Here is a 144,179-nt window from a genome sequence, read left to right on the forward strand (position 1 = left end):
TCTACCAACAATGGTTGTATCATCAGCAAATTTATAGATGGTATCTGAGCTATGCCTAGCCACACAGGCATGGGTATAGAGAGAATAGAGGAGTGGGCTAAGCACACACCCTGCAGTGCATGCACCAGTGTTGATCATCAGCGAGGAGGAGATGTTATCACCAATCTGCACAGATTGTGGTCTTCTGGTTAGAAAGTCGAGGATCCAATTGCAGAGGGAGGTACAGAGGTCCAGGTTTTGCAACTTCTCAATCTGGTTACAGGAATGATGGTATTAAGTGTTGAGCTATAGTTGATGAACAGCATCCTGATATAGGCGTTTGTGTTGTCCTGGTGGTCTAAAGCCATGTGAAGAGCCATTGAGATTGCATCTGTTATTGACCTATTGTGGCGATAGGCAAATTGCAGTGGGTGCAGGTCCTTGCTGAGGCAGGAATTCAGTCTAGTTATGACCAGCCTTCACATCTACATCACTGTAGATATGAGTGCTACCAGGTGATAGTTATTAAGACAGCTCACGTTATTCTTCTTAGGCACTGGTATAATTGTTGCCTTTTTGAAGCACGTGGGAACTTCCACCTGTAGCAGTGAGAGGTTGAAAATGTTCTTGAATACTCCCGCCAGTTGGTTGGCACAGGTTTTTAGAGCCTTACCAGGTACTCCATCGGGACCTTCCGCTTTGCGAGGGTTCACTCTCTTTAAAGACAGCCCAACATCAGCCTCTGAGACAGAGATCACAGGGTCATCAGGTGCAGCAGGGATCTTCACAGCTGTAGTTATATTCTCCCTTTTAAAGTGGGCATAGAAGGCATTGAGTTCATCTGGTAGTGAAGCATCGCTGCCATTCGTGCTATTGGGTTTTGCTTTGTAGGACATAATGTCTTGCAAACCCTGCCAGAGGTGTTGTACATCTGATGTTGCCTCCAACCTTGTTTGAAATTGTCTCTTCGCCCTTGAAATAGCCCTCCACAAATCATGCCTGGTTTTCTGAATCAGTGCTGGGTCACCAGACTTGAATGCCACAGATCTAGCCTTCAGCAGATGACGTACCTCTTGGTTCATCCATGGCTTTTGGTTTGGGAATGTACTGTAAGTCTTTGTAGGCACACACCCATCCACACAGGTTTTAATGAAGTTGGTGACAAATGCAGCATACTTATCCAGGTTCGAAGATGAATCCCTGAATACAGTCCAGTTCACTGATTCAAAGCAGTCCTGTAGGCATTCCTGTGGTTCCCTTGTCCATCCCTTCTTGGTCCTCACTACTGGTGCTGCAGTCTTCAGTCTCTGCCTATACTCAGGGAGTAGAAGTACGGCTGGATGATCAGACTTCCCGAAGTGAGGACGTGGAATAGCATGGTAGGCATTCTTGCTGGTGGTGTAGCAATGGTCCAGTGTGTTGTTTCTTCTAATATTGCAAGTGATATGTTGATGGTAATGGCTTAGTGATTTTTTTTCAGACTGGCCTGGTTAAAATGGCCTAAAACGATGGTGAAAGCACTGTTTCATGCATATTGATCCCATTGCACAGATCATCTAAAGCCTGATTGACATTGGCCTGAGGTGGAATGCATACTGCTACCAAAATGATCCCAGAGAACTCCTGTGGTAGGTAAAAAGGACAGCACTTAACTGCTAGATATTCCAGGTATGGTAAGCAGAATTGGGATAGCACTGATATATTTGTGCACCAAAACAAGATGATCATGAGGCATACTCTTCCACCTCTGCTTTTGAGAGACTCTATAAATCTATCCTGACAGTCTATAGTAAGTCTGTCAGTCCGAATTGCTGCATCTGGTACGGAAGGGATTAACCAGGATCCTGTGAAACGAAGGACACACGTGGTCCTAATATCCCTCTGATTCAGCACCCTGGCTCTCAGATCATCCATTTTATTCACCAGAGACTGCACATTTGCCAGCAAGATAGTCAGTATTGGGAGTTTAAAACCCTGTTCCCTTAAACACAGTTGTATCCCTTATCTATAGTCACGCTTCCTCCATGGAATCCTACGTGGACATTTCCGCCCACAATTAGTGTTGTTTCCATCAGTTTTAAGCAATGCATTAAGACATTAAGACATCTTTGTTGACTGTAGTGACCTTGGAAGCAGTTGTGCTTTTTAGCTGTATCAGGCTGAAACGAGAATATTTAATCATATCCATTGAGAGTACTGCTGCTACTAATTTGTGGATAAAATAATATTTGAAACTGGACAAACTTTCATTGCCCTCAGATTCAGCATTGGTATTTTATTTTAAAACGTCTAGTTTATTAGACAATAACAAAGATCTATCTCTTTTATTCAGGTTTGGCCTGGAGTCATTGCTGCTCATTATATATGTAATAGAAAGGCAGGAAGGCAATAGAACCATAGAACACTACAGCACAGTACAGGCCCTTCAGACCTCCATGTTGTGCCAACCCATATAATCCTTTAAAAAAAGTACTAAAGCCACACTACCCCATAACCCTCCATTTTTGGAGGCAATGCTGATGAATTTCAGCCGTTACAAAGATAAATCCATTGTAGGCAGTATTTGAAGCCAGTGTTTATTTGGATAGATTTTTACAGGTCTTGACATCAACCAGGTTTTCTTTATACAACTCCTGCATTCTGAAAGCCTCTAAGCACATTTCAGTCATTGAAATACTCTTGGAATCACAAAATGGCAGCAGATTTACATACTTCAGCAATGAGACAAACGATAAGATATTCTATATTGTTTGTTGAATGTAGGATAAAAACGTTCAGAACATAAAGAACTTCCTGCTCTCAGTTACAGTAGCATTGCGGTAGCATCTGTTTCCACCTGAAGGGGCAGGCAAGTCCTTGATTTTGCATTTTATCTGAAAGAGCTCACTTTCAGCAGCACTCCCTCAGTCCAGGACTAATTTGACAGATTGTATTGTCTGCTCAGGCCAGTGGAGTAGGAATTAAAACCACAGTTATTGGACTCTTTGTGTAAGTGCTGCCTGCTAACCACAGTACTGCTTTTAGATCACTCATCTAGCGAAAGAAACTTCATGTCTTTTCATGATGATCCTTTAGCACCCAGGTTGCATCTGTAATTATTTGCTCAAGTGTCAAGTCTTCAGAGTGAGGCTTGAATCTGCAGCTTTCTCACTCAGGGTTGATTGCCATAGAGACCAGTTGCACTTTACATGGCAGCTATTAAACAATAGATTAAATGTAATGCAACTTCATTTGCCCAAACTTTTCGCCAAATCAAGTAACCAGAAACTTCCACAAGGTGGCGATAAGTGACCACAGAAAAAAACTTAGACTCTTCCCCCTCTACCCCCAAGGCTCAGCAGTCTGGCCCTGAAAAGGTAGACTCCACAAAGCTGCTTTCATTTCTGCAGGATAAACTAGAAACAAAATCTCAGTACATGCAACTTCCTGTCCCCAAATCCACAGCTCCGAAGGGAAGAACCACACTTAATAAATCAGTGCATTGGAAAAGACCACACTATTTCAATGTGTTTACTTCATGGTGGGAAATTGAGTAAAGACCCTGGGGGCAGTGAGCTGGTCAGGTGAGACATACAAGTTTAATGTTCCTGGCCTTGGAATGGCTAAAATGTACATTTGTGGTTTTGCTTCTCCAGACAGTGCCAGTCCGGTGAAGTGTTCAACAGAGCTGAAGTCTCCTCAGAATAAGTACGAGAGAGAGAGAATGAGTTACAGTACCAGGAAACAGAGAGAAAGAGAGAAAGTGGGATTGATGGGATTGCTCTGCTGAGAGCTACATTGATTAAATGGACCAAATGGCTTCCTGCTGTGTTGTAAGAAGCAACCCTAGTTTCACAAGCCAGATAATTATTAAGAAAGGCTTCCTCTGTTACAGAAGATTATGTTTTTGTGTGATTGCATTTCAATGGCATCTTATATGTGCTTGCTTTCTTATATATGTCTTGTGCTGTGTGTGACTGTTGGTGCTGTGTTTTGCACCTTGGCCCTCGAGTAACACTGTTTAAGTTGCCTGTACTCATGTATGATTGAATGACAATTATACTTGAACTTGAACATGAAGGTTTAGCTTGGGCAGTGATGCAGAGACATGCAGTGATTGGATAAGCTGCCTGTTTTGTATCCCACAGAGCCTGCTTTTCCATTGATCTTAATCTTGATTGTGAAGCTGCTCACCCAAAGTAAATACATTACATTTGGAACAGAATAATTCAGTGCTGAAAAGTGTAGATTTAAAAAAAATCTGAACTGTTCTTTATGTTGCTTCAGTGACTTTCATGAAGCAGGGATGTTTGCACATTAGGTTTTAGACATAAAAGGCACATTCAGGAATACCTTTATTCATTCTCCTTTGTGAAAATGTTTCTGGGCTTTTGTTTTTCTCCTTTTTACGTCCAATTCAGCAATTCATCAGCACCCTGCCTTAGTGCTACATATCGGTTTCTATCTTTGAAGATCAAATTTACATAACGTAAAAATAACTAGGATCCATGAAGACTGTGCTGCCTTTATGGCAGTTATTTAGTTTATAATATTTTCGCGTAGTAATTTGTTAGCATTTTTAGTTAAAGTTAGGATTGTTTAAATCAATTGATTTGTCTGTAATACATCGCGGCTGCGATGACGTCACATCCGGGTTCGCTGCGTCTTGTGGGGAATTACCGGTTTGAGATTCACGCAAGGGTGGGGGTCACTCACATGTGCGACCATAACGCTGACTAGGGTCTCTCTATGCACCAAAGACACAGTGAAAGCAACGCTTTTTCACCATGCGTTAATGTGAAGAGTGAACAGTAAATGGTTAATCTTACTGCGGTCTCGTTTGCATTGATTCTGGTTTATCTCGACGTTTACCTCGGCGTTACTTCACACCCGAGCGAGAACGTTACAGTGAAAAAGCGGCATTATCAGGTGTTTAAAGTGCAGCCATGTCAACCCGATCCAGCATCAAGTCGTTGTCAAAGTCATCGTCATCCTGCGACAGGGGCAGTAGGGCATCAAGTAAGGCCACCCAAGCAAGAGCGAAAGCAGAAGCCGCCAAGGTGCGAGCGCGCTTTGCCAAAGAAGAATTAGAAGTAAAGATGAAAGCGGCTGCCAGAGAAGCCGAAAACCAGAAGGAAAAGGCTGCCAGAGAAGCCGAAGCGGCCGCCAGAGAAGCCGAAAACCAGAAGGAAAAGGCTGCCAGAGAAGCCGAAGCGGCTGCCAGAGAAGCCGAAAACGAATTGGAAAGGAAAAGGGTAGAGGCACGGTTAGAAGCGCTGAAGCTAGAACGAGAAGCAGCAGCTGCCGAGGTGGAAGCAGAGTTAATAGAAGACGCCGAAGAAATGCATGATCCGAAGGACGGAAAATCTACCTCAGAAAAGATCGGATTGGAACGTACAAGGGACTATGTCCAATCTCAAATGGAATGGAAGACTCTTTCTTCCTCTCCTTACTTATTCGATAACGTCCCACTTCACGAGGAGTCTTGGAGAGGCCCGACGGCATCACGTCCATCCGAGGAAGATAATTTACCCTCGCAACTCCGCGATGAACCCAGGAATGCAAGGGCTCACGACAAGTACTTCTCGACACCGAACTTACCGGATTTGGGGAGAAGAGAGGCAAAGACTGAGTCCAGACCAGCAAATCCCATAACAGATGTACGCCCTCAGTCATGTACCTGTGGACATGTTCCCTCAGCCCGCACGCCACTTGCAGACGAATCCGCAGCACGGTATTTCGCACGACGGGATCTCGTCACTTCAGGACTATACCAGTTCGACGATAAACCTGAAAATTACCGTGCATGGTACTCCACTTTCACCAACGCTATCGACGGATTCCAGCTCAGAGCAACCCAGGAGTTGGATCTTATGGCAAAATGGCTGGGAAAAGAATCATGCGAACAGGTGAGACGCATGCGTTCAGTGTACATCAACAAACCCGAGCTAGCATTGAAGAAAGCATGGGAGAGACTTCAGGAGGGCTACGGAGCCCCCGAAATTATTGAGGCGGCGCTATGCCAACGTTTGGGAAATTTTCCTAAGGTGTCAGCCAAGGACCACACCAAGCTAAGAGAATTTGGAGATTTACTCATGGAGATTCAAGGCGCCAAAGAAGATGGCCACTCAGCTGGTCTAGTATACCTAGACACTCCAACCGGGATTAGACAACTCGTGGACAAACTTCCATTTGGGCTGCAGGACAGGTGGTTGTCCGTTGCCTCAGATTACAAGGAAGAACACGAAGGTCAATTCCCTCCCTTCGAGTATTTCACCAGGTTCGTGTGCAAGGAGGCGAAGAAGCGAAACGATCCTAGCCTCATAGGTCCAGGAAGCAGTACAATTTACACCAAGCCAGATAAATCCACTTCGAATAATTCCAACATTACTAAACCAGTCTCAGCGCTTAAGACTGAAGTCCTTACAACTAACAACGACTCTAGCAAGAATTGTCCATTGCATAACAAACCCCACCCCCTCAAAAGATGCAGAACGTTTAGGGAAAAACCCCTCGAAGAGAAGAAGGCCCTCCTCGAGGAGAAAGGAATATGCTTTAGATGCTGTTCCTCGACCTCTCACTGTGCGAGAGAGTGTACGATCGCCGTGAAGTGCCTGGAATGTGATAGCACTAATCACGACTGGGCCATGCATCCTGGCCCGTCACCGCAAACCGACAACGCTCCTTCACCCCCACAACAGGACGGCGGGGAGGGAGAAGCTCACTCCAGGACAACTGTTGTCAGCTCGAGCTGTACGGAAGTTTGCGGTCAAGCTCAGGCAAGCCGTTCTTGTTCAAAGATCTGTCTCACTAAGGTGTACCCTAAGGGAGCCAAAGACAAGGCCATCAAAGCCTACGTAATTCTGGACGATCAGAGCAACCGCTCGCTAGTCAGTCCAAAGTTCTTTAACTTGTTCAACATTGAGAGTGAGCAGTTCCCATACTACCTTAGAACTTGCTCAGGCAACATGAAAACTTACGGAAGGAGGGCCGAAGGCTTCCAGATCGAGTCCCTGGATGGTAAAGTCCTCATCTGTCTCCCCCCACTCGTAGAGTGCGAGAAAATCTTGAATAACCGCACTGAGATCCCGACGCCAAGTGCGGTGCTACACCAACCACATCTCCACCACATCGCCAAATTCATCCCAGAGCTGGATCCAGAAGCAGAAATACTCCTGCTATTAGGGAGGGATGTTCTCCGGGTACACAAGGTTAGGCAGCAGGTCAATGGACCACACGACGCCCCCTTTGCCCAACGCCTGGATCTGGGCTGGGTGGTGATAGGAGAGGTGTGCCCTGGCAACGAACACAAATCAACGGTTAACACACTCAAGACCAATGTGCTAGAGAGTAGCCGCCATATGATTCTTCAACACCGCACAAGTTCCATGTGCGTCCAGGAAGCACCACAAGGCTTTAACAAGCGCAAAGTAACTGACGAGACGCTGGGTCAGTCTGTCTTTGCTCAAAAGGAGCATGATAATAAACTCGCTCCATCGGCTCAAGACGCCACCATCTTAAAAACGGAGGACACCAAGGTCTTCAGAGACAAAGCAAATAGTGGGGTCGCCCCACTACCTTTCAGAGAACCACGCCAGTGCTTGCCAAACAACAAAGAGCAGGCAGTCAAGCGGTTCACGCCCTTGCAAAAAACCACGAAAAGGAGACCTGAGATGCAGCAAAGCATCCGATCGACCCACGAGGTACTGGGCACACCAATGGCAGAGGTCACAGCCATTATGAATGCACGACCACTCCTACCCGTGTCTTCTGACCCGGAAAACCCCTTCATACTGTCGCCATCAATGCTCCTTACGCAGAAGGCAGGAGCTGCCCCTCCACCAGGGGACTTCTCCGATAAGGACCTGTACACAAAGCAATGGAGAAGGGACCTTCAAGTTGGAGATTTAGTCCTGCTCAAGGACAAGCAAATCGCCGGCAACTGCTGGCCAATGGCCAGAATCACTGCCACATTCCCTAGTAGGGATGGACATGTCAGGGAAGTCGAGTTGAAAACTACCGACCAAGGCGATGGGAAAATTTACCAAAGGCCTGTTACAGAAGTCATTCTACTTCTACCTAACGACTGATTTAGAGACTGAAGTTTGTATTATGTTCATTGTGACCTTACGAAGGCCAAGCGGGGAGTGTGCTGCCTTTATGGCAGTTATTTAGTTTATAATATTTTCGCGTAGTAATTTGTTAGCATTTTTAGTTAAAGTTAGGATTGTTTAAATCAATTGATTTGTCTGTAATACATCGCGGCTGCGATGACGTCACATCCGGGTTCGCCGCGTCTTGTGGGGAATTACCGGTTTGAGATTCACGCAAGGGTGGGGGTCACTCACATGTACGACCATAACGCTGACTAGGGTCTCTCTATGCACCAAAGACACAGTGAAAGCAACGCTTTTTCACCATGCGTTAATGTGAAGAGTGAACAGTAAATGGTTAATCTTACTGCGGTCTCGTTTGCATTGATTCTGGTTTATCTCGACGTTTACCTCGGCGTTACTTCACACCCGAGCGAGAACGTTACAAAGACAATTACTGTATATGTGCCAGAAAAGCCCATGTTGCCTCTGCATATAATAAAACCAGATAACTGGTGATCTTAAACATGAGAAAGTCAGCAGACGCTGGAAATCCAAAGCAACGCACACAAAATGCTGGCGGAACTCAACAGGTCAGGTGGCTTCTATGGCAATGAGCAAACGGTTGATATTTTGGGCTGAGATCTTACTTCACGACTAAAATGGAAGGGGGAAGATGTCAGAATAAAAAGGTTGAAGGGGGGGTAAAGATAGATAGATAGATAGATAGATACTTTATTCATCCCCATGGGGAAATTCACCTTTTTTTTTTCCAATGTCCCATACACTTGTTGTAGCAAAACTAATTACATACAATACTTAACTCAGTGAAAAATATGATATGCATCTAAATCACTATCTCAAAAAGCATTAATAATAACTTTTAAAAAGTTCTTAAGTCCTGGCGGTAGAATTGTAAAGCCTAATGGCATTGGGGAGTATTGACCTCTTCATCCTGTCTGAGGAGCATTGCATCGATAGTAACCTGTCGCTGAAACTGCTTCTCTGTCTCTGGATGGTGCTATGTAGAGGATGTTCAGAGTTTTCCATAATTGACCGTAGCCTACTCAGCGCCCTTCGCTCAGCTACCGATGTTAAACTCTCCAGTACTTTGCCCACGACAGAGCCCGCCTTCCTTACCAGCTTATTAAGACGTGAGGCGTCCCTCTTCTTAATGCTTCCTCCCCAACACGCCACCACAAAGAAGAGGGCGCTCTCCACAACTGACCTATAGAACATCTTCAGCATCTCACTACAGACATTGAATGACGCCAACCTTCTAAGGAAGTACAGTCGACTCTGTGCCTTCCTGCACAAGGCATCTGTGTTGGCAGTCCAGTCTAGCTTCTCGTCTAACTGTACTCCCAGATACTTGTAGGTCTTAACCTGCTCCACACATTCTCCATTAATGATCACTGGCTCCATATGAGGCCTAGATCTCCTAAAGTCCACCACCATCTCCTTGGTCTTGGTGATATTGAGACGCAGGTAGTTTGAGTTGCACCATATCACAAAGTCCTGTATCAGTTTCCTATACTCCTCCTCCTGTCCATTCCTGACACACCCCACTATGGCCGTGTCATCAGTGAACTTCTGCACATGGCAGGACTCCGAGTTATATTGGAAGTCTGATGTGTACAGGGTGAACAGGACCGGAGAGAGTACGGTTCCCTGCGGTGCTCCTGTGCTGCTGAGCACCGTGTCAGACCTACAGTCTCCCAACCGCACATACTGAGGTCTATCTGTCAAGTAGTCCACTATCCAATCCACCATGTGAGAGTCTACTCCCATCTCCGTTAGTTTGTGCCTTAAGATCTTGGGCTGGATGGTGTTAAAGGCACTAGAGAAGTCAAGGAATGTAATCCTCACAGCACAACTGGCCCCATCTAGGTGAGAGAGTGATTTGTGCAGCAAATACATGATAGCATCCTCCACTCCCACCTTCTCCTTATACGCAAACTGAAGAGGATCCTGGGCGTGCCTGGTTTGTGGCCTCAGATTCTGTATTATCAGCCGCTCCATGGTCTTCATCACGTGCGACGTCAAGGCAACAGGTCTGAAGTCATTCAACTCCTTTGGTTGTGGTTTCTTCGGTACCGGGACAATACAGGATGTTTTCCACTGTCTGGGTACTCTTCTCTGCTCCAGGCTCATGTTGAAGATGCGCTGTAGTGGTTCTCCCAGCTCAGTCGCACAGGCCCTCAGTAATCGTGGGGAAACTCCATCCGGTCCAGCCGCCTTGCTGGTATAGATCTTCCTCAGTTGACTCAGAGGCTATCTAGAAGTTGATAGGTGACGCCAGGTGGGTGGGAAAGGTAAAGGGCTGAAGGTTGACGGAATCTGATAAGAGAGAAGAGTGGACCACAGGAGAAAGGGAAGGAGAAGGGGTCCCAGGTGAGAAGAGGTAAAAGGCCAGTGGGCAATAGAAGAAGATGGAAGTGGGAAGGGAATTATCAATCACCGGAAGGAGAAATTGATATTCATGCTGTAAGGTAAGAGGCTGCCAAGATAGAAAATAAGGTGTTGCTCCACTCACTCTGAGGGTGGCCTTGTCTTGGCATCAGAGGAGGCTGTAGACCGACATGCTGGAACAAGAATGGGAAAGGGAATTAAAATGTTTGGCCACTGGGAAGTTTTGCTTTATAGATACCTTTGTTGATCTTTATAGATCACCTTTGTGGAACTATAAAGCCAGATTAAGGCTAAAGATAACAACGATATTTGGTATTACTAGAGAGCCAGACTAAAGCCAAGAAACTCCAACTTCATTAATCAACAGCTCTGAAGTTGTTATATATTGTGTCTGATGAGTTGCCATTAAATCACAGATTTTGAATGTCTGCCTATAACCAACTGCTGAAACTAAAACACAAAAACCTTTTAACTGTTAATTTTCTGTCAGATAAAAGGCTGAAGATAATAGAGGTGGCAGGTATTATGATAAGTGACGGTAATGTGGGCCTTTCTGGCACATGTTATGACCTTCATGTGTCCTGTCTATTTCAAACTGTAAGTACTTTAAAGACACACAAATTTGATTTTCTGAAGGTGTAATTGACATGCAGTATTGCGGGAGCTTGCTGCTGCCTTCCGTGTGGATTTTGCTACCAGTAAAGCTGAGGTAAGGTGTTATGCAGCTTATTGTATTCTCCTTAGTCACAGATCCAAACATTTTCCTGATTTACACCCTGATTCTATTCACATCTTCTGGGACCTACTGTTAATTCAGGTGCCCACCTCTTGTTCCAGTGATCCCATCTCCAATAAACTGGAGCTACCCATCTTCTCTTCTGGATTTTTATATTAAATCTTCAGAGCCCGGGTGTGACCAGCGAGGACAGCATTTATTATCTGTCCCCACTAGTCCTTGAGAGGGTGGTGGTGCGTCTTCTGCATTCCTGCTACACTGCTGTTGGGGAGCAAGTTTAAGACATTAAACCCAGTGATGAAGAAGTCCGGCTTAAGATGGCACTGGTGGAGCACAGCGATGACTTGTTGGCAGCAGGAAAAACTATTAACTACTTTATTAATCACAGTTTTTCTGGAAAACGATCACTGCAATCAATAGCCTATAACTTTCCTATTGGAATCGAGTTTTTGATCCGTCTGTATGACCTGGCATTTTTGTGGTGTGAATTGAAGTCTTAAAGGTGGAGGGTGATTATGGTGTGATGTGTGCGGGCCAAGTTGAGATGGTGGGGCTTGGACCTGAGAGTGGGGAACAAATCAATGTTTGACTGCTGGAGTGGCCTTGGAGGCAATTGGAAGTGGCAGAATCGAGGTGAGGCAGAGAGCAAGGAACAAGCTGAGTTTGACCAGTTGAGGCAGGGCCTGGGTTCAAGAGCTCGGAACGACCCACTATTTGGCTGATTTAATCAGATTGAAAAGGTCAGGGTATCGGAGACAGAGCCGAGATATGGGCCAGTGTTCACCTTGCTACTCGCAAAGTTTACTCATGTCTGCACTGAACCGAGGCTGTAGCCTGTGACTGGCTTTGAAGCTGTGGTCTCACTTTTTGAATTTCAGCTCTGAATGTTATTTGCTTACTTTTATTGCTTATACAATTTTTTCCCTGCATAGTGGTTGTTTTGATGGGCTTTTTAAAAATGGGCTCTTTAAAACTGGGTTCTATTGTGTTTCTTTGTTTTGTGGCTGCCTGCAAGGAGATGGGTCTCAAGGTTGTATATAGTATACTTTAATAATAAATGTACTTTGAACATGAATATATTTCCAAGTCAGGATAGTGTGTGACTTGAAGGGGAACCTGAAGCTGGTGGAGATCTTGTGCGTCTGCTCTCCTCATCCTTCTTCCCCATTTCCTCATGACTTAGGAGGAGGCCACTCAGCCCATCAGTCACTGCTGAATTACAGAGCAGCTCCATTCTGCCACTTATTTTGTCCTCTGTTACTGATTCTTCTCACATTCTATAAGCTCCCCATTCCAGATGGTGCCCCCGACCAGCACAGCAGGGGCCAATGAGCCTACCAGTGTACACATTTTTGGCCACCAGAGGAAACCCATGTAATCACAGGGAGAGCATGCAAGCTGGTTTGCTCTTGTCACTGTGTTTATTGTATTTAGTATTACCATGTATACTGTCTACTCTGAGCTTCACACGAGCATGGAATTACATTGCACCCTTCACCCTGGTGTAAACGACAATAAACTAATCTAATCTGATGAATACCTCACAGAATTTAAAATATTTTAATCAAATATTAATGTTGTGTTAATTTTATTTGATAAATATATTTAGAAGTATTTTGTTAAAATATTCGTGACTAAGGAGGACATAAACAAACAGCTCTGATTAGGTGATGGCATGGCATCAGGTCTGGAAGGTCAGCTTGTTTGACCCTCTCTGTCCAGATGACCAGACCCAAGACAATTTTTGGTCTAATTTTGTTCCATTACAGAACTTACTTCAGAGCTAGTTGCACAAAAAAAAATCACTGGCCTCAGAAGCTGTTTGTTTCAAATGGTTCCTAGTGGAGATTTGCCGTAACAGTTCATCATGCAGCAGGGTTATGGCAGAATACAAAGGCCATGGTAAGCTTCACTGCCTGGTAGCAATAGGTGGCCATGTAGTTCAAATTGCTTCCAAAAACATACCAACTTTAATTGCTCAGTGCCCCTGGACCTCTTACTTTAGCAGAGCCCTCTGTTAAGTATCCAAGGGTCCCAATTACTGATAAGAAGCAGAAGTCAGACCTTGGGCTTGCTCCGCCATTCTGGTTGACGTGATTGTGGTCTCGGCTCCAGTCCACTGCTTATTCCCCATCATGCCTGTCGCACTGACTGAATCCAGCTCTGCAGAATAAAGAGGCCCTGCTTGGAAACGTTTCAAAGTTGTGAGACCAGGAGAAGGATCACCTCAGGTGCCTCCCACTCTCCTACTCATCCACAAGACCCTGCCCAAACTCCCCATCTCCCACTGTCCAAATCAAAGAGGCGGCGAGCTGGAGAGAAGCAAATGAGGCCCTGACTATTTTAGCACAATTAACCTAATTATATCGACTTTGCTATACAATAGATTATGTGATGTGTGTGACTCACCTGGCTCCTCCTCCAACTCAGTGGCTGATAAGACTTGGTTAATACATACGTCACTTAAAACAAAATTATGAAGTTGAGCTGTGATTTAACCATTTCTGATTGCCCGTGATCCAAAGACCCATCCTCCCACATCATCTCCGAGATATCTACAATGTTTTGATCCAATTTTAAGGAAAGTTAAATCCTTTCCTTTTCAAAAACAGAACACAAGTCGATGCTAAAAATGTCAAATGGTTTTGCTGCATCAATTTAAAGGCCAATCCAACACAATTAAAGTCAGTTTTTATTGGCCGTGTAATACTTTGGAATTTTATGCTTTATTTTTCAAATAAAATTTGGAGAGAACCATTGGAGATAAATCTGGATCCTGGGGACATTTGGAGCAACATTTAAGTGAATGTGTTTCTTTCGGCAATGTATTACCATACATGGGTATGGAAAGTTTGTCCAAAAATAATAAACTTACCATACCCATGTCACTTTCTGGATTCTAATCTGTACTTCTTTTGCCTTTCTTCTGTCTCACATTATGTTCCATCCTAATCTTTATCTTAAATGTTTGTGCCCTCACACCATACTTGCCTTTTTACTTCTGTTGTTGTCCATTTATGAGTGGCTAATGTCCTGCAATCTCTGCTATTTTGAACTTTCCTGCTCTGGTTTCATCAAACTTTAGATGTTCATGCCTTCCTTATTGTTTTTGCTTTTAGCCCAAAATTCAAGTACCCACACTTCACCCAACCTAACAGCCGATAATTGTGAGATGACCTTTTCAAATCCACTTTCAGTCTTGGAAAATGCCTCATTCATTGCTGATCCTCCTCACTTCTATTAGTTGTTGAGAAGTTTAACCTTAAATTAATCTGGAATCTTCTTAAGCCCATTGTCCCTACTGGGGCCTAGGCTGCGAGCAGCAGCTTGCAGAGCCCTCTGTCCTGGGTCAGTCATTAGATGAAGAACTTTTCTCTAACAGGAATGAGATGTTTGGAATTTCTGTTGCACTGCTTTTATACAAAGTGGAGTTTCTAGCTCAATGCTCAACCCTTCTCTTTTCACTGCTGGGCTTGGGCTGTCTATGGGTCAGGTAGCATCTGTGGAAGAAAAGGAACACTCAACGATTTGGGCCAGTATCTTTCAGTTGGACTGAAAGATATAGGGGAGATGGTCAGTATAAAGAGGTGAAAGGAAGAGCTGGGTAGTGTTAGCGAGGAGGTGTAATAGGCAAATGGAGGGGGGAAGAGTGGAAATTGTGACAGGAGGATGGGATGAGATACATTGTTGCAAAAAAAGGGCTGCAAATGATGGAATCTGATTGGAAAGGACAATGGAAGGTGGAATCAAATAAAAGAGGTGACCATGTGGAAACAGGTGGAGGGAGGGGACCCAGTGGGAGGAGTTTGCGGGTGATGAGTTGGTTGGTGGAAGACGATAAAGAAACTGTGTGATAGGGGACTGATGTGGTGGGGCAGGGGGATGTAGGGCCAGGAGGAGAGAGAAAATAACAAGGAAAGGAGATGACTTGAAATTGGAAAATTCACTGTTCACACAAATTTGAGCTGTAAACTGCACAGGTTTCCACCATGAGGTACTATTCCTAAATTTAACCTTCCTTTAACCTACCTTAATAAATCCTGATGCAGGGTCCCAACCCAGAGCATCAACTATCCCTCTGCCTTCACAGATGCTCCCTGACTGACTAAGTTCCTCAGGCGGTTTATTGTTGGTTCAGATTCCAGTATCTACAGTCTCTTATGACTCCATGTTGTTGCTTTTATCCATTCTAGTACGACTATCAATCTGCAACTTGCGGTTAGGAAAATGAAATGGAAATGTTGACAGAATTCAGTACAGTTCAGTGGGCTTTATTAGAGGTATAGCTTTATTAGTTTGGAGAACAGACTGGGAGGAACTTCCTTCCCCTTCATTTAAAACTAACTTCTACCAGATTCCAACACTGGTGCTCTATTTTTCCCATGAACAGTGTTTGAAAGGTGTTTACACAGGGAACAAAATGCCAGGAGATTCATTCATAACATAATTCCATTTTCCCCATAGATGCTGCTTAGCCTGCTAAATTCCATCAGCAGATTGTTTGTTAGTTTATACACTATTATTCCTTGACACACCAGTGCAGTACTGCAGCTGTGTTGTACTGTCAGAATCACCAGCCATTGGAGGAAGTTTCACACTCATCCTCTCAGTAGGACCCTTTGACGTTATTTCACATTAGAATTATAAAGTCTGATTACTGACCAAGTCCTGGAAATGAGATTTAATGGACATCATGGGCCTGATGGATGAAGCTTCTGGTTCTATGCTGTATGACTCTGTAACTCTGGGAGTTTCTGTGTCACATAGTCAATATCACAAAAATAGATTAGCAGGTCATTATCACATTTTTCTTCGGGCGATCTAGATTTGGCACAAATTGCTTCTTTTTTCACATCATTTGTAATTGGTTTCAATTTTCATTAGCTGTAGGAAATGTTTTGTGGAGACCACCCTCATGTTTCCCACTTTCTCTCCCATACCTATTATAGTTCTCTAAGAACACAGCATGGAGACAAATTACCTCCCAGACATCTGTCTGTGTTGATCACAAAACAGATGTTCATATTGAAAGAAAATGGAACCTGTTCTGACTTGCATTCTGATTCTCTGAGTCTTTCTAATTTCTTATTCACTCCATGCTATGAATGTTTTATGTTTAAGAACTGAGACAAACACAAAACTTTTCAGTATCTTATTGTCCATCTTTGTACCAAAGTATTCCAGTTTGATAAAACTATCTCAGTTGTCTTTGAGAATATCACAACTTTCACTCTATGGTTAAAATAGGCTCAGTGTCATATAATAAATATCCTTCAAGAGATTCTGCTGATTGCCGTGATCATATGCCTGTTGGGTATTTACCATATGTAACACCAAACTGATTATTTTCTGTCATTTCATCTTGTAATTTATGTAATCTACAATCATGGAATGGAGGTGTCAGCTACACCTTAGTGGCTGTACTTCCACCTCCAAAAGATTGTGCCTTCACGTTTCATGCCAAAGAAGGAGCACAAAATCTAATACAGTAACAAGGGAAAGAAAACGTTGGTGTTGGAGGTTCTCCTTCTCCTATCAGGTGGCATATCAATGATTCGTTCATCTTCTCAGATGGACAGAAAAGATCATATTGCACTGTTTTACAAAAAGAGCAGGGAGTGCTTCCCCCTGTGGTCTGGTGAAATGTAGACTTCAACCAACATTTACAGTACTTACTTAGTCATTAGTAGGTAACTATTCACTCTGTGCAAGTCAGCCTTTAATAGCCTACGTAGATGTGCTGAGTGGCTTTCTGTTTGTCAAGCAATGACAGCAGCAACATGTCAAAGGCTTTTCAGGGCATCCTGAGGTTGGGATGGCCCAAGACTTGCTAGCTTTTATTGGTAAACGTTTATTCGAAAATTATAAATAATTCACTGCTATCTTTAAACCAAATGTACGTAGATGAAGAAGTGAGCCCAATAATTCTTTCTCAGATCTATAGCATTAAATGCATTTTATAGTAGCAGTTGTAAGCTGCTTTGGAAATTCATTTAGGGTTAGGATGACATCAGTTAACATTTTACCTTTTGTATCTCAATGTTAACTTCCTGTAATCTGATACAACACACAAGTCCTTTGAAAATCAACATTTTGCAATTTCTTATCATAGAAAATATATTTTGTCTTTCTTCTATTGCTGGGTGAGAGGAATGACTTGCTGTTGATGTGGCTGATAGCTCTGAAGAGCATGTGCAACATGGACAAATGAAGCTCACACTACTATTCATTGTGTGTTACCACACACCACTGTGTTGATGCTACTTCTGCCTGGCTACACCATGGAGAACGGGCAACAGCTGGCAGAATGGGTGAGGAGAGATTAGCTGGCCAAGCTCAGTACCAAGGTGGGTCAACTTTTGTCTTTTTTTATACTACAAGGATAAAGAGAGTTGGGGAAGGAGGAAGCAATGGAGGAGAGGAAGTAGAGATGATGTTGAAAGGGGGATATTTGACAATTCATTTTTTACCAGCTGTTTGTGACCATCTCAACTTCACCTGATGGTGATTCTAGCAAATATTATCTCAAATCCCCAGATAAATTTCCACAGCTTACCTACCCTCTGCTGCTGATCTTAGCACACTGTGGATTTGCTGATAGGGTGTGTAAGAATGAAAGAGTCCTTGTCCTGGTTCATCCCCAGCAGTTGTGTAAAAGATCTATGGGTTGCTCCCGGGGGCATACATCAAGACAAACGTCAGGTTCTGCTGGAGGTCCTTTGGTCTGTTGGAAGATACCTGGTCCTCCAGCACTGCAAATGCTGCAGGTATATGTACTGAGGATACACTGAAGCTCAGTGGTGAAGGACCATAGTATACTGCAGGTTTCTTCCACTACCACACACCGAAGGGTGGGGAAGCCCCTAAACAATGGAAAGGGTACCACCTCAGGAAGTTAAGTGATGACAATGGTGCTATGTTTTGTTTGCACTTTTTTCTCCCTTTAAGGTTTTACACTACATAATGTACTGACAAAAATGTGAAGTTTTTTCTTCCCTTCTCAGTTCCTTCCTTTGTTTATATATATACACATATGAATAAAGCCTATTTTGAGGAAAAAATAAAAGGCTGTACACAGGCAATATGTCAGTGTTTTAAAAAAATCAAAATACACAGTATTGTACAAAGGTGTAAATAATCCCTCTTCCCTCCCCCCACATCCTTTACTGCTTGCTGTCATGTGCCTGTGTCTACACATCCACATTGCTGGCTTCCTGATTGAAGGTTACTGTCTTTCAATAGAGGAGATGGCAGATTGCCATCAAAAGTAATCTGCAAAGAAAATTGAATTAATTTTTTTTGATTTACAGAAAGTCAAAGCAATATTTTAAAGGCAGGACATGACAAGACAACTCCGTCATGTGGAATGTTCCTTCTGTGTAAGGCAGGAATTCAGGGAATATTCCGGCGTTGGGGTGAACACACGTGCAGGAAGTGTGTCAGGCTTTGGGTCTGGGTTTTGGAGCAGGAGCTAGGACAGGAGTTTCTGTAGAGCATCCATGAGGCTGTGATACTTGTGGAAAGCATGCCTTTAGACATAGTCACTGATGCACCATCAATAACTCTCGGAGAAAGGAAGAGAACGATAGGCTTTTATTAACAGCAAAAAGGGAGCGCTACATCTCGAAGACTGAGGGAGGAGCAGTGCCCCAATCGCCTTTATATAGGGGTCTGTGGGAGGAGCCACAGGAGCAGTCAGCAGGGGGCGTGTCCAGACAGTTTCAGACAGGTATACATAGTTTACCACAGTCACACCTCAAACTAAGTCAGCAGAGGTTGAAAACTAATGAATAGTGTTAAAAAAAAGGCAGACAGTGCAGGAGTCCCTAAAGTTATCCCCTCTCTTAAAGAAATATTGTGCATACGCAGAGGCAATGGCTTCTCAGCAGATGCAGTAACAACCAAGTACTTAGCATTACAGGTGCCTTCACTGTACTGGAGGGGAGGAGAACAAGTGGGAGAGCCACAGTGAAAAGTGACTCAATTGCACAGGAACAAAGTGGAGCACTGTGATTGCAAACCTGATTCCAGTTTGTTATTTCCTTGGTGCCGGGGTCAAGGATGTCATGGAGTGGCTGCAGGGCATTCTGGACGATGAGGGTGAGGGTGAACAGCCTCTGGGTACACATCAGTACCAATGAGAAAGGTTTAAACTAAAGGGAAAAGGTCCTACATACTGAATATAGACAGTAATCTCAGGATTACCTCTGCTTTCACACAGCAGCAGGAGCAGAATACAATGCTTGTGAGAAAAGGCATGGGTGGAGGAATGGTGGGGAGAGCATGAGATATAAATTCCTGATGTTTTGCAAGGCGTTTTGGCAAAGGTGAGACCTTGACAAGATGGTTAGATTGCACCTAGGCAGAATTGAGGCTGATATCTTTGTTAGTGCTGTCAGGGAAGTGTTAAACTAATATGGCAAAGGGAGAGACATCTGAGAGGGAGCAAAAGATAAAACTGAAACTCAGAAAAATAGAAAGTAAAAGAGGAAGAGAGGGAAAAGAAGGGTGAGAAGCAAATCAGGCAAAATAAAGCCAACGGATGGGTATTAATGTAAAAAGTAGTAAAAGAACAACATTTAGAGCTATATATCTGAATGCACACAGTATCAGGAAAAATAAACTAACGTAACAGGGATAAATAATCTTGTTTGATAGCCAGTATGGAAACCTGCTTATAGGAAGATCAAAGATGGCAACTTGATATATAGCATAGTTGACTTGTGGTAAAGATTGACAGGCAGGTGGAAACATTTGGTGGGGTAGGTTTGGAGATAAAATGTGAAGTAAGTACAAATGGAAGAGTTGATCCAGACTCAAAAGATCCATTGTCCTTTCCTCAAAAACAGAAAGGGAAAGGGAAAGAAGCTTGGGGTAGGGGCAGTGTGTAGAAAATGCCACACCCCGCCCATTCAGAACAATAGAAACAGAGTAGCAAATAGTATGTGAGTGTGTAAAAAGAGTAGTGCATTAGTCATTGGTGACAAATACTCTATTGATTGTGTTAATCAAATTTGAAATGAGAGTCACGAGAATCAATTTGTGCAGCACATTCAGATATTTGCTTTGAATTATGGAGCCAAATGAGGAAAATGATTTCAGAAGTGGTATGTTTTAAGGTGACAGGTCTAATAAATGATCCCAGAGTAAAAGATCTCATGGCAAATAATGATTAAAATATGATTGGTTAAATTTTCAGCTTGAGATTGTAAAATGTAGGCCTGAAATAAGAAAGATAATTACAATGCAATGAAGATAGAATTGGCCCAAGTGGAATGGAGAAATAGAGTAGTAGCTAGAACAATAGACAAGCAGAGGTGGATATTTATGGAGATAACTCTTGACTCCCAGCAAAAACATATTCCAGTCAGGAAGGAAGTTCTAATTGGGAAAGGGTGCAGTAAATGAAGCAACCAAGACTAACTAAAGAAATGAAGTAGGAGTTAAATTGCAGAGAAGAACACAGTGAAAGTAATGTGCCTGAAAATTGGGGTACACTCAGAACCTGGCAAAGGAGAAATAATCACAAAGAAAAAAAACTACAGAAAATAAACTATAAAAAATAAATAACAGTATAAACTAGTGAAAATATAAGAACTGACAGATCATATTTTTTGAGAACAGTAAAGTCCAAGAGAGCATAGGCTGATGCTGGGGAAATAGTTAAAGGAAACAAGAAAATGTCGGAGGATTAAATGTACATCTCATTTCAGTCTTTACAGTAGAGGACATTACAGATATAATTGAAATACTAAAAAATACTGGCAACACACACAAAATGCTGGAGGTACTCAGCAGGTCAGGCATCATCTATGGAAAAGAGTAAACAGTCAACATTTCGGGTGGAAAAAGGGGAGCCAGGATGTGTAATGTACTTGAATTTTGAAAAGCCAAGGTGTCACCTGAAAGGTTATTTGCAATACTTGAGGCCATGGCATCAGAGGTAATATATGAGCCGGAATAGGAGAATAGCTAACCAGCAGGAAAAAGTGAACAGAGGTAAGGGAAATAAAAATAAAAACTGCAGATGCTGGGAATCTGAATAAAAACAGTAATGCTGGAAACACAGGCAGCATTTGTGGAAAGAGAAACAGAGTTAACATTTCAGGTCCAGGACACTGGAAGAATCAGATCAATTACCTAAGACTGAGGTACAGAAGAATATCTCTTCTTAAAGGGTTATGAGTCTTTTGAATTTCTTGCCCTAGAAGAGCATGAAGGATGTATCCTAGAACACATTTGAAGCTGATGTGGATATTAATCATTGAGGATATTATGGGCTATAGGAGGAGGGGGGAAAGTTAATGAGGAAATTTCTGTTGACTATGATTTTAGTGAATGGTGGACATGCACAAGCAAGAAATACCCTACTCCAGTTCCAAAATCTAATGTGAGATAAAATGAAGTGCACAGACTGAACTGGCCCCACATAGCAGTGTCATTGATGAAAGATCTGGTTTCTTAGAAAGCCTTGAAGCTGTGTATGAAGTGAAACACTTGGACTCGGTGAAACAATAGCAGATCCACTTCCTGTGCAATTAAAGGTTAGATTAAAGATTAACTTAATTTGTCACATTTTTATCGAAACATATATTGAAATGTATTGCTTGCATCAATGTCAAACAAAGTCCGAGATGTGTTGGGGGCAGGCTGCATGTGCCATCATGTTTCTGGGGCCAGCATAGCATGCCCCTGATTTACTAACACCAACCTGTACATCATTGGAGTGTGGAAGGAAACCGAAGCACCCAGAGGAAGTCCACACGGTCATGGGGATAACGTACAAACATTGGCAGAAATTGCACCATGATCTTGCAGTTCGCACTGCAAAGCTTCACACTAACTGTTAAACTACCATCCCACCCATTTCAATTCAAGCCACATAATGCCCAGACATCAGTTTGCAGATCTAAATATACTTTGATTCAGGAGTTTCAGGAATGACTTACAAATGAATGCATAATACATTAGTCATTTACTTAGCAAATTAGCATATATTCATTCTATATGTTCACATAGTAAAGAAAATAGTCATCCTCCATTATCAGTCTTTGATAGTTTCACTCTTAGTTCTTTAACTCTCAATATCATCTACTATGTCAAGTGCAATGCCTTAGATTAGAAACTCTTTTCATATTTGTTGCTTTAATCTTTTTTTCCTTAAAACCTCTCTATTTGGGTAACTCAGCCTCAGGATAGGCATTGTGTATCTGAAGATGTTCTGCTTTCACTGGTAATAGTGAAGGCTTGTCTGAAAGATCCACCTGAAGCATTCATTTGTTCCCAACATACCTTTGTATTTGTTTATATTTTGCCTATATTTCTCTGATCATAGCTCTTTTGAACTTTTGTGTTCTTCCTGTTGAGCTTGAAATCCACTGTTCTTCATGCCTACATCCTACAACCTTATGTTACTGCAGGTAGCATCAATTTCCTGTGTCCTAAGTTGCATTCTTTCTTGGAACTCAAGTGATGCCACCTTTACATCCTTCATCTATTTCTGCCACTTAATCTACAGATGATGAAATATTTATCTTTCATATATTTATTGAAATTGGTACCATTCTATTATATTTAATAAATTTATTACTCTTACAATAAATTTATTACATTTATTACATTTGGTGCATCCACCTGCTCTGCATTATCCCACCAGTCTCTTCATCCATCTCTCTTAGAATACAAATCCATGAGAACACGAGCCTTTGTACATTTTTTGTTAATCATACTAAAATGAAAGCTTTGCTGGCTTTCCGCACATTCATAAGTACCCATCTCTAATTTGTAACTGATTGAGCTCTCAATTCACAGCTTACATCACTGCAACTATTCTGTACATAAATTATTCAATAATTTATTCATTTTCAATCTTTTTTATTGATTTAAAAATATGAATAGACACAAATCAGAGGTTATATCAAATGCATAATACAATAAATGTACAAAGAAAGGGATATACACTGTCAAAATCATGTATAATATAATCTTAGGCTAGTATATATAAACAGAGAACCACAACTCCTCTAAAATAGAAAACTTACAGTCTTTTTTTTTGCATGAATTGTCAAGAGGAATTGTGGTATTCAATAATTTATTGAGCATCTTGAACTATTAAAATACTACCTTCATTTTAACAATTATCTTTGTTTCCCAGTATGTATCATCACCCAGAGGACCTATTATTGTATCAGCTGTCCTTGCAGTGTTACTACATTATTTCGAAATTGGAATGCCTATAGATTAGTTAACCAGAGAAAAAGATACACACATGTCCACAAAGGTCACACAAAGCATATTGATCAAAAAGGAATAAGAGATGGATTTTGGTTTGATTCTCATTTAATTTTGTAGTCCTTAATGAAAATATTGTAATTAAAGACAGTAATTGACCCTAAATAACTGTCTATTGCTTTCTATAATATCCACAGAAATTTAAAGTCCCTTTCATCAAGTATCTGGCTTCATAATAAATGCACTACTGAAACTTTTATTTACTGGCACAACGGTTCTACAAAGGTGGAATGCGCAAAACTAAGTGGAACATAAGCTGCAGGTTCTGACTTAATTAAAGATTAGAAGGATATAATTTTATAACATTTTAGAAAAGAAAGTTTTACAGAAAATTACAATTGCATAGTATACATAATAAACATTAACAGCATATACAGTGACAATGCTATAGTTACAAACTATGAATCTCTGCATCCACAGATGGGAAAGATGTTGCCAAAGTTTGCTAGGCACACGGTGGACTGAATTACATCACTTTTAGTGCATTCACTTAACATAGTGTGCTTCTGTGGTAATGTTTTTTTATGTACATTAAGTGCTCAGTTATTCCGTAGATTCATCACTTGAGATCAATAGACTTTTGGATAGTCGACAATTGAATAGACATGGGAATCTGGCAGGAGAGATGACAGGAGAGACAAGGTTACTCACGGTTAGACCGAATGATGCAATGGTCCCTTCTGCTCACACCTGCTTCCAATTCTTGTGCTCACAGTAAATTACACTCCTTTGTATTCAAATGCAAATCTGTGCAGGAGCCAAGGGTATAAATCCACTATCATCTTCATTCATTGTGATCGCACCAGCACTCTCTTGCAGTTATGGGTGACTGCAATTAAAATAAATATAACAACAACTAAACAGAAAACAAAAATCCCAATACATTGGTATATGTAACTCCAGTAATAATCACTTGGCACATGTAACTGCAGTGATTTATTTGCAGGTCTATGGTAGTATTGGCAAGGAACAGCCTTTGTGGTTTATGGTACCACCTCAATTTATCATTTGAGAAATTTCTCCTTAACCAGTAATGATCGGCTGCCCACTAAGCAAATGGAATTAGAAACTATGTTTTTTCTAAATTTCTGCAATGGTATTTTGTTGAAATGTATTCATTCTGAACCTGTTGAGAAAAAAAAACTGGATGTTCATTTCTATTTGACAAGAGAGTAAAAAAAAAAATTCAGTGCAAACATGTTTAGACTATGGTCAGAGTCCGGCTGGAATAAAATCTTAAGGTGCATCTTGGAACTGAGCAAGGTTTATTGAGAAACATTTAAAAAATTGCTTCAATCACATGTGTTTGCTAGTCTATTCTAGGGAAATCCTTTTTTTATCAGGAGAATGGAGGCAATGTGATAAAATCAGGATAAATACTGTCTTTCCTGAGAAAAATTTTATCATGTTATATTTTATAAGGGTACAAAGTTCCTGTAACCAACATTCTCTTAATCCAACATTATGCTTTATCAACAATTTAACCTGAACCTCAATTGGTTAAACTACCAGGTTAGACCAATTTTCAGGCGTGCTTCTATATGCCAACAACATATAAAATGTTTTTTTTATCAGTTTTCCTCTTGCATTGTACATTCTAACTCTGGCTAAGAATACAGGTACTGTATGTGACTTGCTTCAGGACATCAGGAAATAAAATTATTGCTTTTCCAACATTTCCAAACTAACTAGTCACACCATCTGTCAGAAAATAGAGGAGGCTTGACCCTAAAGCAGTGCAGTGGAGACAATTTAGTACTGAACAATAACTTTAATAATAGGTCATAAAATAACAAATGAAGATTGGCCTCAAAATTTAGAGAGAACAGAAACTGAACACAACAGACTGTAAGGTGGACTTTGTCAGGGAGAGTGAAAGCTAGGAATTGAAGCTGGTTGCTTCGTTGAGTGAACAAAGACTACTTCTTCTTCATCTTGTAATATTTACTGGCAGTTGACAGACCAACATAAGGTACATTTCACCACCTACTGAGTTGGAGTATAGAGCAGAGACAGGAAGTATACCCACGAAGTTCACTCCCCACCAAAAAACCCTCAAATAATATCAAAAATCCTAGTGCTTTTCAGAAAGTCAAATACACACTTAAAATACATTACAATGGCAGTGATATCCTAATAGACTTTCCATGTTAAACTCTGTCTGACCCAAAGATCCCAATTTAGCACTAAGATACTTTCTTGAAACCTCATAGAAAATGCATTCAAACAATATATGCTGCACCAATTCTTGACAAGTACACTCCCTGTAGATACTGGTATCATGTCTATTAATTATGAATGAGAATTATTAAACCTACTATGTCTAATATGTAAATATAATTTCTTCTCTCCTTTTATACCCATTTCCAGTTGAGTTCCTACCATTCTCTGAATTATAATAAATACCATCCACTTTTCCTTATTCCAACTCTGTTGCTACAGTGATTGAATAGACTTTTTAATTATGGTTTTCATCTGCTCCTTATGCAAAGGCACCACTACATTTATACCTTTAATTTTATGTGATTGCTTGACGGGAACATTTGCCACCTCATTTCCTTCAACCAAAACATGGGCAAGAACCCATATGTAATGTATACGCAGGCCCAGACCCTGCAGCCTCAACAGATGTTGTCAAATCCAAGAAGAACGACTGACCTACAGTTGTAAGTACCTGGTTAATAGATGCCAAGACCAAGAACAAATCAGAACAGAGAAGTACATAATCAGGGCGTACCTTCGACCCATTCCCAGGCTAAAATGATAGCAACCATCTCAGATGTGAATACTGATACTTTGATAATCTTTTCTTAATAGTCACCTGAAACTTTGGAATATAAACAGAAACACCTGGTCACTGGATCTTTTGAATCATCTGTGTAGATATGCAAGAATCCATAATATTTTCCTCATATATATTGCTGAATTTCCTGTGCCACTGATAAACAATCACTCCTCACCTTGATCTTTTCCTGAAGTTCAAATTAACCGCAGGCAAAGGGAAAAGAAAGGACAGAAAGGGGTACACTGGGACCATAATTCACATTAAACAACCCAAGATTTTGTGCCCATTCATTTCCCGTCCACCCAAAACTGCAGACCTTACAAATACAGTGCTCCCAATACTGTACTAATATTGCCAATATTAGATGATCAACTTTATGTCCTCTTCAGTTAACCCAATAAACCAATGCTAACTGTAAACTGTGAAGTTGTAAAGGTACTTCACTCATTTCTACCAGTAATGCCAAAATTAGGGATGATTTAATAGCATCATAACATAATCTCAATACTCAAGCTTGAACTTTATCTAGGGGTTTTAAGACTACTGGTGAGGCTGACCCACAAGCAACACATCAATAATCAAAGACATGTCTGATTAAAGCAATATACATTTATCTAATTGGCCCTCTTCTCACACCCCAATCACACTCAACTAAGCACCTGAGCATATTAAGGGCTTTTTTTCACACTTCCATCCACATACCTAGAAACTTTACCACTGACTCTTGTTTAAGAGATTTACCATTAAACTTGAGAGCAGCTCATTTTAGAAAAATAAATATCTTTGGTCTTTGAAACAGAAAATTTAAACACCACCAGCATTTCCATTCCTTTATTTCATTAATAGCTGCCTGCATTTTCCTAACTATAATTTATGTTCTTGCCTCTCTTCCCCTCTGCACTATCATCAGCATGTAACAACTTGGAAATGTTTCAGACAACATTTAAGAAAATATCATTAATCGTACACACACTCCCTTGTACAGTCCCATTTTCTTTCTCATACTCCTTAGAGAATGTTGTTCCCACCCCAACTTGTATCTTCTTATCACATAAAAAGTCTTGAATTCAATCGAACTTTCTGCCACCTATTACTATGAGTTTCCAGTTTAAGCAGCAACCCTTATGTCCATAACATATAAGTTTTCTTTACATCAAAGAAAACGGCTAACACAGATTCTTTATTACCTTGGGCCTTACAAATATTATATTCCAAACTTAACACTGAGTCCATGGTCATTCTCCCTTTATAAAATCCAGATTGGTATATAGCTAATTTTCCACTACTTTCCACAAAATAAGAAAGCTTTGCTGTAACCATCCATTCCATTATTTTACATACATGTGAAGTTGGTGAAATTGGCCTATAACTGGAAGGATCTGATTGATCCTTATCAGGTTTCAATATAGAGATAACAACCGCTATTTCCAGGAAGCAGGAAGTTGCCCTTCAACCCAGATTGTATTAAAAAATTTCAAAGCCAACATAAGTTTCAAATCTGGTAACTGTGTGAACATATTATAACAAATATTATCTTTCCCAGGTGATGTCTGACCAGCACCATTAATAGATTTTTTAAGTTCAGACGATGTAAATTCAACATCCAAGCAGGAACTGGAACATTTTTTTCCTTGGCAATCTGAGGATTGTTTGCCAGAACTTTTTCTCTACAAGACACCCCTTTACTTAAATTGGCCAAACTATGTACTCTGATATATGTTTTTGTTAATAAAGCAGCTTTTTCAGAGTCAGTAACTGCAACCTTCTCCCCACCACACAAAACTGGTAATGTATCAAATTTTCTAGCTGCCCCATTTTCTGTATCAAATGCATCCCAATTTGCCTTTTTAAAATTCCATCTGGGAATATGAGAACCTTTCCTCTGATACACATCAATTCGCGATCAATCCCCACTGCTTTGTCATAATACACTTCCCAGATACACACCTCAGGTGCCAGTTTAAGATCTATAGTAGAAACAGTGTTGTTAAATAGATTTATCCTTGTGCTCCTACCATTATTCAAGCACACCAAACACTTTTCTTCCAGAAAGTCTTACACCACTGTCCCATTCACCTTTATGCCACTTCAACCCCACATAGTACTATGAGCATTAAAATCCCCACACCATGTAACCTTATTTTTCTCATTTCCACCCACACTTTCCAATATATCAGGGGTTAACCTTTCACAAGGGTTACAAGAATTAATTCTGTACTTTACAATCCTTTCCTCAAAATTTCAACCACAACTGACTCATAAACAACAATCTCCAAAACACTGTATGATATCCCATTTTGATAAAGATAGCCACTCCTTCTCCATTGCTCATTTTCTGATCATATCTTATATCAACATACTGCTGTATTTTAAAGCGACAAGATTTCAACCAGGTTTTCTGTACACTTATAACATCAGCTTTATTTGGTAAGTCATCAATGCATTTCTTAAACACTTGACCATGAGCTAACAGGCTCCCAACATTTCATTGTAAGATGAGGTGAAACATTAACAATCTTCCTTTGAAGTCTGAATATTATTTACTACTCCTTGTAAGGCTTCATTAATTACTTCTAGATCTCCAGATGTTTATTTGCAGCTTTTAATATAATTTTATTATTTTTCTGTCCTACTTATATTTTCTGCTGTGCAATTTACCACAACTGCCATGAAAGTGACAAACTTCAGTTTATCAACAATCACACGCATGCACTCTACACACTGTCTTTAAACTATCTGTATCTGGATATTACTAGGTCTCATTGACAATGCCTTCTGTATCTTCTGCAGAGCCCCTGCATATGGTATGCTTAGTTCCACTTGAATATCCTGCACTTTCAGAGGTTTCTTATATACAGAACACCCTGTATAAGCAGAGCTATGTTCTCCTCCACAGTTGCTACAATCTGGTCTAACACCTTCTTCGTATTTGCCATAAACATGTTCTCCACCACACCACTTTTTACCCTTACACTCTGTTGCTACATGACCAAACTTCTGGGATTTGAAACCTCTCAGAGGGGTGGCATGTAGCCTTGACCCATATAACTTACATAACCTAAATTAACCCTATCCAACAACTATTTTTCATCAAATTTAAACAACATCGATTAGCTGTTTATCTCCACCACAAAACCCTTTTAAACATATAGTGTCCACAACTTTTCCCTTAACTAAAGTATTTTAACTTAGTCCATAGATGCATCTAGAGCCACTCCAGAGATTACTCCCCAAAATTACTGTCATTCAATAGAATTTCTTGGTGTTACTTTCCTTCCTCCCACTGCTTTAAACCCCAAAGTTTACTCACATTGCTTACTATCTTTCCAAAATACTAGGATTGCTCAATCTCTTAAAGGTTTTGCACAGACAAATCTCCTAATGCATTTTTCAAACCCTTAGTTAATCTAATTGTATTGATATTAGAAACAGGTCCACATTGAAAACTCAACAAAACTTTCAGCTCTTCCTTTCTTTTTGATTTAAATTCTGTTTACTGCTTTCATTACTGGATGATAAGCCACTACAATCCTCTATTGGGTGCTTATTTTTCCATTTCCCAGAAACCTGCCATTCGCCTTCCACCATTCAACTCCTATCACCTAATATCACTTTCCATTTGTTACTTCCATCTTCTTTCTCTCTTCTTGCCATCTCCATTTCCCTTCCTATCTGAGAGAAAACTCTTCAGTGATGCAGTCATTCCAGGCTTCGGTCTCAGGAGGAAAGAGGGAGGACAGACAGCCTTGGGGAGCGGTAGTGCCCGATGGAGGTTGATTGCACGGTCGTGTGGTCTGTGAGTTGGCGGGGTGCTGGCTTCCCTTTAACCGAAGGCAATGGTTCAGTCAGAGTTTTCCTGCAGGAGTTTGGTGAGGTCAAGAGTTTCCTCCATCTCCACAGATATACAGGGTGAAGTGAACTGAGGTTGCAGGTGGGTCCCCAACTCAGCTGTGAAGAAGATGAGCAGGCAAAGTGAGAATTGTGAGTGAGTGGAGAGCCAGGGGTAACCCAAGATGAGAGGAGTGTTGAGTGAGTTGATAAGAAGGAATTGGATGAACTTACGGCACTCTCTGAGGCCAGGTGTGAGCTCTGACTACCCCAGACTCCAAGAGACATCCGTCAATAGTCGTGATGTTGAAAGGGTGAGAGCTAGTTACAGTAGGGAGTCCAAGCTGTACACACAGAGTCTGATTCAGAAAGTTGTCTGCTATGCCAGAAACCACCTGAGCCTCCTGTGTGTGTAGAGCTGACAGAGTGGAGGAGGACAGAGAGAGAGTGAGAAGGGCTATGCTGCTGGAATGAGGGGCTGGTGAGAGCTTGCCAGGTAGAAAGACTTTGTTTCTACCTGGCGGCACCATTTCATGGACAGAGTGGGCATTTGATATGTTGGGGATCAGCTGTTCTGCAGTAGGTGCACAAGTTGTTCCTCCACTGATGCTTGTGTTCAAGGGGGTTAAGGGAGCTCCTGCTAAATGTATGGGTTCTGTAGGCATTGGTGATGAGGATCCTGCAGCCTGAAATGATTCTGGGAATGGAACTGGGGATTTTGCTGATGATCTGGACGGTTATTTCATAAGACACGCCAATACTGAGAGCCAGAGTGATGAGGCTTTCGAGTTCGGTGGGCATTTCCCTGGTATGACCTTCCAGGTGCTCTGAGAGGCTGTGGTGGTAATGGACCAGCAGAGCATCTGCAGTCAAGCTGCACTTCACCGTGAGAGTTCCATGGTGTAATCCAGCACAGAGCATGAGCATTGATGCAGGTTAAGTATCTGATCTGCTGCCTCCCTTACACTCCCTGGATGATTGAAAACTTGACACATCTCAGTAGAGAAATCGTCATATTATTTGAAAGTAGTGGCTTTATTGTCCCATCTAGCAGTGGACCAGGTCAGAGCTTGCCCAGTCAAAAGAGAAATGATGAAAGTGATCTTTGCCCAGTCAGTAGAATACAGGAACGGCTGCTCCTCGGAGCATAAGACACACTGGCACAAGAAGTTGTGGCATTGGACTGGAGATCCATCAAAACTTTTGGGCATGGGAATCCAGGGCTCGGAGGGAGCAGGTTGACTGGTGTAGAGATGCTGCACCAAGGCTGAGAGTTGGATGAAGATGGTGGCCAGGTGGCCAGTGGTTGCCTACTGCTTCTGGATTGTGTGTTCATGTTGGTGGATGGCTTTTTTTAAGTGAGCATACTCTACTGGGTCAATTGATGGTTCACTCATCCTGTCAGGAAACGTAGAGGAGGCTTGACCCAAAAGCTTGACCAATAATGTTAATTATAGATTGCAAAATAACAATTCATGAGGGGCCACAAAACAAGAAGCTAAACACCACAAGCAACAAGGTAAACTTTAGGCAGGGAGAGTGAAAGCTGGGAGCAACTGGTTGAGGCTGACTACTTCAATGAGTGAACGAGCACCGTGGATGAGAACTGGGGTTGAATAGGCTGCAGGTGATGAGTCTGGAATGGGTGGCAAGTGAATACTGTTAGCTGGATGGAGACTGGGAGGAGCCTGCATGTGCAGGCTAGGAGGTGTCAGAGGAAGCAGGACTGACACTACAGTGAAAATTCCACCTGCAGCTCATAGGTAGAGATTGAGAAATGGAGAATTAGGAGAAATTGGGCAGCAGCATTTATAATTTAATCTGTTTTCCTTCAATTTACCTTTTCTCAACTCTTGTTGAGAACCTAGCAAAACCTGTGCATCTTATTCCTGATACTGTCCCTTCTCCTTCCATCTCTTCTTCTTTGGTGGTAGCAGTGAAGGAGACTATCAACCAGCAAGTCACTTTTTTTTTAATTCATACCTCATCAATCCAAGATAGCTCATATGAGGGTGAAGTTCAGTCCATGAGATAGCAACAAATAGCAGTGACGGAGAGGACATCTAGTGACAGGGATAAAAGAGTCAGAATATGAAGACCTCAACTCGAATCACTCTCCATCCCTTTGCCTTTAAGGGAAAGACCTTGAAAATGGTCAGTGGTGGCATTGCATAACTTTCTGACTATAGAAGCTAACTATGGAGAAGAACATCTCTAGAAGGCTTGGTTGTTCTACTACAACATATGAGTTGACACCAGTTTTCTTGGTGCAGTGAGTTCTTCAATGCAGGAGTCACAACTTGTTGTTTTGCTATTTTGAACTCTATGATAGCATTTTACTTAAATTCACTGACTCAAAAATAAGTGTTGGCAGGTTTCCTTTCTCTGTCCCTGTCCAAGAAAAGCAAATTCAGGACATCCCACTGGTGTCTAATTTTGTCTTTTTCACTTGATAGGAAGCCAGGAACATAATGTTAAACCAATATATTCCCACTCGAGGCTCTTCGTGATCTGAAACTGAGCTACTGTTATTTCAAATTCCATGGCCTTTGTATTTCCAAACAAAATAAGGAAGAATGCACATCATTCGTTGACAGGAATTCTGTACTTTTTCCAATAAGCTTGTCACTCATACTCCAGGTTTGGTCCATTCCATAGCAGTGAATTAACTATCTATTTTTCCATTGCAATCAATTGGCCATCAGATTTCCTTAAAATTCAGGGTTTAAAAGTAACATCGTATTTGATTCTAGTTTGCCTTTCTCAGTTAGAGAAATGCACAATTCAGGTTGGAGAGATTGGTTAAGGGAATTAATACTTCCATATCCTTGGAGCATGACATTAAAAAGATTTAATGGAAAATGGATACACTCAATGGCTACTTTAATAGGCACATCTGTTTGTTAATGCAATTATTTAATCATCCAATCATGTAGCAGCAATTTGAGGCAAAAAAGCATGCAGACATGGTCAAGAAACTCATTTGTTGTTCAGCCCAAGCATCAGAATGGGGAAGAAATGTGATTGAAGTGACTGACTGTGGAATAATTGTTGCTCCTAGAGAGTATCAGATATTAGAAATCCTAGGATTTTCACAAACAACAGTTTCTAGAGAAGGGATTCCTAACCTAGGGTCCATAGACCCCTTGCTTAATGATACTGGTCCATGGCATAAAGAATGTTGGGAGCACCTGCTCTAGAGTTTACAGTGATTGGTACTTGCTGTTATGTTTATATCCCTCTATCCAGCATAGCTGTACAGAAGTCAACTATTGTCTTACCTTATCATTTCAGAGAACCTCAAAGAAAGTTACTAAAGTAGATTGGCAAGACTTCATGTCAGTCTCTTTCTGCACTCATCATACCTCCTTTTCATGATGCTGTTTTCATCCCTCAGTGCAACTTTAACTCAAATTAATGTTCAAGGACTTGGAGTTTCAGTGCCGTTTTTGTACCATTCTTTTTAACACCCAAGTATATTAAAAGCAAGTGTAATAATGAGAAATAATGATAGCGTTCAGAGATAGATAATCTACCCAGGCAAATAGAAGTAGGTATCTGGGTCCCTTAGCTACTGAATTTGGGAGACTATGGATGAGATTTTAATTCAAAAATAAGGTTCTTTGAACACATTCTAATTAATAGCGTGACTGCCACTGGCTGTGTGAATGAGTAATTGATGTATTCTCAGTTAATATGCAGTGTGAGAATACAGAATGTTGTTCGTCCTTCGGAGTCGAAGATGACCACGACTTCTGTCAGGTGGAGGGTTTGTGACTGTGGGTCCGGAGGTGACTGGTGAGGCCAATCCGGGCCCTGAAAGCTCGCCCACATGTGGGACACGAGGGTAGGTGCTGCAGTGGAAATGGAGGTAACTCGAGCCTTGCGTGCGGCGCGTTTCCTCTGAGCCTCTGCGGTGCGTCTGATTTCTGCTGCATACGCTCCTTTAGTGGTCCTGCTCCACCAGGTTGGGCGGTCCAGAGCAAACGATTCCCAGCTACTGGGATTGATGTTGAGGTCTTTGAGGGACACTTTGAAATGTTCCTTCTGCCCTCCAACTGAGCGCTTGCCCTGGCTCAGCTCTCCATACAGCAGCTGTTTTGGTAGTCGACTGTCAGACATCCTGACGACATGGCCAGCCCATCTGGCTTGGGCTTTCTGTAGGAGGGCATAGACGCTGTGGGTGCTAGCCCGCTCCAGGACCTCCGTGTCTGGGACTTTGTCCTGCCATCGTACGTGGAGAAGCCTGCGGAGGCAGCTCAAGTGGAAGTGGTTGAGCTGTTTAGCGTGTCTGCTGAAGACAGTCCAGGTCTCGCTGGCATAGAGGAGGGTGGTGAGAACCACTGCTCGGTAGACCTTCAGCTTGGTGGTGAGGTGGAGTCCTCTCCGCTCCCATACATTCTCACGGAGTCTCCCAAAGGCGGCACTGGCTTTGGCAATTCTGTTGCTGATCTCTGCATCTATGTTCACCACTCGTGATAGAGTACTGCCCAAATAAGTAAAGCTGTCGACTGCCAGTAGCTTCTGCCCCTTTACTGTGATGTGTGGTTCCTGGTAGGGCTTTCCGGGTGCGGGCTGGTACATAACTTCGGTCTTTTTGGTGCTGATTGTAAGTCCGAGGTTGTCACAGGCTCACGAGAAGCAGTCCATTTCTCGCTGCATCTTCTGCTCTGTGCTGGCATTGAGGGTGCAATCATCAGCGAATAAGAGGTCTTTGATGACGGTCTCCTTTACATTTGTAACAGCCTGTAGACGCCGGAGGTTGAATAGCCCACCGCCAGTCCTGTATCTGATGTGTATACCATCCTGACAATCGCGGAAGGCATCATTCAGCATAGCAGGGAAGACCATGCTAACGAGTGTAGGGATGAGAACGCATTCTTGCTTAACACCGTTCGTCACTGGGAAGGCTTCTGACTCGTTACCATCATCCAAAACTTTCACCATCATGCCATCGTGGAACTGCCGAACAATCGTGATGAACCTGCTAGGGCAGCCAAACTTCTCCATTATCTTCCATAAGCCATCTCTGCTGACCGTATCAAATGCCTTGGTCAGATCGACGAAGGTCATAAAGAGGTCGCTGTGCTGCTCTTGACATTTTTCCTGGAGTTGGCGTGCAGAAAATATCATGTTGACAGTTCCACGCTCTGCACGGAAGCCACACTGGCTTTCTGGGAGGAGACCTTGCTCAAGGTGTTGGAGAAGGCGATTAAGCAGGACGCGAGCCAAGATCTTCCCAGCTATGGACAGGAGGGAGATGCCTCGGTGATTGTCACAAGACTGGCGGTTGCCTTTCCTCTTGTAGATGTGGACTATACTGGCATCTTTCAACTGTAAGAGACCTTTCCTTTGTTTCACATAGACTGGAAGAGCTCAGTCAGCTTCTGCATCATGAATGGGCCTCCTGCTTTGTAGACTTCAGCAGGGATTGCATCTGGTCCTGGTGCTTTGCCACAAGAAATTTGCCTGATGGCTTTTCTGACTTCTTCTGTGGGGAAGAAGAGGGTCCAGGTCCAGGTTGATCTCCACCTGAGGTAGGCAAGCAATGGCCTCATCGTTGATTTCGGCAGGGCGGTTGAGGACCTGGTTGAAGTGTTCAGCTCATCTCTCCAAAATCTGCTTTTTCTCTGTCAGCAGCCGAGTCCCATCTGCTGCTGTCAGATTACAGTCAGACTATGATGTCAGTGCAATACTACCTTGTGAGTAGGATTAGCATTTTAGAACTCAATCTGCTTGCAATGCTCTTAATTAATTACGCACCTGAGCAGATGTTTCGGTGGTGGAAGACCTGTTGAAGGGGCCATCATCTACACTCTGGGTAGTTATTAGATGATTAATGCAAGGCATGGTTGTTTAAATGGTCTGTGGTTCTTTGAATTTGCTAAGGGGTTACTTGGAGAGATGTGCCAGATAATGATGGAGTTTGAGTTTCTGCAAAAGCTGGTTTGTCACAGTCATGAGTGGATTAATATGCATTGCTTTGAATTACAGAATGGGAGAATGAAGAGGGCATCAAGAACAAAAGAGTACCATAATACAGTGAGTGGAAGTAGAGGAGAAGGCAAGATTTCTATAATATGAATATCAATAAGGAATATGGAATTGTTGAGAAAGATGCCCTCACTGAAATCTGCCAGACTGGACTATGCTGAGCAAGGTGCACCATCCCATTCACCAGTATTTTATAGACTGACTTATAGATATAGATTCATTTTAACTTATGTGGGTGTGGTTATCCTTTCAGAGACAAGGTTCCTTTAAAATGTTGTGACTCTATTGTTATTAACTTTCTCCGGTGGCTGGATGACAATGAAAGTAAAACTCAATGGGATTCAGACAATTTGTTATCTGGCTATTCGGTAATCCTGATGGTTTGGCATCGGGCTCACTAGGTAATTATTGTGTCCATTCCTCTAGGTCCGGGATTCTCAGGCTCCCTTTCAAATTAGTAGGTTTCTGGTACGCACACTCCCTTTCAAAGGAAATTTTATTATCATAATAGGTAAAATCAAAGAACAATAGTGAGGTAAAGGAGTGCTGAGGTATGGATAGAAATAGAAATAACATCCAACAGAGTCCGGAACACCATCCAGGACATGTCCTTTTCTCAGTATTGCTATCAGGAAGGAGGTTCTGCAGGAGCCTGAAGACTCAGACTTGATGACTTAGGAACACCTTCTGCTTCTTTGCCATCAAGTTTCTGTCTGAACAGCCCATGAACACTACCTCACTATTCTTCTTTTGCACTATTTATTTACTTATAGTAATAACGGTAATTTTTGATGTCTTGCACTGTGCCCCGCCACAAAAGAACAAATTTCATGACATACGTCAGTAATAACAAACTTGATTCTAATTCTTAGAATCTGTTGGCCTAGCTCCAGTTTTGCACACTGAAGCAAAAGCTGTTCATTCATTAATGTTGGCTTTTAAATGCTGACAAACATTGGCTGGTGTCATTGTGAATAGAAGATTGCTGTGATTGATGCAATTCACAATTTGGGGTACCCTGCTGCAATGTATCATCACATAACACACTGATTGCATTCTGCTTTAATCTCTATTAGCTAGTTCTTGAACTTTACATGATACTTTCAACAAAGCTGGAGAGCACAGGGTAACTTGATTCCCAGCTGATTTTCAAGGGTTTTGCAATTTACCATCCACTTATCACTCATGCATTCAGGATTTTCTTGGATTAATTTCTAGAATTCAACTTCCAAAGCACTGATGAAAACCTCAGAATCTTGAATATCCCTTGGGTATTTGGTGCAGGGATAGCTACTGGCCAACGATAATGCTTGATTTATTGTGCCTGCTAGGTATTTCAAATCATCTGTAAAGAAATTGCAGCAAAGTTTCCAAGAATTAGTAGAGCACTCAAAAACAATTTTTATAGACAACCAATAGATATCAGTAGACATTGGGTTTTCAGGGCACAGGCAAGGAATGAGCTGGGTCTAAAGGGGCAAAATATAAGAAGCAAAGTTCTAGCCACCATCTTCTCAATGCTCATCAATGTGGAAATTCTATCAGAAAAGTGCATGCTGCCAATTTGTTTGAAAAAGACTGAAGAGTTAAGTTATGTTCGTTAACTTCTCAGAGCCCTTAATCTGAATAGGTGATGGTCATCTGCCATTGGCCAATGCTGTTCAAACATGGTTGTTGGACTAACAGCTAGAATTTTGAATTCAAGTCCCACAATTATACCTAAGGAATTTAAATCTAAGTAAGTAGATGGAATTAGATGGAACACTTGGAATTCTACTAGGTGACCATGAAACTACTAGGCTGCTGTAAAAATCTATCTGGTTCACTAAAGTAATTAATTAAAGGAAACTTGGTTCACTCAAGCAATTAATGAAAGGAAATTTGCCTTCCTTAACCAGTCTAACTGCAATGTGATCCTGGACCCACCAACACGGTTGTGTTTTAACTGGCTGCCCAGTTTAGAAATAATTAGGGACTGTCAATAAATACCAGCATTGCCAATGTTGTCCAGTGGAAGGCCAATGTTGATGTATCAGTGAGGCTGCAGCACAGTGTACAGCAGACCGCCACTCAGTAAAAGTAGCTGACTTCACTGACCGGAAGTTTGTGACACTTGGTGAGGTCCTGCCCTAGGTCTCACAGGCCAAGAATGTTATTATTAAAAATCCCACTGCAAACTATTTAAAAATGTATAGAACATTAAAATACACCTAAATGAAATAATAGTCCAACTACCTACTATTCTCTGGAAAGCCATTTCTTCTCATTCATAGGTTACCGTACTTATTGTCCTGAAGAAGGGTCTTGGCCCAGAACGTCAACTTGCTTATTTCTGTCCATGGATGCTGCTGAGTTCCTCCACCATCTTGTGTGTGTTGTTGTACTCACTATTTGATTGAACAGCTCAGGCTCACTGATCAGATTTCCACCCTTGAGAGTCAGGATGTGGGATTGCTTAGGAATCCGCTGGTTCTGTAGAAGGCACCGGCCTGTATGGCAGATTAGAAAAAACAACAGATTTCACGACATATGCCAGTGATATCAAACCTAACTCTGATTCAGATTTAATTTAGTGCAGCCAGCACTGAAATGACAATGGAACATCTGACAGAATTAATGGTGTCTTGAGGTCATAACACATGCAATGATAAAGCTGTGTGAAGTGATATGGAAGTAAGTCGAAGGAAGGGAAGTTTAAACACAATCATAAAGCCTTGGTTTAATGGAATAGAAGCATAGTGCAACCTAGGAGTTCAATGTGCTGAAAAGGTTAATAAACCCATGAAGACTGCAGGTGATATAACAGATTAGGTGCACCAAACAATTCATAAAGATCTTTATGGTTGGTAGCTTCCACTATGCACTAAGCAGCAAGTGACCGTGTCTCCAAAATCAGTTCCAGATGAGTCAATAGAAATGAATTCCAGGAGTGGGGTGCACATGCTGGCTCGATTAGATATGAGACATTTAACAAACTTCTACCTGCTGCAACTGTTTTCACGGAAGCTCAGAAGGTGAATATGAATCTTGACAAAGTTGTTCAAAAGCAGAATATATATGGTAATAAGGAAAAGCTACTTTGTCCTGTTTTTTACATCAGAGGGTTTTTATAGCATAAAGGTGGATGTGGATAACTCTTTCAAGAAGGTGTAACTGGCTGATTGGAACCATATTTTTGGTGTTCCAAGGCAATATTCTCTCAATATTGCCTTGGAGCAGGCAGCTTGGATGCTGGTGAGAATATTCATGATACTTGTATCTAGAATCTGTTTATTCAGTAGCAAAATTGTAATTGATTAGATTAAACCATCATATATGAAATAGATTCCAAAATGCTGGAAAACAGACCAAATGAAATGTCAAAATCAAAATTATGTGCAATCAATTTATGGTTGTCATGATTTTATTCTACTAAACCAACATATATAAAACAAATAAAATTATATATATATATTTAAATTCAAGTACACAACATTTTGAAGAGCATTAAACACTCCAGTCCAACAACCAGCATTTAATTTTTTCATTATTATTAGACATGTTATTCTATGGTTCTATTGGACACAGCAAGGATTAGTATGGATACAGTTTGAGCTGGCACCACTGTAAGTGTGATGGGATGAATAGCCCTCCTCTGCTCTATCATTTATGGGTTTTTATGACTTAAGATGTTTGAGTGGATACTCTATGCTCTGTAATACAAGATGTGCACTCAGTACCTCTGCAGTGAATCACCTGCCTCTGACAATCTGCAGGGAAGCGGAGTGCGAACATGCACAGAAGTGTCTTTGTACAACTGAACCTGTGGCCCACTGACAAAATACAAATGCTTCTGGGGCTGACTTCCTGATGGAGTTCTTAGAATTAAATTATTTTTAAGCGAGAGCTTAAAAACAGCAGTCGCTTGAAGATTTTCGGATTGATTCTTGAATTGTTGACCTGTGCCTAATTCCATCACGACTAGAGTATAAACATTCAGCTCGGTCTGACTGTCCTAATTATTGAATTTAATTTTCTTGTATGGAAATGCTAAAACTTTAGAGATAGGATAATGAAACATTAGCTGCAAAACCACCTGTAGCTGGTTCATCATAGGTTTTTGTTTTGACTTAAAGCATTTAAATTATGCATGAAGAGATTTAGTTTTTGATTATGCTGTCTGCCATTGAGGTAAGGACACTAGCACCTATAATTTTATGGAAAATTATGGCACTGCAAAGTGGCAGCTCTTTGCATTCAGCTCATCAAATACAGTGGATCCTGGTTAATTGGGATAAACCGGGACCAATACATTTAGGTTCAATTAAGCGGGAATCTCAATTAGCCAAAATTCATGGAAATAATTAAAAAGGAAAAAATACTACTGTTCTTTTGATTGACTGTAAATTAATAAAATCAGCGCAGGCACCTAGTGCAGGTAATGAACTGCCTTCTCACAACACAATCAACTATTGCATTCTCTAAATCTTCATTTCCAAGGTATTGTGGATACTTTTATAATTCCAGACTTGTTGGAAGTAGTTGAAATCATTTCACTTTCACACCTGGCAGTTTGTGCCACCTTCAAGCCTGAATGCTTGAAATTGTAGTGAGCGAAACAGTTTCATAGAACATGGAAAACCTACAGCACAATGCAGGCCCTTTGGCCCATAAAGCTGTGCAGAACATGTACTTACTTTAGAAATTACCAAGGGTTCCCCATAGCCCTCTATTTTTCTAAGCTCTGTGTACCTATCCAGGAAATTCTTAAAAGACCCTATAGTATCCACCTCCACCACAGTCGCCGGCAGCCCATTTCACGCACTCACCCCTCTCTGTGTAATAAATGTACAACTGACAACCCCTCTGTTTCTACTTCCAAGCACCTTACAACTGTGTCCTCTTGTGTTAGCCATTTCAGCCCTGGGAAAAAGCCTCTGACTATCCACACGATCAATACCTCTCATCATTTTATACACCTCTATCAGGTCACCTCTCATCCTCCATCACTCCAAGCAGAAAAGGCCAAGTTCACTCAACCTATTCTCGTAAGGCATGCTCCCCAATCCAGGCAACATCCTTATAAATCTCCTCTTCACCCATCCTTCCACATTCTTCCTGTAGTGAGGTGACCAGAACTGAGCACAGTACTCCAAGTGGGGTCTGACCACGGTCCTATACAGCTGTAACATTACCTCTTGGCTCTTGAACTCAAAACCCACGGTTGATGAAGGCCAATGCACTGTACGCCTTCTTAACCACACAGTCAACCTGCACAACAGCTTTGAGTGTCCTATGGACATGGACCCCAAGATCCCTCTGGTCCTCCACACTGTCAAGAGTCTGACCATTAGTACTATATTCTGCCATTGTACTTGACCTACCAAAATGAACCACCTCCCACTTATCTGGGTTGAACTCCATCTGCCACTTCTCAGCCTAGTTTTTCATCCTATTGATGTCCTGCTGTAACCTCTGACAGCCCTCCACACTATCCACAATACTCCCAACCTTTGTGTCATTAGCAGATTTATTAACCCATCCCTCCACTTCCTCATCAGGTCTTTTATAAAATTCACAAAGAGAACGTGTCCCAGAACAGATCCCTGAGGCACACTACTGACCACCAACCTCCATGCACAATATGCTCCATCTACTACTATTCTTTGCCTTCTGTGTGCAAGCCAATTCTGGATCAACAAAGCAAGATCCCTTTGGATCCTATGTCTCCTTACGTTCTCAATAAGCCTTGCATGGGGTACCTTATCAAGTGGCTTGCTGAAATCCATATACACTACATCTTATGCATTACCTTCATTAATGTGTTTAGTCACATCCTCAAAAAATTCAATCAGGCTTGTAAGGTACAACCTGCCTTTGACAGAGATTATTGCCAGAGGCTCAGCAATCTCCTTCTTCGGATCTCACAGTAGCTGGGGTATATCTTGTCTGGTCCTGGTGACTAATCCAACTTGATGCTTTCCAAAAGCTCCAGCAAATCCTCTTTCTTAATGTCTATATGCTCAAGTTTTTCAATCCACTGTAAATCATCCCTGCAAATGCCAATATCCTTTTCCATAGAGAATACTGAAGCAAAGTATTTTTTAAGTACCTCTATTATCTCCTCAGGTTCCATACACACTTTTTCACCATCACACTTGATTGATCCTATTCTGTCATGTCTTATGCTCTTGCTCTTCACATTCTTGAAGAATGCCTTGGGGTTTTCCTTAATCCTGCTTGCCAAGGCCTTCTCATGGCCCCTTCTGGCTTTTCTAATTTCATTTTTAAGCTCCTTCTTGTTAGCCTTATAATTTTCTAGACCTTTATCATTACCTAGTTTTTTGAATCTTTAATAAGCTTTTCTTTTCTTCTTGAATAGATTTTTAATAGCCTTTGTACACCATAGTTTCTGTACCCAACCATCCTTTCCCTGTCTCATTGGAACGTACCTATGCAGAACACCGCGCAAATATCCCCTGAACATATGCCACATTTCTGCCGTACATTTTCCTGAGAACATTTGTTCCCAAGTTCCTGCCTGATAGCTTCATATTTCCCCTTATTCCAATTAAACGCTTTCCTAATTTGTCTGTTCCTATCCCTCTCCAATGCTATGGTAAAGGAGATAAAATTGTGATGACTATTTCCAAAATGCTCTCCAACTGAGAGACTGGATGCCTGACCAGGTTCATTTCCCAATACCAGATCAAGTACAGCCTCTCCTCTTGTAGGCTTTTCTACATATTGTGTCAAGAAACCTTCCTGAACACACCTGACAAACTTCACCCATCTAAACACCTTGCTCTAGGGAGATGCCAATCAATATTGGGGAAATTAAAATCTCCCACCATGACAACCCTGTTATTTTTGCCTCTTTCCAGAATCTGTCTCCCTATCTGCTCCTCGATGTCCCTGTTACTATTGGGTGGTCTATAAAAAATACCCAGTAGAGTTATTGACCCCTTCCTGTTCCTAACTTGCACCCACAGAGACCCAGTAGACAATCCCTCCATGACTTTCTCCTTTTCTGCAGCCATGTCACTATCTCTGTTCAGCAGTGCCATGCCCCCACCTTTTTTGCCTCCCTTCCTGTCCTTTCTGAAACATCTAAAGCTTGGCACTCTAAGTAGCTATTCCTGCCCCTGAACCATCCAAGTCTCTGTAATGGCCACAACATCATATCTCCAAGTACTAATCCACACTCTAAACTCATCTGCTTTGTTCATGATACTCCTTGCGTTAAAACAGACTCATCTCAAATCATCAGTTTGAGTGTATCCCTCTCTATCACCTGCCTATCCTCCCTCTCACACTGTCTTACAAGCTTTCTCGATCTGTGAGCCAACCTCCCCTACCTCCGTCTCTTCAGTTCAGTTCCCACCCCCCAGCGATTCTAGTTTAAACTCTCCCCAAAAGCTTTAGCAAACCTCCCTGTCAGGATATTGGTCCCCCTCAGATTCAAGTGTAACCCGTCCTTTTTGTACAGGTCACTCCTGCCCCAAAAGAGGTCCCAGTGATCCAGAAAACTGAATCCCCGTCCCTTGCTCCAATCCTTCAGCCACGCATTTATCCTCCACCTCACTCTATTCCTATACTCACTGTCGCGTGGCACAGGCAGTAATCCTGAGATTACTGGCTTTGAGGTCCTGCTTCTCAGCTTCCTTCCTAACTCCCTATAGTTAGGGCCTACTCCCTTTTCCTACCCATGTCGTTGGTACCAATATGTTCCACGACCTCTGGCTGTTCACCTTCCCACTTCAGCATATCGTGGACACGATCAGAAACATCCTGGACCTGCCAATTTCAAATTGCCTTAAGCTTATTTCTTGTCAAAGATCAGTGACTAAAATCACCACTTTTTGACACAAACACAAGCAACTGTCGCTATTTAAAAACTGATCTCTTAAGCACGGAATGCAAGTGCACATGACCAGTTAGGAGCTGTTTGACAACAGTTTCCTGCCCCAACTCAGTGGCACAGTGTCCCTAATAAACTAAGGGAATCCCTGCTATTTTCTTGTACAAATGATCATATGGTTGCTCTCACATTTACTGTGATGAAGTGCTTTGAGAAGCTGGTCATGTTCAAGATCAACTACTGCCTAAGCAATGATCTGGACCCACTGCAATTTGCCTATCACTACAATAGGTCGATAGCAGACACATTCTCACTGGCTCCCCACTTGGCCTTGGATCATCTGGACAATAGCAATACCTAAGTAAGGCTGCTGTTTATTGATTAAAGCCCAGCGTTCAAAACCATCATACCCTCTGTACTGCTCAACAAGTTTCAAAACCAGGCCCTCTGAAATTCCCTCTGCAAATGGATCCTTAACTTGCGCATCGGGAGACCGCTATAAGTGCAGATTGGAAATAACATCTATTCATCACTAACAGTCAGCACTATGCACCACAAAGATGTATGTTTAGCCAACTGTTCTACTGTCTGCATACCCATGACTGTGTGGCTAGGCACAGCTGAAGTGTCATCGATAAATTTGCCAGTTACAGTACAATTGTTGGCAAAATTTCAGATGGTTACAAGGAGGCATACAGGAGTGAGATAGATCAGCTGATTGAGTGGTGATGCAACAACAATCTTATACTCACCATCAGTAAGACCAAGGAATTGATTGTGGACTTCAGGAAGGGGAAGTCAAAGGAAACACACACCAGTCCTCATCGATTATCAGCAGTGGAAAGGGTGAATAGTTTCAAGTTCCTGGGTGTCAACATCTCTGAAGATCTATCCTGGGCCCAACCTATTGATAAGATCGCAAAGAAGGCATGACAGTGGCTATACTTCATTTGGAATTTGAGGAGATTTGGTACGACACCAAAGACACTCGCAAATTTCTATTGATGTACCATGGAGAGCATTCTAACTGTCTGGTATCGTGGGGGGATGCACAGGATCGGAAAAAGCTGCAGAAAATTTCAAGCTCAGCCATCTCCATCATGGATATTCGCCTCGCCAGCATCGAAGACATCTTCAAAAGGCAGCATCCATCATTAAGGACTTCCGCCACCCAGACAGTGGTCTCTCAAGGATGAGGTACCGAAGCTTGAAGACACACATTCAACATTTTAGGGACAGCTTCTTCCCCTCCACCATCGATTTCTGAATAGACAATGAATCCATGTACATGACCTCATTATTTTTTTCTCTCTTTTTGCACCACTTACTTATTTAATTTAATTTAACTTACTATATATATTTAATGTGATTTATAGGTTTAAAAATACATTCTGCACTACATGCTGCCTGAAACAAATGTGATTATACAGGGATTATACACCTGATTCTGATTCTGGAAACAAGAAATTCACAGATTATGGCAACAATGGCACCTCCCTTCAAGCAACAATGGGTTAATGCCAGGAGTGTTAAATTGGACACATCTAACCAGCTAAACACATCTGTAAATCTTGTGCCGAGAACTTGTCATTGAATAGCCACCAACTCATGCAATGACATGAGTGTTTACTGGAGAGATAGTTGTACCTCTTTGTTCAAATTTGACTGTTGGATAGCTTGCAAAGGAGTGATAGAGAGATGTGACTTGAGGTGGAATTTAACAATAACCTTTCATAGCTACTGTTAGATATGGTGGTTTTAACCGGTGTGTTTCTCATCTGTCAACATGCTGCTGAGCAGGAGAAATCTGACTACAGAACAATGCTCTCTGTCAAAAAAGGAAAGGGGAGGGGGAGTGGGAGAAAGTTTGTGAACAGGAGATCCTATCCCTAGCCAGTTCTTCCAGAAAATTTCTCTTTTATTAATAAATGGGGGAACAATGGTGGGCCAGAAATACTTTGCTGTTTAATCAGGTTTGGGTGGTTAGATTTTTGGAATGCAGAGAAATGAAGAGATATGGAGGTCTGGCAGGAGGATGGAGTTAAGACTAAATATCACAGAAGCCAAGGTTTGGCTAGGCTCAAGGAACTGTTTTGGCTATTTCGTCTTCTCTCAACCGCAGGCAGATATAGAATGGGCAACACACTCAAAATACTGGAGGAACTCAGAAGGTCAGAAAGCATTCATGGAGAGGAATAAAGAGCTGATGTTTCTAGCTGAGGCCCTTCAAGATTGTTACTTTGGGTTTCCAGCATCTTGTGTAGCGATAGAATGGAGAATTTTAAGCTGGATAGTTTAAGATTTAAAGCACCATTGGCTGCAATCACACTAACTTAACAACTCGACACCAAATTCCTGAGATGTATGTGAATTAAAAGGGATAGCATTCCTTTAATGGCCATGGAAAGAACGGACTTGGGCTCTGTGTAAAGCCATGCACAAGCCTGGAGCTGGAGTTCCCCTTTACATTCCTCGTGTTGGTTTTCAGGTCAATTTGTCGATGCTCCAAGCTTTTGTTTTTGTCCACATCTGCACTTTATGTTCATAGCCTGCTTGATAGCCCCCGTTTTCTGAAGTAAGGTTGTAATTCTGAAGTGGGGTGCTTGTAGCAGGATTATTATGTCACATTACCTGCCTGCAGTTCACTTGTGGTGATTAAACAATCACAAGCTAATTTTGCCTCCCATTTGCTTTCCTCTTTATGCAAGATGAAAGTACCTGGGTTGGTTGTGACCAAAAGGGGTGAAAAGTAGCTGTTAGCACAAATCTTTACAACACCACCTGTAAGATTGGTGTTTGATTCCCATCACTCCATATGTTCTCCCCCTGACTGCATGGGTTTCCTCCCACGTTTCAAAGATGTATGGTTAGGGTTAGTGAACTATTGGCTTACAACATTGGTGCTGTAAGTGACACTTGCAGGCTCTTAAGCAGAATCTTCGCTGTATGTTTTGATGTATATGTGACAAATAAAGCTAATATTTCTTTATTCTTGTTCTTTAAGTGACAATGTGTCTTCTATCCAGCTGTCCAAAAGCTCAATCATTTCCATTTGGTCAGATAGTTGACTGAAAGGAGAGAACTACTAGGGTGCCAATGATCAAAGAGTATGGAAGCCTACTCTACACAAAGAGATATGGAGTTTCTACGTCTACTGAAATGGTGGCTATGGGTAAGTGGGATGTGAGAGGAAGATTAAGTGTGAATATGCCATCACCTTCTGAGCTATTGCTGGGTCTGGGCATAATAAATGCTAGCACCCCATCCTTGAAGAGACAATGCAAGTTTTGAGTGGGCTTTGTACTGGGTCCAAACAACAGCAAGTTAATCACACATCACAATCTCAGTGCATGCTTTCATTCACCCTCTCCTCCCAGGAGTTTATTCACATCCTAACATTAGTTTAGAGGAATCTGTTTAAGCAATTACTCAACCAATTGGAGTGGAAAAGAATTTGCTGTAAAGATGATGTTTTCACCATCCTTTATAAATAAATTATTCTACAGTGCATAATATGTTAAACATTGTAAAAATATTATTACATCCGCTTTAACACCCTGTTCATAAATCCTTGCTTCATGTAATATTTTTGTTACAATTCTCTGTCAAGGCTTTATCATTATAAAATCCAATGTATATATTGATCATTAAAGCTGCCTACATAAACTTGTCATATTGTGGTTCCATTTTTCCACTTGTGGTATTATTGGAGCCCATTAATATTATGTTCCTTAGCTCTTTAGCTGTTCTACAGAAAAAAGTTAACTATGCCACAACTTCCGTGGTTTTCAAATTGCTGCAAGTTTTGTTACTTGATCATATGAGATAACAATTTGCTGCATAGAATCAAAATGTTAGAGCACTACAGTGCACAAACAGGCCATTCTGTCCATTTAGTCCTTGCCAACCTGTTATTCTGCATAGACCCATTGACCCACACCTGGATCATTCCCCTCCCATGCGAGTACTTATCCAAATTTCTCCCAAATGTTGAAAGCAAACCCATATCCACTACTTCCACTGGCAACTTGTTCAACAGTGTCACCACCCTCTGAGTGAAGAAGTTCCCCTTCACGTTCCGCTTAAATATTTCACCTTTCATACGTAACCTATGCCCTTCAGTTGTAATCTTCCCTAACCTCAGTGAGAAAAGGTTGCTTGCATTTACCCTATCAATTCCCCTCATTATTTTGTATACCTCTATCGAATCACCTTTCATTTTTCTATGCTCCAGAAAATTAAGTCCTAACCTGTTCAAAAATGAAAGTACACAAAACTTAAGACTTTGGAATGGAATTGAATAATTTTTTTTTCACTCAGTCCAATTACTACTTGCAATCAAATTCTATTGATTGTGTGAGTGGGCAAAAACCTGACAAATGGAATTCATTGTGGGGACGTATGACTTTAGAAAGGGAGATCAAAAGGTTGAAATGGAGAAGACTGCAGATAGGTGAACCTCCGAGGGATTTAGATGTTTGAATGTATGAATCACTGAAAGCTAGCAGCCAATTCTAACATTAGTGAAGAAGGAAAAAGGCATTCTGGTCTTCATTGAAAAGGGGTTGAAATGGTATAAAGTTTTGGTAAGGCCTATCTGGAATACTGCTTACAGATTTTATCCCATTACCTAAAAAAATGATATAGTAACGTTGGAGGTAGCACAAAATAGATTCACCAGGCTAATTCATAGTGTGTGAGGGTTGTCCTTTTAAGCAAGACTAAATAGTGTGGGCCAGTATTGCTTGGGGTTTAGAAGAAAAAAGGATTACCTTATTCATGCCACAACCACAGATTCAGTAGCACAGCAGATATGGCAATTGTGCTCGTGAGTATGCATGTATCAGCTAATATTTCATTGTGATAGGATTTAACTCCATTCATTCCATTGTAGTGTTTGTCACTTGACTTGAACACAGCACAGCAACGCTTTGCTGACTGTTTGCATTCTGCCTTGCCTGAGAAATTGTTTCAACTGACTCTGAAGATAGCGGTATTCACTTTAGTTATTCCTTTCAGCCACAGTGTAGGCTTCATTTTCCATTTGAGAGTTTTAGTTAATGGCCCTGTAGGGCCTAGCATTTATTGTTTTCTTGTCCCTTTAACACTCTTTGTATTAAAGTCTGTGTAATATCGACCCGCTTCAGTGTCTCTCACTCTGCACTTGGGCCACATCCGAACCTCATGACAATTCAAGTATATAAGATCCCAAGAGAGCTTGACAGAGTAGATGTTGAGTTGTTTTCACTAGTAGAAGAATCTCTAACAAAATATAATAATACAAGATAAGGGCCAATATTTTAAAATTGAGATATACAGACATTTCTTCTCACAGAGGGTGGTGAATCTCTGGAGTTCTCTGCCTTGGCAGTTGGTAGAAACTGAAGCATTAGAAATATTGAGAATGGAGGTGGATGAATGTTTAGTAGATTAAGGAATGGATGGAAATGGAGAACTAGCACAGAAGAGGAGTTGAGGCCTGCATAAATCAGGCATGATCATGTTAAATACTGGTACGGGTTTGATTGGCAGCGTGGCTTATTCCTGATCCTATTTTCTATTGTTATTGTTTTCTACTTCATCTGAAGGTCATGGTTGTAGGAAATAAACAGTGTTTTATGAAATTACTTTGAGCTTTAATTTTGTGGTAACACAGTAGTGTAGTGGTTTGTGTAACACTGTTACAAAGGCAGCAATCCAGGTTTCACTCTGCTGCTGTCTGTCAGGAGTTTGTATGTTCTCCCTCTGATCATGTGGCTTTCCTTTGGGTGCTCCATTTTAAAATAGTCATCAAGAAATCCTATATGAAATTTCCAAGAAATTTCTTTACCAGAAGTGGGAGTGAATGTGGAACTCACCACCAAGGGAAATGGTTGCATTATGGCCTGTATGGGAACACCAATGTCTTTGAGCAGAAAATCCTACAAAAGATACTGGATTCCGCCCAGTACATAATGGGTAATGCTCTTCCAACCATTGAGCACATATACATGAAACACTGTTGTAGGAAAGCAGCACCTAGCATCAAAGATCTTCACCACCCAGTCCATGCTCTTTTCTTGCTGCTGCCATCAAGCAGAAGGTACAAGTGCTTCAGGACTCACCCCACCAGGTTCAAGAACAGTTACTACCCCTCAACCAATGGGTTCTTGAATAAAAGAGGATAATTACACTCATTTCTGAGATGTTTCCACATCCAGTGATCTCATTTCAAAGACTCTTTATCTTGTTATTTCATGCTTTTGTTATTTCTAGCTATTTACTTATATTGTCTTCTATGTGCTTGCTCTTTCATTGATCCTGTTTACAGTTACTATTCTATAGATTTGCTGTATGCCTGAAGGAAAAAGAATCTCAGGATTGTATCTGGTGACATATATGTGCTCTGATAGTAAATTTTACTTTAACTTTGAACTTCAAAATGGTTGAAGTGAATTGTATTTATGGGGAGACTGAACAAATATTTCCAGGAGATGGGAAAAGAGGGTTATGCTGATATATTTACATATGAGAATACAAATTCTAACATGGACTAATTGGGGTGAATGGCCCTTTTCTGTCCATATATCCTATCCCATTGTTCTATTCAAATTCAGTTTTCATGTTTGCAAAAGTGTTTTGGTTTTAAGTCTGTCTCTGTTCCACAAGTTCAATCAGTAGGTACAATCAACATCACTTTGCATCAAAAGAACAACAATTCCTGCCTGTTGAGACACAAAGAAGCAAGGAAAATGGAATAGAATTAAGGTTTAAACACTAAGGGCATCATATTACAATTGTTACTGAAATTTTACTCTCCAGTCAAGTTACCTGTTTACTCCAATGTCATTCGGATGTTATGCAGTTCATGGCTACTTCCAGATTTGCATGTTGTTGTATTCAATGTTTGGCCATATTTAAAGTTAGTTTTTGGTATTTAAAGTAGAATCAGAGATACAATTGTTTGTTACAACACCAAGCCCACAAAATTTTCATATCTGAAGTATGCAAATATCAGCTACGAATTTGTGAAATGGATGAGCATATTAGTCCCCTGACATTTTCTCGGAGACTTTCAAATAACAGTTATCTGTATTTGAAGAGTACCCAGATGGAGCCGTTTTCTTTGTCTAATTCTGAAAGTGCGAGCTAATTGAATCACTTGTTAAGAGGAAGTTCACTGCACCTTGAGAGGATGTTTGTGAAATTGTTAGCTGTTGCTCTCTTGTTAATGGGACATCATTGCAGAATAAAATGGTTGACGTTATTCAGGCAGGAGAAGCAGTCAGGGAAGTATAAGGAGCTTTCATAATGAGGGTGAAAGCTTTACAGTGATGCTTTTGAACATAGCAAACCAGAATTGTTACTCTCCTTTAGAAATGTCTTCTCCACATAACTTTCAAAACATTGAAACATAATAGTGAGAAGCAGGCATAGGTTACCTAGTTCTGTCATACATCAAAATCAACACTGATCTTTTTCCTCAGCCTTATTATCCTGCACAACCACATATTCCTCGATTCTCTTTCCAAAAATTTAGCCATCATTTTTGAATGAGCTTCGTGACTGGGCCTCCACACACCTGTCATCTGTGTTGTAGAGAATACCACACATTTACCCTAAGCATGAAGGAGTTTCTCCCCATCTCATTCATACTCTTTAGGCTGTGACTTCTGGTGCTAAGACTATCAGTCAGATGGTACATCCTAAGCAGCACACACAAAATGCTGGAGGAGCTCAGCAGGTCAGGCAGCATCTATCGAAATGAATAGGTAGTTAGCTTTCTGGGGTGAGACCTGTCTTCAGGACTGAGAACGAAAGGGAAAGATGCCAGAATAAGAAGATGGTGGGAGAGGAAGGAGGCTAGCTGGCAGGTGATAGGCGAACAGGTCTGGGTGAGTACATGGTTGAAGAGTTGGAGGGCAGCAGAAATCACAGAGGGGGAGCAGTGAGAGAGGGTTGCACGGAACTCCCATCCAGGGGAAGATTTAAACTTCTTAAAGAGACTTCACAGTGGAGCAGCAAATCATAAACACAAGGAAGTCTGCAGATGGTGGAAATCCAAAGCAACACAGACAAAATGCTGGAGGAACACATCAGGTCAGGCAGCGTCTGTGGAAGTGAATAGATAGTCGATGTTTTGGGCATATACCTCTTCTTCAGGACTGAGAAGGAAGGGGGAAAGATGCCAGAATGAAAAGAGAGGGGAGGGGAAGGAGGCTTTCCCCCACTTCCACCCTGCCAAGCTCTATTAGGACTTTTATAAGTTTCAGTGAGATCGCCTCTTGTTTCAAATCTTAGAGAACATAAAGTTAGTTCAATCAGTCTGTCCTCATATGTCCCAGACAACAGAGGAAGTAGGACGATCATGCCAGACAATGTCAGTCACAATTTAGTAAATCCTAAAGATACTCCAAAAGGTATTTTTCATTAAGTAACTCCAGTCAGTGTTCATTTCTACAGTTGATTCAGAGTTTCACTAAATATGCAGGACAGAATTTTTATCTGAATTAATACAATTCAGCTATCAACTCCAGTGGAATCGATTTATGATCTTTTGGGAAGAAAGGATGAATGATCCAATGACTTTTTCATTATTAATCCTGCTTATTCAAATGTAGAAGACAATTCCACATTTGTCCTCATCTTACTTAACTACTTTACAAATGCCTTCTCCTTCTGCATTGGAAATCTTTATCAGTGTGTCTAGAACTGTCTTTAACAATTCTGCAAGTACTGAATAAAAATGGGAGAGGCAGAAATCATACAATATTCAATGGATCATCATTCAAAATATTCAAAAATGCAAAACTGAGATCTTTCACTGATTTGTCTCATTCTTATTAAAATAAAATAAATATATCTCAGCAATAAATTTACTGGTGTAGGTTTAAAACTTCAATTTAAATATATATTGTGCCATTGGTAATTCACTGCTCTGTCTTCCATCTTCCTATAAATTTGATTCAGCATGGATGTGGATAAAATCTAACATTTTCTTTAACTATTAAGTGCAAGCAATATAAAACTTCTTTCTTGTTCAGCAAAAGCACTACATGTTGAAAGTTACCATCCACCTTTAAGTTACATCTGGAAGTTTTGGCAAGTATCCGCTTAAGGTAACCACAGAAATGCATCCAGGCTTCATTTATACAACAGTCCCATTTTCACCAAATGTTTAGTCTACAGTACTTATATGCTCATTGAGAAGGGGAACTGCATACAAAAAAAATTAATTAAAATGTAGATTATTCAGGGAGAAGTTGTAGAGCAGTGATTATTATCGTGTAGAGCAATGTGAGAGCAAAGCAAGTTTGCAATCATGCAAAATAAGTAGGCAGCCAAATGAAACACAGTAGGGAGGATATTGCTGAAAAGTATTTTTTGAAAGTATGCTGCGCATATGGATTTCATTAACACAATCTTTTTAACACACCATTTGGGAAATCTTTGGAATAATTTAGGACTCTACAGTCTTTTACTCCCTTCACTGAAAATAATACTATGTATTCCACTGTTCACTCCTTATCATGATTTGTCATTCCTCTGTAGAAATCATGTCTGATGGTGCCAATTTTTTTTTACTAGGCTTTGGGACAAAACTGCCCCAGTCTGAAGGATATATTTTAGCATAGACTTTTGGCTCTGATTACAGAAACAGAATATTTTGGGCTGTTTTGCCAGTTTGGCATCGCTTGTTCTGAGACAGTAGCCCTTCAATGCTCAGGCATTTGCAAAAGCTGGCAAATGCTATAACAATTGTTCTCTTAAATTAAACAGATTTCTTGCCAGTATAACTCAAAACAAGTGTATCAGCTAAAACTCATGAAGCAATGCTATAAGTTCAGATTTGTACTTTGATTTCTCTACCATGACTTTACCTCAGTGTAGGAGTCTCTTGGGATATCAGGCCACTTTAACTCCTTAGCCTCATTTGTTTGCTGATTACTCTTGCTCTAACCCTGTGCAAAAATGAGGGAGACAGTGGGAGATGAGTTTTAGAAATATCACCCAGAATTCAGCTAAGAAGTTTGCAGAAGTGGAGAAAATGGGATCTGGAAATAATTGGGATCTGTAGGTGGGAGAATACCTGAGAAGGGACAGGTTTTCTCATTCGTCATGGAAGGAACACTTGTAGGTGGGACAGTTCTTGGTAGGAAATACAGAAAGTTTTGTGGACTCAGTGCCACTCAAAATCTCCAGGAGGCCTTTGTGTGTCTGGTGTGAGGGTGATGAGGAGCTGCTGAATTGGGCTATGTTACTCTATAACTTTCCTCACAATGTGCCCTGATATTCTTGTGCATACAGGGTTAAGATCAACTGCTGTATTTCCCACTGGCAAATGCATTTAATCCATTGATGTTCCTTCTTAGTTTTGAAAGATCTTTCCAGGAAAAAGGGAGAACTGTTAAAAATCTTGTAGAAAATATAATAGATATATTGCCTGAAGAACAACGTGTGCCCAGTTGTGATAGGCTGTAAAGTTCTAGCTGGAAGCAGCACACAGTAAAGGCTTCTGAGAATATTTCTGGGACTTGCTTATTTTAGTGGAGCATCTAACAGTGTTACAATTGGTTGGATATCTTTGTCCATTTACGTTCTTCAATTGCTTTTGTATTGTATGGATAATATTACAGTGAAAACAAAGGATATTTAGGAACTGGGGACAAACTATTAGTGAATCATACTGAAGGATTGTGAAATGAGCAATGAAATCATTAAGAAAGAAAGGAGAAGTTAAAAAGTGCAAAGTTAGTGTCAAATTAGGTACAGAACTTAAAGAAAGATGGAAAATTAGAATGGAGGACAAGCAATAGCAAAATGATTGCGTTTTAAGCTCTTGTATGTTTACAAGCCGCTAACTGAAGTTAGCTGGCACTGACTGAACCAAAAGCTGTTGTTGTTCTGCAGCCATTAGAAGCTTTCTGAATCACATGGCTGATCTTGGCTGAGATTGGGCACCCTGTTGCTTTGAGAAGAGGTGGCCAAGGAGGCTGATGCTGGGAATGAAGCTGCAAGAACCATAGGTGAAGTGCTCCGAGAATTTAGTGATCAAATTCTATTTCCCACCAATTGCACTGCCGTTCAGTTGAATGCACCCACCAGTCACCCTTCATCAATCTATTAACTCTCAGCAAATATTCATATTGATACAGCTACCATTGTCTTAAATCATATATCATAATCTCATAGCTTCCACACACAATTACTATCACCTACTCACTAACTCTCGTCTCTGTTGCAGGAAGAGAAGGCATCTAGCTAATGGCAGTAGCAGAAGACCATCAGCAGAGAAACCTTACACTGGTCTTCTAGTTAATTGTTTTACAGGAATTTAGGAAAGAGTGCTGGTACTGGAGCAGATGCCTTAAGTACATGACCAGGGGTGGGCTGAGACACTTGAATTGTAACACCATGAAAATGTTACCGTCTTGGTAAAAAAATATTTTTTTTGGACCAAGGAATAAACTGATTGCAAACCTGTCAGTTTAACCCTGGTGGTGGTGCAAGTTCTAGAAATAACAATCATTAATAGAATTAACAATGTAGATTGCTGACAGAGAACCAGCAGGAGTTTGATAAAAATAAGTCAACTCTAATTAATGACGGAGATTTTGATGAACTAACCAAGAGCTCTGAACAGAGTGGTATTTAAGAGGCTTTTCAGAAGACACATGGATGTGCAGGGAATGGTAGGTGTAATGAATTCTTCAGGCCTGTGCGGGGTATCAAAGAGTGTTGGGCTCCAAGGCTTTTAGAGCACCTGAATTGGTTAATTTTTGTTTAATACGAGTTGTTAATCCCTGGCATTTTCTGTTTAACCTTGTTAATTTTATTTTTACAGACTTGGGAATTCTGCATTACTAGTATTATTTAAGTGGATGCTCTATCAGCACTATCACGGGGTTCTAGTTTTGAGTATGTTACATTTTGTAGTGCTACTTGGCCGAGCCACCGATGTTCTTTTGGAATTATTATGTATAAACCCTGGTCACAAATCTCCATATGGGTGTCTGTCCTTCCTCCACACTTGGGCCCCATCATTGCCAGCGCACATTGTGACAGGAAGGATATGGATCTTGAGCAGTCAGAAGAGATTTGTTTAATTTGGCATGGTGTTCAGCATAGACACTTTGCACAGACATCTTGTGCTGACTGCTCTATATTCTATGCTCTTGTTCTCAGACAAAACCTCATACCCTCCAACTTTGGAACATGACCCCACAATCAAACATCAAGCCATGAGCTCCCAGACAGTCATGGTCTTGCTTTTTGTGAGATCTTCCCTCCACTTCTTCCAGTATTATAATGTCCCAGCCTTTCACAGCCCACTTCTAACTCCTGTCCAAAGTCTGTAGGCAGAACTATAGTTACAGCCTGCTCTTGCTCCTACCTTGACTCCATTCTTTCTTCTCTTTTCCTGTCATTTCCCACTTATATCCATGACACCTGTGACACATATGATGCTCTCTGCCCTTTTGACCATTTCAATTCCCTGGTCCAAAACTGGCTCAACTTTACCATGGTGTACAATTCCTTTATACATCAGAATGGTCTAAGGGCCCTCCGCCTCATCCTTGAACACCTCCCCTCCACCAACACACTTAACTTGCTTGGCTAACCTTACTCTCACATTGAATGGCTTCTCCTTCAATTCAACTCTGTGGTTAAGAAGGCGTACGGTGCATTGGCCTTCATCAACCGTGGGATTGAGTTTAAGAGCCGAGAGGTAAGATTACAGCTGTATAGGACCCTGGTCAGACCCCACTTGGTGTATTGTGCTCAGTTTAGGTCGCCTCACTACAGGAAGGATGTGGAAACTATAGAAAGGGTGCAGTGGAGATTTACGAGGATGTTGCCAGGATTGGGGTGCATGCCTTATGAGAATAGGTTGAGTGAACTCAGCCTTTTCTCCTTGGAGTGACTGACGATGAGAGGTGACCTGATAGAGGTGTACAAGATAATGAGAGGCATTGATCATGTGGATAGTAAGAGGCTTTTTCCCAGGGTTGTAATGGCTAGCATGAGAGGGCACAGTTTTAAGGTGCTTGGAAGCAGGTACAGAGGAGATGTCAGGGGTAAGTTTTTTTACACAGAGAGTGCTGAGTGTGTGGAATGGGCTGCCGGTGGTGGCGGTGGAGGTGGAAATGATAGGGTCTTTTAAGAGGCTCCTGGATAGGTACATGGAGCTTAGAAAAATAGAGGGCTCTGGGTAAGCCTCGGTAGTTCTAAGGGAAGGACCAAAGAGCCTGTATTGTGCTGTATGTTTTCTATGTAACTCACTTCCTTCAGATCAAAGGTATAGTGATGGAACTCTCATAACTGTCTTTTTGTTGGATTATTTCAGTCTGACTCATTTACACTCTCTCAACAGTTTTCCCAGTACATTGTTGACTGCTGACCTCCACAACTACCTAAGCAATTCTTCATCCTGCCGTCGTCTCCTGTTAGGATGTTATTCTATTCTGCCAGTTCCTCCATCTCTCTTGTAGTTGCTCCAATGATGAGACTTACTGTACAGATGCCTTGAGAAGTTTTGTTTCATTCCACGATCTAGGAACATCTAATGGTTGCCCTCTTGTCCTGTATTTCAACCACCACATAACACAACAGCAACAAGGCCCTCAGTTTCAGCATCATGAAAAAGTTGGTTGTTGATCTAAATGGAGGGTGGGGGTGGGGAAACTCAACCTTGTCCTCATCAACAGAGATGATTTGTAGAGATGGTCAACAGCTTCAAATTCATTGGCATCCATATGTATAAAGATTGAAGGAGAAACTGGGCAAAAGGATATCAATAAACTGTTTTGTTGTGGAGTATGTCACAACAAGTTGCCTTCAGGCCAACTCTCCATTTCCTTGCTTTCAACTATTGCAGGATATCTTACTGATGACAGATCTCCACATTCATTCTCTATCCATCTCTATTTCAAACCCAATCACATAGATAACGTTTATGTGCCATGCACTGCACACTTCTACACATCATACTCAACATACTGAGGAGGGATGAGTTTGGCTGAAAGGGATTTAGATTTGGCTGGTAACTGTAGCATGAGATTCATTTTGCCTGTTGCTATTTTAAGCACATTTCTTCACTGCCAGGTTCGTATCTCTGATGCCTGGGAATTATTTCTCAGACTTCTTCATTAAAAACTCTGGAGCAATAGGAGCTATAAAAATCTTTAATATAAGCAAGATTATGAAGACTCTGGAGTGCAGTGGTGTATATTGAACTACTGGAATTGTTTCCAAGTATTATAAAGTATGACACACTTTCAGCCATGAATATCAAGTTGTGCTTTATCGTATGTAATGGCAGAAGTGAACTGAGTTTGTCTCTTACTATGTGTATTTTAAATGCAGGAGCCATGAATCATCTGAAAAACTAGTTTCTCTTTTGGAACTCAGTATTGACAAAATTTAATTTCTGACTCATTTCCAGTGCTGTAATGAAGTTTTTCCTGCAAAGGTTTGAGCTTTCCAAGTCTCAGCTACTGAATTAAAATTAGAGCTTAAAAGTCCTCTGTGCATAACCTCACCACCTCCCACTTCTGAATTGTGTGCAAATATGATCAAATGGAGAAAACTACTGTAATGGGACAACACGCTGTTCCGTGATTGATGGCTTTGATGTAATGCTACATAGCTTGCGTGCAGCAGCCTAGAACATTACCGATCACACCCTCTTAAAAGCCATGGAAAAGGCCTTTAATCACTGGGGATTGTGTAGACTGATTGAGGTCAATGCTGGCAATAATTATAATGCATCAAGTGAAAATATTCCAGAAATGATAATATTCATAATTTTCTAAAATGGTTTGAAAAATCAGCCTAGTTATACACATTATATGCAATGTTCTACTGTGAGGCTGTGTTTTAATTATTTCAATAGCTTTTACTGCTTTATGTACCTGGATTTCTTAATATAATGTCATGTTGCACTTAATTCTCTGTTAAAGCTATGCATAACCCTACAGATAAATGTTCCAGTGTAAATCAAAATCAACCAGTATAACTAGATTTTAATCTGCTGGTAAAATATTTACCCGAATCTTGCTGTCAAAATAATGATACTTACTGCAACTAAGTGCCAAATTATCTAATTGAGTTTCATGGAATTGGTACAATTGCTCATAAAAAATAAATTCATTACAAAAATTAAAAGTTAATTTATGATCATACATTCCATGTTTCTGGAGTGCTCTTCAATCTCACTGTTCTAGAAAAGGAACAATTTATACTGCAGAATCTTACTTCTGTTGATAGTAAACTGTTGCGAGTTATATATCGATTTCTGCTACTTTTTTTTCAGTCCCTGATGTGACAGTAGTTCAGATTCCTTCTCAGTTACTCTTCTGTTTCCTAGCCCCACCTTAAACCTCATTGAGAAGCATGATAGACTCCATCGTTCACTTATATCCCATATGTATTAATGCTCTCATTAAACTGTTGCCAGCTTCCACTCCTAATTTCTTATCGGTTTAAAAATGTTCAGCAGAAAACTAAGGAAATAAGAGCAACCAACATGCCCCAAGGTCTCTCTGTACATCAATACCAGTAATGGTCCTGCCATTAACTGTATACATTCCCTTTACAACTGACATCCGAAAGTGCAATACCTCACAAGTGCCTACATTTCTCCACTCATATCAATGTCCTGTTGCATCCATTGACAACCTTCTCCACTTTATCAACTCTAATAATTTTTGTGTCATCTGTAAATTTACCAACAAACTCATTTGAGGTTTTCTCCAAATCATTTACATACATTGAAAACCTGTTCCCTGCAGAACACCACTGGTCACAGACCTCAACCCAGAATAACATGCTTACACCACTGTTTTCCATGAGCAAGCCCATATCAAATCCTAAACACCAAGTCGCCATAGATCCCTTGCATCTTCTGGGAACTTGTCAAATGCCTTACCACATCAATTACTTTTGTCATCTCCTCAAAAGGCTCAATCAAATTAATAAAACATGACCTGTGCAGCACAAAGCTATGCTGACTATCCCTAATTTGCCCATGCATTTCCAAATGAGAGAAATCATGCCCTAATAATCCTCTCCAATAGCTTTCCTACCACTAATGTGAAACTCATCAGTCTATAACTCCCTGGATTATCCCTCCTTCCCTTCTTAATCAAAGGAATGACATTGACTCCTCTCAAGTCCTCTGAGACCTCACCTGTGATTAGAGAGTATACAAAGAATTTTGTCCAGGGCCCATAAGACATTGGAGCAGAATTAAGCCATTCAGTCCATCAAGTCTGCTCTGCCACTTGATCATGGCTGATCCATTTTCCTCTCAACCCCATTGTTATGCCTTCTACCTGTAACCTTTCACATCCTGACTTATCAAGAATCTATCAACCTTTACCTTAAATACACTGAATGACCCTGCTGCTTGTGGCAATGAATTCCACAGATTCACCACCCTCCAGCTAAAGAAATTCTTCCTTATCTCTGTTCTAAGTGTACATCCCTCTATTTTGAGGTTGTGCCCTCTGGTCCTAGACTCCCCCACAATACGAAACATCCTCTCTACATCCACTTTATCTAGGCCTTTGGACATTTGATAGGTTTCAGTGTGATCCCCCTCTATTCTTCTAAATTCCAGTGAATACAGGCCGAATGTCATCAAAACACTCCTTATATGATAAGCGTTTAATTCCCAGACTAATAATCATGAACCTCCTTTGAATCATCTCCAACGTCAACAAATCCTTTCCTGGATAAGAGGCCCAGAACTGCTGACAATACTCCACGTGAGGCCTCACTAGTGCTTTATGAAGCCTCAGCATTACAACTTTGTTTTATATTCTAACCTCCTTATCCACCTTAATGCTCTTCAAGGAACCCAAAACTATCACCTAAAATGCCCTAGCATTGTTCTCACTTTCCTCCATGTCCTTATCCTTGGTGAATACTGATGCAATGTACCTCACCTACATCTTCTCGTTCTAAACATAAACTCCCTCCTTTATTTGTGAATGATAAATTCCCTCTCTTCATTGTTCTAATGGTTCTAATATAAACACTATACAATTCATTTGCACCCCATTAATCTACTATAATTAAAACATGCCCTGTACTATCTTGAAGGCATAGAATTCTTCACCAGAGCATATCTCCACAGGTAAAGCTCGATCTCTGAGTAGTATTTATTGACAGGACATGTGATCTACCATCGAACATCAGATACATGTTTATGAGAGCTAAATAGCTGCGTGCAATCCTTAACTTGTATGCATTTACATATCCATACTTTCTTATAGCAATTAGAATCTTGAACCCTTAGAATCTTGAACCCTGTTCAGTTTTCCCCTTTTAAATTCCTCAGTCTAGCAGGCAGCTATCGCTGCTACGCTGGTTATGAATATGGATGGACAACTATTTCAAACCGTTTTAATGGTAGGAACTTATGAATGGCAGTATAGAGGAGAAAAAATATTCTATGTTTGTGCAATACCTTTTGTGAGTACAGGAGATGGAAAGTCAAATCAGTTATCTAGTATAGTCCAGAAAGAAAGCTTTCAAACTTGTCATTTTAAGAATCACCCTGAAGAGTTAAAGGTCTGAGAAATGATTTCTCCGTGCTAATACAAACTTATTTTTGGTGTCAAAGAGGTTAATTTGTAGCCATTATCATGTATTACATCATTATGTAGCAATTTTCTTTTGTAATGATGCGAATTAACTTCCTTAAACTGAATTTAATCAGCAATTAATGGGAAAAAACTAAGACACTAAAGAAAATGAGGCTTTAAGTGTGAGATTTTCTTCCCACAAAGTTAACATTGAAGTGGCACAATTCAGACAGCATTTAAAGTTTCTAATTATATTTATGTAGCCAAACCTCTTATTTGCTTTTTAGCAGCATTACCATCTTGTCTTGCCAGCGTCAATGATTTGCGTATGTGAATATCTCCAGGACTTTCTGTTCCTGCTTCACCTTTAAATTCAAACAGGCTTTCTCCTGCAATGAACAGCCAGAGCAGTGTTCTGAGAGAGAACAGATACAGCCTTCCACCCACATTCTCCCAAGAAGAGAGGGAATTTTGGAAGTTTACCATGTCCATGTCTTTTCCTTTAAATCTAAGTGCACATTTTATACCGTTCTCCTAAGCATCAACTATCCACTCTTGGGTGCATTCTGAGTGCACTGCTGACAGAGCTAAGGGGGAGGGGGGTGGAGAAGGAGTAACATATCAGGTTATTTATGTCAAGTAGTTTAACTTAACTTCTTTCAGGGTCAGTCAACTTGTCCAATTTATCATTATCAGACAGCTCTACCATTTCCACAGGAGACCTGAATCCATACAGTGACTATTCATGTATATTAATGTTCTATCCCTGCTGATTCATCCATTCGGTGTGGACCTTGCAGTCGTCCAGATGTCCATTTCATCTTTTTAACACAACCTTTTCTTTCATTCTTTCTTTGTGCCATATCATTTATAGAGATAAAATTAAATATAAGCTCCCACATACGTGGTCTTTTATTACAGTAGAAATAGATGGGTGTAGAAAGTTATCTGTTTTGAGAATGGTCAGTCACCAACCAGATAGCAAAAGAGGAGGATTCCTGGTTTCTGGCTGTATGGGTAAGTGTTAATCTCAGCTGTCTGCAGCACGTTGGGTGCGCCCATTCCAGAAATGGCTGGGTAGGAGCTGTTTCATGCAGATCAGTCTTCTGAAAGGCACCCATCAGTCGCCAGTGAGCGTGAGGTCCATTTGCTCTGCTTGCTTTTCTAATGGAGAAAAGAATTTTAAAAAGATAGAAAAAGGGAAAAACAATAGTTAATAACAGTAATCATTATTATCATCATCATCATATCCATGTACATTATATCTGGCCACTTTTTTCTAAAGATTATTTGTATTTGTTTAATTTACATTAAAACATACAAGGAAATGCATCGTTTTCTATCAAATCAAAACAGTGCTTAAGTCATACAGTCCCTCAGCACTCCACTGAAATATCAGGTTTGATAACTTGCTTAAGCACAAATGAAAGTATTTGCTTTCAGCTTTGTTATTAGAAAGAACTTTTGCTTGGATTTAATACACAACAGAAAGACAGGTGTGTAGCTTCAGAGCAGGAGTCCTTTGCACAGTGGTGGTGTAAATGCACCAGAAATATATCAAGTAAAAGACAGATTGCCGTTTGTCTGTTTCATTTCCTTTAAAAGGAAACTGGTATGAAGGTGAACCCTGTCAAAGAGTTGGCAAACGGGAATCGTTTCTGTGCGTTGGTAGTTTTTGTGAAGGAGGTGAGATGTTAATGTGTGCCCTGAGTATTTAGATCTCATAGTGCTCTCCAAAACCATCCGACAGATCCAGACTCTGCAAACCAACACAGATCAGCAATTGTACAGCCAGGAAATTCTTGTTCTAAATTTACAGCTGCTTGACATCCTGTGTCAAGTAACTTTCAAACAATATTCCTGGTAAAGTTATGCTAGTGCATTAACACTGACATTTCAGTGGGATTCCAGAATGAAGTCTGTTCCTTTAAACCTCTGCTCACCCAGTGATTGCAATCCCAGATTAACTGCTCTTAGAATAATATAGAAATGGATAAATGATTAAACCTAGCTATATTAATTAACATGGTGACTCTCCCCTTTATGCAGCTTGTGTTTCCAGTTTGCTCTGCTTTTGTTATTGGGGGATAAGTGTGTAAAGTTTCAATGTAATTAATATGGTTATTGAGTCATCAGTGATAATGAAAAGTCCACTGCAGCTTAACAAGACAATATTTTAGCCCACAACACAACTGGGGAATATTTTACAGTACTAAAGTGGAAAGTAGACTTGTTCTCACTGTATAATAGTTAAACTTTATAACAGTTAAATGAATTCCAGATAAACCTTTGTGTAAAATTACAACATTCCCTTACAAGAATTGCACATTAACTTTCATATGCAGTTTCATATTATTACCTTTCTTTGACTCTTGTCAAACAAGAAGCAACAAGAGTACAATTAAATAAAATTGCAATTTTAAAGTTTCGTTTGTCTTTTTCATGCCATTGTTTTGCTCTCCTCCTAAACATCATCTGAACCATCTTTAAGGATACTCTGGAATATTATTGGAATAGCTACTACTTATTGAGCTTAATTCTGATGTACTTGCTCCACTATGTGCAGAGTCCTAGTGACTAGACCTACCTGAGTCAGGTGGGCAGGAATCACTGAACCTCCTCATCCTCCTCATCCAGTGTGACTGGACCTCAAGCACTTCAGAGGTTCACTCCCAGCACACACTGACTGGTTTTCACAGTAAAGTTGTCAAGGATTATAAATGTTCAGAGTTCTTTAAAATGTTAAAACTGGGACAAATAAACAATTATAAAAAAGTTTATTAAAAACATAAAACTTGGAACTAATGAAAATCCATTAAAGTAATGTCTTATTTTCCTTTTTGTCTCCTAATATATTGCTAAGGATATTCTCTGAAATCAGTGGGTTGTGAGATGGGTTTTCAGTGAAGATTCCCAGCTTACTGCTGGAGAATTTCAGTAATACTTCACACTCCTCTGGACTGAAACTTTTTGAATTGATTTAGTTCCTACCCTGCACTCTGATGCTACTTTCATAATGCTAAGTGTTCTTCCTGCTTCAGATGTGGTACCATCCATCACTAGGGAAACATCAGCATGCGCAAGGAAATCTGAGACTCACTGTAGTTTCAGCAGCTGAGAGCCACCAGTTACAATTGGAACTGCTGACTCCAGCTAGCAAGACTCTCTCCATTGGTTAACTCTTCATTGTGGAGGCTGCTCAATCACGTTATGTCACACAAAGCGCTGGACCCAGCTATTTTCAGATCTAATCCCGCTCACTGGGCCTGAACAGGGCCACATTTGTATGGTATCACAAAGCTGATGGCATTGCTTTCATTGCTGTTCTCTCAAAAACAAATAAAACTTTTAAATTGTTAAGATTGGTCGATGTAAAGAAGTACTTTAAGCAGCAGAACTTCCTTTGTAGATAATTAGAGAGCAAGATGCCCAATAAACACATTTTTATTATATGTTGTTATTAAATTGTTATTATATGTTGTATTTTTGGCACATGTTTCAATAGCTATTTAAACAGCTCCCTATTGCTTTTTCCCTTCTGGCAATGAGAAAGATGGCTTTGGCAAGCAGAAACCTTTGGTACAATTTGGATAGTACCCCACAGCTACCCTTTTATTTGTATTGCAGAGGGCTGACTTTTATAGCACTGAATACATAAGATGCAGATTGAAACAGCAGAATACATTTTACATCAATGGTAGATAGAAGAATATAGCTGGGATATTTTACACATTTGCATTATTGCAGTCTTATTTGCTCTGTATCGACCATAGTACCAAAGCATACAATATATGCATAAATCAGTGTCTACCAACATTTTGGAGCCAGGCTTTGAAACTACATGTGAAGCAAAACAGGTGAAATGTACTTGATTTATTTTCTGTCATTGTTTGATATGAACATTCCACAATTAGGAATATGGAAACAGGAAATAACAAGTTACCACACTGATACTAAGCATTTCATAATCTAAGCACTCTGCTTGAGTCAAAGGCCTGGCAGAGGACTTCAACATGGAACAAATATGTCATGCCTCGAAAGTGCATAAATAGCAGATACAACACTGGCAGAATCTGAGATACAGATGCTCAGATCAGAGATAGTCAGTGCACTTCCAACAAAGTGGCACTGAAGTTATACTTGTGTACTTGTCACTCTGTGTGTAAGTTATTAATCTTTTATCTTTTAGTAAAATTACATATCACAAATTTATATCCGTTTTTGAAAATCTTGATCTCTAAGAATCTTCTTTTGACTCGTGACTATGTGGTACCTGGTTCACAATAAGCAAACTCATATTCATATGGAGCCTCATCACGCCTCATAGTAACAATCTAAGGCACTTCATGGAGGTAATACTGCTCTGATATTGTGGTCATGGGAGATTGTGCAGTAGCTATTTTATACACAGTAACATCCCACAAACAGTTAGATAGTCCTGTTGATTGATGAATGAATATTGGGCTGGTCACCAATAAAAACTTGTTGGTTTTTTCAAAGACTGCATCATCCACCCAAACTCTCAGAACAGGCAGCTGAAGGCTGTTAAATGGATCCACAGAGAATCTTGTATATCTTGAATGGTCTGCTCGAGGTCACAGTGGTTAGCATTTGTAAAATACAACCTGTGAAACATTCTTGCTATACTCTCAGTCTCAACACAAGTACCTTTGCAAGTAAAGTTGAAATATTTTCCATAAAATAAAGAATACTGAAAGTATTTCTGGGCTTCTGGGCTCACTCAGTAATGTTTGTTCGCCATATCAACCTTCACCAAATGTCCTAGGACAACTCAGCCATCAAAGCACAGTGCTTAGCTTGGACTTAAGTAAAATATGTTTCAAATAACCTTCTGTCCATCGAGTCCACCTCCATCAACGGTGAACCATCTCCTAACCCTGCCTCTGTTGTCCCTGTTGACTCAGTGACAGTTAGACGAGAAGCTAGACTGGACTGCCAACACAGATGCCTTGTGCAGGAAGGCACAGAGTCGACTGTACTTCCTTAGAAGGTTGGCGTCATTCAATGTCTGTAGTGAGATGCTGAAGATGTTCTATAGGTCAGTTGTGGAGAGCGCCCTCTTCTTCGTGGTGGCGTGTTGGGGAGGAAGCATTAAGAAGAGGGACGCCTCACGTCTTAATAAGCTGGTAAGGAAGGCGGGCTCTGTCGTGGGCAAAGTACTGGAGAGTTTAACATCGGTAGCTGAGCGAAGGGCGCTGAGTAGGCTACGGTCAATTATGGAAAACTCTGAACATCCTCTACATAGCACCATCCAGAGACAGAGAAGCAGTTTCAGCGACAGGTTACTATCGATGCAATGCTCCTCAGACAGGATGAAGAGGTCAATACTCCCCAATGCCATTAGGCTTTACAATTCAACCGCCAGGACTTAAGAACTTTTTAAAAGCTATTATTAATGCTTTTTGAGATAGTGATTTAGATGCATATCATATTTTTTTACTGAGTTAAGTATTGTATGTAATTAGTTTTGCTACAACAAGTGTATGGGACATTGGAAAAAAAGTTGAATTTCCCCATGGGGATGAATAAAGTATCTATCTATCTATCTATCTATCTATCTATCTATCTATCTATCTATCTATCTATCTAAACTACCTTCTGATTTTCAAGCACATCTTTCTGATCTTCCACCTTGACTCTCTGATCTCCTGAATTTGTGACTTTACCCATCAGCCAAGTCTCATGGCCTTCACCAAACCCCTGCGGAGAGCCCGGTGGAAGCTCCAACACTTCCACGAATACACTCCTCCCAGAGCAACGAACCTGATCTCACCACCAGGGGCATTGCCTTTTTTGCTGCACTCCATCCAGCCTTATCACTCAAGCCAATGATAGATAGATAGATAGATAGATAGATAGATAGATAGATAGATACTTTATTCATCCCCATGGGGAAATTCAACATTTTTTCCAATGTCCCATACACTTATTGTAGCAAAACTAATTACATACAATACTTAACTCAGTAAAAATATGATATGCATCTAAAATCACCCTCTCAAAAGCATTAATAATAGCTTTTAAAAAGTTCTTAAGTAGTTTACTTAAATACGTTGGGTCCTAACCCCGGCACTTTAACATATCTTACTCCTGGCGGTTGAATTGTAAAGCCGAATGGCATTGGGGAGTATTGATCTCTTCATCCTGTCTGAGGAGCATTGCATCGATAGCAACCTGTCGCTGAAACTGCTTCTCTGTCTCTGGATGGTGCTATGTAGAGGATGTTCAGGGTTTTCCATAATTGACCGTAGCCTACTCAGCGCCCTTCGCTCAGCTACCGATGTTAAACTCTCCAGTACTTTGCCCACGACAGAGCCCGCCTTCCTTACCAGCTTATTAAGACATGAGGCGTCCCTCTTCTTAATGCTGCCTCCCCAACACGCCACCATGAAGAAGAGGGCGCTCTCCACAACTGACCTATAGAACATCTTCAGCATCTCACTACAAACATTGAATGACGCCAACCTTCTAAGGAAGTACAGTCGACTCTGTGCCTTCCTGCACAAGGCATCTGTGTTGGCAGTCCAGTCTAGCTTCTCGTCTAACTGTACTCCCAGATACTTGTAGGTCTTAACCTGCTCCACACATTCTCCATTAATGATCACTGACTCCATATGAGGCCTAGATCCCCTAAAGTCCACCACCATCTCCTTGGTCTTGGTGATATTGAGACGCAGGTAGTTTGAGTTGCACCATATCACAAAGTCCTGTATCAGTTTCCTATACTCCTCCTCCTGTCCATTCCTGACACACCCCACTATGGCCGTGTCATCAGCGAACTTCTGCACATGGCAGGACTCCGAGTTATATTGGAAGTCTGATGTGTACAGGGTGAACAGGACCGGAGAGAGCACAGTCCCCTGCGGTGCTCCTGTGCTGCTGACCACCGTGTCAGACCTACAGTCTCCCAACCGCACATACTGAGGTCTATCTGTCAAGTAGTCCACTATCCAATCCACCATGTGAGAGTCTACTCCCATCTCCGTTAGTTTGTGCCTTAAGATCTTGGGCTGGATGGTGTTAAAGGCACTAGAGAAGTCCAGGAATGTAATCCTCACAGCACCACTGACTCTATCCAGGTGAGAGAGGGATTTGTGCAGCAAATGACACCTTACCTGGCCCCGTTCTAACTCACCTCCATTGTTTCTCCTATTCTAACTATTTACTTGCACACTGGCCCATCACCAGGTTCCAGTATCACTCATGACTACCTGTCTGCTCTTCCTCATTAGTGACCCAGTGAATCTGACAACGGCAGCACCTTTAATGAGAAAGTGTAGCCATCGGTCGCTGCCAACATCTGGCACACCCCTTAGGATGTAGCCATATTTCTGGGCCATTGAGTTTATGAGCTCTGGGGCTGACTATAGACATTAAAGTATTTTATAATTTAAGACAAATGGGATATATGCAGTATCAACTAAATCACATACAACCCACAGCCACAGTACAAGCTGCCCTAGGCTAAGTAATGGCTGATTAAGCTATCTTGGTCCAGAATGACTTGTGTGCAGTTGATAAATACCTTGAACTGGAGTTACATTTCAGCTGAGTTGTTAGGAGAGTGTAGAAGAAGGTCCATGCACCTTGCTTTTACGACGCATGCAGCTACAAGCTGTAAAAGTGGAAAGTACCACTCTAATTTGATGAATACAATGTTCTCAATCCTCAAACAATAATTTCAAAATATCCTGCAGCTATGGAATCTTAGGAATTTTAAATGTGGCTTTTCTTTGAGTAAATTATTCCCACACTTTCTGTCTGTTTAGTCCTGACAACCAGCTGTTGAAAGGATGGGATCTGAGTGAACAATTTGTTCCCAGATTTTTGCCAGAATGCTAGCTATCTGCACCTACCTGCCCAACTCTCCTGCTCCAGCCATCAATAAATCTCTTGACTGCAGGGAAGCAAAAGATATTGATCAAATGAAAATAATATAAAACTGCAGAGGCTGAAAAACATAGGACCTTATTTCAGACTTTGATCAAAGTTTGTTGACTTTAACTCAGCACAGTTCACCACTTTTTAAGCTGCAAATCCTCACTTCATAAATAAGCCCTTGCTGGTGTTCTTCACAAATCCATGGAGCATATTTCAAGCAAAGTATGATGAATTATTTAAAAATATCAATATAAAAGCCATTTTAATTTTATAACGTATATCTGTGCCTCCACAGTGTGAGCCAACAAGTGAAAATATCTAGGATGAGTGCTATTAACAGATAAAAAATTAATAGAAATGTATTTATAAAATTTCAAAATATTAAAGCTGAATGTATTAGTAAAATAGTAATATTTTATATGAATCCAGTTACAAAATTCACAAGAAAATCACTTGAAATATTATTTAAAATGTTTTTAATTCTAACTGGAGAGACCTTATTCATCTGCTATGGGTAGTTGCTACTGTACAACTAGCATGTTGCTACTATTTTGTATGAGCCTGCAGAATATGTAATACAGGAATTGGATGAAGCCATTATTTTGCTTTTGCTTTCAAAACTTTGGAAATAACTTGGAACCCCAAATTACTATTTTATTAATTTATCAGATGAAAAATAATTCTTTGATTTTTGTATCTGTTTATGGTAATGCACAGAAATTATTTTGCACTGTGCCACAAGTTACCTGAATTTAGCCACTGTGCAAAATAATGAAGAATAGTGTTGATCACAAATGGTAAAAGAAATGTAAACTGGGATTTTAACTGAGCTCAACGATATAGTTACTGTTTGGTCCGTGACTACTTAACAGAATATTTTGATGTGCTAAAATACTTTTGTATTATTTCTCCACTAATAGTTGTCAAGGAAGAAATAATGCAACTGAGAACATGACTGGCTTGTGCTATTTTTTTTAAATATTCAGAATGTGTGATATTAGTTCTTTTACTAGTTATAGCTTAATGAATGCAGAAACTGGGCATGAAATATACTTACCTGTGAGGTCCTCCATACAGGTCAGTGTAAACGGTGATGTGCACTTCACCCTGACACATCATGTGAAGACTATAAATTTCTTTCCACATTGCTCTGTCATTTGGGGATTGCCAATCTTCGAGGAGACTACTGTAGCCACCTCCTGCCTGAAGTGTCTCTTACCTACTGTTTGGACAGAATATCCCTCTCAACATTATTGGTTGCTGTTGAAAGGCAGCAGTATGGAATGCTCACTTAGAAGTGGATTCCCTTCTCCAGTTGCTGTACTGTAAAGTGTCAGGAGAGGCACAAGAAAAAGATGAGGTCCAGTCAGGAATTGTGTTACCTTACGCCAGGTAAGGAAGTCTTTAAGTCTATGCTAGCTCGCAGTATGATCTCATTGCAGAGATGTAGCTTTAGCACACATTTCTGGGCGTAAAATATTTTTGATGCCATTTCAAATTGGGCTTTGGATAGTTTTGCCATTCTTTGCAAGTGATCTGAATCCAAGTTAGCACAACATATTCATCTTTTAGCCTGCTAAAAGTAGATGAAACCTAATTTCTGAGCAACAGAACATCGTAAAGTATCTGGATTTAAGTCACAATAGTTCACCAATTCGCTCAATGTTGCCTTTGATTATGTAAAGCAAAAAATGCCAATGTAAACTGGTTTATGTGGTGGCACAAATAGGATATATACTTGGTTAACCAATCTTTGCATCCTTTCAATTTGTTTATTGTAGCCAGTTCCACATGCTGCCTTGCCAAAGTATTCTGGAATGAAATAGAATAATTTGCCTTCATAGATTACAAACAACATTTTCTTCATCCCAGTGCAGTTTATGAACAACATTTAGACAGTTGCAGAGAATAGAAGAGGGAGGCAATTGAGTTTCTCTCCTTTTACTATCGATGCTGCCCTTACCCACATTGCCCCCATTTGCAGTACACCTGTGCTCACCCCACCTTCCCGCCACCTTAATAATGACAGAGTTCCTTTTGTCCTTACTTACCACCTCATCAGCCTCCACATCCAACACATTATCCTTTGCAACTTCCACCATGTCCAAAGGGATCCTACCACTGAGCATATCTTTAGCTAAAGCCCCCACCCCGCTTTCTGCAGGAATTGCTCCTTCTGTGATTCCCTAGTCCATTTGTCCCTCCTAGTCCCCACCCCGCTTTCTGCAGGAATTGCTCCTTCTGTGATTCCCTGGTCCATTTGTCCCTCCTAGACCCCACCCCACTTTCTGCAGGAATTGCTCCTTCTGTGATTCCCTGGTCCATTTGTCCCTCCTGGCAACTTATCCCTGCAAGCAGCCTAATTGCTGCACCTGCCCGTGCACCTCCTCCCTTACCTTCATTCAGAGTCCCAAATAATCCTTTCAGATAATGCCACACTTCACCTGTGAATCTGCTGGGGTCATCTATTGTGTCTGGTTCTTCTGATGCGGCCTCCTCCATGGGTGAGACCTGTCATAAATTGGGGGATTGCTCCACACCAACCACTACAAGTGGTTTAATTCTTTAATTCTTTAATTTAATTTAATTCGGAATTCTGATTCCTATTCCCGTTCTGACATGTTGATCTATGGTCTCCTCTTCTGTCACGATGAGGTCACCCTATTAGTGGAGGAGCAACACAATATTTCATCTAGGTAGCCTCCAACCTGATGGAATGAATATTGGCTTCTCCATCTGGTGAACAAAATTTCCCAACCCTCCCTTCCACTATTCACCACTCTGGCATTTGCCTATATTACTTCCCCCTGGTTGCCCTCTTCCTTCCCTTTCTCCTATTGTCCACTCTCCTATCAGATTCTTTCTTCTCCATCCCCTGACCTTTCCCACCTGCCTGGCTTTACATATCATCTTCCTGCTAGCCTCTTTTCCCTCCTTCTATCATTTTAATCTGGAATCTTGCCCCTTCCTTCTGAGTCCTGGAGAAGGGTTTTGGCCTGAAACATTGACTGTTTACTCTTTTCCATAGATGCTGCCTGACCTTCTGAGTTCCTCCAGCATTTTGTGTTAGGTGCTTTGGATTTCCAGTATCTGCTGACTTTCCCGTGTTTGTGAACCTTCAATAAGTTTATTTTTTAATTTATTATTTGCAATATTTGTTCTCTTTTGGACATTTTTGTCAGTATTTGTAATGTATAGTTTTCATAAAATCTATTGCATTTCTTCCTTTTCCTGTAAATGGTTGCATGTTTAGAAAGACAATGGGTGATGTCAGCATAAGGAGCTGGTCTACTGTCCTCTGTGAGTGAACACTAATATTGCCTGTGGAAAGTATTTCAAAGATAATGATACTCGTAAAGTTATAGAGTGAAGTGGGCAGGAGAATTATTTTTGATTACATCCAGCCACCTTCACATGGTTGACTCAAGACTGCCATTGTGACTGTCCGCTCTTTCTAATGGGAATGCCGATGAAATTATAGGGATTGAAATAGGGCAGAAAAAGTAATTGAAAGGTTGGGAACTCAAAGTAATGCAATGCAACCTGTATTTGACTGATCATAAAGTGTTGGAATAATACAGGTTATTCCTCCCACCACATCCACATCAACTATTCTATTTGTGGTACTCCGGACCTCCAGCATCTGCAGAATCTCTTGTCTTTATGAACTGCTATCTTGCCCTTATCACCAATATTCATTTGTTATCCTCATTGTTTAGACATCTGCAAAAAATTTTAGGGTCCTTTCAGTGTGAAGAATTTTCTTTTCATCGCTTTCCTGAATGGCAGATCCCTTATTCTAACCTGTTCTTCAATAGATTTGACACTGTGGCCCCTGCCCATCCCCCACATGATTCATCTGTTGTCGGCCCCCAACCAGCACATACTCCACTCTCCCCTCCTACCCCTCCTCACAGACCCCACTCTGCTCTCGTGACTACACCCCTCCCTCACCTGAAACCACCACGGTGGGCTTCACAGCTGAACAGGTGAGAAGACAGCTGAAACGTCTCCATCCAACCAAGGCTGCAGGCCCAGATGGTGTCAGCCCCAGGGTGCTCAAAGCCTGTGCCCCCCAGCTATGTGGAGTACTTCACCATGTCTTCAACCTGAGTCTGAGTCTCCAGAGGGTTCCGGTGCTGTGGAAGACGTTCTGCCTTGTTCCTGTACTGAAGACGCCGCGCCCCAGTGGCTCCAATGATTACAGACCAGTGGCATTGACCTCCCACATCATGAAGACCCTGGAAAGACTTGTTCTAGAGCAGCTCCAGCCTATGGTTAGGCCACACTTAGACACCCTCCAGTTCGCCTATCAGCCCCGACTAAGAGTTGAGGATGCCATCATCTACCTGCTGAACCGTGTCTACGCCCACCTGGACAAGCCGGCGAGCACTGTGAGGGTCATGTTTTTTGACTTCTCCAGTGCGTTCAACACCATCCGCCCTGCTCTGCTGGGTGAGAAGCTGACAGTGATGCAGGTGGATGCTTCCCTGGTGTCATGGATTAGTGATTACCTGACTGGCAGACCACAGTACGTGCGCTTGCAACACTGTGTGTCAGACAGAGTGGTCAGCAGCACTGGGGCTCCACAGGGGACTGTCCTGTCTCCCTTTCTCTTCACCATCTACACCTCGGACTTCAACTACTGCACAGAGTCTTGCCATCTTCAGTTTTCTGATGACTCTGCCATAGTTGGATGCATCAGCAAGGGAAATGAGGCTGAGTACAGGGCTACGGTGGGAAACTTTGTCACATGGTGCGAGCAGAATCATCTGCAGCTTAATGTGAAAAAGACTAAGGAGCTGATGATGGACCTGAGGAGGGCTAAGGCACTGGTGATCCCTGTTTCCATCCAAGGGGTCAGTGTGGACATAGTGGAGGATTACAAATACCTGGGGATACGAATGGACAATAAACTGGACTGGTCAAAGAACACTGAGGCTGTCTACAAGAAGGGTCAGCGCCGTCTCTATTTCCTGAGGAGACTGAGGTCCTTCAACATCTGCCAGACGATGCTGAGGATGTTCTATAAGGCTGTGGTTCTATCATGTTTGCTGTTGTGTGCTGGGGCAGCAGGCTGAGGGTAGCAGACACCAACAGAATCAACAAACTCATTCGTAAGGCCAGTGATGTTGTGGGGGTGGAACTGGACTCTCTGACGGTGGTGTCTGAAAAGAGGATGCTGTCCAAGTTGCATGCCATCTTGGACAATGACTCCCATCCACTCCATAATGTACTGGTTAGGCACAGGAGTACATTCAGCCAGAGACTCATTCCACTGAGATGTAACACTGAGCGTCATAGGAAGTCATTCCTACCTGTGGCCATCAAACTTTACAACTCCTCCCTCAGAGTGTCAGACACCCTGAGCCAATAGGCTGGTCCTGGACTTATTTCCACTTGGCATGATTAACTTAATATTATTTAATTATTTATGGTTTTATATTGCTATATTTCTTCACTATTCTTGGTTGGTGCGGCTGTAATGAAACCCAATTTCCCTCGGGATCAATAAAGTACGTCTGTCTGTCTGTCTAAGACAGTGATCTTTGGCTCTGGGCCTCCTAGCCGAGGGAAACATCAAGTCTGAACTAACCTGTCAAGCCCTGTCAGAGTTTTCATAGGGTTCAACACAATCTCCTCTCATTCTTCCAAACTCTAGAGAGGACAAATCTGATTAATTTCTCCTCATATGACAAACCTGCCATCCTAGAAATTAAATATATGAACTTTGTTGTACTTCCTTTATCACAAAATAAATCCTTCATTAGAAATGGAGTCATGACTCTTATGCAATATTTCTTATAAGATCTTACCAGCACTCTTTATAATTGGAACAAGACACCTCTTCTCTTGTATTCAAATCCACTTGCAATAAAATCCAACACAACATTCGCCATGCTAATTGCTTGTTGTATCTGAATGCTAACTATCATTCGTCTGTACAAACAAGTAGGTCCCTTTGAACACCAACACTTTTCTACCTCTTTCCTTTTCAAAATATTTTACCCTACTATTTTTCTTTCCCAAAATGCATAACCTCACTTGTTCCTATGTTATATTTCATTTGATGTTCCCTTGTCATTCTTTTAACTTTTCTATATTCCAGAGGCCTCCCTACATCCACATTACTGCCTACACCGACAGCCAGTTTTGTATCATCAACAACTTGGACAGTTTCATCCTAATGACTGAAGGTTACTTATGGCATCTTGAAGAGAGTCAGTAGGCAGTCAGGTCTGTAAATCCTACTGACTTTCTACTGCCATGTGGGTCATTAACAGCGTGCATTTGACCATCAGGACACAAAGCAAATGCTGTTGTAAATCTTTGAAGATGTATGTTGATCTAACACAGAATTGTGGTGTTGTATGATCTTAAATGACTCTGCCAAAATAAGATCACAACATTATGCCCTGGTGTGTGTGGGGAGGTGGAGGAGGTGAGGGTGGATCTAAGCTCCTACATCGCTTTTACCAAGATTCAGATCTAGTTAAGAAACCGGCAGAATATTCACTTAAACACACATGTGCCTGAAAGTGAACGTTTGCAAAATAGTCGATACTTTAATTAAATTTACAACTTAGCTCAAGTACAGGGAATAGAGCTTGATTCATCATCACATAGATGGCTTTAACACATACTAGGGAAGGTCATAAATAAAATCTCATGAGTAGGTGTCTGACAAGGACTTCTGTTGAATATTTTGGAAATACAATTAACATTTGTTGAACAAATGTTAAGCAAAAATTCTACTAGAGGAGAGGCAGCACCTCTCTAACTAAAATGTTTCCCCAGGACTAATCCCAGTGCTTGTTGCTGTTTCTGTGTTCTTTGTGGACTGATACATTTCATTGCATCTCAATGTTTTCCCAATACTCTTCCAACACTTACAAGACACAGCCAAATTCTTTTCTTTTGGCTGTCCAAATGAAGAAACATGAGATTATATAAGATGAATTATTGCATTTACTGCCAATTAAATTAGAATCAAGTTTTCTATGTGTGTTCTGTAGTCCAAGAACAATTAATCCCATCTGTTGTGTATTTAGTATTTCAATAATATTTGAGTAGTCTTGTATATATGTTGTTTGATTAAGCATTCTTGTTTGTTTAATCAATTAATTACGGCTTTTATGTAAAAATACATTAATTGCATATGTCATCATGGTACCACGTGATATGTGCATACCTCACTTAAAGTAAGTCAAAATTACACTTGCATTCCTGGACCCCCATGTCTTTCTCTGAATCTGTTCAATGTTTCGAAGTTACAAAACATAACACGGTTCAGTATACCAGATCTATGTGCTGAATGAGATGAGTTTTGTGTCCTCAGTGATGGCTGTGAACTTGGCAACCAGTCTTGTCACCATAGACATCTAAAAATTCAGTGATCCCTTCTTTTGATTGATGGAATGGTATCTGATGGAACGCACACAAAGAAACGGCTCTTCACTATGTACAGAATTTGCCACAAATTATTCAGCCAATCAGACAGCACCTGATGATTCAGTTTATGGCTAAAACTCCTGATTTAATTTCATTCATCAAAAAATAAAACAATTACACAATCAATCTCTTTTTGATGACCAGTCTACCAGGTTGGAAGAATTTAAGTGAAGAGGCACCAGTGAAGTTGGGCTTAGAAGGATGGAACTGATGAAGGCAATCAAGGAAGGTAAGAGTGGGTTGAGTGAGAGTATATCCTTCTGATCTTCACTGGAAAATGAGTTAACCTGAGAATGACGTTAAATTATTTTTTTATTGTTATTTAGAGATACAGCACGGTAACAGACCTTCTGGCCCAATAACTCCATGCCACCCATATGATTAATTAACCATCTAATCTGTATGTATTTGGAAAGTGGGAGGAAACCAGAACACTCAGAGGAAACTGGAGAAAATGGAGGAAATTACAGCACCCAGAAGAAACCTCCACAGTGACAGGGAGAAAGTACAAACTCCTTACAGATAGCGACAGAATTGAACCCAGGTCCTTGGTGTTATGTTTTGTAACTCTAAAACATAAAAACTAACTGAAATAAAAACAAAGTCTTCTGGACAAACTTATCTAACTCTGTGTTTACTTTAAGTGGGGCGCACATATATCACGTGGTAGCGTCATGCTGTGTGAAATTCACTTAGTTTTACATATAACCCATAATACATTATTTAAATAAACAAGAATGTCTAGTCAAACAATATACAGTATTTGCAATATTACTTAAATATACCAAAATATCAAATACAAACCACTCCTCCCTGCTTAGCTATAAATTCCAACCCATTATAGAATGTATCTCAGCTATATACACAGTATACTATATAATACAAATACTATATAGACATCCACAGCATTGTAAAATTTTAAATTGTCCAATTCAGGCCTAAAGATTTAATTGCTGTGGATGCTTTCTTACTCTATTGGAATAATGTCTTTCCTAACAAGGTGGATTACGCTGCTTGGCAGGTGAGTCTTGTGCCTGTGAAACAACTTCAGATGCTGGGGCCTCCTTTGTGATATTTGTAGGAGTTGACTCCAACATGGCAAGAAGAGGTTCAAACTGCTCTGGACACCTTTCTTTTCCTTTTCTTAGATTATTTTCTCTCTTGCTCACATTCTTTCAATCTCTTCTCTCCTTTTTAACTTCTAGTCTTTCTTTTTTTCACCTTCCTTCTTCTTTCAAGGATGGGCATTTTGATCTCGGAAAGGTGCATTTAGTTCACTGGAGTATTCTCTTTGTAATCCTTCTATTGCTTCCTTTGCAATCTGATCTCTCCTCTTGGTTTCCTCATTCACAACATCATCTGATGAATCCTCTGTTTTAGTTTCTTCATTGACTCCTTTGTTTTTGTCTTTCCATTTATCCACCTGGGTTTTGGTCTTTACAAGCAGCTTTTTGTCTTCCTCTTGACGTTTGTGCAATAACCTTAATGGATGCAGAGTAAATTCTGGCTGCTTATACTCACAATATCTGAATGCTTCCAATTTTCCTGAAGCTCCTTGAACTCTCTTCCAGCTTAAAACCAAGCCACATTTCACAAATAACTGCTTGATTAACATATCAGAAGCTTTCTCAGATATGTTGCCTACAAAAACTGTTGTACCAGGCCACTGCTTTAATCTCTTTCATGATTTCTCTGAGTAGCATGGTCCTTCCTCGGTCCAATATGCTTTCCAACCAAAGACACAGAGGTTGGCACCAGCACCTATTTACCCTCTGTTGGCTGATAGTTCAGCATGGAGACAGTTGTGGCATCATCCACTACCTTTATTAATTTGCTTTCGGTTGACTCTATACAGAGGATATCACAACCAAACGGTAGATGGATCTACAATCAAGTTGTAGTTGCCTTAGCCACTCATGTCACCACAATACTGGCACTCCTGTTTTTACTACATACAGGCTTAATGTGGCTTGTCGGTTGCTGTATTTCACTGTTACAAAATGTCATTCCCGCAGGCATGATCTCTTCTCCAGTATAAGTTTTAAGTTGGATATCTGTAGGCTTCAGTTCAGTATCTTTGAAATGCCATTCAAACTCATTTTGTGTAAAGGCTGAAGCAGCTGAGCTAGTGTCCAATTCCAATTTAATTAATTTGCCATTCACTTCTAATGTAAGCCATATTGCTTGTCTATTGTTTTCACATGGTAAATCTCAAGGCTATGCAGTCCCATGTCAATCTCATCGCTATCAGATTTTTCATCAGCAGCATGCAGTTTAGTGTTCATTATGAAACTGCAACTTGACTTTTTATCTTTTTCTCTACACTGAGCAGCCCACTTATTTTTGTCTGCTTGACATGCTCTTCATATATATTACATTTTGTTGCATTTTCTGCAAGATTCGTCTTAAAATCTGCATTGATCTGGTGTATGCAAGTCCCTGCCACAACGGCCAGGTTGGTTTCTATTTAGACCTTGCAATTTTGTTCACTCTCAGTTTCATTCCTGACTAAATTGTGTCTCTATCTGCTTTTTCCATCGATATGGCCATTTCAACTGATCTTTTAAATGTAAGTTGTATTTCAGTTAGGAGCCATTTTCCAATGCTTTTTTGTAAGATTCAAAGAACTAAATGATCTCTCAATGTATCATTAATCCCATTACCAAATAGACAACTTCTTCAATTCAGCCATGTATGCTGAAATTGACTCCCTACCTTTTGATTCCATTTATGAAACCTATAGTGTTTTGCAATCAACAATGATTTCAATTCTAAATGTTACTGCATTACTTTCACAATATTAACAAAACTCATTTCAGCTGGTTTGGTTGGAGCAACTGAACTTCAAAGCAAATGGTATGTCTTTAAACCCAATGCACTCAGCAAAACTGCTACTTGCTTCTCATTGGCTATTTCATTTGCTTTAAAGTATTGATCAATTAGCTCAGAAAAAAATTCTTAAGTTTGGGCAAAAGTCATAGCAACAACATTTTCTTGAATATCCTATCCTTTAAATGGTGCTAGATACCCTTTAATGTACCTAACTGGGAAAAGGTTGGCTACTTTATCAAAAGGATACTCCTAAATTACACAATCATACCTTCTAACTTTTAACTCAACCGTAAGAATGCTATCAATTGAGATAAACTAATGCACCTGGCACTGACTAAGTGAGGCAACAAAATAATGAACTGTGTTCCTATGTACTTAGAGAGAATGTATATTCAATAGTGAAAGAAAATGTGGTCTGACATATTGTAGCCTGTTTTATAAAGTCAGTACATCAGATTTTATATAAATAGTTCTGCAACAAAGTAATAAAATAACACCATTGTGCTGCAATATAAAAAACAGCTTTTGTTGTACTGTGAATTTATAGAATTGTTTGATTAAATGCAAAGGATAGAATTTAAACGATTTGCTTATGGCAGTGAAGTTGTGATTGTTCACTTTACTACTGGCACAAAGAGAGTGGAAAAGTATATTGTGAAGAGGACACAGAGGGACACAGAGAGGGTGAGGGAGAGATCTGGCAAATAGAATATAATTTGGAAAAACGGGAGATTTTCCATTTTGGGAGGGAAAATAACAAAGAACCATATTATCTAAATAGTGAGAATTTGCAGTGGTACGAGATGCAGCGAGGTATCGGATCTGTGCATGACTCACTAAAAGCAAGAATGCAGGGTAAGTGAACAACGGCTTATTATTTATTGTTTAGAGGTAGGGAAGTTATGCTTTAGTTATTTAGGGCATTGGTTAATTTGAAGTCCTGGTCTCTTTATTTAAAGAAGACTGCACTGCATTGGAAAATAGTTCAGAGAAGGTTGTCTAGACTGATACCTGAAAAGAATGGATTGTCTTCAGAGGCAATGAGAGGCAAGCAAAGTCTCCTGACATTAAGATTGAGAGGTGAATTAATCGAAACTTATGAGATTTTGAAAAGGCTTCACAGATTTGGAGAGAGTGCTTGTTCTTGCAGGAAAATCTAGAAATAGAGATTTGATGTTTACAAATAAAGAGTCTCCCATTTAAGAGAGAGAGTGATGAGGTGCATTTGTTTCTGACTATTGTAACCCTTTGCAACTCTCTTCAGCAAAGGGTCATGAAAGCAGAAACTGGACATTTTAAAGTCAGCTAATACTTGATATGCTTGATAAGCAGGAATGTGAAAAGTTGCTATAGATAGACAATAATGAGGGCCGCTATTAGATTTTAATTCCATGACAGAACACTGTCGAGGGGTCGATTGGCCTGCTTCAGTTCCTGATTGATGACTGGAAAACTGCAAAATGTTACTCCACTATTTAAGAAGGGTGGGAGGTTGCAGAAAGGAAACTACTGTATAGACCTGTTAGCCTGACATCTATGGTTGGGAAGTTGTTGGAATTGATAGTTAGGGGTGAGATTACAAGCACCTGGAGGCAAATAACAAGACAGGCCAAAATCAGCATGGTTTCCTGAAAGGAAAATCCTGCCTGACTAACCTACTACAATTTTTTGAGGAAATTACAAGCAGGGTAGACAAAGGAGATGCAGTGGATGTGGTGTTTTTGGATTTTCAGAAGGCCTTTGACAAGGTGCCACACATGAGGCTGCTTAGCAAGTTAAGAGCCCATGGAATTACAAGGAAGTTACTAGCATGGGTGGAGCATTGGTTGATCAGCAGAAATAAGAAAGTGGGAATAAAGGGATTCTATTCTCGCTGACTGCCGGTTACCAGTGGAGTTCCACAGGGGTCAGTGTTGAGACCAATGCTTTTTATGATGTATGTCAATAATTTTGTCTATGGGATTAATAGATTTGTGGCTAAATTTGCTAATAATACAAATATAGGTGTAGGAACAAGTAGTGTTGAGGAAATAGAGAGCCTGCAGAGAGACTTAGATAGTTTAGGGGAATGGACAAAGAGGTGGCAAATGAAATACAATGTTGGAAAGTATATGGTCATGCACTTTGGTGGAAGAAATAAATAGGCAGACTATTATCTATTTGGAGAGAGAATTCAAAAAGCAGAGTTATAAAGGGACTTGGGGGTCCTTGTGCAGGATACCCTAAAGGTTGAACTCCAGGTTGACCTGGTGGTGAAGAAGGAGAATGCAATGTTGGCATTCATTTCCAGAGGTATGGAATATAAAAACAGGGATATGATGGTGAAGCTCTATAAGGCACTTGAGTACAGTTTTCGGCTCCTTATTTTAGAAAGGATATACTGACATTGGAGGGGGTTCAGAGAAGATTCACGAGAATGATTCCAGGAAGGAAAGGGTTACCTTATGAGGAATGTCTGGCAGTTCTTGGGCTGTATTCCCTGGATTTCAGGAGAATGGGGTGGGGGGGAGATCTCACTTGGAATGTTAAAAGGCCTGAACAGATTAGATATGGCAAAGTTATTTCCCATGGTAGGGGATTCTAGGACAACAGGGCATGACTTCAGGATTGAAGGACGTCCATTTAGAACAGAGATGTGGAGAGATTACTTTAGTCAATTTGTTGCCACGAGCAGCTGTAGAGGCCAAGTCATTGGGTGTATTTAAGGCAGAGATCGATAGGTTCTTGATTAGCCAGGGTATGGGGAGAAGGCAGGGGAGTTGGGATGACTGGAAGAATTGGGTCAGCCATGATTGAATGGCGGAGCAGACTTGATGGGCCAAATAGCCTACTTTTGCTCCTATATCTTATGGTCTTATGATACATTTGTATGAAATAGTCAAAGTGGTGGAGTGAGAAATCTTCTTGTACAATAGAATTAAAACAAAAAGAAATTAGAAAAGAAGTGAAAGTTAAAGAACTAAACACAATGAAGAAAATAAATTTTGAAGCTTAAAATTGGCATGAAACACAAGAAATATGGAATCAAAGTTGAGAGGTGCATGACCTTAAAGCACCCATCAGAGTTACAATGTAAGATATTATTTTCAAAGAGAAGAAACTATTTAACATTTGATGAAATGCAGCAAACTTTTTTGTGGTTTCTTGTCTATGTGGAGAAGTGAGCGCAGACTGTATCATATTAAAGATCAGCATGGTGTGTCAGCATGGTTTTAAGCCTTTGTCCCATTGTGCAGCAACCTTTGGGTCAGAATGATTGAATCAACATCTGTATTCAATGAAAATAAACAGTATTAACCTGGATGGGGAACTGCTGTTTGGAAACTAAAGTAAAGAAAGATTTCTGAATTGGCCAAAAATGCAATATACACAGTGGGATAGTTTGTGTCTTTTGATGACAGTGTAAAATGGGCGAATGCAAATCCCCAACCTATTATACATATCATTACAAGTAATGGAAGCAATCTACAGATATATGCCAATTCAATCACCTGTTTGGAATTATTTAACTGAGTCAGACTCTACCCCAGCAGGTGTCACTTGGATATATGTGTTCTAGGTTCTCGTTATAGCACGTAAACCATTTGCCCATTATTTAATGAGATACAGCAGCTCTGAAGCTGCTGGTGCTTTACATCCAATAGTCATTCTTGATGTGAGGGAGGGAATCGGTGCTGTCTTTTGACATGATGTCACTTGCTTGAAATTCATCCCTTAACACTGGAGAAATCTTAGTCTTGGTCACTGGTGAAATCAATGGAAATGAATTTTCTAAGCAGAGAAAATTGTCCTCCAGCCAACTTAAACATTTATCACAAATTACCACAACGAAGTAATTTGAGCTCTACATCTTTAAGACATTCCTTAAAATCTACTCCTTTAATTGAATCTTTGAAAATCAGTGTCAAATATCAGTATTTTATTGATCATCATCATTATTATGTGCCGTGTCATGGCATGGATGATCACAGTCAAATGACCATAATTGTTTTTGGCAAATTTTTCTACAGAAGCAGTTTGCCATTGCCTTTTTCTGGACACAGTCTTTACAAGATGGATGATTCCAGCCATTATCGGTAATCTTCAGAGAACTGCCATTAGTGGTCACATAACCAGGACTTGTGATGTGCACCATCTGCACATAAAACCATCTACCACCTGCTCCCATGGCTTCATGTGGCCCTGATCGAGGGAGAAGGGGTCTAAGCAGGTGCTACACCTTGTCCAAAGGTGACCTGCAGACTAGCAGAGGGAAAGAGTACCGTACACCTCCTTTGGTAGAGAGGTATCTCCACCCTGCCACCCAATTGTGTTGATAATACTGTCTTATTAAACATTTTGAGTCAGAAAGGCACTTTGTGTTGTTGTTGATTGTTTATTTTTCTCCATCTACAAAACAATGATCTGGATTCTCCAGTACTCAGGGCCATTGACAGCACAGAACCACCTGCCCAAGTTTACATTTCCCAATGTGGTGGCACGTATGAACATCTGAAAAGCATTCTATGTAGCGGAGCAGAATCTAAGTATTATCGGGACTTCTGAGGCTACTGGTATTTGAATAGGTTTTTAAATTTCTCTAACAGGGAATTTTAAAAGCTATACAAATAGTTATAAAATAAAACATAATAAGAGTACATTCCTTAAAAAGTCTCTAAAGTATCTTAAATATCATCAAACTATTAAAAACTGAAAACTGTACAATGAAATAAAATTATTCAAATATTAATTTTGGTTAAAGTACACATGGACGTTTTGGGGTTTGGGGTTCTAACACTTCTCTGTCATTCATTCATTCTTTAGAGCTTTTTCTCTCTGTTTCATGGATATCTGTGAAAAATAAGGATTTCCGATTGTATACTGTATACATTCTCTGATACTAAATTGAATTGAACCATTGAAGTTCAAAGTAAGCTGAATAATCTGTGACTGTTAATTTGCCTTTCTTTACAAAACCAGTTAGCACAGTGTCAGTCAGCCCAATGCCTTCTGTAGTGCAGTATGTCAGTTAAATTATTTTGGTTGATTATATTCAGAAACCAAATAGCGATAGTTTGTTATAAATATATGGGAAAACTATTTTACAGATAAACATTCAGGTAAGTAATTTAGGCAACTAAATATTTCACCTACTAATGTGTCTTGGAAAGTAATGAAGATGAGAGCTACATGGAGTGACAAGCAGTTAGCAGATACTTAATTAGTTGTTGTTTCTCTTTGATGTTCCCAGAAATGATAGCTTATAACAAACTGTTCTCATTTTGCTCTTACAATTTTCAAGAAACCAATTATCACTGAATCTATGTAAAACTAAATTCATAATATTTGAAAACCGTGTACCAAACATATAGTAAACTTAGAATAAATGATGTTGAAATTGATAAGGTATCTGAAACAAAATTATTTAGGAGTGGTAATAGATAATAAATTAAGCTGGAAACCACATATAAATTATGTCAAAGCAAAAATGTCAAAATCTATTGCAATACTGTACCAAGCGCAAGATTTCTTAAATCAGGAATCTTTGTATACATTATGTTGTTCACTTACAGTCCCATACATGACTGACTGTGTAGAGGTATGGGGAAATGCATATAAAACAAATACAAACTCGATTTTTCTACTCCAAAAGAAAGCCATACAAATTGTAAACATGACAAGTTATTATGAGCCAACCAATCCACTATTTATTCAACTAATTACTTTAAAATTCAGAGATTTCATAAATTTTAAAATAATACAAATTATGTATAAAGTAAAAAAAAATGGATAGATACCACGAAGTATCCAAATGTTGTTTAAAATGAGAGAAAGTCAACATGATTTGAGAAAAACATGTATATTTCAAAAACAAAGGATAACAACAAATGTCAAAAATCATTGTATTTCAGTCAGAGATGTGAATTTATGGAACAGTTGTGAGAATTTAAAAACATGCACCACACTTAACAAGTTTAAAAAAATATTTAAAAATAATTTGGTGAACAAGTATAAAATACATGATTTAAAATGAAAGGGAGTAATGTAAATAAATGATACTTGGAATTGGATTTTGTGTTAAAAGATCATGAAATTTTTTGTTTGATGTGATGATTGATGCCAAATATGTTTTTGTATAAGTAAGAGGAGTAGGCGTAATAAGCTGTAGCTTCAGCCTACACCCTTTTGGTCTGTTTTAAAGATTTTATTATTTAATTTCATTTTATGAAATCATCACTGAAAATGATGCTTTTTGTTATGTTTTTACTGACTGAAATAAAATTTCATTCATTCAAAATTGTTTTCCACCAAGCATCAAGCTTCATAGCATGAGAAAGGAAAATGAGCCATAATTTACATTAGCAGAAATTATTTGAAGTGGTGCTTTGAAGTGGTGCAATACAAACATTATTGCACTATATTTCAGTGATGGTCAGGGTAATGGTCAATGGACATTTGGCTAGCATCCCACTTATTGTTGTAAATATTTCCACTCCCTCCACCACTGAAGACAGACAATGCTAGTGTATGAACTGGTTACAGAATACACTGCATTGCTCAAATCAGCTACAATAAGACACCTTCCAAACCCACAACCTCTATCTGCATGTAGGTTGAGGGAAGCAAATGTGTGGGGCCACCACAATCTGTATATTCCTCTTCAAGTTGCACACTGCCCAGATTTGGAAAAATATGACTAATCCCTTTTCATCACTTTGTCTAGCTCCTGGAACATACTATGTAACAGCAACAGGATCTTCATCAGAAGAACAGTTGTGCTTCAAGGAGACAGCTCACTACCATTTTCTCTAGGGCAATAAATTCTGGCCTTCAAGTGATGGCAGAAAATTAATTAAACAAAACATCATCTTTTTTTATTATTGAAGGAACTGTGAAAATGTTCTGCTGGAAGGACAAACAGTGGAAGATTAAGGTTGCCTTACGTGACACCAGCCAGAATACGAATACTGATCTAGTTGTATACCTTGGAGAAGCTATTCTACTCAGAGCACCATTCTTTGTATTAATCACTGCAACAGCTGTCTTTAAGGTAAAATAGAAGAAATATTGTGCACAATGTTAACATAGCATTCTCTCCAATTTTACTCCTAAGAGTAAAAGAATCCCTTTACATTGGACCATTCACTACATAGTCAATCCAAACATAGATTTATCAAGCTGCACATTTGTACTTTGTGGTTCATGCTCAAGTTGTGCAACACGGACAGTGACAGAATCACTTTTTAATGCCTTGCTGCATTTTTAACAAGCGTGCCTATTAGAGGAGACTTGGGCTCTGACCGTATCTATAAGCTGAAGTTAAACTTGAATTCTTATGTTTAAGATGGTGTTTGTTGTTCCTGGCAAGTAAGGGCAATCAGTGAATACTCTCTCAACATTGTTATCCACATTCCAAAAAGCAACTAAAACAGTGAGAGCATTGCCCAGTTTTCAGAATCTATTTAAGAAGCTTTTGTATTGAATGTAAACCAACAAAGGTAACTCCACACCGATGCATGATGCTAGGCTTCTACTGTGTTGCAGCCACAAAATACTGAAAGCAGTTTTGGATCTGGTAGTCAAACTTACAGCTCTGATAAACAGGCATGATCAAGATCCCAAGGTTGGAATAATCAACTGAGGCAAACTTCGTTTAGCACTTTCATTCTGATTGGAATAGCTTTCACGTTAGACAAGATATAGTGACAAACTGATTTTCCCTATTTTTCCAAATGTTTTTCTTCAATATTTCCTACAACCCTACACCTCATGTAAACCCTTTGCAAAATCTCAATATGAAAGCCATTGCTAGAATTCAGGGCAGATTGGCCTTGAAACAGCCATTGAGTGCTCCACCAGAGGTAATTTTACTTACTTTTTTGATCATTTTCCTTGAATATCGTATTGGATCCTCACCATGACTACTCTGAGGCTCACATGTAAACATCGTGGCAGCAATATGAGAACATTTTGTGAAGAAATTATAGAGAGAAGCTGAATGCTAATTTCTTGATGGTTTATTTGTCATTTTGACACTCAGAAAGATATCATCATCAAGATAATGTTAATATTTGCATCCAACTTAATCAAAACGAATCAAATGTGGCTATATATTAAAATTATGAACTGGTTCCAGAGAGATGTCTTCACAGGGCTCATGGAAGGTGAACTTAGGACTGCAGTAAGAAGGCAGAGGTGGTCTCAGTTCTCGCAAGAGCTCAGATGATAGGTGGGGAGACCAGTATGTGGGAAAATCAGTCCGCAGGCAGGGTTGTGAGGGGCTCCGTTTGTGAAGTGCCCATTGTCAGAGATGAGCTCAGACCAGTGGGAAGGCTTCTCTTTGCACAGGCCTCAGCATGTAGAGGGCTCAAATGATGAGGCGGGATGGGACTTCGGGTTGTCAGGCATTCACATTGATAGGGCTTATGTTGTGAGGGTTTCAGGCTGTTCAGGGCTTACACTATGAGGGGCTCACATTGACAGGGCTCACCCTAACAGTGGCTCATGTTGTCAGAGGTATCATTTTCAGTGTTAGGGGCTCAGTTTCTGGGTACCTCTCTCAGCAGAGGGGGTGCTTAGTTTCATGTATTATTGGTGGGTTTGGGTTTATAGGACATCTGCGGATGCTGATGCTTTTGGTGTACTGGGACCGGAATTTGCAGGGGGCTTAGATTCAGAGGGTGGGTGACCCACTGTGGGGGTCAGTTTCTGTTGGAGCATGAGTTCACAGGAAACTCTGTTTGTGTAGGTCTCAACTTATGAGGGGATCATAGACTTCCAGAGAGAAGTTACAAGCAAGCGGGCACTTGGACCCAATGAATCCACGCCAGCCTTCCATCAACCATTTACACTGATCCAGCATTAATCCCATTTTTTACTCTCTCCATCTTCTTCCCCCCCCACCAGATTCTACCACTCACCTACATAATGGGACAACTTAATGTGGACAATCACCGACCAACTTGCACATCTACAAAACATGGGAAGAAACCGGAGTGCCTGGTGGAAATCGATACATTTGGAGGGAGAAACGTGGAAACTCCACGCAGACAACCCCCAAGGTGGGGTGTGAACCTGGGAATCTACCTCTGCCAGTCAGTGGCTCCACTAACCACAGCACATTGCTCCTGGCATAGGTTCTCTCTGTGGGGAGCTCCATTTGCTGAGGGTCCACTTGTAGGGAAGGCTCAGTCTGAGGGAGGACTCCATCTGAGAGTTCAGTTTGTGAAATAAGACACTGTTCTTTTTGGGGGTGTGCACAATCTGTGAGACAGCAGTTTGTAGTCTGCTCAGATTGCTGGGGTACTTTGTGGGGACCTCTGATTGTATGAGGGGTGCCAGTCTATGGGAATTTCCACTGGTGGGATTACAGCCTGTGGAAGGCTCATTTAGTGAGGTGCTTACGTAGGGGAGAGGGAAAGGGTTAGTCAGTTTATGGGTCATTTTTTGTGGAGTTTTAGTTTCTGGTGAGGGGATCAGTGTTTGAGGAGTCAAATTGTGTGGATATATTTGCTGGGGCTCTGATTCAATTTGTGGGGCTTTTAGTGGGCTCAGTCTCTAAGGGTCCAGGCGTAACCAGCCTAAGTAAACATTGAAAAGAATTGGTTATTACTTCCAAGTAGTGCTTTTAACTTATGATGGTATCACAGGACCTGTGGTGAACTAGATATACCTGTCTGACTGCTCCTGTGGCTCCTCCCACAGACCCTGCTGACTGCTCCTGTTGGCTCCTCCCACAGACCCCTGTATAAAGGCGACTGTGGGCTGCTGCTCTCCCTCTTTTCCCCAGGATGTAGTGTTGTTTATTCTTCCAGTCAATAAAAGCCGATATCTCGCTTCCTACCTCTCAGCGTGAGTTATTGATGGTGCATCAATGACCCTGGTGCAGAATAACATAATCCTGACTGTCAGCTGTCCATACACAAGCATTACACTGCTTCAAGGCGAGGAGCCAGTGGAGACTGCGTGGTGCTGTGGGTGCTGATACCATGGTGAAGTGAAACATTTCCTTCTTAAAGTTGTCAGGCATTGAAAGTCAGCCCCAGCTTTGTGGCAGGCTTCTTTTAAAGGTTCCTGGAGAACAGAAAACAGGTTTTAGCTGAAGAGCTGCTTTTATATTTATGGGATCATAGAAGCTCAAAAATGCCCAGATGAACTATAATTAATTAAACTTCTCTTTTCAGTAATTATACAAGTTAAAGTTCGAGTCTGTCCTGAGCCTTATAGGCTTATCAGGCTGGTGTGAAGCAACTGAGAGTACGAGACTCCCCCCCGGATAGGAAGCCAGCCAGCCTATTATACAAGGTTAAGGGGAAATGCAGGAATTGAATTGCATCATGGTATTAGCTTTAACTAATAAATCTACTAATGCACATCTCTCCTCTCCTGAGGAAAATTCATCAACTTGAGGGTTAACCCTTTTCTTCATCACAAGTGCTACCAGACCTATTGAACGTTGCTGGCAATACCTGCTTTACTTCTACGAGACAGACACAGACACAGTGAGGCAAAGCAACAACGAGGTCATGGGCCCTATGCTCATTGCAGAGGAGAAGATGTTTGCTGTCTTGAAGCAAATTAGGGTGGATAATTCCCCAGGGTCTGACAAGGTGTTCCCTCAGTCCCTGTGGGAGACAAGTGCAGAAACTGCAGGAGCCCTAGCAGAGATATTTAAACCATCACTAGCTACAGGTGAGGTACTGGAGGATTGGAAGATAGCTAATGTTGTTCTGTTGTTTAAGAAAGGCTCTTAAAAATAAGCTGGGAAATTATAGGCCAGTGTGCCTGGCACCAGTAATTGGTAAGTTATTAGAAGTTATTCTAAGCGACCAGTTATAGAAGGATTTGGATAGATAGGGACTGATTAGGAATTTCAACATGGTGTGGTGGTTTATATCTAGGCAATCTTATAGAATTTTCCAGGGAAATTATGAGGAAAGTTGATGAAGGCAAGGCAGTGGATGTGGATGTTGTCTACATGGACTTTGGAAGGACTTGACAAAGTCCTGCATGAGTGGTTGGTCAAGGAGGTTCAATCGCTTAGCACTTAAGATAAGGTAGTAAATTGAATTAGACATTGGCATCATGGGAGAAGACAGAGAGTGGTAGTAGATGGTTGCCTCTTTGACAGGAGGCCTGTGACTAGTGGTGTGCCACTGGAATCTGTACTGGATCCATTGTTTGTCATCTATACTAATGATCGGGATTATAATGTGGTAAAATGGAGCAGCAAATTTTCAGGTAACATAAATATTGGTGGTGCAGTGGACAGTGAGAAAGAATATCAAAGTTTGCAGAGTTTGGGTGAGTCTGGAACTAGAGGTCATGGGTTAAGGGTGAAAGGTGAATGTTTATGGGGACATGAGGGGGAGATTCTTCACACAGAGAATGGTAAGAGTGAGGAATGAGCTGACAGTGGAAGTGGTGGATGCAGGTTTGATTTCAACATTTAAGAGAAATTTAGATAGGTAGATGGATGGGAGGGGTATGGAGGGCTACGAAGTTTTATATAAAGATGGGAACAGGGAAATGAAGAAGGAGGATGCCATTCAGTCCCTTGTGCCTGTTCTATAATTCAATAAAATGCTGATCTTTTCCTCACTGCCCCTTCACTGCACTTACATTGTATTTGTCCATTCCCTTGTGTCTACATACTTTTTGATCCCTGGATTGAATATAAATTTAATGCACTGTAAGGCTTCACTGCTAATGTAATGGCCTCTCTGTAATGTTTCACTGCTAAGGTAATGATTTCTCTGTCGCAGCAATGTTTGCGTTATGACCAGAGATAATGGGGGCTCTGGAATTTGTGTTGTCCAATGAGAGGTTGCTGTTCTTTCTTGTGGGGCTGAGAGCAGGAGTTTTGCAGTCTTTTTTCAGTGAGAGATAAAGAGGGAAGACGCGAATGGAAAGAGCTGGTAAACCACCAGACAGAGTGGACTTGGGGCGAGGGTCCGACGGTCAGTGCCACTCGGAGGAGATCGATGGGGAACGAATAGATGAATCCATGAGCTCCAATGTGTGCATTAGCTTGTTTCATTAAATTGGGCTCCTTTAATTTTTTTATTTTCTTTACTAACTCTATACTAATCAGATTAAGATTTATAAAATTCAATCGTATAATTGCATACGGCGTACTGTCTGATATTTTGCGGTGCGGATTTGTAACCGGGCAACACATCATGCAGCATCCACACAAACGAGATTTCTCAGTTTGGCTGGGCCAGAGGCTGTCTTCCCCCAGACAACCACGTGCTGGCCGAACCTAAGAGTTACATAAATAACAATTGAGTCACCAAATCTGACTCAAAATTTTGTGGAGAAATTTGGTTTCATCTCCTTAATGGCCATTCCTTTGTTTTAAGTCTTTGATCCCTTGATCCGGACAATCCAACTATGAGAAACACCAGCTCCACATCTACTTTGTAAGTAGACTTGAAATCCTTCATGAGTTGCAGCCCTGAATATCCCATGCCGCCACATTTCCTTCTGAAATGAGGCTCCACTTATGACCAGATTCTCCATTATCCCATTACTTACACCATATGATCCAGATTAAAATAAAGACAGATGATCTTGGACAAGTGACTTTAATGATATTTTTGTTTTTGTTCAATACTGGCAAACATCATGGAATGAGTTCTGCCAGTTGTTATCTGGTTTGCCAGACAGCTCTCTGTGAAATGGCAGAACACTCCACATTGGGCCAAATGAGGGAAGAAGGAAAGACTGACATCCAGTTCTGTAGCACTAATAACATCTGCCAAGCAATTTCGGGCTTGGATTTCTCAATTATTAGTGCTGAAGCATCTTGACAGCAAGGAGGTACAGACTAGTGCAAACAAGACCAGTGCCTCAAAAACCAGTGTGCGTTGGTAGAACTAAACAGACTATTTAATTGCATCTGTGTACGGTAGTTTGTCTCCAGAATTCACTCCATCGCAGTCAACTGTGGAGACAAAGCACAAGTCACTGGACCAACGTTTGGCACTATCCATCATGAAATGATTTTTTAAGCAAAAGACTTTGTCTCAGGCCAATGTCAGGCAGGCATTGGAGGAGCTGAGGACTGTGATCAGCAGGCATGAAGCAGCACACCCTGATGCCTTCCATATCATTGTGGGGGGTTTCAACCAGGCCATCTTGAAGAAGCCTCTGAACAAATACCACCAACATATCACCTGTGGAACCAGAGGAGCCAACACACTTGACCCTGTTGTACCACAATCAAGAATACTTACTGTGCCATCCCATGCCTGCACTTTGGAAAGCCCAATCACCTGGCTGTACTTCTACTCCCAGCATATAGGCAGAGACTAAAGACTGCAACACTAGTGAGGACGAAGAAGGTATGGTCAAGGGAAGCAGAGGACAATTTACAGGATGGCTTTGAGTCAGTTGACTGGACAATTTTCAGAGATTCATCTTCCAATCTGAATGAATACACCTCAGTTGTCACTAACTTCATCAAGTCTTGTGTGGATAAGTGTGTGCTTTCGGGAGCATACTGGGCATACTCAAACCAAAGGCCATGGATGATCCAGAGATTAGCAGTCTGATGAGGGCTAGATCTGTGGCATTCAAGACTAGTGATCCAGAATTATACAAGAAATCCAGGTATGACCTATGGAAGGCTATTCTAAGAATGAGAAAACAATTCCGATTGAGGTTAGAGATGGAATTGGATGTATGTCAGCTCTGGCAGCGTTTGCAGGCCAGTACTTCCTACAGGGCAACACAACATCCAGAATGGCTGTGATGCTTCACTCCCAGATCAGCTCAATGCCTTTTATGCACCCTTTGAAAGGGAGAGTAAAACTACATCATTGTGAATTTCTGTGGCATCTGTTGACTCTACAGTCTCAGTCTCAGAGGCCAACGTCAGAACATCTTTCAAGGGGGTGATCCCTAACAAGGTGTCAGGCCCAGATGGTGTACCTGTCAGGGTAATGAAAATCTGTGCCAAACGACTGACGGGAGTGTTCTAGCACCTCTTCAGTCTCTCACTGCTGCAGTTGGAGCTGCTCACCTGCTTCAAAAGGGTAATAATCAGACCAGTGCCCAAGAAGTGCAGGGTGAGCTGCCTCAAAGACTATCACCCAGTGACACGCACATCTACTGTGATAAAGTTCTTTGAGAGGTTGATCATGTCTAGAATCAACTCCTGCCTAAGCAAGGACCTGGACTTGCTGCAATTTTCTTCTCACTACAATGGCTCTACAGCAGAGGCAATATCACTGGCTCTCCACTCAGATTGGACAAGAGTAATACCTATGTTAGGCTGCTGCTTATTGGTTACAGCTCAGCGTTCAGCACAATCATACCCTCATTTCCAATCAACAACCTCCAAAACCTGGGCCTCTGTACTTGCCTCAGTATCTGGATCCTCACAGAGAGACCACAGTCTGTGCAGATTGGAAATAATATTTCCTCCTTGCTGACAATCAATTCGGGCACCCCTCAAGGATGTGTGCTTAGCCCACTGCTCTACTCTCTCTACACCCATGACTGTGTGGCTAGGCACCACAAAAATGGCATCCATAAATTTGCTGATGCCACAGCTATTGTTGGCAGAATTTCAGATGGTGATGAGAGGGTGATGAGAGGAGTGAGATCAATCCCCTGGTTGAGTGCTATCACAACAACAGTCTTGCACTCAACTTGAGTAAGTTTGAGGAATTGATTGTGGATCTCAGGAAGGGGAGGTCAAGGGAAGACTTACCAGTCCTCATCAAGGAGTCAGCAGTGGAAAAAGTGAGCAGTTTCAAGTTCCTGGATGTCAACATCTCTGAAGATTTATCCTCAGTCCAGCATATTGATGCAATTACAAAGAAGGCACAACAGCAGCTATATTTTGTTAGGTGTTTGAGGAGACTGTTGGTATGTCACCCAATACACTTGCAAATTTCTACAGATGTAACGTGGAGAGCATTCTAACTGGTTGCATCATCATCATCATCTGGTATGGAGGGGCCACTGCACAGGATCAGGAAAAGCTGCAGAAAGTTGTAAACTCAGCCAGCTAAATCATAGGTATTAGCCTCCCCAATATCAAGGTCACCTTCAAATGGCGATGCCTCAAAAAGGCAGCATCCATCATTAAGGACCCCCATCACCCTCTTTTCATCAAGGGGGAGGTACAGGAGCCTGAAGAAACACACTCAATATTTCAGGAATAGCTTCTTCTCCTTTGCCATCAAATTTCTGAATGTACAATTAATCCATGAACACAAGATCACTATTTTTTCTTCTCTTTTTGCACTACTTATTTAATTTAATTTTCATACATAGTTCTTGTAATTTATAATTTTTATTATATATAATAGTGTTCTGCAGATGCAAAATAACAAATTTCACAATATTTGCCCCTGATATTAAACTCCATTCTGATTCTTCTAACCTAACAACTTACATCCATATTCCAAATTTAATGTTGTTGCAAATCCCAGGGTACTTTTTAGAAGCATAATCATACAAACAGACCACATCATACCTGTTAGCATTTGAAAATATTTGATCTGCTGCATCAATCATATGAAAACCTGGCTATTTAATATCTTCTCTAATTACTTTATTAACTGCTATTACAGACGTACAACACGGGAATACTAAGGAAGCGAAAATTTTGCAGAGGAAGAGATTTTTCAGTGGCTAACCTCACAGTACTGGCTTACCATGCTGACTTATAAATTAGCATAATGTTTATTCTGTCTTCAGTGAATTTTTTTTCACAGAGGTCTGCAGTGTCCTTTGGCAATATGAAGGTCAGAGTCTCCCAAAGACGAGTGGTGGCCAACTAAAAAATTTCTGGAGAAAAGCTGGCTGCTGGCTGCTGTTGGGACTGGCGATGTGTTTATTTAATCTTTGAGGTTACAAAGTAGACAGTTACTGCATTCCACACTGAAACTAGGGCTGAAAATAAATATCTTTAATCTACTTTTCCTGAAACTACTACATGGATCAAAACATGCATTTTACCAATCAGTTAGAATCGGAACATTTAAGTAATTAATTGGCTGAAATGCTGGTGTATCCTAATTGACCCAAAGACCATGATCAGCTCAGGGCATTGGAGTTTGGAGTTCAATTCTGGCGTCCTCTGCAAGAAGTTTGTATGTACTTTCCACGAGTACGTGGGTTTCCTCTGGCCATAGTACACAGTTCCCATAGTTTTTAAGCAGTGGCAATCAGCAGTCCAAAGCATGAGAAGACGTAGCTCACTTTGGCTTGCAGATTTGCAGTTTGCCTATCGTCACAATAGGTCAATGGCAGATGCAATCTCAATGGCTCTCCACGTGACTTTAGACCACCTGGACAGCACAATCACCTATGTCAGGATGCTGTTCATCGACTATAGCTCAGCAATTAATACCATCATTCCCACAATCCTGATTGAGAAGTTACAGAACCTGGGCCTCTGTACCTCCCTCTGCAATTGGATCCTTGACTTCCTAACTGGAAGACCACAATCTGTGCCGATTGGCGATAACATATCCTCCTCACTGACGATCAACACTGGCACACCTCAGGGGTGTGTACTTAGCTCACTGCTCTACTCTCTGTATACACGTGACTGTGTGGCTAGGCATAGCTCAAATACCATCTGTAAGTTTGCTGGTGATACAACCATTGTTGGTAGAATCTCAGGTGGTGACGAGAGGGTGTACAGGAGTGAGATATGCCAACTAGTGGAATGGTGCTGCAGCAACAAACTGGCACTCAACATCAGTAGGACGAAAGAGCTGATTGTGGACTTCAGGAAGGGTAAGACAAAGGAGCACATACCAATCCTCATAGATGGATCAGAAGTGGAGAGAGTGAGCAGCTTTAAGTTCCTGGATGTCAAGATTTCTGAGGATCTATCCTGGCCCCAATATATTGATGTAGTTATAAAGAAGGCAAGAGAGTGGCTATACTTTATAAGGAGTTTGAAGATTTGGCATGTCAACAAATACAATCAAAAACTCCTATATTTGTACTGTGGAGAGCATTCTGACAGGCTGCATCATTGTCTGGTATGGAGGGGCTACTGCACAGGACCAAAAAAAGCTGCAGAAGGTTATAAGTATATTCAGTTCCATCTTGGGCACTAGCCTACAAAGCACCCAGGACATCTTCAGGGAGCAGTGTCTTAGAAAAGCAGCATCCATTATTAAGGACCTCCAGCACCCAAGGCATACACTTTTCCCACTGTTACCATCAGGTAGGAGATACAGAAGCCTGAAGGCACACACTCAGTGATTCAGGAACAGCTTCTTCCCCTCTGTCATCTGATTCCTAAATGGATGTTGAATCTTTGGATACTACCTCACTTTATTTTAATATACTGTATTTCTGTTTTTGCACATTTTTAAACATCTATTCAATATATGTAATTGATTTACTTGTTCATTTATTATTATTATTATTTGTAATTTAATTTATTATTTTTTTCTCTGCTAGATTATGTATTGCATTGAACTGCTGCTGCTAAGTTAACAAATTTCCCGTCACATGCCGGTGATAATAAACCTGATTCTGATTCTGAGTACAGAAGTCATTGACTTGCAGAAATTTGGTGTTTTCAGCAGTGGCCAATTAGCAATCGGGATTGATTGACAACAAATTAAAGTAAGGTTGGGATAAGCAGAGCGGCCATTGTTGACGTTGACAGTGTTAGAGTGGGGATTCAGAGGCTTTGGCTCTACGAGGCTTCAGTGAGGAGAGGCTTGAGTGAGAAGTAGTGAAAAGCTGTAGGTAGGTTTTTTTCCCCAGTTTATTTATTGTTCTTCTTTCTTTATATTTGCTCAGTTACAACAGTAGGGATGCCAGGCAGGATAGTTGAATGTTTCTCTTGCAGGATGTGGGAAGGTAGGGAGACCTCCATTGTCCCTAACACCTGTGAGAAGTGCATCCAGCTGCAGCTTCCAACACTTCACATTAAGGAGTTGGAGCTGGAACTGGGTGAACTCTGGATCATTCGGGAGGCTTGAGGGGGTGATAGAGAGAGGTAGTTACACCCAAGATGCAGGACGCAGGAAACTAGGAGAGAGTCAGGAAGGGGAGAAGTGTTAAACAGCCAGTGCAGAGTACACTTGTGGCCTTCCTCCTCAACAATATGTATACAACTTAGGATACTGTTGAGGGGATAACCGAGAAGAGGAAAGTCACAGTAGTCAGGTCTCTGTCACTGGCCCTGGCTCTGTGACTCAGGAGGGAAGGGGGGAAGAGAGGCAAGACTCAGGGGATTTATTAGTTAGGGGAACAAAAAGGAGGTTCTGTGGATGAGAACGAGATTAATGGATGGTAAGTTGCTTCCCGGGTACCAGGGTCCAGGACATCTCGAATAAAGTCATCAGCATTCTTAATTGGGAGGGTGAACAGCCAGAGGTCAACGGTCTAAGTAGGTACTAATGACATGGGTAGGAAGAGTGACAAGGTTCTGCAAGGTGAGTTCAGGGAGTTAGGTGGTGTTAAAGTTAGTGATCTCAAGATTGCTACCTGTGCCACATGCCAGTGAGGCCAGAAAGAGGAAGATTATACAGTTTAACACGTGGTTAAGGAATTGCTGTAAGAGGGAGGGGATCAGAATTTTTGATCATTGGGCTTTCTTCCAGGGAAGGGGAAGAGACTGTTTACATCTGAACTGGAAAGTGACTGGTATCTTAGTGATGCAAACTCGAGGAAATCTGCAGATGCTGGAAATTCAAGCAACACACACACAAAAACAATGCTGGTGGAACGCAGCAGGCCAGGCAGCATCTATAGGTAGAAGCACAGTTGACGTTTTGGGCCGAGACCCTTCGTCAGGACTGGCGAACGATCTTGACCCGAAACGTCGACTGTGCTTCTTCCTATAGACGCTGCCTGGCCTGCTGCTTTCCGCCAGCATTTTTTTTTTGTGCGTGTTGTCTAATATCTTAGTGGGATGGTTTACAAGTGCTGCACGGGGTGGTTTAAACTACAGTTCCAGGGGGATGGGAACCAGAGTACCAGAATAGTTAGTGGAGAGGTTGTGGGGACAGATGTTGTTTAAACCTCAGACAAAGTCAGGAATCAAAAGGTTCAGTATGGTGTGATTAATGTCCTGAGCTGTGTATATTTCCATGCAACAACTATTATAGGAAAGACAGATGAGCTCAGGGCATGGATCAACACCTCGAATTATGACGTTGTGGTCATTAGTGAGACTTGGTTGAAGGAGGGGCAGGACTGGCAGCTCAATTTTCTGGGCTTCCATTGTCTTAGACGTGACAGAGTGAGAAGGCTTAAAGGAGGAGGGGTGGTGTTAATAGTCAGGGAAAATGTCATGGCAGTGCTCAGTCAGGACAGACTGGAGAACTCATCCACTGGGGTATTATGGGTGGAACTGTGGTATAAGAAAGGTGCGACCACATTAATGGGACTCATCAGTCTGCGAGATTTAGAGATACAAATTTGGAGAGTGATTGCAGACTATTGCAAGAAACATAAGGTTGTTATAGCAGGTGATTCTAGCATTCCACATATTGACTGGGATTCCCATAGTGTAAAAGGATTGGATGGGATAGAGTTTGTCAAATGTGTTCTGGAAAGTTTTCTGAATCAGTATGTGGAAGCCCCAATGAGAGAATGATATGCTATGAGGGAATGAAACAGGGCAGGTGATGAAAGTTTGTGTAGGTGAACACTTTGCATCTAGTGATCACAATGCTGTTAGTTTCAAAACAAATATGCAAAAAGATAGGTCTGGTCCTTGGGTTGAGTTTCTAAATTGGAGAAAGGGCAATTTTGATGGTATCAGAAAATATCTGGCAAGTGTGCACTGGGAGAGGATGTTTTCTGGTAAGGGTGCAATTGGTAAGTGGGAGACCTTCAAAAGTGATAGTCAGCATGGCTTTGTGCATTGTAGGTTGTGTCTTAGCAATCTTACAGAGTTTTTTGAGGAGGTTACAAGGAAAGTTGATAAAGACTAGGCAGTGGATGATGTCTATATGGACTTTAATAAAGCATTTGACAAGGTCCCGCATGGGAGGTTGGTCAAGAAAGTTTAGTCACTTGACATTCAAGATGAAAAATTAAATTGGATTAGACGTTGGTTTTGAGGAGAAGCCAGAGAATGGTAGTAGATAGATGCCTGGAGGCCTGTGACTAGTGGTGTGCTGCAGGGATCAGTGCTGGGTCCTTTGTCGTTTGTCATCTATATCTGGATGATATCGTGGTTAACTGGATCAGCAAGATTGGGGGTGTAGTGGACAGCGAAGAAGACTACCTGAGCTTGCAGAGGGATGCGGACCAACTGGAAAAATGGGCTGAGAAATGGAAGATGGAATTTACTGCAGACAAGTGCAAGGTGTTGCACTAAGGTAGGACAACCAAGGTAGGCCTTTCATAGTGAACGGTAGGACACTGAGGAGTGTGGTAGAACAAAGGAATCTGGAATGCAGGTCCATAACTCATTAAAAGTGGTGCCACAGTTATATAGAGTCATAAAGAAAGCTTTTGATACATTGGCGTTCATAAATCAGAGTGTTGAGTTTAGAAGCAACACGAGTGAATCTGCAGATGCTGGAAATAAATAAAAACACAAAATGCTGGCAGAACTCAGCAGGCCAGACAGCATCTATGGGAGGAGGTAGTGATGATGTTTTGGGCCGAAACCCTTCATCAGGAGTGAAGTAACATGGGATGGTCGAGGGGGGATAAGAAGTGGGGTGAGGGATGAAGTAGAGAGCTGGGAAGTGATAGGCTGGAGGGAAATGGGTTAGGGGGAAGGTGGAGAATTATGGGAAATAAAAGGGAAAGAAAGGTAGGGCTGGGGGGAGATTATAGTGAGGGGGGAAAAGAGAGAGAAAGAGAACCAGACTAAAATTATAGATAGGGATGGGGTAAGGGGGGGGGGCAGGGGTATCAACAGAGGTCTGTGAGTTGAATGTTCATGCCGGCAGGAAGGAGGCTACCTAGGCGGGAGACAAGGTTTTGCTCCATCGACCTGCATGTGGCCTCATCTTGACAGTAGAGGAGGCCATGGACAGACATGTCGGAGTGGGAGTGGTCTGTGGAATTGAAGTGTGTGGCCACAGGGAGATCCCGCCACTGCTGGAGGACCAAGCGCCGGTGTTCGGTGAAACGGTCTCCCAGTCTGCGGCGGGTCTCCCCAATGTATAAATGGCCACATCGGGAGCACCAGATACAGTATATCACCCCAGTTGACTCGCAGGTGAAGTGGTGCCTCACCTGAAAGGACTGTCTGGGGCCTGGGATAGTGGTGAGGGAAGAAGTTGAGTTTAGAAGATGGGATGTTATGTTGAAGTTGTATAAGAGATAGGTGAGGCCTAACTTGGAGAACTGTGGGCAGTTTTGGTCACCTATCTACTTAAAACATCTAAATAAGGTTGAAAGAGTACAGAGAAAATTTACAAAGATGTTGCCAGGTCTGGAAGACCTGGGTTCTAAGGAAAGATTGAATAGGTTAGGACTTCATTCTTTAGAACATAAAAGATGGAGAGGAGATTTGATAGAGGTATACAAAATTATGAGGGGTATAGATAGTGTAAATGCAAGCAGGTTTTACTACTAATGTTGGGTGCAACTACAACCAGAGATCATGGGTTAAGGGTGAAAGGTGAGAAGTTTAAGGGGAACATGAGGGGAAACTTCTGTGGATAGGTATATGGCTGGTAGGGGTACGGATGGCTATGGCGCTGGTACAAGTGGATGGAAGGAGGCAGTTTAAATGTTTCAGCATGGGCTAGATGGGCAAGGGGCTAGTTTCTGTGCTGTACTTTTCCATGACTATATGAAAAAGATGCACCAGTTAGGAGGGTAATTAGTCATTATAACCTGCCCTGTGATTAGGCTAGGCTTAAATAGGTGGGCTGCTAAGTTGAGCCAGAAAAATCTGTATCATGCTGCATCTATAAATAAATATAATAAAATAATATCTGCCCCTTCTTTCACACACATGGCCTTTAATGAAAATGGTTTTATCTATGTCATATTAATCTACTAGAGAATTCTCATTTTAAACTGAGATGGTCTCTGGTCCCAACTTGGGATAGGGTTCCCCTTGTCCTCACCTACCACCCCACCAGCCTCCGGGTCCAACGTATAATTCTCCATAACTTCCACCACCTCCAACGGGATCCCACTACCAAGCACATCTTTCCTTCCCCCCCTCTTTCTGCTTTTCGCAGGGATTGCTCCCTACGCGACTCCCTTGTCCATTCATCCCCCATCCCTTCCCACCGATCTCCCTCCTGACACTTATCCTTGTAAGCAGAACAAGTGCTATACCTGCCCTTACACTTCCTCCCTCACCACCATTCAGGGCCCCAGACAGTCCTTCCAGGTGAGGCAACACATCACCGGTGAGTTGGTTGGTGTGGTATACTGCGTCCGGTGCTTCCGGTGTGGTGTTTTATATATTGGTGAGACCCGAAGCAGACTGGGAGACCGTCTCGCTGTACACCTACGCTCAGTCCACCAGAGAAAGCAGGATCTCCCAGTAGCCACACATTTTAATTCCACATCCCATTCCCATTCTGATATCTCTATCCATGGCCTCCTCTACTGTCAAGATGAAGCCACACTCAGGTTGGTGGAACAACACCTTATGTACCGGCTGGGTAGCCTCCAACCTGATGACATGAACATTGACTTCTCTAACTTCCGTTAATGCCCCTCCTCCTCTTCTTACCCCATCCCTGACATATTTAGTTGTTTGTTTTTTTCTATCTCTCTGCCCATCACTCTGCCTGTTCTCCATCTCCCTCTGGTGCTCCCCTCCCTTTTTCTTTCTCCCTAGGCCTCCTGTCCCATGATCCTTTCCCTTCTCCAGCTCTGTATCCCTTTTGCAATCACCTTTTTGGCTCTCAGCTTCATCCCACCCCCTCCGGTCTTCTCCTATCATTCCACATTTTCCCCTCCCCCTCCTACTTTCGAATCTCTTACCATCTTTCCTTTCAGTTAGTCCTGACGAAGGGTCTCGGCCCGAAACATCGACAGTGCTTCTCCCTATAGATGCTGCCTGGTCTGCTGCATTCCACCAGCATTTTGTGTGTGTTGCTTGAATTTCCAGTATCTGCAGATTTCCTCGTGTTTGGCCTCTGGTTGACAAGAGAAGCTATAGCCCCATATATAGATTAATGAAAGCAACACAGTTCTTTTGATTTTTGCAGGGACTCAGTTATCTCACCTTTCAAAGACCCAATAGTAATGTGAAATCAATACATCAGTAATACATAAAGTGAAAATGAAGGACTGGCCTTGTTTGTTCTCTAACAGAGCAATGCCTGGCTTGCAGTGCACTCCCATCCATAATTCAACTTACTGTAAGTATTCAGATCAGGAGTGAAGCTGGAGAGGAATGTTCACTCTGTGATATCCTCCAAACATCCCTTTCACCGCTGTGCTACCTCTTAGACCATAACTCCTTGCTTTTTGTGTGGGGTCAGCCTTGCTTATTTTGTTGTTGTCTATAAGCTGACAAGCTGCTTTTATTTGCCATAGATATCAATAATTATACATTATCTCTGAGGTTATAAGTTACATGACAGGAGGTTTTGATGAGGTCGATGCTCTGTGCTCAGGAGATGTTCAGAATCACGTTCCCACTGCATTCAGAATGATCATGATACAAAGTGGTACATTTGATATCACCAAACAATGCAATTATAAATTCAGATTGTTTTGTGCCTTGACCATTAACTCATTGCACTTTTTACTGCCCTGAAAATCAGTATATGATTTAGAGTTTTTAACAGAAAAGTCATGAACAAAATCATTCAATTTTATAAATTATGAAGTAAATATATTTATTAACAGGTGTTGAGGTAATATTTAAAATTCAGTTCTTTTAAGCGTAATTTGAAGACTAAGTCTGAATTAACAATGAATTAACTAGCTTTCAAATGCTCTGAATCTCTACGTTCCCCATTCAATCTGAATAGAGTTCTTTTAGTCAGAGTTGCCATAGCTCTTTGTACAATGCCTCACTGTATGAAAGTCTGTTAACAGCTATATGATACTCCCAGATATACTTTTCCTGGCCACACGGTCCATTTTGATGCCAAATATTGAAAGATTGTATATTTCTTCTGCATGTTTTTGCAAATTCCTCACAGCCAAATATGCATTCAGGTAATTATATCCGCATTTCACATTTGGGTCTTTAAAAAATCTTTCTACTTGCAAACTACTTTAAAGCTAGTTATTTGAATGAATTATCATGTGAAAATATTATACGCAATATTTGTTCATCTCAGAAATAATACAACATTGAAAATATGAGTAACAATTTAACATTTCAGCCAAGGTTTGAGAAACATTTTGCTATCCTAGATGTACGTATATGCCCAGCACATAAAATGCTGATTACTTATCCAGTTCTGTCATGTTATCCGTTAATAAAAACACGAGTCTGTTGAGTGAAGTGGCAGAGTTAAACGTTTTTCATTTCATAAAAAGGTTGTGGGATCTCATTGACTTTCTCATGAGTGCCAATGCTATGGTATGTCAATAGCATGCTTTTTGTACATTTGGCATCTTGGATATTTCTACTTTGATTTGGGGCATTAGATGAGAACACACAACCCAATTTTATTTTGTACTTTATCCATTTTGTTACCAAGAGAATCTCTGCCATTCTTAAAATCTGGAACCCTTAAAGAAGCAGTACCTTACACATTTCTGCATTGATTATTATTCATGGCTATAAAGATTGGATCTGGGTACAGACCAACCCACTCTGAGAGAGGGTTTCTGACTCTGCAAATCTCCAGCATTGCTCCATCTCTGTTTGTCAAAGGAAGGTTTATTGGGAGGTCAGCATTGGTTTCCTCTCTCTCTCTCTCTCTCCCTCCCTCTCTCTCCCTCTCTCTCCCCCCTCCCCCCCCCCTCTCTCTCTCTCTCTCTCTCTCTCTCTCTCTCTCTCTCTCTCTCTCTCTCTCTCTCTCTCTCTCTCTCTCTCTCTCTCTCTCTCTCTCTCTCTCTCTCTCTCTCTCTCCTCTCTCTCTCTCTCATATTCTGTGGTGTTCTCACCTTCACGGAAGAATAGAAAAGGACATGTAAGTGAGTATAATGACATGTGTTCAGGGACCTTTGCTGAACAGACCTCCAAAATCTTGAATGGATTTCCTGCTCTCAATCTTTCTATCTCTAACTGTCAAAAGTGAGTAATTCACAAGCAATGGTCACGCTTTTAAAGCCAGGCATGGGAAGATTGAGAATAGGTCTTCAGAGAGATATTTTCTGCAAAGATCTCTGAACACGTGCCCATTATACGCAGTCATAGGCCTCCTGCTTTGCCTCCTTGCAGGCGTAAAGAAAACACAACACATTGGAAAGTGATAAAGTTGAGGAGGCCTCTTGAAGAATTCTCAGTTGATGAACAGAGATAGGGAGGTGTCCGGGGTTCGGTAGAACTGAACAATGCCTGCCTTTGGGTATCAGGAAATAGGGTACTTGTACCCACATGATGCCACAATTAAATGAAAACCTCCCGTGTCACACAACGCTCAGGTTAAAAGAAAACAAAATCATGTAAGGATTTGTAAACTCTCCCCATGACTGCATGAGTTTCCCTGGGTACTCCAGTTTCCTCCCACATCCCACAGATGTATGGTTGGGGGTTGTGAGCTGTGGACATGCTATTTTGGCACCAGGAGTGCGGTGACACTTGTGGGCTGCCCACACAATTCCTCACTGATTTAACTTGATGCAAGCAATGCATTTCACTCTATGCTTTGATGTTTTCATGTACATGTGATAAATAAAGCTATACTGAGATATTAGTGAGCTTAGACTGCCATAGGACATACTGTTATGGTAACCCAGTACATCAAGCTTCACAGATACTTTCAGAAACATCTCCCTATAATTGTATGCCAGTTGAACTCGGAGTTGGAGATCTACACTGATGAACTGATTCTAAGGTTGGTGCTAAGGTTAGCTGTGGTGCACTGTTCCTGTGAGGCGCCAACCAGAGGTACAATGTCAAGCGATCACCCGTTCTGACTGATCTCATCAGAGCTGACATGGTGGGAGGCAGTCTTCTATCTTAAACAATGAAAACAGGAAGTGGTGTAAACACTTAGCATGTCAGGCAGCGTCTGAGGAAAGGGGAACAACGTTAATGTTTCAGGTCAAAGACCATTCATCAAAACTGCCACTCACTGATACATCCTCCACTCCAAAGGCACCTATCTTAAACACTTGTGGACTGCTAAATGGGAGAAAATAAAACAATTGTAAGAGGAGTAACTTCTTGACCCTTCAGGCCTGCCCTGATATTTAAAATGTTCATTGCTGATCTGCCCCACTGCCTATTCCTCAGCACCCTCAATTCCCAGATCTTTTAAAACATTATTCATTTCCTCTCTAAATGCCACGAATTACCTAGGGAGATCACGAACACAAGAGGTTCTGCAGATCCTGGAAATCCAAAGTGACACCTACAAAATGCTGGAGGAACTCAGCATTGACGGGGAGGAATAAGCAGCTGATGTTTCAAGCCGAGACACTTCAGCCCGATGAAGGGTATTGGTCAGAAGCATCGACTGATTATTCCCCTCCAAGATGCTACCTGATCTGGTGAGTTCTTTCAGCATTTTGCATATGTTGATTTAGGGAGCTGTTGGATTTATCAATAGTGAAGGAGTGGGCCCTTGCAAAGTATATGCTTCCTGCAATCCACAATTCTTTGCTGGCCATCTAGTGCACTTTCCCCTTGTCTAATAGTCTGTGAGAGCAGGCTGTTGTAGGTATAGTTCATAGATGTAAACAATCCAAGCGGAGTCTACCCCAAAAACCCGATCTCCCGAGTGGAAAAGGTAGCTGCACAAATCGACAACTCAGAAAAAAATAATAGAACAACTTTTTTACCCCACTACTGGGAAGATAGGGGCTGTGAATAGACAGTGCATGGACTGAGACTGATTTGGCTAATGCTACAAAGTCACCTCTGATTCACTGGCCATGGCTACTGGTGGATCACGGAACCATGGATCTGCCATCAAACTAAACAGAGAGAGTAAATGTTGCTCCACATGTGCAACCTGTAGATGAAAACTGACAGCCCAGCTTCCCCGAGGGGACTTGCGTGCAGGCAGTATAACGTGTGGAGCCAAATGCAGAACACAACAGGTTGGGATCAACTTACTGACAAGCTGCTGACTGTGTCTGTTTTAGCCCCCTAGACACCACACGTTCCCAAACGTACAGTAAAGTCCAGATGTGGTGTGTAAGAGAGAAGACTACTGGGTGCATGTCAGCTTGACATTTAAGTAAGGAGACTTGCCTTTAAAATGATTACATTTTATTCAAAAATGTATTAGTTTAATAAAAATATTGTTAAGACATTTAGCAACCAATTAAAATGTAAGCTATTTTTTACTTATGTTGAAAAGCATTTACCAGGCAGATTGAAGCAATTTGATGGTAAGCTTTGGCAGGTATTAAGATGGTGCTTTAAGATTATTCTTGGAAAGTATTTAAGTTCAGGAACTAATGCACACTACTCTTGGACATATGAATCATTGGGTGGAGTTTCTCCTACTTTATCTCTTTCCAATACAGAATTTGTAGAGAAAGTTTCAGCCCAAAATCTTATCAATCAGTGTTGTGGAGCAACAGGCCATCTGTGACACACCTATACCTCTGTGGGAGATTGAAACAGGTCCATTGGGATTACATTTGGTAGAGATATTTTACCATGATAGCCTAGGTCACACACAAAATTTATGAAATTAATTTAACTCTTCATCAAAATTTCATTCAATTTAATTTTGTAGAGGAAATGAGCCTTAAGGCTGGAGGCTGTAGCTGGAGTATTAAAACATATCCATTCGAATGACACCATTCACTCTTATGTAGAGACTATTCTGCAAATTTATGAACATACACAATTCTCATATTGTCAAATGTTACTGATTTCAGTTCACTTAAAATGTACATTGGGACTATTCATAACTTGGCAGTCATGGTTGGTGTATGGAGCTCAAATAATGGCAGATACTTGGAATAGGTTAAGAGAGCATCACTTTCAGTTATATCTATTTAAGCAAAATCAGAAGCAGTTAACAGACATTAGAAGCATTATTTTTATCTTGGATTGCTAAATCCCTATCATACCAGGCTGCATTTTTGATAGAAAATAGCTCACTTCTGTTAAAAGTTTGTACCAATTCTTAAGCATCCTGAACCGTCTTTTCCAATATACTTTAAATTGTTGCTTTGGACTCCATTCTTGGAAACAATTCTGGACATGTCTGTAACTTAATTAAGTTTGAGTTATTAAATGTAACCTTGACAGTTTATTACAGTGTACAGGAGTTACAGCAAAACCATCTCTTATCCAGAAGGAATCAACAAGCAGGGCAAAGTTCTTTGTTTCAGCCTGACGTGAAGGGAGAAAATGAAACAGCCAATAGGAAGAGCAGGTTCCCTGAATGCATTCCTTATCAATAAAGATTAGCCTTATTTGTTGCATGTATATCAAAACATACAGTAAAGTGTGTCATTTGCGTAAGATGAAATCAGTGAGGATCGTGCTCAGCAGCTGCGGGTGTCGCTGTGCTTCCAGCGCCAACATGGCCTCAAATCACTGACCCTGGGAGAAAACTGAAGAATCTGACTCTAGAGGAAACCCTCACGGTCAAAGGGAGAATGTATAAACTCTTTACAGACAGTGGCTGGAATTGAACCCCCATCTTACAGTTAGTGCTGAAAAGCTTGGTGCTGTTACACTACCCAATAATAGTGATCCTGAACATCACTATTCGCCATTATAAGATAATCACCAGTTCTCAACATCCATTTTGTCGGGATCTGTGGCTTCAAAACTCATTAAATCTGTGGCCCATGTATTCCAGAGGAAAAGTGAGAATGGCTCCTTTGCAAGCAGATCACCCAATGAAGCACCAAAAAAAATTCCATTTAACTGAATTCACAGAGAGCTAGGAGAAACTGTACATGGACAGAAACACACCTGGAGCAGAGGAATGTGGCTGCGTTAGCTGGATACCATTCCCAGGAGAATGCTGCAGAGGTTTTCAGGGAAGTGTTTTAGAAGATAGGATATAGAACATAGAACAATACTGCATAGTACAGACACTTTGATCCATGATGTTGCGCTGACAGTTTAATCAAGCTAACCCTTCCCTTTCACATGGCCCTCGGAATGTTTTTAAATCAGTTATGTGCCTATCTAAGAGTCTCTTAAGTAACCCCATTTATTTGCCTCTACCACCACCTCTGGCAGTGCGTTCCACACACCCACCGCTCCACGCAAAAAATTTAACTTTGGCATCCAATTTAGGTGTGACTGTTTTCATTTGTTTCACTGAGGACGTTTTCCATCTTAACCGGAAGTAGGAATGCTCACTGATAAATGAGCAGTTCTCAGTTCTGTTTATAATATGTCTAAAGATTAATCAGCCTGTGCCCACACACAGCATCAGGTATAAAGAATCCACACATGCAGTGTAAGTGGAAAGTAATATCTATCTAAGATCAGTCTAGATCTCTCTCTCACTTAGCCTTCCATTTAGAGTCTCTTAAATGGCCCTAGTGTATCCACATCAAGAGGGAGAAATAGGTATTTGGGAGGGTGTCAGGATTTTGACAGAGCTTATCACAATAGACACTTTGGGAGTGAACTCTGATAACAACTTAGATGAACAACCAGATAATTACAGTAGTTATAAGAACATTGGTGAGGTTGAGCATTCTATAGTAAATTATTCCTGTCTTGACTTCTCAGCACCTTTCTACTATTTACAAGAACAAATCCGGAGAATGATGAAATGCCCTTGAGTTTCCCGGATGAGTCCATCCCCTCCAACATTCAAGATGTCCGACCATATCCAGGATAAAGCTGTTTACTAAATCAGCCTCACATCTCACCAATATTATTGCTCACTTTACCCACTTTACAGATTTGCTGCAGCAACTTCAAAAGGTTTATTCCCCATCACCTACAGTACAGAGCATGTCATTTTAATTTTTGGAAGAGCAGGTGCAGAAGGTGCAGTGAAATAATATCACTTCCAAATCCAAATTTTCCTACAAGTCAGGTATCCAGAACTGGGCAGATATTCTGTATATTCACTGCCTTAGCTTCTGAGAGCTGGTACTTTGTCTACAAACACTGGCAGAGGATTCTTCATTCCACTAACTGCAGCAGCTCTAGAAACTGGTAGAAAGTAACCTGGAATCTTGGCCTCCTTTCCACATCATATTTTATCGAGTTGAGTAAGATGTTCTCCTCAGAGTTGTCTACACTGCTGTAGAGGCCAATCTGGAATCCATGTATTCTGGTGCAGTGTGGGCAAGAGTAAATGGTGGCTGTGGTTAGTGGCTGCGACTTCTGGTCGCAGAATCACTCATTTCACAGCTGCTGCTTGTTCTCTGTGGCACAGCGGAGATTATTGTCACGTAGCACTGCTCCCTCTTGAACACATTTCCTGCAGGTGTATCCATTGTGTGCAATGTCTTCTTAGTCTTTAGATGTAAAGTGGAATTTCTTCAGACTGATTTTAATGTTATCTTTGAAGTGTTTCCTTTGCCCACCAGGGGCTTGTCAACCTTCCTTCAACTGAAAGTAAAGGATCTGTTTGGGAAGACGTGATTTAACCATCTGGATTTAACCATCATAACCTAAGGCACTGAAGACATCTTTCATCCCTGTCCATGACCAGAAAACTCAACAGATCTTGCCACTTGTTTGCCAAAGACAAGAGATGTTTCTACTACTTGTTCTTTATGCCAATGAAAAATATTTTTCCTTTTAAAGGACATTGTATTTAACTTCAGAATGTTTGTTGATAGTTTCAGAGATTTTGAAATATTTCACTCCCAAAGCATATTTTTAAACAAAATACACAAAATGCTGTTTCTGCTGATTCCTGAACACAATAACATATTTGGGACCGTCTCCATTTGCTTCATCAATGACATTTCAGCCTTTAAACAGAAGTAGGACTGTTCACTGATGTGCTCAGCTCTGTTTATAATATCTTGGATGATTAAGCAGCCCATGCCCACACACAGCATCAGCAGCTGAGAATTCAGGCTTGTATTAGTAAGTAGGCAATAATAGCTGAGGTACACATTTGTTAGGTTATAATCTCCTGCACCAGGAGAGGTCTTGACACCTTGCCTTAGTAATTTGATAAAGCTTACCACGATGTACATGCAAATGTACTTCCTTTTCTCTTTGCCCTAATCCTTTATCAAGAGAGACGCATGCTAAACCAGGAACCACTTGGCTGCGCTACTGACTTGCAGAGTGAGGTTTATAACAATACCAGCAGAAAATTCACAGTGAAAGCTATGTGTCAGCTAAGCATAAGCATTACCAACTAGGTAAAAAATGAAAATATTTACTTAAATACTTTGCTTATTGAAACTGGTGCCATGGAGATCCCAGCTGCTGAAACCACTCTCAGTTTTAGCAAGGCAAATCAGAAAACTATAAAGACATAAATCCACACTTCTGCTGACAAGGGCATTAGGATAATTAAAATAGATCATTAAAGCCACCTTTTCTAATTTATTAGTTGCAAATCCAGGCACTCCCTGGGTTCTGAACTGGTTCTGTTTTTAAAGGTGTCCATATGCTGATTGTGTCAAAAACGCACATCATTTGATTTGGTAACCATGCCTCCACAATATTCAAAGAAGTAGCATCAAAATCACAATAGACTTATAACAAAGAACAATTGCTAAAAATAAGAGAGAAAGAGGGTTCAGTCATTCATAGGAACAAATCTATGCACATGTTGAACTCTTGAGCTCAAAAATATTAGGAGAGCTCATTCATATCTAGGTGTTGGCCATACATTGAGCATTTGTAAGCTGGGGATGGCCTGCTGTACTGATTCTGAACGTAGTAAGTCACATTCTCTTCTTCTCCACACTGACACGTTCTTGGGAATGTGAATAGAAGTCCCCGTTAGTTCTTCAGGCTATTTCAGTCCACCCGAACATGCTTTGAGTCTGTTCACTTGAGAATATAGATGGCACACAAATGAAGATGGTGAATTTGCAAACTGGGAGAAATCCTCATGAAATTATTTGCTTTACATTACATCAAGCAGGTGGTGAGTAGCTTCAGTGATCTATTTAGATGCCAAACTTGAGATGCATGCAACCTCAAGTTGTGCTTTAGACTGTATCTCACCCTTTGGGAAGGAGGAAAAGCAGTTTGGGTGGAGGGCAGTTACCACATCATTTGAACATGTGTCTTCACAGCCAACTGCTGACGTACCCATAATAGCATCTGCCAGCTGGACTGTCTGAACAACCCACGATATGATGAATGGTGAATAGTACCCATATTAAATAGTAGATTACTCTTGTTAAATGAACATTTTCTTTATTTGAAGGAGAAATTTCTGTGCAATATGATGACATTCATTTGGTAACAGGGTCACAAATGTTGGGATGCACTGTGGATTAAATCTTCACTCCCATGAGCTAGTTATACAACATGTTGCTTATTGAAAATCTTAAATTGTAATTTCTTACTGAACAGATGTGATCCAAGTCAGCAGAATTAAATCACATAATAAGGTAACTATGGTAAAATAGTAACTTCTGGCTTTGAGTTAATGTAATTTGAAATAACATGGACAATTCAACTCTAAGATGAGGCAGTTCCTCATTATATTCTTATGGATGTCCTAAAATGACCGCACAACATGCAAGCCTCTGCTCTCAATAGCTTTTCTATAAATGTGGATTGAACTTGTAAGGAGAAAAATCATTTATGAAAGCCATTGTATTCTGCCCATAATCATTTGAAAGACAACACATTCTGCTCAAAGCACTGACCTTTTAAACATGTCAACTGATGGCCTTTCATTGAGTCAACTATGTAAAACTTGAGAGTTTATGTCAAGGTGATGCAGAATCATTATATGACTAGCGTTTAATCAGGTTTTGCAATGAGAAGTGAGACAACAATGTACACCTCTGAGCACAGCAAAGGCAACAGAGGAAGATCTACTCATTTCTGTTCCAATGTTATTCACCATTTGGATTCACTTTAATGAGATCTCTATGAAGGTTCAGACAGCCAATCAGGAAGCTAAAGGAACAACTGTAAACACAAAATAAAGATGGAAACATATGTTTCTGGTAGAGACTGAAATATCTTTTGTTTTTGGAAAGTAGCAGAACATATATTTTAAAATCTAAAGATTTTTTGAAATATCTTCCTTGTGACATACCAAGGTAAGTTTTGTAAGGCTGTTGAGTTTACTAAGTAGTAACTTTAACTTAGTGCACCTTTAAATCTCACCTACATCTTACCTATGTATGTTTGGCACTTGAAGGTGTTCATTTTCAGGGTATATTGAAACATGAACACTTTTGTAAATACACGCAGTCTTGTACTGTCACTGGCTTTCTGGTGATTGTACTGGAGACAGGTGCAAAACAATGGTTCTTATGGAGAATCATTGATAACAACTTACAGTGTTTTGCTAGCATTGTGGAAGAATTTGTTTTCACTTTAAAGATGATCAGTTAAATAGAAGCTCCTTCAATACAGAGAAGTTGTATTACATTTAAGTAGAACACACAATAGAAGTAGAATACACACAAGAATGTTGAATAAATGTGGTGAACACATATACTTGTCTGGACACGCCCCTCTGCTGACTGCTCCTGTGGCTCCTCCCACAGACCTCTGTGTAAAGGCGATTGGAGGCACTGCTCCCCCCCCCCAGTCTCCAGGATGTCTTTCACCTCCCGTCTCCGAGAGTTATTGATGGTGCATCAATAAAGATGTAACACCCATATCATAAAAGGCAATGGAACTAATGCATTATTCTTAGTATGAATATTACATTAGATGGTGCTACCTTCCTCCCAAACTGCTCACTATTGCAGAAGTATGCTGCTCCCTAACACAAAGATCCAGCTTTTCAAACATCGTCCACTTGCACTTTTTTCAAAATGATGCCACCAATTCAAACACAGGAAATGGGCAGCATTCAGCAGACATTGTTCATCCCTAGATGCCCATAAAAAGTGACAATGAACCATCCTTTTGTACTGCAGTGTGATCACTCCCCATAACCTCTCTGTTGAGGATGGTCAATACAGTCAATTTAGCCAGCACTATCAGCATGCCGTTAATAAATAAAAATCATCTTCTATTTAAAACTGTGCATGACTGAGAAGGAAGTTAGGAAACAGATGCATTTGCTGCCTGTGTCCCGTTGCAAGTAGTAGAGATAGTAGATTTGATATTGCTGAAGAAACTTCTCATTGTCTTACTGCTGACTAAAAATAGATCTGGGGATAATAACTGGCCAGATTAAATCAAAAGCACAAGACAGTTTGCAGATGCTGGAAAAATCCAAAGCAACACACACAAAATGCCGGAGGAACTCAGCAGGTCAGGCAGCATCATCCTGTTTCTTGTGGACAGGATATGAATAGGCAATTTTACACCTGGTTTGTGAGATGCAGTGCTGTGGATGTACTGTGAATGCGTATTTAGTTCAAAACCCTACTGACTATGGAACACAGTTCTCCAGGTCTGCAGGTTCACACTATTGGAGTCCATATTATTTGCTGTTTGCAGTGCCCTCAGTAATGTCTAGGTACCATGTGGAATGAAATGAATTGGCCGAACACTGTTTGTGTGACAGCGGAATATCAGGGTGAAATTGGTCATCCATTTCTTCTGCAACTTTGGCTGAAATTAATTTCAAATACTTCAACCTTGACTTGTGGAGAAATGTGTCTGGTCTCAATGTCTTAGAATTGCCATGTAGCTGAGCTCACACTCCCCATCAGCTATTCAATTGTCCACTAACTATCAATATTCATATTGCATAGAATCCCCGATGCATGGAAATTCATGGTGCTGAAGGAAGACTGTTCTCCTTCATGTACATGCAAGGTACAAAAGGATAATTGAATGCACCCCATTTTTCAGTCCTACAATTTACAACTTTTTAAAACTATATTTGCAGGTAGCAACTGAACTTTTGGCTAAAAAAAAGCTTCCACCTCTTCACTCTTATCCTTCTCCCAACACCTCAGATCTACTGTATGTTCACAATTACTTAATAAATGCAAATTGAGAGAGTTTGATATTAGATACACCGGATTCAAATGAATTATATGACTTTTATGAACTAAATCTATGGTCATTGATCACATGGTCAAAACTGTGCGTGGGATTGGCAAACTTGGAAATCTTCAAAGCAGTGGGTTAATAAAGATTGCCAGCATTGGCAGACTTGCTTGAGTCCAGTTATTCCTTAGCCACAGTTTCCACTTTGAAACCAGCAATATGGCATTTTATCAAACAAACTGATCACCATAAAAGCTTTCGAACCATACTTGGTGTTGTGCAATGTTCTGGTATTTCCTTTGGTATTTGAGATATTTAGTTCCTCCAGGGTTAACTTCCAGATCGCTAAGATCTGAAGGTATGGCTTATCCCATATTAAAGAAATAAAATGATGTCTCCGTGTGGATATGAAATAACCTGAAACTTTCAGGGAGACTTCTGTTGAAGTGGAAGCCAATAAGTTCTGTGGCCCCAGACAGCAGGAGTCAAAATAAATTGAAACAATTCATTGGAATAAACTTTGCAATTTTCTGATTCTAATAAGAGTGCTACTTTCTGTTTAGGTTATTTCAGACCTGTTCTCTTTAAAGGTCAGGATGACATGTGCAGACACTTAACACATTGTCAGTGAATGGCTGGTAATAATTTGCCACATCCAGTTCCCCTGATGCTCAAACGTTGGAGATGCAAGGATACATTTTTGTCATTGAACAGCAAATTAAATAAATTATTGCTTGGTGCAAGACATTCATATATTTGGAAACAGATGATTGCAGAGCAGCGTTGAACTTTCAACTTCTGCTGCCAGAGTTTCTTGCCTTAGTGTTTAAATATACAGATAATGTCCTGCATTCAATTAAATACAGGTGAATATGCGTTTTAATCTGCAGAGCTTCATAGCATTGGCAGTTACCAAACCAGCACAACAGATAAGTCACTGTGACCTATGAGATATAGAAACAATCTGGTCTTTATGTCTAGTTAAGTATCTAGAAGATTAAAACAAAGCTTACAGTCTGAACATGTAAACTTACATGTACAGTGTCAGTCATGAAAAAAGAGGTGGAAAACTGCATTTTAAAACTCAAGTTTTGATATTACTGTTTGGAGGCTGAGTTTTCTGCATCTCCTGCCCCTCAGTATGAAGTCGATCTCAAGCAAGGATGGTGAATCCTTAGCTGGAATGCAATACTACAAGAGTCTAATCACAGCAAATCTAATAGGTGGGGAAGATTTATTAGGACTTTTTCTTTCAGCATATTAAGGTAACTTCCATGTAAAACATTAGAAAGCATGGACAAAGTAACTTTGTAAATGCCAGCCAGTGATACCAATAATCCCTAAGGACAAAAGAATGTCTGTTTTATATTTCCAACACACATGCTAACTCATTTACTATACCTTTTGAATTAATCTGTAACGCTAACTCTTTTTGCAGAAGCAAGCTTGAGCAATGCATTTGACCAAATTCTAAGAGAATAATCACCTGATCTCTTGAGGATGACATTATTCCTGCACTTAACTCCACTCAATCTCTTGTCTGTCTAGGTTCTCGACAATGATGACACCACATAACCCACCTCCCCCCAACCCCTCAACCGCCTCCACCCACTCCTTGGATATCATCTTTCAAACTGTTGAGAAGCTGCTGCGCCCAAAGCCAGCGCCTTTGGCAGAGGAAACAAAATAGCTGCCTAGTCCCAGTAGGCTTAATTTGATCTTTGATTCTAAAGAAGTGAATTCTTTCAGCATGGTTGCATTATATCACAGACTTAACAAAAAATGTCACTCTGCAGCTTTGAAGCTATTTTTAGAACTAATTCCTGAAATTTTTATGATTTCATAAGATAATTATCCAGCAATGATGAAATGAATATTTGTAGCCTTAAAAGAGTCAATGGATGGATGCCCAATGCCATGCATATCAGAAGAATTTTGTATGTCGAAATGCCAGTGGTCATCAGAATGTCATTCCAAAGTGCTAAACTGCATTTTCTTTAATGAAATGGAAAATTAGAATTTCAAACTGCTGATTTTGATGGGGTTATTATCATAAACTCCCAATATTCCTCATTCTTGATTAACTTGAAGTCTCATTAATGACTGTTACACCAAATTACTGATGTAGACAGCAGTGGCCTCAATGTTAACCTTTAGAGCAACATTACAGCCCCTTTGCACTACCTTTCCATAGTTGCCCGCAGAAAGCTAATGTGACCTGACCTGGTGAGTTAATATTCCATTAGTTATTATGGAGTTTCCTTCTTCAAAATGGCCTCTAATATTTTATTCATGGCCAAAGCGAAGGTCACCGATTGCTATTTCACTAAAGAAATGTGGATTGAAGAGAGCAGAACACTCTCTTTGTACAAACCACATGCAGCATGTCTCTATCTTCAATCCTTTAGAAAATCATTGTAACATCTATGTCCACCAAAGTATGGATCAAAAGTACTATGTGTGTCTCCAGGTTCGTGTCATTTGCACGTTTTCAATCTTCCTCACCAGTATTTATAATTGTTTGCAAAATAAAATCCTAATTTCCCAGAAAATAAACTTCAGCTTTCAGGAGATCGCTCTGCCAACGATCGAGGGCATGGAGAGGAAGATTAACCGGTATCTGAGAAGGTGGTTAGGAGTATCGCAGTGCTTCAACAGGGCTACACAGCAAGTCAGCCAAGCTCCAGTTGCCCCTCTCCTCAGTTGTAGAGGAACTTGAGGCAGGGAAAGCACGCCTCATCACGACCCTCAAAGGCTCCAAGGACGACAAGGTCAGTGAAGCAGGAGTAGAGATACAGATGGGGAGCAAATGGAAGGTGGCAGAGGCGGTAGAAGAAGCAGAGTCCCAACTTGGCCACAGAGACATTGTCGGAATAGTGCGTAAGGGCAGACAAGGCCTGGGACGTGAGCCAACAACCAGGTGGAGGGAGGCCAACCCTAAGGACAGACAGTACTTGGTCCAGCAGGAGAGAAGGAAGAAAGAGGAGGAGGCTAGATATGTGTGAGCAGTGGAGATGGGGAGTCAAGGAACCTGAACAAAGTGGGAAACAGAACAGAGAGTGTTAACATGGGATGACATATGGAAATATACATCTTTCCAACTCCAGTTCTTACAGAGGGCTGTGTGCGATGTACTACCAACTCCAACAAACCTGCGGAACTGGGGAATAACAGAAGACCCAATGTGCCATCTGTGCCAGAAACCAGCCAACCTGGAACATATTCTTTCCTCATGCCAGGTTGCCCTTTCCCAGGGACGGTACAGACGGAGACACGACCGGGTTTGAGAGCACTCGCCTACACTTTGGAGACAGAGAGGAAGGATGATCACAAAAAGGATAGCCAACCAAACTTCATCAGGACCGGGGAACATGCTGCAGCATCAAACAAGCGCAGAGACGGTATCCTGAGCTTGGCAAGGGACTGGGATATGAAGGTCAATCTTGAAAAGAAGCTGGTGTTCCCACCAATGGTAGAGACCACATTTCGACCAGATGTTCTTCTATTGTCAGAGAGTGCAAAAAAGCTTGTGGTGATAGAGCTAAGAGTACCATGGGAGACCCGATGCCAAGAGGCCCACGTGAGGAAGCTTGCGAGGTATGAAGACTTAGTGGCGGACTGCAGACGGCAAGGCTGGCAGACGTGGAACCTCCCTGTCGAAGTCAGGGCAAGAGGAGTTCCTGCCATGTCATGCTGGAAGATGATGGCAGCTTTAGGGATACGAGGGAGAACCAGGAAGAGAGCCGTTAATACCAGGGCCCAAGCAGCAGAGAGAACGTCCAGTTGGCTTTGGCTGTGAAGAGACAATAGTAGCTGGAAGTCTGACTGGCGGGGGTAGAAGACTGATCACCTTCTGCTGTCCCACCATCCCGAGGATATTCCGGGTTAGGGGATGAAACATCGAGACGGATGGACCCGGCTGATGACTCAATGGTCCAGCAGCAGAAACATCACAGTTGTTTAAGGTAAAAAAGGATTTTCTTTCCTGATCACAATTCCAAAGAAAATGCACAATGAAAAAGAAAGAGTGCTGCATGCCCTCAGCCAGGCAAGAGAGACAAAGATGAGTTAATATTACATGTTGGTGACATCACATCAGAAATGGCCAGTTCTGATGCAAACTGGAATGGTTGGTTATCTGACCTTGTTGAATTCTGTCTTGAGTTCTGAAGCTGGAACCTGCCTAAATGGAAGACCAGATGCAGAAGGCAAAAGATCTCCACTCTGATCTCTGTCTTTAACCTCCTGCACTAGCCTGATCTGATTAAAACTTATCAACCTGTATTATTAATTCATCTTATCTCTCCCTACAGATGTTGACCTACCAGCTGCGGGTATTCACCATTCTCTTTTATTTCAAGCTTCCAGAAAATTCAACGTGATCTGCACCTCAACATTCCAAATTCCTTTTGATCTCCCTCTTCTAACCTTATTCATCTATTTCAATTAACATATCATTAGTATGCTTTCACTAGCTCCTCCTGACCCTCCCCTAAACATACTAGTACCAACATCATTTGCACCGTAATCTCTTTCTTGGTTTCCACCCATAGACAACCCTTTAGTTCTGTGCTCTCCATCAGCTTTTAATGAATGTTTCAATTTTTTTGGGAAATGGTCAGAAAATTGAGGACTTGATATGCTCCGGAGAAACTTCTAGAAACACAGAAACATAGGAACATAGAAAACCTACAGTGCAATACAGGCCCTTCAGCCCACAATGCTGTACCGAACATGTACTTACTTTAGAAATTACCAAGGGTTACCTATAACCCTCTAAGCTCCATGTACCTATCCAGGAGTCCCTTAAAAGACTCTGTTGTATCCACCTGCACCACCGTTGCTGGCAGCCTGTTCCACGCACTCACCACTCTCTGCGTAAAAAAAAACTTACCCCTGATATCTTCTCTGTACCTACTTCCAAGCACCTTAAAACTGTTCTGATCTCAATTAAGAGAAATTAGATCCTCTGAACTCAGACCACGTAAGTTCAGGTGGACGATGCAAAGTGGAAACTACTGCAAGTCCTGAACCTGTTCCAGCAAAATCACGGCCGTTGAAATACCTGCTTGTAAAGGATTTCTTTCTGAGTTTTCATTGTAATATCAGACATCCACTCCCATTAAATCTCCAGGTAAATACTGAAGCCAACACTATGGAGAATTGTTTATTTCTGGGCTTCCCGTACATTATTGTTTGCAGCAATTACATTTTGCTGAAAATTAATTTGAAATAAAGTGGATGAATATGTAAGGAATTCCGACAGCTTTTATTCAGGTTGGCTGTTCAGTTTTTCTGATGGTGCAAACTTGGCTGTGGACTGAATAAACCTTCATCATAACAAGGCAAAGTGATTTTGAGGCATAATGGCTTTCATTGACCACATAAGCTAAACTTCAGGTTTCTGGCTGCTCAACGGAAACAATCCATAGGTGTCTAAAAGAAGTATAACAAATGCTGACATCAAAGAGTCTGCTCATTTATATTTTGATTCTCTCCCATGTCAAGGATCCTTGAGTAACCCTCATAAAATTGATGGACCCGCGGTACCAGGCCTGTATTGCAAATTGATGATAAACTGTCTGTTTATAGATTACCTTTCAGTGAACTTGTCAAGTTGCTTCAGTAGTTTATTAACCAGGGTAAATCTTGAGAGCAAGTATGACAGTTACTCCTGTGTAAAAGTGAAAGAAGATATCAAATCATTTATCAAACTAAACTGATAAAATCCTCAGAAAGAAAAGTAAGTACCAATAATAAACATGCACATGGACAACAGAAAGATCATTTTCCTTTAATTTATGTTATTTTAGTCACTAAATATGAATGTTTGCATAAATATTACTGAAGTTGAATTTCTTTTATCTAGCAAAGTAAATATTTTATGTTATCTTTCTCTTTTAAAATTAAGTTTCTACCTCAGAGGGCTCTCGATGTTCAGTCAGTGAGTACATGCAGAATGGAGATGATTTTTAGTTACTAAGAGAATCGAGGATGTGTAGAATGGGGATCTTCAGACACAGGACCAGTTGCAATCGAACTAAAAGACAGAGCAGTCCTTTCTTAGGCTTCAGCAAGCCCGCAACCTTTCCTTTCGTGACTCTCAAATGTCCTGAAATTGCTTTGGGTGAATTACTATTTAATTTTCTACCCAGTTATCATGTAAAAAGTTCCCTCAGTGTTTTTGCCTTCTGATAGTTCAACTGATCTTGCGAGTGTATCAAAGGATGATAATGGGCATGTCATTTTGGAATTCACATTCCATTTTCAATTCGTATCCAAATAACCAGGGCTAATATTAAATGTAGAACTATTACCACTAGAGAAAAATGTTTGCAGACTGATTGCACTGTTCTTGTTGAACAACCTGCAGCTTTCCTTCAGCTCGAATCCCATACCATTCCTTCCATCTGCAAGCCTGTTTGCCTGCAGAAAACAAATAAATAAACATTAGTATAGCCACGAAAAAAGAAGCAAGGCCGTAAGAATAGATGACAAATTTACTATCCTAGTTATTGTTAATTAACTTTTAGGGCAAATATGTAGTAACATTTTAATCAAACCTTAAAATTCTTCATGATATTCTGTTCAGCTTTATTATCAGCTATAGTTCGCGATGACAAACTAAATTCTGACCTTTTTACTGTCTACCAAACCAGACACTGAACTTCTCCATTGATCCTGCTGGGACATTTGTTTCATCATTGAGCTTCTTATAGTGAATGGAGAAACAAAATGATACAGTGTAGATTTAGATGGGAAGGGTTAATTTCCTAAGCTATTTACAGAACAACTCCCTGGGCAATTTTGCTTATTGAATAAATATGCTCTCAAAATTGCTTCTTAATTCAAACTGAAGGAAATCTGCAAGTAATACACTGGCATTTTTTCCATCAACTCTGACAGCAGTGAAAACCGTAAAACTGAGAGACTGCAGAAAAGATTCCTTACTAATGTGTAGTTACAGAATATTCCGTTGACAGTCTTCTCATTACTTCTGCAAGGCTGTGGTTGGAGTTCACTCTGCACAGTATTTAATGATACAGCAGATTGAAGCTACTTCAAACATTGCCACCAAGCATCAGATGCTTTGCAGTCTGAATCGATGACGTTTGATAGACATATATCTATTTTTCAGGAATTTTGGTGTTCTGCAATGAGACACATTTTAAGAGGCAGCCAAAAACTGTTGGGAGTTCTAAGTATATCATGATTGAACATAGAACATAGAAAACCTACAGCACATTACAGGCCCTTTGGCCCACAATGTTGTGCTGACCATGTAACCTACTCTAGAAGACGCCTAGAATTTCCCTACCGCATAGCCCGCTATTTTTCTAAGCTCCGTGTACCTATCTAAGACCCTTTGTATCTGCCTCTACCACCTTCGCTGGCAGCACATTCCACGCACCCACCACCCTCTGTGTGAAAAACTTAACTCTGACATCCCCCTTGTACCTACTTCCAAGCACCTTAAAACTGTGCCCCCCTTATGTTAGCCATTTTAGCCTCTGGCTATCCACACAATCAATGCCATAAAGTATGGAAGTGAGGAATTTAGACCAACACGTAATTAGACAAGGCATAGAAATACAGTTATATGGGTTTAATGTGAGAAAAATGAGATTTGAGTAGGTGGGCATGGGTGTGATAGGTCAATGGGCTACTTCTGTGCTCTACAACTCTATAATAATTTACAATAATCTATTGGAGTCCTGCATAATTCATGTAGATGCCTCAAATGTCCTAGAGAAAAGTGATAACAAATTTACTATGAAGAATATTTGCAACGTCTGGATTTTACCATTCATTCCAACTATCTATCTTGCATTGGGTGGAGGGAGTTAAAAATTTTACTTATATCTTTCAAATCTCGTTTAGGCTGAAGGGAGGTACAACATTTATTTTCATGCTTCACTCGTGTGAATGTTTTTAACCAGAGTTATCCATTCATTCAGATATGATCAATATAAACATGATTGTGATAGCCCGGAGAAGTTACAAGATGATCAGATATGAAGATAAAGGTTCAGAAAATGAGTCAATGTTTTTATTTAAAGTAATTCACATTAAACATACATGCTATACTAAACATAACACTGCATATATTTCTGCATTTTCATAAGGGGAGTTTAGCAAAGTGCTCAGATTAATTCCCCCGTGTCTGACTTGACACTCAGCTGAAAAAGCAGATCTAACCGAAAGCTGAGTTTGTTAACTGCATGATATTACAAATAATTTGAAAAGCCTCCTTCACATTCAGAAGAAGTGCACTTGTAAGAAGGTGCCTGTGTACCTCAGAACACACGGTATATATTTGGTAAGTTTAATCAGTTTTGCAAAGATTGGGTGTTGATGCTGGAAACTGTTTCAGTGCTGACTGATGGTTTCATTCAAGGACAGAAAAGAAAAAAGTTGATTTTAGACTACTTCTTAAGTAAATATAAATGTGTCTAAAGTTATTTTGACTCCAAAGATCTACATAGCCCCATTTATACTGGGGTCTGCAGCTGTTCCATTCCAAACTGTGCCAAATCATATCCAGTGCCACTTTTAGCTGATCGATGAGCACTGCAATATACTGCACCAGGATGGGCTGCACTGCAGGGTAGGCAGGGAATTCAAACAAGTTCATGTCTTCGTTCATTTATATAGGGTTTCAAGCATGGCTTACTTCACAGCACACTTCCCTCCAGCTCATGAAGGCTGTAGGTTTGAATCTCGCTGCAGCACCTGGAGCACAAACGCCAAGAATGGTGGTCAGTCTTGTTTTGAGGAAAGGATAGGCTATTGGAACTGTCTTTCGGCAAAAACTTAAAAGGAAGGCTCCATCATCCCTATCAGGTGGAAGTTCTGGAAGGGATGCTGTTCTGAAAAAGAGAAAGAAGCTTATTCCTAGTGTCTGGTCCAATTTTATTCCTCTCAATCTTCATTGGAGATTATTAAGTTGTTGTAGGTTGGATCTTGCGTTAAACAGTAAGCTTTAAAAATACTTCACTGGTTGCTATGTACTTTGAGGTGTCCTGAATTCATGAAATATTTGCATAAAAGCAAATCTTAAACTGATTTTACATGAAGCCTGCATTGATTCACTTGTCAGGTGTCAAAAACACGTAAGTTCTTGTGCTTGTCAGGCCAGGCTCTTTATACACTCGGGGGTCAGCTCTATAGGCAGCAACAGGGCTGACTGCCTGAAAATATGAAAGAGGTGGGGAAGCACCAGAAGTGATTCCATTTTCATAATGTAGGGCTTTACTGAATATCTTATGTAAGTTAATGAACATTAGGCATCAACTTATCAAAGCTCCTTCCTTCAATTTTGTTTTCATTCAAAGGAGCCAGCATTGCCCAGTAGGTGTTGAACACATTGAAACTGGTTTCTGGCACTTTTTAAAAATGTTTGTGAATAACATATTCCCAGATTAATTGGTAAAAGTGAAACACCAAATATATGAAGTAAAAAAAACAGTACCTGATAAAGAATAGCAATAACTGGCTTAAAATTGGGTTAATAAAGCCTTCTTAAAAAGGAATTATTGATAGCACTTGTGAAAGGAACGCTCTTCAAAAAGCATCAACTCTGCCAGTGACAACTCCCTCTCTGACACTATAAACAACTTTTATGCATACTTTGAGGCTTGCAACACAATGTCAGCCATGAAGGCCACCCTCTTCCCAGATGAGCAGCCGCTGCCTATAATAACGGCAGACATGAGAAGGGCTTTGCAGTTGGTCAAACCTGTAAGGTGGCTGGGCCAGACAACATTCCAGAATGAGTACTCAGGGAGTCTGCACACCAGCTCACTAATGTCTTCACATGCACCTTTGACACTTCACTCATCCAAGCTGCTGTCCCTACATGCTTCAAATCAGCCACCATTATCCTTGTCATGTACCTGGCTCTGACACACCTCAAAAACAAGGACACTTATGTCAGAATGTTCTACCTGAATATCAGTTCGACATTCAACAGTATTGTTACATAGATCTTGGTGAACAAACTCCTACTCCTTGGTTTAAATGCACCACTGTTGCAACTGGCTGTTGAACTTCCTAACGAACAGACCTCAGAAAATCAGAATGCACAACTGCATCTCCCTCCCCATCATCCTCAGCATGGGTCCCCCTCCAGAGCTGTGTGCTGAGCCCATTGTTGTACACTCTGCTCACGCGTGACTGTACAGTCAAACACCCGACCAATCACATCGTCAAGTTCACCGATGACACAATCACCCACGATGAGATGGCTTACAGAGAATAGGTGGTGTCAGGTCTGGTGTCAGGCAAATAACTTCTTCCTCAAAGTCAACAAGACAAAGGGGATTGTTATTGAGAGAACTCACAGCACTCAATCCTCTTTATGTCAACAGCATAGTGGTGGAAACTTTGAGCAGTTTTAAACTCCTAGGAGTGTACATCTCACACAGCCTCTTATGGTGCCAGAATACATCCTACACAGTCAGGAAAGCTGATCAATGGTTTTACTTTCTGAGGAGACTGAAGAGAACTGGATTACGCACATCTATAAGCACGTCCTTCTACAGATGCGCAGTTGAGCATCCTAGCATGCTGCACCACCGCATGCTACAGAAATTGCACTGCACCAGACAGGAAGACTCTGCAATGCGTAGTCAAAACTGCCCAATGCATCACCAGCACCAGCCTACCTGTCATCAAGGACATATATAGACAAAGGTGCTGGGAAAAGGCCAGTAACATCATTGAGGATCCAGCCACCCTGCTCAGGGACTGTTTGTCCCACTCACTTCAGGGAGGAGGCTACCTAGTATCCACGTCAGGATCATGAGACTCTAGGTGGAGGTGTTGATCAGCCTTCCTTTCCCCAAGCAGTAAGGCTGATACATATCTCCACCAACTCATCTGACCCACCTTACCCCCAGTCACCACCACCTCATCATTCCCTGTCAGAGTCACCTTATGTACAGATACTTCTGTGTCTAGCATCACTTTATAGACATACAATCAATCTATGTATATAACCTATCTTAAGTATTTATCTTTATTATGTTTGTTTATAATTACATCCTTTATCTTATTGTGTTTCTTTTTGTGCTGCATCGGATCTAGAATAACTATAATTTTGTTCTTTTTTACATCTGTTTACTGGAAATGAGATTAAGCTATCTTGAATCTTGTATACACTGACTAATGTTGACATTGGAGAATAAGGATGAGAGAAGATTTTAAGATTTTTCCCGAGGTAAATAAACCATTCAGCATGAGTTCTGGTTGGACTAACCTGGCAGTAAACTGGCAGTAGGTCCACATCTCTACTTTTTTGGATCAGGCCAGCATTTAATGGCCATCCCTAATTAAACTTGAAATGAGAGCTCATCAGATCATTTCAGAAAGGGAAACTGAGTTCACCACACTTCTGTCAGTGTGGATTGAGAGAGCAAAGTCAACAGATTACTTTTGCTCTAGGACATCAGTGAATCAATTGGATTTTCACAATCAACATAGCCAATGCTTTTTGATCCAGAGTTCATTTAATTTAAATAAAATGATTGTTTTGTGATATTTATTAGGAGGCTGTGAGGTTGATAAAGAGGTAAACAATGGGTGGAGTCTTTAGACAGCTGGGTCCGCAAAGATCCTTGAAAGGAAAATAAATAACAATGTGTGTGCACAACAGCAACCAGATCTTCTTGTAAATGAACACAGAGAGAGATCCAGGTCCCAGGCATCAGCCAAATGGAGAAATGAGAAAGGGTTTTACATGTTTTAATGTATGCATTGTCTTCCTTATCGATTCATTGAGTATGGTTAAGTGGAAATGAAAACAAAAATTTGGGAAGAGAGCTGAATTCTTGACATTTTAATTCTGTTTTTGTTTTTGTCAGTTTTAGCCTTCTGATGGAATGTTGTTGATTCAGGAAGTATGATCCCAGCAATAAATGTGGAAGAAAAAATCTGTAAGCCTTGTCCTTGGAGGGCTAGTTGAAATGTTTGTATGAAGTGATGTCGATTTCACCATAGATCGATTCATTTGTGCTGTGATGTTAATTGGGTTTGATTTGATAACAATCAAAGTGAGATACATCAAACTGCCTTTAGGAATCTAGGTATTGGACTGTTTATTTGGCATGGAGCTATCCTGGTTATCGAGATGACTGATGTGGACTTTACATTTCCATAGTGGCTAATCTGAATTCCTAATGTAACTTTAACAGGAGAACAAAAACCCAGGAAGATTGGCTGAAACTTGTTATTTCCTGCTGAAATTACAGTGAGTTCTTATGTTCCCTCTGCAAACCTAGAGCTGTGGACTTTACTTCCAACCAAATGTCAGGGAAGTGTTAAAACCAGAAGCTTTATGTACTTATCACAGAAGCAGAACTGTTCAATAATCTGCCATCTCATCTTACTGTATCTTTTCTCCTGCTTTAAGAGGGATGAAAATGAAATCATAGAATATCTACACATCAACATATTTTTCTGTTTCAGTCATGTGTTTCTAATAGACACTAAATTAGATAACTTGCTTTTAAAATTGATCAGAAATCATTACAGGGATCATGGCAGATAATTCCATACAAAGCTGGGTGAATGTAACTTTCATGGCAAAGGACTGAGACAGCAAGAAGGCAACTATAAAAACTGTTAAACACTTGTCCTGGGTCCCATTTGTTCATGAATGGAACACATACTGAACTTAACACCTTCGCTTCTCTTCTGCTCCTCTGGAGCTTGCAAATAGGTAAATGTTTCACTTTAAATTATTAACACAGCTGTTTTAGTGGGTTCGTTTTAAAAATATGCATGCTGTTCTCCTTTGGCAGTTTGGATTTTCTCTATCAGAAGAAAACAGTCCACTCCTAATGAATGCTATTGAATACTTGTGCTTAATCTATAACGTGCTTTCATACAGGGCATGCCAGAATAAATATGCCAGGCACTAATTCATTTTCGACACAAAACTCATCTGTAATTTGGGGACTTCAGTCCATTTAACCCTGAGGCAAAGTTGCACCACAAACTGTTTTCCAGGAATTTGCTGTGAAGAACTTAATCCAAAGGAACAATTCTTCATTTGGACGAGTTTATCGGTGAAGGAAAGGCAGTTTACTCAGCAATCAATGATGGTTAAGAATTTTTTAAATTTCCCACAAGGGATGTACAGATTATGCTTGGATTTGAATGTATTTTTACTTGAGACTGGAAGTGTCTGTTTCTCGCTGTGGATTTTTGTTCCACCTACGAGTTTCCTTCTAGTCTGACCCAGCATCGAATATCTCTAATGAAGTCATAGAGAATATATCAACAGTGCTAATTTCTAAAGAGATTAATATCTCTTAAGAATAACAAAGTGGTTTTGGCATATATTTTGATGTCGCTATCCTTCAATGCTCAATGCCTTTTCAAAGTATTGATCAACATGAACGAGTCCTGTTTCATCGGCTGAAAGCTAACAGTGGCTGCTAAACAGATGTGGGTTTCCTTGCCCTGACACCATGGGACTACAAGGGGCTTCAAGCCAGTGGTGAGGACTACTAGGGCTACTCTTCCTTGCCTGTACTGTAGTGCCATTGCTTCCTGCTGGAGTGAACCTGGTTGTGGAATGGTGTTTACTTCTATTGTCCCATCTGTCCCATGGTTTGGTTTGAGTGCAGCGAGAGGTGAGTTGAGGTGCAGCATTCAGTGAGAGAAACTGAGCAGAACGTGGAACAGTGACACAGCCTTGCTGAATGTTGAACCTGACGTGGATCATTGCTTGGTTACCATCATGAAATAGCCGAAGTTGAGAAGAACACTTCACCATCCCTCTCAACCGACAATCAAATGTTTTGTAAGGCCAAGTAAAGGTCATGGTTGATGCTGCTCTGTGTACTTCTCTCAACAGTGTCATGCAGTGAAGATCACATCTACCCTACCCCGGGGGGGGGGGGGGCAGGAGGAGGGGAATATAATTCATGGTGATCCAGGGAATAGTTCTTCAGATACTGGCACAAAGCAGTTGAGGAGGAGCCTAGTGATAACTTTCTTTGTGGTAGATGGTAGTGAGACCCCTCAGGTTAAACAAAAAGGCAAGGGTGTACAAGGTGAGTTAATAATAATGAGGAAAGGAACATCATAGGCTGGATCTCCCTCTGTGGATTCTATACTAGACTGCTTCCCACAGACTGCCAGAGCACTCTGACTAGGACGAAGCCCATTGCTGAGGGAGTACTGCGATGAGAGGGTGGCACTTTCGCAGGTGTAGAGATCAAGGGAGTGTCTGCGGATAGCTGGTGGTTGTGGGAGCAATGTTGTAGCATGGAAGAGAAGGTGCAGAGAGAGAACAGAGTCAGAGGGAGAGGAGGGACAAGTGTGGAGGAGCAAAGAAGGGACCAAACATCAGATCAGCGTACATCAAGACTGGCTGATGGGAAGGGTTGGAGGAGTCAGAAGGTAAATGGGAAAAGGTCAGAGAGACACGAAGTAGAGATTTAGGGACAGGGAGAGATCCAAGAGGAGGCAATGGACAAGCACTTCAGGTGGGTTGAGTTGTTCTCCGATCTTGGCAATTTACTTGCAAGTGTTACGTCACCAGGTGAGGAGACGTCGCCAGTGTACTGTTGATTGTGGTGTGTCCTCTGTATGCTTGGTCTTTATATACTTTTCAGTCGGCTGTTTGCATGTCATTTTGGAAACTCAATTGCGAATGGGGAAGAAATCTTGTCACTGATTGGCTATGTGGTGAACTTCGTGTGACGTTGGTCTGGAATTTTGACTGCATCAGCTCATAATTATGATTGTGGTCTACATGTTTGTTTACAGAATTATTTGCAGAAAACCACACTTCAGGGAACTCTCTTGCATACCTTGTGTTCACTTGTGCCATGACTTTCACTAATGACCAGTCAATTTGTGCCCCTCTCAATCTCCATGGGCAGATGGTGTCAAGTAGAGGTCTTTTCAAGCTCATCTGCAAAAACAGCTTAAATTCCTCTCTTTAATGTCTCTTTTTTCCCCTTTCAAGGTGACTGAGGTTCTCTTGAGGTCCCTAATCTGCGACAGCACTCAAACTGGCAAGGAGCTTCTGTTCTTGGAGCTCGTCGACTGACTGGCCGTTCTCTGATATTCCCCAGGCACAGCGTGGAAAACAACGGTGTGCGGTCCTATGGATGACCGATTCCAGGCTGGTGCCACCAACTGAAGCATCACGGGAGAAGGAACGTCAGTATTTACTTGAGCAATCACTCCCTCCCTCTCTTTCTCTTGATGACAGGGCGAGTTTGCTGCTGATTCTTGAGCTGAAAAATCTCAGAATAAAAAGCAATGTGGCAGACTGTGACATCACAAGAGCGACTGTTAGTCTCCTCTTTTGCTGTGAAATGGGTCCCTTGTTAGTGAGAGAGGGAGCCTGTGGCATGCTGCAGTTTGTTGACTACAGTTCCTGGCCTCTCTTTGGAGGCTTTGCTGTTGCTTGGTGAGTGGTGAGCGCTGACGCTTTCTGCTGCATTGAGTGGAGGAGGGGTGAGGACGTTGATGCTTTTTGATGAACTGGGTGGAGGAGGGGGAGGACGTTGACATTTTCTGGAAATGGGTGGAGGGGAAGGGAGGACGTTGATACTTTGGTGATGAAATGGGTGGAGCGGGAGGGAGGACGCTGATGCTTTCTGATGAAATAGGTAGAGGGGCAGGGAGAATGTTGATGCTTTCTGCTGGAATAGGTACAGGGGGAGGGAGGATGTTGATGCTTTGCTCCTGCTTGTGCCTGGAAGAGGGGAAAGGGGGCTTTGGGTTCTAATGTTTTTCTGTCATTCATTCTTTTGTGGTTCTTCTGTTTTCGTGGATGTCTGCAAAGGGCAAGAATTTCAGGTTGTGTACTGTATACATTCTCTGATAATAAATGGAACTATATGAACCATCTGGACTCTTTGAATGAGGAGAGTTGGTCAAGCTGCTTTACAACCAGTTGATGTTCATGGATTGTTGTTGGTTTTCTCTCAGTTTGGCTGATGTAATATTTATTGCAGTCCCTGCATCGGATTTTTCTTGTCTAATAAGATCATGGAATGATGTACTGTTGAGGAAGTCTCCCATTCCCCCTCGAAGAGCAGACACTCTAAATGGATGTAGCTGATGTGATGAAAACTCTAACCAGGGTCAACCCTTGTAAAGTCACGTTGTATGATAACATACCTGGTCAGATGCTGAGGGACTGTGCTCCCACTTAATTGAAGTTCTAACAGATATCTTCAGTATTTCTCTGGAACAGTCCTCTGTCCCCTCAGACTTCAAGGAGACCACCATCATCCCAATATGACAGTAACCTACCTTAACAACTACTGTCCAGTGGCACTGACCTCAACTGGTAGCGCAATGGCATCAGCTCCGGACTCCGGAGCGAAGGTTCCCGAGTTGGAATCTAAGTCAGGCCACCCCCCCCCCCCCCGAGCACACTTTACATCTGTGCTGGGTTGAGCGTTGAGCTAGCCACTCGACCTCGTAAAAAAAAAGGGTCCTCAGGAACGTTCATATCGTGACCTGGTTAATCAGAAAGGAGACCAACCCTGACACCACGAGCCAGACAAAGAATGGCTGACTGTCTGGTGTGACACTTTAAAAAAATTACCTCAACAATAATGAAGTACTTAGAGAGACTGGATTAAATCCCATCTTCCTGCTGTATAAGATCGTTTCCAGTTCGCTTGGGTCCAGTTGATGATGGCATAACCTCTGCACTCCATTCTTTGTCCCACCTAAAAAATGGTGGCTAACATAGTTTATTGACTTCGGTCTGGCCTTCACCATGATCATATCTCAATTTAAACTATATTGACTGTCCTCGTTGGGTCTCAACACCTCTCTTTGTAATTTGATCCAGGACTCATTGACAGAAAGGCCAGAGTCAGTTTGTGTTTGCAGGAACATCTCTAGCTCCATCACGCTGAGCACTGGTGCTCCCCAGGGCTGTTCACACTACTGACGCATGACTGCACTGCTGGATTCAGTTCAAACCAAATGATCAAATTTGTTGGCACAACCAATGATGAGGTGGCGTATAGAGAGGAGGTCAAGCAGCTGGTAGAATGGTGTGAGCACAACAATTTGAGTCTCACTGTGGACAAACCCAAAGAGATAATTGTGGACTTTAGGAAGGTGCAGACTGACCACTCCACACTGCACATATATAATTCCTTCATGGAGAGAGTTAGGAGCACCATTACTGGGAGTGCACATAATGGACGATCTCATCTGGTCCCTCAACATAACCTCTCTGGTCAAAAAAGTACAGCAGCATCCCCACTTCCTGAGGAGATTGAGACGAGTGAGGCTTCCCTCCACCCTCAGTTTTAACCAATTTTTACAGGAGCATTCTCGTGAGTGTCCTGACCAGCTGCCTCACCATCTGGTATGGGAATTACAGGGCATCAGTATCAGAATCAGAATTAGAATCAGGTTTATTATCACCAGCATGTGTCGTGAATGTGTTAACTTAGCAGCAACATTCAATGCAATACATAATATAGAAGAAGGAAATAGATAAATAAAGAAATAAATCAGTTACAGTATATGTATAATGGAGATTAAAAATCGTGCAAAAAGATAAATAATATATATTGAAAAAGTGAGGTAGTGTTCACGGGTTCAATGACCATTTAGGAATCAGATGGCAGAGGGGAAGAAGCTGTTTCTGAATCACTGAGTGTGTGCCTTCAGGCTTCTGTACCTCCTACCTGATGGTAACAGTGAGAAAAGGGCATGCCTTGGGTGCTGGGGGTACTTAATAATGAATGCTACCTTTCTGAGACACCGCTCCTTGAAGATGTCCTGGCCACTTTGTAGGTTAATACCCAAGATGGAGCTGACTAAATTTACACCCCTCTGTGCTTCTTTCGATCCTGAGCAGTAGCCCCCGCCCCTCATACCAGACAGTGATGCAGCCTGTCAGAATGCTCACCACGGTATATCTATAGAAATTTTTGAGTGTTTTAGTCGACATACCAAATCTCTTCAAACTCCTAATGAAGTATATTCGCTGTCTTGTCTTCTTCAGAGCTGCATCGATATGTTGGGATCATATTAGGTCCTCAAAGATCTTGACACTCAGGAACTTGAAGCTGCTCACTCTCTCCACTTCTGATCCCTCTATGAGGATTGGTATGTGTTCCTTCATCTTACCCGACCTGAAGTCCACAATCAGCATTTTTGTCTTGCTGACATTGAGTTCAAGGTCGTTGCTGCGACACCACTCCACTAGTTGGCATATCTTGCTCCTGTACGCCCTCTCGTCTCCATCTGAGATTCTACCAACAATGGTTGTATCATCAGCAAATTTATAGATGATATTTGAGCTATGCCTAGCCGCACAGTCATGGGTATAGAGAGAGTAAAGCAGTGGGCAAAGCACACACCCCTGAGGTGACCAGTGTTGATCGTCAGCGAGGAGGAGTTATCTGACCGCATATCCCTATAAAGGATTGTGAGGACTGCTGAAAGGATCATCGGGATCTCTCTTCCACCTATTAGAGATATTTATCAGGAGCACTGTGTATGCAGAGCCCTTAGCATTGTCAATGATCCGTCCCATCCATCCAATAAACTCTTTGACCTACTACCATCAAGTAAGAGGTACCATAGCATTAGGACAAGAATTATTAGGAGGGGAAACAGTTTCTTCTCTCAGATTGCAAGACAACTGAACTCCATGCCACCACCCAAGTCACATTACGTATGAAGTGCCAGTAACATTATACTGTTTACTTTTTAATTTGTATCGCATATGCACCTTATTATTATTATTTTTTTGTGGTAATATTACTTCATGTGTTATGTGTGTGAATTATATGTACTGTGTCGTGCACATTGGTGCAGGGGAACGTTGTCTTGTTTGGTGATATACATGTGTACGGTTGAATGACAATAAACTGAACTTGAAATGTATTTCCATCAAAAGAGATCTCAGAAATCTGCTGGTGTTCCAACAGAGATCAAATTTGACAGTTTTAAAATACAGGACCTTTGTAAGTCCGAATGGGCAGAGAAATATGCCGTGTATAATTTGGCAGGGTGTTCCATAGAAGCAGGTCCTAAGTACAATATTATGTTAAAGCACTTTGTATAAATGTTTTCAATGACAGTGGAACTATTTATTTATGGAGTTCCCACCTAAAGTGATGATCATCTGATGTAATTTCCACCTTTCCCTCTACATAATAAAGGTTCTGTATTTCCAAATACTCTGTAATATTTATTTCTATGCTATGACAATATGATATACTGTATGTGAAAAACTTAGTCCCTGTGTGCAACATATTTTTAAAGGCAATCCTCCCCTGTACTTTTATTTTCCTGTGATTGAGTGTTTGAACAGCGAGGAATGTGCCTTTTCCTGGGCTGCTGGTGATCTCAATATGTCAACACAAACATGACCTTGTCCGAGAGAACACTAACAATCACGGCCACTGTCTCTTCCCGTGACCCAACTGAGATTCCAAACAATGTAGGTTCAATCCCTTGCCTAATGTTTGGGGTAGCTCATTCTTTCTGCAAGCATTTCCCAATTAATTTCTGTTCTTGTTTTACATTTTGTACATTAACAAATATTGATTTGGTTGCTAGAAGATGTCCAGTGAGATTCTTCATTCATCTTTGACCTCATATCTGATAAACTGAAAGCTATCTCCCAGATCAAGATATGCCTGTTGCCGCTTGAACTAAACTGGAAAAATGTGAACTGGTTCAACTTTAATTACTCTTAAAGACCTGAATGTGCTTCAGGATGTTTGTTCTTTATGCCAAGAACAAAATGGATAAGATTCAATTTTTGCTTCCTAACCATGGAACTTAAAGTATGCCAATGTGTGGCTAGTTTCTGCAAATGAACAGCAAAAAAGAAGAACCCAATTTCTGAGAGGATATCTTAGAACCTATGCACTGTAATGAATTGAAGAAGTCATTGAAGAACTAAAAATATTGGATATTTGAAATAAAGATAGTTCTGAAGACACCGTCAGTGTTATCTCCTTTGCCCCCATTCCCCTCATTCTGCAACTCATCACCAATTTATTATCTGAACTTCCTAGTTCTGAAGAAATGTCTTAGACATGAAAGATTAACTTTTTTTTTTCTCTTCCACAGATGCTGCCTAACCACCTAAGGGTTTCCAGTACTTTTTGAAAAAAAATTATCCTACTATGCAGAGGGAGAGAGAGAGAGAGAGAAAGATGATACATAGTTTATTGTGCTTGTGACGACTACTGCAAAATTATTTAACGTCACAACATTGTGATATACTTGCTCAGATTTAGCATGATAGTGCAAGGCTTGGTTGCACTTTTCCATACTTTATAGTCTCCAGATGTTTGGCCAATGATTTGTGTAATCCCTTTCTCCTAAGGGAATTCCGTTCATGATTTTTTATGCATGTTTGTTTCCTCATGGTAGTTTGAACTGATTGGTGTGTGTTCCCAGACAGAAGCAGTGAGGGTTGGTTCAACATCATTGAAAAAGACTTCAGCTATCACCAATACTTGGCAGAATCAGCTTCCTGAATAACCAAGTAAGCTAAATCATTTAAAGATAACATTTTTGAGAGTTTGGATCTCACATTTCAAATTAATAATAAGACCATTAGACAAAGGAGAAGAATTAGGCCATTGGGCCCATTGAGGCTGCTCTGCCATTTGAAATGGCTGATTTATTTTTCCGCTCAACCCCATTTTCCTCCCTTATCTTCATAACCTTTGATATCCTTACAAATCAAGAATCTGTTAACCTCTGCTTTAAATGTACCCAATGGCTTGGCCTCCACCACTGACTGTGGCAATGAATTCATAGATTTACCACCTTCTGGCTAAATAAATTCCTCTTCATCTCTATTTTAAAGTTACTATATACCTGTATCCCTGTATTCTGAGGCGCTGCTCTCTGGTCTGAGGCTCTCCCAACACTAGAAAGATCCACTTCATGTCCATGAAAGGCATAGAGCTTTCAATACTTGGTAGGTTTCAGTGGAATAATTCAATGTTATCAAACAGGGTTACTAAGAAATCTACAGTATGTGATGCTGCACAACGAAGCAACACAAGTTTAATGGGTCGGATAGTTTGAAGTGTGTATATTTTAATGCTAGGAATATTATGGGTAAAGGTAATGAATGTGGAACAATGATGTTGGAGCCAATACTGAAGCTTGGTTGAGTCAGGGGCAGGAATGGTGATTAATGTACCCTGGTTTACTAAGTTTTAGAAAAGATGGAGGAGGAAGTAAAAGAGGTAGTGGAGTTGCATTACTTATCAGGGACAATATCACAGCGGCACTGAGAGGAAACATAATGAAGCAGTCGGACTCCGAGTCCACTTGGGTGGAATTCAGGAATAGGAAGGGTGCAATCACACAGACCCCCAATAGCCACCGGGACATTGAGAAACAAATATGTAATCAGATTAAGGAAATGTGTAAAAATAATAAGGTTGTTGGCATGGGAGATTTCAGCATCCTGGGACCTTCTTAGTGTAAGAGGTTTAGATGGGGCTGAATTTGTTAAGAGTATTCAGGAAGGTTTTTTAAATCAGTATGTAGATAGTCCAATGAGAGGAGGGGCCGTACCAGATCTGGTGTTGGGTAATGAGCCTGGCCAGGTGACTGACCTTTCAGTAGGTGAACAGTGACCACAACTCCTTATCTTTTTAAGATAAGGCTAGGTACGGTCCTGGTGGGAGAATTTAAATGGGAGCAGGCCAAATTACAAGGGCATTAGGCAGGAACTAAGAAGAGTTAATTGGGAACACCTTTGATCTGGCAAATCCACATTAGATGTGAAGGGTGTTTAAAGATCAATTGCACAGTGTACAGGAAAGGTGTGTTCCTGTTCGAAGGAAGGAAGGAAGCCAATGGAATAATAAGAAAATCTTGGATGTCCAGAGAGGTAATGAATTTATGAATCTAGTCAAGAAGGAAAAGGAAAAGCATGTAAATCTTTGGAAGTCAGGATCAAGCAATGGACATGAGGAATATAAAGAAGCAAGAAAAGAACTAACGAAGGGGATTAGGAAAACCAGCAGGGGCCATGAAAAGTTTTTGGTAAGTAGAATTAAGGTGAATCACAAGGCATTCTATACATCCATTAAGAATAAAAGGAAAACTAGGGGGAAGGGATGCAGAGAATGTGAATGAGGTACTTAATGAGTACTTTGCTTCACTATTTACCAAGGAAAAGGATATGGAGGACCAGGAGATCAGTGCTGAGTGTGTAAATATGTTAAGGCAGGAGGAGGAAGTGTTGGGCCTCCTAATGAGTATTAAAGTGGATAAGTTCCCAGGACGTCATGGGGTTTACCACAGATTATTGAAAGAGGCAAGAGACAAGCTTTCTGGGGCCTTGACCAGTATATTTGTGTCCTCTCTAGCCACAGATAAGGTCCCAGAGGATTGGCAAAAGGCTAATGTAAGAACGGAACAAGGGAAAACCCTGGGAACTATAGACTAGTGAGTCTCATGTCAGTTGTAGGGAAATTGCTGGAGAATATTCTTAGGGATAGGATATATGAACATTTGGAAACTCATGGCCTAATGAGGGAGATCCAGCATGGCTTTGTGCGTGGCAGGTTGTGCCTTACCAACTTGAGCCTTTTGATGAGGTGACTAGAGAGATTGATGAGGGTAGGACAATGGATGTTGTCTATATGGATTTTAGTAAGACATGTGACAAAGTCCCTCATGGGAAGCTAATCCAGAAGATTAAGATGCATGGGATTCGTGATGAATTGACTGTTTGGATTCAGAACCTGCTTGCGCATAGAAGACAGGTTAATGGCTTCTTTGAGCTGAAAGTCTGTAAATCGTGGTTCTGCAAAGATCTGTACTGGGACCACTGCTATTCGTAATGTATATAAATTACCTGGATGAAAATGTAGATAGGTGGCTTAGTAAATTTGCAGATGATACCAAGATTGGTGGAGTTGTGGATTGTGTGGAAGACTGTCAAAGAATAGGGCACAATATAGACCAGTTGCAGATATGGGCTGAGAAATGGCAAAAAGAGTTTAACCCAGGTAAATGTGAAGTTCTGCACCTTGGTAGGACAAATGCAAGGAGACAGTACAGGGCAAGGTCTTTAACAGTGTTGCTGAGCAGAGGGATCTTGGGATCCAAGTTCATAGCTGCTTGAAAGTGGCTACACAGGTCAATAAGGTGCTCAAGATGGATTATGGAATGCTTGCTTTTATTAGTTGAGGCTTCGAGTTAAAAAAATCAGGAGGTTATGTTGTAACTTTATAAAACTCTGGTTAGGCTCCATCTGGCTACACAGCATGCAGTTTTGGTCGGTCGACTATTGGGGAAAGATGTTGAAGCTTTGGAGAGGGTACAGGAAAGGTTTACTAGGATGCTGCTATCACAAGAAGCTAGATAAACTTGGATTGTTTCCCCTGGAGCATTGGAGGCTGAGGGGGGATATGATAGAGGTTTACAAGATTAAGAGAGGCGTAGATAGAGTGGGCAGAGAGTATCTTTCTCCCAGGGTTGAAATGTCTAATATCAGAGGTGGTATTAAGTTGAGAGGAGGTAGTTCAAGGGAGATAGGAGGGATAAGTGTTTTACTCAGAGTTGTAGATGCCTGGAATGCACTTTTTCATATGGTGGTAGAGGCAAATACATTAGAGGTTTTTAAAAAAAATATTTGTATCGGCACAGGGATGTCAGGAAGACAGAGGGATATGGACATACTGTAGGTAGGAGGGATTAGTGTTTAGGTGTTTTTGATTTGCTTTTTAGCTGGTACAACACAATAATGTGGGCCAAATGGCTATACAGCTCCAGTGAGCTGGTTCCAGTACTGTCTGAATGCAGTACGCACAGTGTTCTTGGGTGGGTTTCCCCAATGCTCGATTTCCTTGTAGCTATAAAACAACACGATAGTCTAGTTAGCTACTGTAGTTTACTGTTAATTTATCTGAATGGCAGGAGAATCAGTGGAGAGTTGAGAAACACATGAGAAAGAATAGATTACAGGGAAGTAATTGTGGGGGGTGGGGTTTTGGGATTGATGTGAGTTGGCATTGACTTTAAGCCTAATATGGCCTTCTATGTTGAAATGGAATATGAAAACACATGCCATGGCTATTTAACCTGACTGAAAACCACTCTGGCAGAATGAGCCTTTTGGAAGACCATAAGATATATGGTAGGAGCAGAATTAGGCCATTTGGTCCATCGAGTCTGCTCCACCATTCCATCGTGGCTGATCCAGTTTTCCTCTCAGCCCCAATCTCCTGCCTTCTTCCTGTATTCCCTCATGCCCTGACCAATCAAAAATCTATCAACCTCTGCCTTAAATATGCATAGTCTTGGCTTCCACAGCTGCCTGTGGAAAAGAATTCCACAGATTCACCACTCTCTGACTAAAGAAATTCCTCTTCATCTCTGTTCTGAAAGGATGCACCTCTATTTTGAGGTTGTGTCCTCCAGTCTTAGACTTTCCTATCTTAGATAACATCTTTTCCACATCCACTCTAACAAGGCCTTTCACCATTCAATAGGTTTCAATGAAGTCACCCCTCAATATGACAAGCCTTTCAATCCTGGAATCATTTTGGTGATCCTCCTTTGAACCCGCTCCAGTTTCAGCACATCTTATCTAAGATAAGGGCCCCAAAACTGCTCACAATACTCCAATTAAGACATCACCAGTGCTTTATAAAGTCTCAACATTACATCTTTGCTTTTATATTCTAGTCCTCTTGAAATGAATGCTAACACTGCATTTGCCTTTCTCACTACAGACTCAACCTGTAAATTAACCATTATGGAATCCTGCACGAGTGCTCCCAAGTCCCTTCACGCCCCAGTTTTTTTTTTTTTTTTTTTTTTTTAATATTTTCTCTCTATTTAGGAAATAGTCAACACTTTCATTTCTTTAACCAAAGTGCATGATCATACATTTCTGGACAGTGTATTCCATCTGCCATTTCTTTGCCTATTCGCCTAATGTCTAATTCCCTCTGTGGCCTCTCTACTTCTTCAAAACTACCTGCCTCTCCATCTGTCTTCATATCATCTGCAAAACTTTGCAATAGAGCCATCAATTCCATTATCCAAATCATTAACATATAACGTAAAACAACTGGCCCCAACACAGACCCTTGTGGAATACCACTAGTTACCAGCAGCCAGAACCTGAAGGCTCCCTTTATTCCCACTCTTTGCCTCCTGCCAATCAGCTACTGCTTTATCCATGTTTGAATCTTTCTTGTAATACCATGGTATTGTATCTTGTTAATCAACCTTGTGTGGTACCTTGTCAAAAGCGTTCTGAAAATCTAAGTACACAACATCAACTGGTTCTCCTATATTTCTTCAAAGAATTACAACAGATTTGTCAGGCAAGATTTTCCCTTGCCTACTATGGCCTATTTTATCATGTGCCTACAAATACGCTGAGACTTCGTCTTAATAATCGACTCCAACATCTTCCCAACCACCGAGGTCAGACTAACTGGCCTATAATTTCCGTACTTCTGCTCTTTCCCTTCTTGAAGAGTGGAGTGACATTCACAATTTTCCAGCCTTCCGGAACCGTTCCAGAATCTAGTGATTCTTGAAAGATAATTACTAATGCTTCCCTGATCTCTTCAGCCACCTCTTTCAGAAACCTGGCATGTACACCATTGGTCCTGGTGACTTATCTACCTTCAGACTTTTCGGTTTCCCAAGAACCTTCTCCCTAGTTATGGCAAATTCACATTTGTCATTACTCCTGGCATCTGGAACTTCCACCATACAACTAGTGTCTTCCACCATGAAGAATGATGCAAAATACGTATTCTGTTCCTCCACCATTTCATTATCCACCATTACTATCCCTCCAACATTATTTTCCAGTGGTCCGATATCCACTCTCACCTCTTGTTCACACTTTATGTATCTGAAGATACTTTTGGTATCCTCCTTAATATTATTGACTGGTTTACTTTCATATTCCATCTTAACCTTCTTAATGACTTTTTTTAGTTGCCTTCTGTTGGTTTTTAAAAGCTTCCCGATCCTCTAACATCCCACTAATTTTTGCACTATTATACAGTTTCTCTTTGGCTTTTAACATCCAAACATAACCAGTGTTGTTCAAACCAGTCTGTGAAGTCCTAAGCAGCAAGAGCTCCGAGAGAATCTGACGCAGCTCTCCAGAATCCCCCACAGAGGAGGCAGCCCTGCATATATGCAGCATCTCAGAATGGAGAGACCAGAGGATCCTGGAGAGTGGCCCCTCCCTGAGGTTGCTCTATCCTTGGATTATATACATTGGCGGCATGTTAAAACTTCCAGAGGTTCGTACAAGGGTAGGGGTAGGAGTAGGAGTAGGTGTGTGTGTGGCAAAATCACGTTGTCACAAAGCAGACACACTGACTCTGTGATATCTATAGGTCTCAGCTGCAAGATTCATCTTTCAAGACACTCTACAAAGAAGGACTGGATTTGTCCAGAGCACACAGGTAGACTTCACCACCCTCTCTGCAAAACTGATCACTGAGGCTGAATCGCACCTCATGATTTTTTTCACTCCTGATGCAATGGGCAATTTGATGTCTCAGCACACTCTGTGTTCACCCCTTTTGATCTGCTGAGCTTACTAAACTACATGTGACACTGTGTGGGGGAGGGAGGACATCACACTCCTCACGTGGATTGTGTAGCTGTTCCAAGCTATGAGCTTGGTGTCAGTTGCAGGCTCAATCCACCTGTTACTGGGGAAGGTACTTTCCCCACTGTCAGGAACAGGGGCAGGATTGGACCCAAGTACAGGACACAGACACTGAAGTACTAGGGGTAGGACAGGATGGGGATGCCATGGCATGCAAGGGGTAAGGCAGGGGGGGGCTGGATCCCAGAGGGTCAGACGAGGCAGGAGGATCCCGGCGTTCGGACGAGGCAGGAGGATTCCTCATGGTGGGCCACATGGATCCCGGGCAGGGCCACCTCCCAGGTGGAAACAGAGGCCTGGGCCAGTCACAGACACCTGGGCTGGTGCAGAGCACAACCCTTAGGGAGCAATAGGTGGAAAGGGCAGAACCCCCACCAGGCAGCAGCAGTCCAGCCAGACCTGCTCGACAGAGGCAAGGGATCAGAAGGAAGCTGGGTCCAGGGTGAGCAGCAGGACTATCGTGATACACCAGGTACATTAGTAAAGGCAACCAACAGCACAGGCAAGGCAAATAAGGCAGTACAGCAGGACCAGCACACAGGAGAGAAGCAGGGGAACAAGACCAACCAGATAGAGCATATACAGAACAGGCCAGCAACCAGGGCAGAACAGGATTCCAAGCAGGGCAGGGTTCAGCACCAACCGTCCAAGTACAGAGCACATTAAACCAGCTTCAGAGCAGGACAACCCCACTACTAGGCTCAGTCCCCGAGCCCCTTATAAACACCTGCCCCCTAATAGGCAACAGGTGTACCTCCTCAAGCCGAGATGATCCAATGGCTCAGTGTGACAGGAGGGCTGGCTGCAAGGCCCGGAGTCCGGCATATGCGGACCGGAGCAAGACCCAGAAGGCGGCTCCAGACCGGACCCCAATGTCCACGTGCCACAGCAGCCACTTACTGTACATTAAGGGAGGAATGGTGAATGTAGAAGCATCCATCACAATTCCACAGTTAGGTCTACCTCTGCTCGCAGTGCAGAAAAACACAGAAGGCATCAAATCTCATAATATCAAAGTTCCTTTCAGACCAGCTAGCAAATGTTCTCACTGACATCTTCAACATCTCCCTGAGCAGCGCCACTGTTCCAATGTGCTTCAAGGCTGCCACCATCATCCCCATGTTAAAGAAGTCTTCAGTGTCCTGCCTAATTGACTACCGTCCCATCGCACTCACGTCCATCATTGTGAAGTGTTTTGAGAGGCCCGTCATGAGGCATTTCAAGACCCTGGTGCTCCCCTCACTGGACCCCCTGCAGTTTGCGTACCGTCCCAACCACTCAAAAGATGACGCCATTGCCATCACCCTCTGCCTGGCCCTAACCCACCTGGACAAAAGAGACACGTACGTTCGAATGTTGTTCATAGACTTCAGTTCAGCATTCAACACAATCATCCCTCAGAAACTGATTGCAAAGCTGAGCCTATTGGACCTGAACACCTCCCTCTGCAACTGGATCTAGACTTCCTGACTGGAAGACCTCAGTCAGTCCGGATCGGGAGCAGCATCTCCACCACCATCACACTGAGCACGGGGGCTCCCCAGGGCTGTGTGCTCAGTCCACTGCTGTTCACTCTGCTGACCCACGACTGTGCTGCAACACACAGCTCGAACCACATCATCAAGTTCGCCGATGACACGACCGTGGTGGGTCTCATCAGCAAGAACGACGAGTCAGCTTACAGAGAGGAGGTGCAGTGGCTAATGGACTGGTGCAGAGCCAACAACCTGTCTCTTAATGTGAACAAAACAAAAGAGATGGTTGTTGACTTCAGGAGGGCATGGAGCGACCACTCCCCGCTGAACATCGACGGCTCATCAGTAGAGATCATTAAGAGCACCAAATTTCTTGGTGTTCACCTGGTGGAGAATCTCACCTGGTCCCTCAACACCAGCTCCATAGCAAAGAAAGCCCAGCAGCGTCTCTACTTTCTGCGAAGGCTGAGGAAAGTCCATCTCCCAACCCCGCATCCTCACCACATTCTACAGGGGTTGTATTGAGAGCATCCTGAGCAGCTGCATCACTGCCTGGTTCGGAAATTGCACCATCTCGGATCGCAAGACCCTGCAGCGGATAGTGAGGTCAGCTGAGAAGATGATCAAGGTCTCTCTTCCTGCCAATACGGACATTTACACCATATGCTGCATCCGCAAAGCAAACAGCATTATGAAGGACACCACGCACCCCTCATATAAACTCTTCTCCCTCCTGCGGTCTGGGAAAAGGCACTGAAGCATTCAGGCTCTCACGACCAGACTATGTAACAGTTTCTTCCCCCAAGCTATCAGACTCATCAATACCCAGAGCCTGGACTGACACCTTACTGCCCTATTGTCCTGTTTATTATTTATTGTAATGTCTGCACTGTTTTGTGCACTTTATACAGTCCTGGGTAGGTCTGTAGTCTAGTGTAGTTTTTTTTTCTGTGTTGTTTTTTACGTAGTTCAGTCTAGTTTTTGTACTGTGTCATGTAACACCATGGTCCTGAAAAAACATTGTCTCATTTTTACTATGTACTGTACCAGCAGTTATGGTCAAAATGACAATAAAAAATTGACTTAACTTGACAATGATGTATGCCTAATGACATAGACTATGGCTTCCCTTACAGGTGGAAAGCACAAAACAATTATCCTAATAGAGTGGCTTAATTAATCCCACACTAGCAAATGCATAACAAAAAAATGTATCAGAACTCCTGCCCATTGGCAAGACCCCCAGTCAGCTCTCAGAGCTATAGGAAATTAAAATAGCTCAGTCCTCCCCCAGTGGGTTCCAGCACTATTGGACTGGAATCTGTC

The 144,179-nt window shown here is 41.2% G+C and overlaps 1 long non-coding RNA gene across 1 annotated transcript; it reads left to right on the top strand.

Moving 5' to 3' along the window:
- The first annotated feature begins 3,425 nt into the window (after positions 1-3,425).
- On the top strand, positions 3,426-89,604 carry LOC140723387 (uncharacterized). Its single transcript, XR_012097879.1, has 3 exons — positions 3,426-3,542; positions 86,563-86,726; positions 88,583-89,604. It is a non-coding gene; the product is annotated as an uncharacterized lncRNA (long non-coding RNA).
- The last annotated feature ends 54,575 nt before the right edge of the window (positions 89,605-144,179 follow it).

This window comes from Hemitrygon akajei, chromosome 3 (genome assembly GCF_048418815.1).
Source record: "Hemitrygon akajei chromosome 3, sHemAka1.3, whole genome shotgun sequence".
NCBI lineage: Eukaryota > Metazoa > Chordata > Chondrichthyes > Myliobatiformes > Dasyatidae > Hemitrygon > Hemitrygon akajei.